We start from the raw sequence: 144,179 nt of genomic DNA on the forward strand, positions 1-144,179 counted from the left end.
AACATCTCTTTTGCTGTCCGCAGCATCTCCTTTCTGCTGTTTGAGTAGCATTTACAAACCAGATGTGCATTTTGGACTTTCTTGATGTTCAAGAGGGTCTGTGTATGTTAAGGCAATATCAGATTATGAGATAGAATAGGTTCAATACTTTGTTTTTCTTTACCTTCATATGGTTCTGTAGTTACCTGGGCTGTTTTTCACAGCTTGAGTTCCCAAATGACATGGACACGAGATAGAAGAGTACGAGAGGGAAAGAGTGATTTTTTTTTTTTAAGTTTATTTTCTTAAACAACATTATTATTATTTGTTCCTCCTACACACAAATTAGATTCAGAGTTCAAATGTTATTAATAGCAGCTTTAAAATGCACCACTTTGCAGTTATTAAATCCATTTCCTCTTCTTTTGTCCCCTTGGCAATAAAAATTAAAAGGCAACCATATAATGAAAAAAAAAAAAAAGAATTGCAGTTCATCTGAGCCTGTCTTTGCATAACACATTTTGAGATTCTGATTGGTTGTAGACTAGGTGTCATCTCAAGCCATTAAACTGGGGAAAGTTTATGACAGCCTTGAGACCTTGTCCTGTGCTCTGCACTCTGTATGAATCCTTAAAAGGTTGAAGAAAACAAAAAAAAGGAGACTTAGCCAATGACAGTGGCAACACCATGTAACTAGAAAATGAACTATTTTCTGCAAACAAAGTCATGAGTACCAATAGACAACCATTTCACTCCTGAAAATGAGGGATTCATCTTACTACAGCCAGGTGTTCTTCCATGGAATATCCATTCTTATTTTTACTTATAATGAAAGTTTCTGACACTTATTGAACAGCTAAGGGCAAATTTGCACATTTCAAATCAGTCTTTAAGACCCTCCTCATGATGAGGAGGAGGTTCCGTCACTACAAAAAGGAACCCTTATCTATAAGAGAAGCAGCTGACCTAAACCAAAGTGGACTTTAACAGAAAAAAGGAATTTACTGATTTAGCTTCCTGCTCTAAGAGAACTTTTTTAATGTTAGTGAGAGTGCAGTTGAAGTAAATTTATATTTGTTTCATTTGCTAAAGTGATTTTCCCTTAGTATCAAATTCCTATGTAAGAGCAAACTAAAATGAAACTTCCATTTGTCAGATACTTGTAAAAATCAGCTTATTCCAGAAACACCAACCTTTTTACATTTTCTGGTTATTTGAAATCTCTTTTCTCTCTGTATTTTTTTCATTTTTTTTCTTAGTACTTTCTGAGTGGTGTGTAGGAATGGTGAACTCTCTTGCAGCAGCTGAGCAGGAATAGAGGAAGGCAAGACCGTCAACGAATCAAAGGAAATTTTAAGCATTTTTACATCAGCAAACTTGCCAAAGACTCTAAAAATTCAGCCAATGTGCTGGTTTAAAAGTTAACCAGCAGGGGAAATGAACTCAACTCAAAAGAGAGATTATAAGTCAGAATAACGATTTAATAAAATAATACAATAAGTACAAATATACAAACAAACAATTGGTCTTAACCCACAAAACCCAAATGTATAACCCAGCACTCTGGGGCATGAACAAAGTGGTGTTCCTTGCCCCCCCCAGTTTTGGGTTACACCCATACCATGATGAACTGGTCTCAGCTGTCCTAACTAGGACAGCCAATTACCGACATGCTCATTCACATCAGGGCCAACAGTCTATAGCACAAAGCATCAGAAGTTTCCTCCTTCCATCCAGCTTGCTGAATAGCATATATTCTTAATAAGGGAAAGGTTCCCCCAGCTTTTCTGGTTTTTACAGGTGCTGATCTTGCTATATAAAATAGCATTAAAGAGGATGACAGGTATAATAGCTAATAAAGCCTTTTTCCTGTGTAGCCTCTTCAAGAGAGCAGAGCTATTTCCTTTGCCAATGTCACCTGCTATCCATAAATGACTGGTCTGATGTGAATGAGCAATATGTAATTTACAAGTTCACAGGCAGAGGGATATATACTTGGCATGTTTGGATTTCGGACTCATACCCTCCATACTGACACCAACATGTTGGTAATTCCTAGTCTGTCATAATCACATTTTCAACTCATCTTTATATTAATAGTATTAATGGCAGTTAATAATAGTAGTAATACTGATAGCTTTAGTCCTAAACCAAAGTTCAGCTACATCATAAATAAGACAGAAGAAGGACATAGATGTACATTTCAGCCTCTTCTCTACATGTAAGTCAAAACTGAGAAAGAACATGCAGAGCCATGTTGAAACAGACCCTTTAGAGAAGCATAGGTGGAAGGTCATGGAGCAGAGCTGCTTGCATAGTCTCTCTGTACATACTGACTTGGCAAAGCCATCTGTAAAACTTCATTGCCTCTCAAACAGACTACAGCTTGAATACTGGTGCATGACTGGGAGAGTGTGGAGGGTTGATACCATTTTTAATGGTCTGATTTGTAGGGAACTATTTATCCAGAGTAGGTGGTATCAAGAGTGTTCCTGGGAATAAAAGGCTCAAGACTGCAAAAATTTTTCCTAAGATTTTAACTCTGAAAACCACTGAAAGTAAAACACCTCTCCAGTTTCACAGTTGGTGTCAGAAACAAAGACTTGAAAATAATGTGCACTCTTAAATGTAATCTGCATCATACACTGGAAATGGGCAAGATGTCAGATACACTGATTACCTAAATAGTGCACAGAGACACAAATACAAGGTATTTGGATAAACTGCAGAGCCATATAAAAAATTTATCTTTACACGTTGCTGTGCTTTACTTCAGTTTCACCAATTCATCTTCAAGAGCTTTTATTCTCTTCTGCCAGAGAATCGTTTCCTTTTTTTTCCAGATAAATTTATATAACTGTTCTGACACCTCAAATATTTTGGAGAGAGGTGATAGCATTTTCAATACTCAAAATTAACATGATCAGCTGTTAGTTAAACTCATGAACTAGTCAGGTCAGTTCCTTCCATTCTGAAGATTTTAGAACTAAAGGAAATGTCATATAGGACCTACCAGTTTTTCTAACACAAAAATTACTAATGAGATATTGCCTTGTGTTTTTAAATACTGGTACAACTGTTACACTTACAAGTACTCTAGATCACATGTTGCTCTGGACTGTGTCCCTTGAGGGACTTCTGAAAAAAGGTTTTTAAATTAGGTTGTCTGAGAGTGGCATCTGTCAAACATGTGGCAGCCTTTGGCAAAATTCAACATTTGAAAAAAAACCCCAAGCCTTAATCTGACAAAACCAGACACTCCTTATAGGTATTATGTGTCTGAAAAATCTACGACAAGGTTAATATACTTTGTCACTTATTTGGCTTCACTTCTATGGAATGGGCAAGGCCTGTGCTTTGAACAATCGTGTTTGTATGTAAATAAATGTCCTTTTAATTTGCCATCATTTAAAGTATTTTGTTTTGTAGTTATAAATAATTAACATACCTTTTATGATTTTTTTTACTGTTTTACCTTACGGGGCATACTTTCTCTTCACACATGTGTAACCTCCAATAGCAATAACAGTTATGAAGTATATCCCCAGGGAAGACTTTCCCTAATAACCTTTAAAGTGTAAATCTATGCACCATTCTTGCCAACATGAATGTTTCAGTAAGTGAAACTAATATTCTGTACTTTTCAGCATAATAGTAAAAAAAAGAATAAATTTCAAATGCAAAAGTTGAGAGACAGTTCCTAATTTTAACTCTGCATAACAACATGAATGGTGTTACCTCCAGTAACAGAAGTGACTGCACAGTTAGGCCATCTGACTTTTCAAGTATAATTTTTATGTTGAGGTGATGGCAGAGAAGTGTGTTATATTTAACTATGCTTCTTCTAGTGTAACTTCTGGAAATGCAGTAAAAAAGCATGCTATTCTAAAGAGTTCCATAGGAAAAGAAGATGATAGTGATCCATCCTTAGTTAGATAAAGACAGAATGCATAACCACATATTTAATATATTTAGATTAGCAGCCACAGCAATTAGGATCATAGTTACCCTTGATCTCAAATTGGTTTTCTACAGTTTAATTCCACTTAAGGCAATGCATTACTCTTGGTTTACACATCAGGAAATAAAATTTGATCTATAATAGTTATTACTATTCTCTAAAAGGGAAGATTGTAATTAGTGGGTTTTTTAAACTTAAAATTTGAGGAAATGCTCTAATGAAAAGTATAATATTGTGTCTATGTATGCAGAAATATACATGAATATACATTCAGAAAATTATGCTGTAATAATGAAAAGTAAGGCTATAAAAGAAGAAATTTATTAAATTTTTAATCAAGTTAGTACTTATGAAAAGGTTTCTTTGTCTCTTTTTATGTTTTATTCTAAGCTGATAGATGGAATTTTTGAAGCATTAATATAAAATATATAAATATTCCTGAGTCCTTCCTCACAGGATTCCTTTAGGTTCCTAAAATACATATTCTACCCAGTCTCCAGTGGGGCATGCAATACCAATTTCCATACTGAAATATAATACCCACAGTAATGAAACTAAACAATTATTGTTATGAATGCATGTTTTTTGGTAGGGATTAAATAGATCTGTGCCATAAACAGTATCCTCACAGTGAAGTCAGTATTTGTGACTCAGATAGAGCAATATCAGACTCTCATTTCATTTGATGGATCCTGTTCCCATTACTATTTTAAAAGACTGCATCCCCAACAGCAGCCTGATGAATGATTTAATGGACACATATACTTGCTTTTTGTGCCCCCGATATTTTTGTAAAGACTTTTTTTCTGAGTTCACTTCTCCTTTATGTTTTCTAATCAATCTAAGCAGTACATCATTAATATTAATATTTTATTTATTTAAGTAAATCAGCAAGGCAGACATCTCATTCAATATTGATACTTTGACCATATTATAAATTGGCCTGAGAAATGAAATATTTCTATATATTAATACTGGAGAACATAAAATGTGGGGTTTTTTAGATCCTCTTCATCTTCTCCTTAAGAGTTTTCAGACAGTTTGTTTTTTTTTACTTATGGATTTTGTGATCATAATGGTCTTTTGAAGAAAATTTATGCTTTAAAAAACTGCTTGCAATTTTTATTTAAAATCATGTAGATAAATGTTTGTAAATTGTTTGTAGTTTGCTAACATATTTAGACTTGAAATACACAACAGATTATCTTTTCTCATATTTTAAAGACAGCATCTCTCAAGATAACATCAGTGGCCACACCACTTACACTAATGAAGCTATCACGTAACTTAAAACATTGTGTGGTCACTGCACACAATGTAATTCACACTAAGGAAATTATTCATTATTATTAATAATTAATACTTTGCTACCCTCTTTTTCTGGGAAGAGGTTGGAGAGGTCACATGATTTCCTCATTGCAGAATCCATGAAATGATTTTCTGTCCTACTTTGTTATAAACAAAAAGAAGAAAAGAGTAAATACTAATTGCTGATGTCTTTCTAATTAGCTTCCTAGACTTACTAGGAGGTATATGCACAAGACCACTAGTGTGGTCCAACTCCTAACAGTTTGCTTCACTATTCACTAGAACTATGCCTGCATGGCTCTTCATCAGAGTCACCAGCTACTGCACACAAGAGCTCATTATGTTCCTGTGATGCAAATTCCCATTACAGATGTGTTGTATGTCAACTGAGAGAGCTAAGTTTGTGCGTATGGCTGTGTTGCCATAAGTATGCCCATGCAAATACAGGCAAGGACTAAGGTAGAATGATGTTCAGTAGCTGTCATTTACTTTCTATATACCCCAAGGACTTGACAAAATCTGAATATAACTGAAAATTTATTTCTACTTGAGAATAGCGGTCTATATGTTAAAAACTATCTGAAAGGTATATCCCACACAAAGACAAATTTTCCTGGGAAGACCTATTAAACAAATGATATTGTTATACATCAGGAGTAAAGTAGCATTGCACCTAAATTGGCCCTTTTTTTGCTCCAAATAAACTTAATAGTGTCACTATATTTTATTTCAGTGGGATGCTATTGTTAAAGCCTGAGCAACAGAAAAATAACAACAGCTGTCTCATTTCGTACTTACCTAATTGACTGTGGTTTATTTATTGAAGAATGATACATGCAAACAAATTGTAACTTCCTTTTAAGATTTCATTCTGGATTGAATAAAGGCTCATGCAACACACAAAGTTGGTGGGACAGTTTAAGGAGCATTCAATGTCCTAGCTATTCTGTGTTTGATTTAAAAAAGCAATATGCTCACCAGCACATGCCAGACCAAACAATGGAACCCATGAATAAAATTTTGAAAATTATTTTTCTTAGTTAAAAAGTGGAAGTATTACTGTTAAAAAGGTGTAATTACATGCATATTTTAGTATTCAGCAGAAAAAAGGTAATAAGCAAGATGAATATTGTTTGGTCGTTCAACCAGAATTTAATCTCAAATAATTTCATGCAATGTGCAAAGACCTGTCTTTCTTAAAGTTTACATTATAAGTGTTCTGCTAATGTAAGTGTTTGTACTGTGGTTGTATTTACTGATCCTCTTGAAAATAGATAGGGCAGTACTCCATTCTATGTTCAAAACATTAAGTTTCTTTAAAATGATTGTGTGACCCAAAAAAAAAAAATCATCCCAAACCACAATCACTTGATATGGTGACAGTTAAGAGTTAAAATCCATTTAGAAAAAGAAACAAACCAGAATAGAAGGCAAGCAGATAAAGAGTACATGGAGCTTCTAAAGAGCCAGGGTCAACATGCCTGGCAGAACAGTGCTGGTCCATCTCTCTCTGAGGGGGGTTACCTTGATGGAGCCGCTGGAGTGCATCTACACCAAAGAATTATCTTCGGTAAAAGAAAAAGGGAGACCATGACTGATAACATTTCCTGGGAGAAGCAAAGTTAACAAACAGCAAAATAATTCCACTTTTAGCTGAACTTACGTTTGTGTGGTCCCTGCAAACACTCCTGCATTATGTGCTTTATTCTTAGAACATATATATGTGAAAGGCACACAGCATCTTTTTTACTTTTAGTTAAGACACTAACCAGCTGCTGGATCGAGGAAAAAATCATCCCTTCAGTAACTCTGTGACCTCATTAATCATTTTGTCTGACTTCATCAACTTCATCATGTGTTGTTTCTTGGTCTTCGCTTCTTTTTTAATTTTTTTTTTTCTATTTAACATTTGCAAATATTTCCCATTTTCTAGCCCCGGTTCATCTTGTTGAAGCAGAAGGGGCACAGCCAGTGGCTGGGCGGACGCCCGGCCGCAGGCGACACGGCCCCAGCGGGGAGAAGCAGCGGCGAGCCCGCCGCCACCTTCATTTCACGGGCGAACCGGCGAGGTAAACCCGGGCAGCCCGGCTCCCCGGTGTCACCCCCGGCACGGCGTACTCTCCTGCAGCCGTGGGGAGGCAAACTTTGCGGGAAGGACCGCGAAGCGACAGGCCGGCAGGGAGCGGGCCAGGCAGCCCTCGAGCGTGCACCGCCATCCCCTGGATGCCCCCGCCCTCCGTCGCGGCGGTGCTGCCGCTGTCCCGCTTGGCGCTGCAGGCGGGCGGCCGGTCCAGCCGTTCCCCGGGGAGACCCGCGGGCGGGGGGGCGGCGGCGCAGGATTAGGTTTCAGGCCGGCGGGGCGTGCCCGAGCGCGCTGCCCCCGCGGCGCGGATCGCTCGGCGCCGCTACTCGGGGGCGGGAAGGGCGGAGACCAGGGCCGGGCGGCGGTGCCGCCGAGCCGCGGGGGTAAGCGGGGCGCCGGGCCGGGTGGCGGGGAGGGTGCTGAGCTCACCCGCGTCGTCCAGAGGGGATGCGGGCCGGGGAGGGCCCCGCCATGTCGCTGGAGTTTGAGCGGCATTTTAAAATGCATTTGTCTCGCGAAGTTTTATTTATTATTGTTCTGTTGGTCCCCTGGGTTTTGCCGGGGAGGGGAATGGCTGGAGGAGGAGAGAGGCCGTGGAGCCGCGGGGGTCGCTGAGCCTGTTGCTGTGTCCCGTCCCTCCCGCCCCGGGCTGTCGGCGGGCAGCGGGAGCGGCGCTGGGGGCCGCGCTGGGCCGGGGCTCCGGCCTGCGGCGGCGGGCGGTCCGCGGACTCCAGCGGCCTGACGGGGATACGTCCTCACATAAACAAAAGCCGAGCCTCCCCCGGCATCTGCAGGGAGCCCTGCTGCCCGCGCCCCCCCTCACCCCACGTTTTCAAGCCCCGCCGGTGTTTCCTGCCTGGGAGGGTCTCCTCATCTGCCGCCGCTGCCACTGACCCGCGAGCGGCCCTCGGCCAGCGCCTGCGGTCGGCGGCGTTCACCCTCGCTCGGAGCCAGAGCCGGAGCGGAGGCCCGGGCGAGACCGGCGGTGTCCTTGGGCTCGGGGCGGGGCGGCGGCCGCGGGTGCTCGGGGTCGGTACCTGTTGCCGTGGTGGTGGCGGCGCTTCCGCAGGTCCGGACCCCGCTGCGGCGCTCCAGCAGCTCCCCGGGTACGCCTTTAAACGTGACGGGTTTGGCAGAGTGGAAGCGGAGCGGCGAAGAGCCGCCCGCAGTCGTGCCCTTTGATACGTCTGGATGCGCAAAGGAAAGGGTCTGCTTTTCGGGGTGGTTCGTTCCTCGTATGGTATTCCCCCTTGCTGCCTGCACCTCCTCCATATGTTACTGGAAATAGTAGTAGGAAGAAAGGGAGCAAAAGAAAAACTCTCACAAAGCCGACCTTTTGAACTCCGTGTACCGCATTTAACAGGCTTGATTTGCCACTTGGCTGAAGAATGCTGTGGTTTTATTTTTGTTTCCTTTTCCCTGTCTTTTGCTTTTATAACACTGCCGCGTCCCGTTATATTTTTACTTCTTAACACGTGCAGAAGGTGGGGTTTTTTATTGTAAACTGTTGAATAGAAAACGTCCTTACCGGCTTTGGTGCCAGAAATGGTATCAGAAGTGTGTCTCTGGAGCAGAGCAGTGATTTACCGTAATCATACGGAAGGGTTTGAATTCTGCAGTTGCGGAAGTTCTATTGTGTGATGCCCTGTGATTCTCATATAACTGCTCCGTTTTCCAAGATAACAGCAACTCGTTGGGAGGGAGGAATCTAAACTGGAAAAGGGGAAAGTGGTAAAGTATTTTTTAGGAATGTTACTTAAGGCTTCCTTGGAAATTGAAAGTAGTTGTAACATTAGAGGAAAAGAATGCAGATTGAAAATATCTAATATCGACCTTAATAAGCAACATTTTTTAAGGCAGAGAACATCAACTTTTTTTTTTTCCAAAATTGTTATGCATTTCTAGTATGCATATTTTTTATCTCTATGTATCTAGTTAACAGTAACATGCATGTAACATTTACTGATTAGCTCTTGTGTTTCTAATTGTTTCCTTAGTGCTTTGAAGAAGCTTTTTCATCAGGAACTGGATACACTCTCTCCTCTTTACACTAGGAAAGTTAGATCAGTATCAGCATCAGGCAAGAGAGAACTGCACTACTTACATACTAATTGATGATCTTTATATTCCTCCTGGCCCTTTGTCTGTGAATTCTTCAGCGAGAAATGCCGTGCCGCTTCTCAGTCACCCAGATCGCTGTAGATGGTTCTGTTTTAATAAGTAGCACTTTGATCACTGTACTGAGAACCATTTTAAAGACCTTTAAAATCATCTTCTCCATGTTTCCTGTAAGAAAGTTTACATTATGTGAAGAGCATCCAATAAATTTTCTAATTGGCTTTGTATTTAAGCATCCTGATGAAGCAATTTAAGCCAATACAGTTCTATGCTGGTACTGTATACTGTATCATCATTGCTAAGGACAGTTTTGTTGGCATTCCCAATAAGTCAGTACAAAAATGTGCTACTTTTGAAGTATTTCTTTCGTAGACTTTTCAAACCTTGTCCTTGCATCTGAGACCTCTTGCACAGTGGTCTTGTTATACAGTGTCGTGATTTTCTGTGTAACTTGCTTGTTATTGTCGCAGTATACAATGAGAAATTTCCCTTTTCAGTTTGTAAGGAAAATAATGACTCTTTGTTGAAGCTCACTGGCAACTGTTCAGTGAAGCTTTGTATTTATTCATTTATGTATGCTGTTGTCACCTCTGTGAAGGATGCAGTATACATTAAGAGGTGCAACTGCTGCAGGAACTATGGTTCATCAGGTTTAACTGAATTTAGTGAATACGGTAATCAATTGCCTATGCTGAAAACATAAAGAGGCAATATTAATCATGCCTATGTTTTGTTAATTCAGTGTCTGTTGTGTCCCATATATTCAACATATACCAAAAACTTTCTTTTTAGTTTCTGAACCTTATTTACTTCAGAAGTCAGAAGAAAGGATTCCAACTGTTCTCAATTTAAATATTTACTGAAAAAATACCTTTTTGTAAACAGATGGTATGTTTGTTTCATTAACCAAAAAAGCCACCAAAACCCCACTAGAAACACTTCACTTACTATGTTGTCATTTTTGCAATACTCTATGCAAATCACTTTTAAATAAGCTATATCAGACAGGTTTGTCAGTAGGTGAAAGCATTATGGATAGTTTAAGCCAATTTTCCAGTTGCAATTATCACTTGCATGTCAGTTAACATGGATATTTTATATTATGCTGATATAGGTCTCCTTCCAGTGTTACAGAACATTATTTATTATACACGGTGAACAGACTGCCAGTTCATCAAAAAGAATTTTAAGTTTCTTTAGTACATTAATGTGTTGTATACAGCAGGTTAAAAATAGTTGAATGTTCAAAATTCTGTTTTCATAGTTGCTTCAAAATACATAAAGCTGTTCAACTCTATAACAGAACTTTTCTCTAACATACAGAGCCATTACATCTCTACATATTTTTGATGCATTCAGCATTTTGCTAAATTCTAGAGGCTACTAACATCTTTTCAGACTTCTTAGAGTCTTAATATAGACTGTGTGAATACTGCCTTTTTATTTCTACTTTGAATGTTTCAGAACAATTTTCATTAGCATAGCTTTTAAATGTAAATGTCAGGCTTCTCTTGCTTACCTGTTACATTCCAGAGAGCCAGTGGAAATCTGCTTTGTTCCTTGTGGAACAGTGCACGTTAATTTTGCTTGTATTAAATCCTTAATTTGAATCAGTTCTCTCTTTTGTCATTCAGAAGCTAGCAGTCTAGGGTCTCTTGGCTGATGAAACTGAGTGGTTGATGTTAATTTGGCCAGCGCATGTCCTGTCAGTAAAATGGTAGGCTAGCCTTTTTTCCCCTTCTTTCTTCCTTTCCACTTATTGTTTTTGTTTATCATGTTTTCCCTGTTGGTCACTGTTCTCTTGCATTTATCTCCATATGCTTTCTCAGTGTACTTAAGAAAGCGCTGTATGCAAGAGTAAAATTGCCTTTGTGACAGTAGAAAAATACATAGAAAAGCATGAGATTTTTCAATTTACCATTAATAGTTTCTACTGCATTTATTTTGACAAGACTACTCCCAGAGAATCTGAGATCCACCTTAGTTTTCTTCCTGGGCTTAGTAGCCAGCGTGCAGAATGTAACTGGGCAAAATGGAAGAGCTCTTGGAATCTGCAGGCAAAGCAGAAGGTTTAGCAGTAATTAACATCTTCCACTTGCTGCATGTTTTGGTTTCCTTTCCTGCACCATGCAGTGCTAACACAATATGCCTGTTTGAGTGATAGCCAGAAAATATGGGAGGGAAATGACATGGGATAAAAATCAAATGTTAAATGATATCTCTAGCACACACAGAACCAGGCCCAAGTGTTGAAATTTAGATTAGAAGTTTCGAAATACTCTTTTTTAACAGCTATTAAATGCCTGTTGTGGTTACCATGCTGCTTAATTGAAACAGATTTAATTTTAATCTCATGCCAAAGTTTGGGCCCAGAGATCACTCTTAAGATAGGCATTTCCTCTGTATGCTCAGAGCACTTCAAGTAATGCAGGAGCTACAGGGCAAAGCCTATTACTGTGTTTTCTATCTTTGGCATTGCATGTTTGGTAATCCACTACTATGAGCATTAGTTTCCAGGTTATTATCTGAAATGACTTTGTGAAATAGTAGATGCAGTATCTATCAATGAAACAGAGTAGGTTTCTTTGTAGAAACTAAATTATCAGGTGTGAAAGAATAATCACTGGAAAAAGGTCTTTCTGTTTTCTCTTGAATCTTTTGTTTGTTTAGCTAAGTGTCTTGTGTGGCTGCAGTGGAAAGGAGGTGATCAAATAAATTTCAGGTTGTTTTTTTTTAAATTCTGCCACCTGTGGATTTTAGCATTACAGAAGTGGACGGAAGGAAACCAGAGCTGCAACATGCCAACTGTTTTCTGGCAACCAACCTTATCAAAGAAGGGTACCATAGAGAGTAGAGAAATGTGTATATAACACATTTTTGTTTCTTAGCATGTGAAGAGTCAAATTCCCAAAGTGCAAGTTTGAAAGGGATCATTTTTAATTTTCATTTATACTTAGAGAGAAGACCATGTTTGTCACCACGTACCTGTCTAAAATTCCTTGTGTTTTCTACTTTAGTGTTATAAAACAGAAGGAAAAATAGAAGGTGGAGAGGGTTTTTGTTTGCTTTTTTTTAAGTCATAGCTTTCAAGTATCTGTGCCTTTAAAACTTGAAAGTATATTTAACTTGCTATTTCCTTAGCAGCATTTCTTTGAGGTGCCAGTTAAAAAAGTCTAACACAGACAGTCTGTGTCCTTATTACTGTGAAGAGATTAATGAACTTTAACACTGAAATACAAAAATAGTTAAATCTACTTTGAGCTAAGCTAGTAAGCTCTTTGAGGCATGAGCAGTATGGTATGATGTATAGAAGGGCTAGTTTTGGCTTCAGGTTCCTGTGATACAAATTGCCAGGAGTTTGCAAAATGAGAAAATCAGAACGAATCTTCCCATTGTACATGTAGAAGTCTGTGATGGCATTATAAAAATATTCACAATAGCAAATGATAGACTTACACCTGTCAGCAAGTCATCGTGCATGCCTCTCTACTTCTCCCTAGCACATTATTTCTAGTATACCTAGAAACCAAAGTTGGTTTAAAGGCCGGGGCAGCCTGCAGTGGGTGGTGTTGCTTACGGATGTGTTTCAGTGGTGCATTTTGGACAGATGTGTGGTTGCTTCTCCTGTACTTTCAGTATGTTAATGTGCCACTAAGCTGGTGCTGACAGATCCCACTTGTTAGCATGGATGTGGCACAACAGGAGCACAGTCATGTGGGGTTTTGCCATTTCAGAGTGCAGGCAGAGAGAACAGGGGTCATCTTGGCCTGCGATGCGTAGAAACGCTGGTGTTCCTCAACACATTGCATCTGCCTCAGAGGTGTCCCGAGGGAAAACATCTTGACAACAGTTTTTGTCTTGCTCATGCTTATTGCTGCAGTCAACAAAAGCATTAAGCTGGCCATCTGGGGAGGGATTTCCTGCTAATGTAAACACAAATAAACTGAGAGTTAAAAATGGATTTGCTGATGCTAGCATAGCACTGGAGCAGTATTAATTTCTCTCTCTAAAGCATGAGGTAAAGAGAAAGTATGTAATGAGTGTATTAGCAGAGCTAAGGACTTCTTTTCATTGCAAATTAGATACCATCATCTCAATTTGTAGAGTATGTTTAGGACTTGAGTCTGCTTTTAGAAATCTTTCACTATAAGTTATCAGAGTTCATACCTTCAGGGTTGCCTGAACACAGTGGTGACCTTTTCTGCTGTCGCTTGTAAAATATGCCTTTCACAGCATGGCAGAATGAGATTTTTGACAAATAGAGTTATGGTATAAAGCAATATCCAGCTATTCCAAAAGACAGGGACATTTTACAGCTGCATCTCTTCTTGAGGTTCTTGTGGAGCTGAAGCAGAACAGTAACCCTTTATTTTTCCTGAGTAGTTTCGTCTGTTGAACATATAATGCTATGTGCTTGTGTGTATAGTGCTGTGATAAACAGGATCATGGCACTAAAATGACTGAAAAATACTCCATATCTATTTTTTTGCACACTTTTCTGGTTGGATCTGCTACAGAGCCCCAAGAATAGCTATAGAGAAAGAACTGGAACAGTGAAACAGGAAAGAACTGCTTTGATTGGTATCATCACTGAGAAAGACACTTATGAATGTGACGTAAATGTAAACTTGTAAATAGGGACTCTGAATAGAAGTGACAGTAGTTTGTTAATCTAAAAACGAGCTTTGGGTGATTAAGATTTGGGGAAGCCAGCTTCCTTCATAATATTTAAATAATCTCATCCAGCCCTTTCCATATAAAATAGACTTAATTTTATCTTGTTTTGTAGAGTGACAGGGTGAAAAAACAAGACACTTTCAGGTTTTGAGATCTGGCAATCATGTGCTGGGATTTCCCTTGCCAAGCGAGAAAACAAATTCATAAAGGCTTATTTTTATTTGTTACTGATATTCTATTGGATTCTATTGGATCATGGAATAAGATTACTTTGACAAAATCAGGTTTAAGGGATTTGAATGTTTGTCGCTAAGTGGTATGTTGTCCTGATTCTATACCAATGTATTGGCAAATTCAAAAGCAACCTTCAGAGAAGTTCTGAATGCTCCCATTGCTGGAAGTATTCAAGACCAGGCTGGATGGAGCTCTGACTAGCCCGGTCTAGTGCAAGGTTCCCTACCCATGGCAGAGGGCTTGGAACAAGATGATCTCTAAGGTTCTTTCCAACCCTAACCAGTCTATGATTCTGTGATTCCATGAATAAAATTGATACAAAGCTTCTGGTATATCAAAACTAGGGAAGTCATGTTGATGGAACTTGAGACCATTTTAAACCCACTTGGTTTGTTTTTTCTGCATAAACTCTAAATAGTATAGGCTTGACAATCAGGTTCCGTAACTAATGGTCCTGGTAGGCTAGCTTACCCAGAGATCTGCCAACATCATTCCCATTTCTCTTTTTCTCCATAGTTTCAAGAAAAAAATCGCTTTTCCTGAGTGCTTAGAGATCGCGGTTCTGCATATTTTTAAGCTCTCCAGATTCAAGTTGGGATGCTATAATGGTTTTCCTATTATAAAGAAAACAAAAGCACGATTTTGAAGGGTAAGATTATGAGTTCATACACCTGCAATGATACTTGACCTCCTCACTTCTCCTCAGCTATCCATCTCATCAAACATGTTCTATTGCTACAAACTTCAGAGCAATTGGAGGTATACTGTGGAAAAAAAAAACCCAAACAACGCCCAAAAGCAACAAAAAGAATCAACAAAGCAATTTCCAAATTTCTTCCTCTCAGCATGGAATTTCCTGCCTGAAAACGCACACTGGTGAAAACTCAGCCATCATCCAGATCAGAGTCTCAGTTCCAAGACATATTAATGGTGGAGGCTATAATGTGAGACTCTTGCAGGTCTTTAGCATGAAGACTTTGTGATTTATGTGACTTTTCTTTAAAAAAGATTGCTTAAAAATGTGCTGTGGCTGGTGCACCTGAAATTGTCAACATAGAGCTTGAAAACTGATCCCGCAGGGAATGTCTTTTGTGAATCACTGAAAAGGAAAGCAATGAAACTGTAAAATATCAGTGACAGCGATGATTAATAGCTTCTGTTTAAAGCATTGCAGGAGATGTTGTGCAGCAGTATGCAGACAGCAGCATTGATATGGAAAGGAAAATATGACAAAGTACATTCCTAAAGCAATTTTCAGGCAGGTTTTAAGCACCAAAGTAACTCAGAATATAGTCACCTTTGAGGTTATTTTAATTATCCATGGAGATGTGTTTTTTGTGGATTGTTATTTTGCTGTTTCTTGTTTTCGGAAGTCAAGCTTTTTTCTTCTCCATCAGAGCTTATCACTTCTATAAATGTGACTTTTTTTCCCTTTCTGTTATTTTTCAGGGATATATTTTCTATCACTTACCAACGTTGAAATAGAAGCTGAGAAGAAAAAAAGATGTTGGAAACAATTGGTAATTTTTTTCATTTGTATCACAGTATTTTTGTGGCCAAATCAAGTGCACATGATAGATTTGGGTCATTGGTATAAACTGCTGAGAGAGATTTTGAGAAAATTATCTCTTCTGATTAAAAATTTGTGTTGTGTTTGGGTTTTTGTATTTGAAAACAGGTGTACCATCATTTGTTTAGTGTATTTAATTTTTAGCCTGTTGTCTTCATTTAGTTGTTTTAATCTTTGCGTGAAAGACATGAAAAAGACAAATGTTTTCTATTATGACTCTTTATGTCACTATTTTTTTGCAATGGTTTGTAGCCAGAGTTCCTGTAACTGAATTTTAATGAAGGCTCTTTCACTTTCGTAAGCCAGTTCTTGGTGGACAAAAATGTGATTTTTATCGGCTTCTGTTTTGTGCTCTGCCTCCGACTTCCTGCTTCATTAGACATGTTTGGACTGGGATTTTTGTTGAGAACTGAGCCATTCAAGTCCTCTGTAGTTTGAACAGTAAAGAGAGTTATATTTAAGCCTGTTACCTGCTTGTATATGGCTGTTTCTAGACTGCTACTGACTAGAAATAATTATCGCTACAGATACCCATCGGGCCCTCCAGGCCATGGATCGCTTACAGGCAAAACTTCGGAATCGAGGTGACATTGCAAACGAGGAGAAACTCAACTTATTAAAATCAGTGCTACAGAGTCCTCTCTTTAATCAAATTCTGAACCTTCAGACTTCTGTTCAACAACTGAGAGATCAGGTAGGAAAAGCAGCCTTGGCAGGTGCAAGGGAAAAATTGCTAAGGTGGTGCAAAAATGTGTCTACTGGTTGAACAGTGAAATAAAATAGCTTAAACTAAAAATCTGATGCAAAGGTTCAGGGAACTGATGGGGACATACCCCATTGACTTTTCTGGGCTTTGTTGAGACCCATAGTTTGTATATGTGATTTTTATGTATATGCTCGTTACTTACAATGTGCAGGGTACGGAAATGGTGATTTTGGGTGCAGGGTTGACACAATGCATTTTGTTTCTGCCATTCAAAAGGAGAATTCTTTCTATGAGGTCTTAGGACTTTTATCCTAGGAGCCTCTTATTGCCCTCTTGTGTCTTACCCTGCTAAAATGAGAGTGTAAAAGGGAGGCTGTGGAATGTTGATTTCAGAAGGACATGGGGATGTTATTTTTTCTTGATATAGGAATAAAAGATCAAAGAGAAGCCTCCTTTTTGCTTGCTCAGGGTACTAAGTAAAAGTGTTACTTTTCTGCATGTTTTCAATGAGAGTAAGAAAAAGGTTGGCTATAATGGCTATATTGACTTATTTATTGTTACTGTAATTTTTTTGTCAGCAGAATAAGAACTTGTAAAATATAAAAATTAGTCCAGTAATTGAATTAGGACTAAACCGTGTATCTGCAAATAGTTGTTCCTCTTGACTCCCACAAGATGGGCAGCTCTGTCTGGTATGCAGAAATGCTGAAGTGGGAGAATACAGACCCTGCAAATGAACCTTATCATCAGTGTGGAAACACGTCTGGTCTCTGACCAGACTGTGGTGGTGAGGATTCCTCACAGTCTTCACACTACTTCAACTGTGTGGCAGAAGAGCACAATATGGCCCTTTATTGTTTCTTGTCGATCATCCTAATGCTGTTTTGCACAGGCAAGAAATAAATTAGAATGGTGTCCACAGTGCTGCATTCATCACCATGTTTTTCAGATTTTACCTATGTCATATTTAGACAATTGATGATATTGGAGTGATTAAAAAAAAATCTAGGAAAAAACCCTGTCCTGAAGGTTTGTTTGCTCTCCTGTTTGAAAATGAGAATTTAACGGTGACATTCAGAAATTGTGTGAATTATGTGGTGCAGACCCTGGGAACACAGAGTGAGAAATGAAAGTGTGCCTGAAACGTTAATGGGAGTTTGGTGAAAAGACAAATTAAATTTTCACTTCTGGACATTCATTGTGAAATTAAAGGATGGTTATCTTTTTAAATACAGTTGCCTAAATTAGAAAACGAAGCAGCTGATACTACGTATGGGTAATTTAAAACATATATTTTGTAAAAAGCAAGTAATAATTTTACCATCTGTCCTGACTCTTCAGGTTTATTTGTGCAGTAACTTTAGTGGCCTGCGCATGTTGCATGGCACATATCCTGCTACAAGGATATGTATCCTGTAACAAGGAAGCTACTTGGGTGTGACTTTTTGATACGTGGTTATATGAACGCTTACACATGTAAATGTATATTTCCAGAATTCTATGATTTGTATCAGCTCTTCATCCTGTATTTTCTCTGTAGAATCATTTCTTCCCTGTAATATAACATGAGATTGTCTGTTTTTTCTTGATGTTATTTAAATATTTACAAAACATACTGAAACAGGACAAAGGATAAAAGCATGAAATAGGCATCAGTGTTAAAAAAAATTGTACTTCTTGGTATTTTTAAAGGCTAATTTTTGAGGACACCCTTTTTGTAACTGACAGGGTACTGTGCTCTTGAAACTCTTAAACTACGAGTTAAAGAAAACTGCAAGGCATGTGAATAGTGACCAGGCTTTTTGACCAAGCCATGCCAGATTGAGGAAGGAGACAAATTGTTTCCCAAGCAGTTGTGGTCAGAGCTGTGTTTGAGACAGGATGACATGGTGCTGAACTGTGCAATGACGCAATGTTGCGGTCTCTACCCAGCTGAGATTAGAATGGCGAATTGTTTTTTGTGTTTAATGATGAGCTGCAATGATAGTTGAATGGGATTTGTTTCCTAAAGTGAAGTGTGACAGTCTATTTAAGCTGCTCCTGTATTTTTAATCAGTTTTTAAAGAGCTATGAGACTATTGCAAATTTATCAGGAGAAGGCCATCTTTTAGGATAGTAGAGATTGAAAGAGGGAGTGGGAGCAGAGAAGCCAGAATAGCAATTTACTTTCTAAGTCATACGAATTCCCTGCAAGTATCCCAGCAGAAGCAGGTCACCCAGTGAGACTTCATTGTGGGCCTGTAGTGGCCTCAATAAATTTGAGGGTAGGATGTATTCCTGGCTTGAAGCACTGTGTCTGGAAGGCATAGGGATGATAGTGAAAGCCCTGCCTTCTGTTTGTGCAGTGTGTGGACTGAGTGTATGTTGCTTTTTCTGAATGTTGGGGAATCATGATGCTAAAGTCAGCAAATCTGATGCTTTGCTGCTTATTGTTAAAGTTGTTTGGTTTTTTTTCCTTTCTTAAACTGACAAGCAGGATTTGTTTGCACTGCAAAACTGTCATTGTGAAGTTAAGAACTGAAGTGGAAAAGTCAAGGCACAGCAAAGGGTTGGTTTTTTTTTTTTGAGAATTACTGTTTTGACTTTACTAGTCACTTGAGCTGGGGAGCACTGAAGGAAATAGTTTTTTTGCTATCTCTTTCTGTCCTTTATTCTTCAGTGAATGCTTGTTTTTTCATGTTAAAGAACCGTCTAGTTGTTTGAAGATAAGGAAGTGACAGAAAAACAAGGCAGAGATTGTGATGTTTTAAACTTTTCAATAATATTTATTTTCTTTATGAAATATTTTAAAGAAAATACTCAGACCATGCTAGCATTCCTCTCCTGCTTCTTTTCCTTTCCTTTTTGTCTTCCCCTCATCCACCTCCTCTTCTTCCCCCGCGTCCGTCCCCCCACCCCCCTTCCATTCCAGTCAGGGCTCTGCCAGAACAAAATAGCCCTCCCTTGGCTGAGCTGCATTCCTCAGATTTTTTGTTTTACTTGAGTTTGACAGTAGTTTTTCCTTCACAGTAGTGGCTGGGATAGCTGGGTGTCAGTGCTAGAGAGGATTTAGGGAAGAAGTGATAAATTTTGTCTTCTCATATTGCCTGTAAACACTTGCTGTGTTTGCACAGCTGGAGATGTTTGGTTCACATTCTTCCCTGTTCACTAACAACCTGTTTGCTCAGTGTTTGGAAATGAAATGCTCATGAGAAATGCTAGTTTAGGATCTGCTTCATGCACCCTGAGGATGGAGTCCTAAAGGTGCGGTCATCAGAGGGGTGCTGGTGCCACTGCCTGTTCTGGGAGCTTGGGGGCTTTCTCTGTAGGGCCAGGGGCACCTGGCAGTGCTGGGCTCAAGCAGCCTTTGCCTTGCGCTTCGCTTCCTGTCTTCCAGTGTGGCTGCTGTTGCAGCTGACCTTTTTGCTGTTCGGGATTCTTGCAGTCAGGTGAAATTCTACCCTGTGCTTCTCGGAGTGTTCAAGGGCCCCGGTGCTCAATGGCTGGAGCACAGAAACACTGAAAATTTGTTCTCGTCCAAGCTGAGACTTAGAAATGTTGAGGACATTGCTTTAAATGTTGATACACTGTTAAAAAAATATTTTGAGCAACTGCATGTAAGCAGTACTTGATTGTATTTAGCATCTATCTGTGCGACTGTAACATAAATTTTATCATACTCGGTGGTATTTATGAATTTTTCTTTTAGTCTTATGCAAATTATGTCCACATTGGAGTTTCTATGTACAGTTCAGAGAAAGCCAATCAAGGAAAATTGGCATAAGCCAGTTTATAAAACATAGCAATATTCTGTCATAGGGTACTTATGCAATCACAGTGCTGTAAAGCTATTTCTTGATGGAATTATGGTGAATTTAGAAGTTACGAAAAATATTTCATGCAACCTCAAGAGCACAATTTTAAGATTTGCTGCCCCTGGAATGACATATACTTCTGTCATTAACGAGAATATACATCAGTTCTTCTGAACTTTTTCATGCTATAAGCCTGGATTTCAGGAGGGTCAGGGAAGAGAGTGGTCCTCACGTTTCTGCTTATGATTTGTCTGGGGATACCTTAAGTACCATTATAACTGTCGTTATAAATGTTTTTTATGGTTTTTAAAGTGTAACCATGTGTGTTTCAGAAGAGGAGGCATTGTGACTTGTGAGTTTTTTGCACATATGCACACACACAACTTCCCTCTGTTAACAGTTTAACATTTTTTCTTGGATTTTCAGAAGTCAGACGCCACTTCACGTGGGATTGGCTTCTTGTGCTAAGCACATCCTTCATTGAACATGTAGCCATGTTTAAAAAAAGGTGTGATGAAAATGAGGTGTTGCTCTCAGTTGCTCCTGATATGGTTGTGTTCAATACTGTGTTGTAACTGTGCTGTTGTACTGAAGTTTTGAGGGGAAGCTTTTAAAGTTCTAGTTAAGCTAGTGTGGATTGGAGGGTTATTTTTTCCTTTTCCTGTTATATATAGTGTGCAACACTTCTTCTCAGTTGATCTTAACCATCAAGAAAATAAAAACCATCCATTGTCTTCAGAATAAGGGAGTTATTACTTAATTATGCACAATGTCTTAGAAAAGCATGAACAACTACCATCTTCTGCTTCGAAAGGTGGAAGGAGTGGGAGAGGTCAGTCGATTCCTGTGTGCTTACAGTGATGTCCCAGCTCATACAAGTATGGAGAAGGGATGAAATTTCAAACTGAGAAGGTGGGCACTATATTGCCAGTTTGAACAGGATTTGTTCAATGAAAATACAATGTAAAACTTAAAAATTAGTTGGCCTGGAGCTGATTCTATTTTAGCATGGGAATGTCCAAGTTCTCTACCAGAGAGAAAACCATAAATCCCTAAGGACATTGTCATATCTTAATTGAAGAACTCCTTCAAACTTAAATAGAGATGAATATGGTGATACTGGGCAGATGTTGAGGTGGAAGTTAAAGTGCTCATCATATCTGCTGTTAGAACATTGCAAACAGTGAAATGAGCTGCCTAAAGCAATCAATCCACTGTTAAGTAGTACTAGGAGAACATATATAGATCATAATACAGGGTGGGCCCAGAGGTCCCTCTGCATACTGAAGGTTGTCCTGTATGGGATATTGAGTCGTACAAGAAGTATCTTAGATTCAGATAAGGCATAAAATACAGTTCATTGTAAGGGCAACGTGTTGTTCTCTATAACCTTTTATTTTTGATGTGTAGTTCCATTTTTTCCCTTGCTGTTTTTACAGGAAGTCTGATTGTATATTAGAAAAAAAACCCTGTATCACGATGTAAACACCCCTTGTGTCATTCATGCTATTCTAAAATTGTCATAGTTTTGAATTACTGCGGCTTGACATATCTTTTCGTGCATTTCATGATTTTTCTAATGCAACTTGCTCCCTGCACATTTTTGTGTGAAGGAGTACTCTAGAGGCAGGAATGATATAGACTTTTTTTCCAGATTTCACAAACTGGTGGTATTGTCTCTATGTTAGCATTCTTCATACCATTTGGTAACATGGAATAAACTTAGAGCAGTGGATCTGCAGCTGCAGTCAGTTTCTGCAGCTTAAAATTCTGTTTCTGTCCTTTTTTGCCTGCATGGCTCTTTCTTTGTAAAGCAGAAGGGGTTCTAGCTTTCTGTACATAGACTTAAATTTTGCTTTTAGCACTATTGTAGGATTGTAGAAATGTAAAAATGTTACACAGAAACACTTAAGACTGGTTAATTGCAGTGGTGTTAGATGTTAAATACTCTTAGGATTGATAATTTCACTCATGACAATTTGTTTGTGGGAAGAAATATAACAGCAGGATCTACAAGAAGATTTGAAGGTGGAGGAGAACAAGAAATAAAGTACATATTTGACCAAGTTCAGGTATATACATTGAAATGGAGGACATTTGGAAGGTGGAATTGAATTAACCTATTATATGGCCTCATGCAGGTGAGAAATGCAGTATGTCATAGGCTTCACTAGTTTCAAATCTGTTCATATAATGTAAGGAGAAATTTTGTATTCACAGAAGGGTAGAATTTGATTATGTCTCTGGATGTTGTGAAACAAGGCTTGTCTACCTGTGCCTTATGTGCTTGTTGACATGAATGTATGTGGTTAAAAAAGTGCATATGTGCACATTTTTTAGGCATTATGATTTATTTGTAACATAACCCAATTGATTCCTCACAAATACTCAGATGACGGAACATAATCAATATGTTATGGAAATATCTGAATTCCAGACATCCAGATTTTCCTCTTAAAAGTTTTTTATAGCAGAGCAGACTAAGAACTGCTTTTTCCCAATGCTGTCTTATGGTATTTTTATTTTAACTTGAAGGTCTTCCCAGGCACATAAGTTGTTCAACTTATGACATTTGTTTTATTGCATTTTCCTAAAGTACCCAGATGAGATGGAATTGTGTGATGGAGAGCAATATTGACCTTTTAATGACTGGACTGTTGGGAGAATGGTATGATAAACCTAATACAAGTAACATGCTTAAACAGTTGAGACTGGTGCAGTAGACATTTTAGAATATATTTACAATTCTGAAATTTTTGTTGATACATGAAGTTTAAAAATATGACTTTAAGGAAGGGGAACCCTAGTCTTCTGTATTGTGGTACAGAATGCTAGCAAATTTGCACTGTAAAACTATGAAAAGTATTTGAAACTGCAGTACTGTGGTTACTGTGCCAGGCAAGTATGTGGCAATTCTATGTGGAGTAAAATGGTTCGCGTTGACAGTCAACAGGCAAGCGGGACAACAGCCAAATGAGGGTTTCTGCTCATCTCTCAGGTGAGCTTTGTATCGCCAGCAGCCATTCATTAGATTTGTTGGCAGAGACCTGCTTGAAAAGAGGTAGTTTACTATGGCTGGGCAAAATGGAGAAATTTCTCATTTTCTTTTCTGTTCTAAGAGAATGGTATTGTCAAGTCTGTCTGTGTAAAGGTACAATTATGATTTTTAGAGCAGCCTGGTGGTTTTATGTAGAGAAGCAAGATTCATGATGGGAACAGTTCCAGGCGTGGAGAAAAGCATACAGCAATTGGCAGGACTTCATATGGACTTTACTGTTATTATGTGGTTTCATTGTATTCAAACACACAGTGCACAACTGTACATGCCCAGGCTTGCCATGAGTTTCCCTGCTGCCTGCTTCCCCCACTCCTCCCCTTTTTGCCCATGTCTGATTCTGGTTTGTCCCCCTGCTTGTCTCCACCCTATGTTCTGGGCCTTTCGGCTCCCGAGCTGACAAAAAGAATGTGTGCACGCCTGAATAAAGAATTCTGCTTGCACCCTTCCTCGTGTCCCGTCCCTTCCTCCCTTCGGACCGCGACAGTTTAGACTTGTTCAGTAATTTTGTATTTAATTCTAGCTCATGTAGATAATCACATTGGTAGTGCATTGTGATGCAGAAACCATGACCAGTGAAATTTGTCTTCTATGTAGCTGGTGAGGTTTCTTTCTTTTTTTCATTGATATACACATACTTTTTTTTTTCTTGTAAAATAAGTGATACATTTGTTTGGGTTTTGTTTTGGTTTTTTTTAATACTGTTACTGTAGAAAAAGTTTGGTAATACTTGTTTACATCTACCACTGTGATGGAATACTTCAAGATGCTAGACTGATAGGAACAAATTAATTTTAGGCAATTTTAAATTGTTCTTGTCAATTTCTGTGTTTTATGCTGGTAGTTCACAACTTTACATTGATTATAAATATCCAAGGTAATAATCAGTTGACTTACTATGATGCTCTTATGTAGGCGGGAGGTTTTTGCTGTGTCTATAAATCTGTGTTGCCATCAATCTTTTACAGGTAAATATTGCACCCTCCATACATTCCACTGATGAATTCCCTCAGCTTCTCCATCATGGTGTGAACATGGGGTCCTTGCCACTTAATGAGTCATATTTGTTGGCTCAGCAGAATGGCAGCCCAGCTAATGTGCTAGAAGCATCAATGAGATCCATTACTCCTCAGATTAATGGAAAGTCCTCTAGTGATGACTTCGAGCAGCTGATCAGAAACATGTCCCAGGTAAACTTGTCTTACAGTAACCACAGAATGTGGATTACTGGTTATCTGATGATTAAAATACATGTATGCTTACTTAAAAGTAATTGTGTTATTACGCAGACCAGAGCTCACTTCCTATATAAAATAAAAGTAACCTTTTAATTTAAGGAACAATTAGTAAATGAGAAAGCAGGTGAAAAAGTGGTCTTGACATTGTCGCTGCTGAGTTACTGTCCTTAGCTGGCCTGTGTGTGTCTCACAGATCAGCATCCCATTATCTTTTTATGCACATTGTAGAACTGCCTCTCTGTGCATGGGGGAGATACTTTGTCAGAGCATCCTCTTGTATGCATAACTAATGACAACTAGACTTTCTTGGAAATTAAATGGAAAATTCCTTTTTGGCCTTGCTGTGTAATCTTACTACTTTCCTGTAGCAGCCAGAAATGATATACAAGTCCCTACAGTGGCTGGAGCTGGGAATGCCCAGGCATATATTCTAGGATTGTTGTAATTAATCTGTAAAAAAGTCTGATAGGAGAAGTCTAATGCTTTTATGGAGAGCCTTTTGCGTAGTCCTACTTTTTTCATCTTTCTGAAATTCTTCCTCTTTTTCTAGTTTTGCTTGAAAGTTGACCTGTACCCTCTAAAATTTTATAGATGCATATCCTACTTTAGTCACTACTAAGCTTAAAGTCTGTATATTTAGCTGTTCTTCCCTGATTTCCTCTTTGGGGCTGTGGTAGTCTTTTATTTCTCAAATCTTTTCTGTATGATAGGAAAAAATCGGAAATGAACAACTATGTTTCAGTTATTAGCTTGTATAGTCTTACCTAACTGTAACTGGGAAATTAGCAACTAATTTCCAAGTTATTTATAACATTCATTATTACTACTTTTCAACATTTTTAACCTTTTAACATTTGTACCCTTTTTTTTAACTTCTGCTGAATAGGGTCGTCTTGTTGAGACAATTGAACTTATTAAACCTCTAAGTGGTGGTCTGGGCTTCAGCGTTGTGGGACTCAAGAGTGAAAACAGGGGAGAACTAGGAATATTTGTGCAAGAAATCCAGGAGGGAAGTGTGGCACATAGGTAAGAAAACTATTGGGATATTTTACTATGCCAAATGTTAATATGACAGTGCAATTTAGTTGTGTTAGTGCTGTTATTTTTGTGATACAAGAGCCATGTTTCTCTTATATCCTAAGCATCATTGCAGATGTAAAATTACTTAACACTGCAGTTTTTGTGATGTTGGAACAGGACAACATATGATGTGTTCTGAATTTATTAAAACTACTTATGTCCTTCTCTGTGGTTTGTTTATAATATCTCCTTTTAAATAGGGAAAAAGGGGAGGCTGCCATTCTTCGTTGTGTCTTTTAACACTGAAATCCATATTTTGCCATCCTTGAATGCACCGAAAAACAATTTTATGCAAAATAGTCAGCTGTAACTAGCAGTGTTATTTGTAAGGTATGGCCCACTGAGCAGGTGAGAAACCAAGCTTTAAAGTCAAGCAAGGCTTGACCTAAACTCAGAGATATTCAAAGAGATATTAAGTTGATGTTACAGAAGCTCAGCAATAATCATAGCTTGCTGAAAATATACTTTAGGCTTAAACTCAAATTTCACAAGGAGTGTTGAGAGAAATGGATTTCTGCTGTAAGAACAGCTCAAGGGAGCAAACAAACCTAGTGGTAAACGGCAGCAGTGCAAGGTTTATTGCAGGCTGGTGAGGTGTATCAGTGATCAAGGAACCTGGCCAGAGCTGCTTTGCAGTGAACTCTGTATGTTGTGTGGGGAGGTGTGAGTCATGTTGATTCTATTTTTTGCTGTACTGTAGGGAGAAGTTTTTGGATTATTTGTGATCTGAACACAGTATTTTTAACAGAGGCCAGAGCATGGTCTGCAGAGTTAATTCAGTTACAGAAAGCATCATGCTCTACTTATTCACAATATTTTCTAATTTGCCTAAATTTCCCCCTTTTTTCTTTCTTCCCATTCAAGTGGTATTTGCTTTTACTTCTTTTATTGCATGGAGATGAGACCTGTCTTTACTGAATCAGGCCCTGCCTGATTCATTGTCCAGAAGAGAAACATTCAACAACTGTTACAGGGGTCATAAATGAGAAAGGCCCTGGCAATAATAAGTCTTCAGGAGCACTCTGGAAAACAGTTCTAATTCACAAGTGAAATTCTTTTTCCTGAATGCTGTAACTGAGCTTCTACAGTGTAGGTACTCACAAAAGCTGGTGTAGTAGGGATCCTTGTTTTCATTGCTGCCCTTTGTTTTCGAAGTGTTGGCACTTTAGGATGCAAAGAATTGGTGAAGGAAGTAGCAGGTAATTCAACTTTGTAGGCTTCATGCACTTCCTTTGGATTAGGTCTGGGGAAGGGCTCAGTGTGTAATTTTACAGTAGTGCTTCCTTTGTCAGAAAGCAAAGAGGTTTTTTTTTAATTTTTTCCCTTTGCATAAAAGGGATCTGTTTTATCATTTTCATTCTCTTTTTTTATTTGCCTAGCCTTCTTTTTTTGATTTTTTCTTTTCCTTTTTTTTCCTTGTTTTTCAGCAAAACAAAATTTGTTTCTATAACATCTTGATGAAAGTGCGTTCCACTCCACAGTTTGATGAATATTCAGGATGGGGGCACTGAACAAAGTGGAGCACTTGATGTGTAAAGCAAGAGGCTCAAAGTCAAGAATAAACACAAGCTCCTAGGCTGTGTTTGGGAGTGACTGAGATTAATATGCTTAGTCTCGCATGGGGGTACAGGGAGAAGAAAGCTGGCTAGGGGGTAGTAGCCAGGGGACAGTGGCAGTGGGATTAGCTTCAAAGGAAGCAATCACCAGGGTGCCGCATCAGATCCTTTCAGCAAAACTGCAGGGAGGGATTAAAAAGTGGGGGGAATAGAGACTGGGTTATTAAAAATACTGGAAAATTGTCAAAATATTGCAATTTCTGTGGCAATGCTTCCTTGGTTTTTCTGATTTGTTTATTTTGTCATCCCCCTTCCCTGTTTACATCTATGTGACAGAGATGGAAAGCTGAAGGAAGCAGATCAAATCCTTGCTATTAATGGACAAGCCCTTGATCAGACAATTACGCATCAACAGGCTATCAGCATCCTGCAGAAAGCAAAAGATAATGTCCAGCTAGTTGTGGCCAGGGGCACTTTTCCTCAGCTCATCAGTCCTGTAGTTTCCCGGTCTCCATCTGCTGCTAGTACAGTTTCAGCCCATTCCAACCCGGTGAGTATACTTCAAACATCTGTGTATTCAGTTCTGGTCATGTATGTACTTACTGCATATAGGATTTTGAGGCATTTTTTGTAACTTGTATATACACGCCTTCAAATTTCTCGAGGCTTTTCTTCTGTTTATCTTTGCTGTACCTTTGCCCATGCAAAGAGTAGAAAATATTCAGGTTTGCTGGGGGAAAATCCTCATCTTGGATGTATTCCTTCCTCTCATCTGCCAAATTATTTGTATCTACCAGTGCAAATATAGCGTATTTACCTTGATGAAGCTTTATTTTGAGATTGCAGTAAATAAGATCTTTTTTTTTTTCTTTGCCTTCTGCTTGGGCAAACAGAATTTTTTGAGGCATTGCAATCTGATCCACACCACCAACTGAATGGGTACTTGTGTGTTTGTTTCTCTGTTCTGTTAGCATGGGGGATCCAAGTAGAGTAACAAGTAACATTAAAATGCATGGATGCATTTTAGTACCCCCCAGAAAACAGCTCTGCTACAATTCCTTTCTTTTGAATGCTGGTATCTTACTGATGTAATGCCTTGTTGTCCTGGGATGAAACAACCTGTCTTTAGTTTCTGTAGGTTTTGCTGTTCAGTCATCTGTGGCCCTTCTTTAAGGGAGTCGATAACCAGCAGTATAGAGAGCAATTGGTTTGGAAAAAGCAGCTGTTTTAGTGGTTTTTTTAATCATTAGCATAAAATTTTTAGTGAAAGAATGTCAGAATTATTCTTTTCATCTGTGTGCAGGAATGCGGCTGACTGACCTAAGCTTTCCTGCCAGCACATAGGAGAGGCCTGCTCTCTTCCAATATTACTGTGACACACTTTTTTCTCTATGTGATTGCCTCTGTATTCTCCAGACAACTTCCCTTGCTTGAAAAAATGTTCCTTTTAAACATGCCACAGCTTTTGGTTTTTTAGCGTTCTTTTCCCAGTGCTTGTTTTCTCTTTGCTTTCAAATGCAGTGTATTGGGAGCTGTCCTTTTTCCTTCAGGCTTTGGGTGATCATCATTGGTTTATGTTAAGACTGTGGATTTCCAAACAGGTACCACAGGGCTTTGAATTTGCAATACCTGGATTATGCCAAAATAAATGCTTCCTTCAAGATCCTACCTAATGTAGGACCAGCTGCAGTTTCAAGTTTCTGATGAGTGTATGGTGTGGCGTATTCTTCAGGAGAAAGCACACCATGAGCTTCCAGTTGTCCCTTCAAGTAGTGCCCCATATGAGCAAACTAGCATTTGTCTGTCTTTCAGAGCAGTTTTGCTCCTGTCAGAACATCAAGTCTGCCATCAGAGCCGCTTCGTTCTGCTGCTGTTGACATCACACAATGCAAAAATCTTTGCTCATTACATGAGCATTCTGTTCATGCCTACTTTGCAATGCTTGGTGCTACTTTCAGCCTTAAAAATCCTTAAATTGGGATTTTGCTTTCACCTGTGCTTTGTTATAGTGGCCAATGTGAACATGCGGTTAGCTGAATATTTCTAGTCCTACGAGATTTTGTAGCAGCAGTATTTACTGACTGCAAAGGGGCGGGAAGGTGGGTGGCCCTAGGTTGCTGCTTAAATTAATTCAACAAGTTCTTGAAAGGTCTGACCCACTACCTAGCTCTCTTTTGTACCAGAGAAGCTTGCCTGTTATGGAACTAGCAATTTATTGCTTAAAAATTATGAAATCTTACACCAAATAGTAATTGTTAGAAAGGTCTCTTATGTCCACCTTCCTCCAACCTTCCATTATCAAAAACATGCTCAAGAAAAAAGAGAAAATAGTTTGCAAATTCTAATACCTATGTTAAGATTTTGACTTGATAATCTTAAGGGTCTTTTCATACCTATAAAAATCATATGTTCTATGAGTCTATGTTTTTAATCATTTGCAAGCTTATATTTGTTTTTTTTAGGTTCACTGGCAGCATGTGGAGACCATAGAGTTGGTGAATGATGGCTCAGGTCTGGGATTTGGGATAGTGGGAGGAAAGTCAACTGGAGTGATTGTTAAAACCATCCTCCCAGGAGGGGTTGCTGATCAGGTACATTCAATCTACCTTTCTGTTACCATTCAGTAAGGTGTGCAGTTACTCTTTACTTTTATGATCATGCTAAATACTGGTAGCTTTTATCTACATAAATGCAAAAAAAAAAGAACAAGTCGTGAAATTTATATAAAAGTTATATAAATTTATATTTATATAAAGGTGTGTTTAGTGCTGGGATTTGCACATTTGTAAAAGCTAGACTAGGCTCTAAATCACATTTTCAAACCTGTTACATAATACGTTTGGTCGATATTCATTTACACTCTTAATTCTTTTATGAGTGCACTGGTTGTAGTCAAGGGTAGGGAGAACTCCAAAGATTGACTTGCTCTGCCCTAACAGCTAAGACAATCTGCTTCTCTCTGCTGGGCTTACTGAGGCTTGGAGCAGAGGTGATTTCATGTGTCTGCTTCAGAATGCAGGCTCTGCTCTTGCCTGAAGGGCTCATGTGAATTGAATTTGGTTATCACAGCTGATTTCAAGCTTGTTCGTTGGACAGGTACCCAGGGCTGCATTAATGATCTTCAAGGATTTAATAGGCATGGAGACTGGTTAGTCTTCCAACAACAGCAGTAGCAGCCTGATAACCTGGAGATTCATGGAGAATATTTACTGCTGCACTCTTTCCCTGAGCAGGTAGATAGGTTCCTTTTACAGATCTGTCTCTTTAATACGCATCATACGGCCTACATTCATGTAAAGCATTTTTGTTAATTAAAGGTAAATCAGTAGGAGAGTAAACCAGTGTAAAGCAATATAAATAACTGAATCACAGTAAGAGAGAAATTAATTTTATTTTGAAGTTATGGTTGATCCTGAGAACTAGTTTTTAAATAGAAGTGCAAAGCAGAATAAATGGTTTTATGCTGTCTTTAAAAGTGTACTTGGAAATGAAACCTGGAGTTCTGAAGTCTACATGTAGTTGTTAAATATCAGAAGGTAGTAATCATAACTAAACACGTTTATTTTTGTGTGCTTGGGTGACTGTTTGAAAAATGATCTCCTGGGTATTTCTTTGGAAATTCCAAATAAAATTAGTGTGCTGTTAGGCAACCTTCTTTTCTTCTCCGTGTTTTCAGGATATTGATTTGACACCCAAAAAAAGTCACCTGGTTCATATGTCCTAAAAGTTACTATAGCTATGTAGTCTTTTTCTAACTATACGGTACGTGGAAGAAGTAGCAGGATGTTAAAAAAGATTTTTTTCATCATTATTTTTCCTCCAGCATGGGAGATTGTGTAGTGGAGATCACATCTTGAAAATTGGAGATACAGACCTAGCTGGAATGAGCAGTGAGCAGGTGGCACAAGTTCTAAGGCAGTGTGGAAATAGAGTGAAACTCGTAATTGCAAGGGGTCCTATTGATGAGCCACCTCTTCCAGCAGTTCCTCCAGGTACACCAGTACCCACCTCCACACCAGATAAACAGGTAAGCAACAGTGAATATACTCAACTCATTGCAAATATCTACTATAGACTTCCTTTCTTTTTACTTGCTATTTGAATGTCTTTTGTCCTTATGTTCTCAAAAGCCAGGATTTTCTTTCCCAATAGTGATGTTCTCATGTGACAGTCTGGGAGAATTTAAATATAATGAATCCACAATTCAAGTATTCTTAAAGACTTTTGGGATTAAGGTTTAGGACTTCCATAAGTATAATTTGAAACAATTTGTTCTGGGTTTTTGCAAGGGTACGTTATTACATTAGAAACAACTGAAGCCATGAAGTCTTTTCTTCAGACAGAGCTAATTGACTGTGTAGCATTTCTCTGTCCACTTGTCTTTTTCCTCTCCAGAAATATTTATTCTTTACATATAATTTCAGCTCTTCATCAGACATTTCCTCCCTGTGCCAACCAGCACACTCCTGCTTCTTTCCTACATCACTTGGCATTGCTCATTTGCTAGATGTTTTCTGAAAAAAGTTGACCACTGCTATCCTTATTCCCCTGCTGATGATTGTACTATGCGCTGCTACTCCTCTACAACTGTCAACCTCTTAAAAAAAGGTGTATATATTATCATGACCTGTCAGCTCAAAACCTCTGCATAATACGTCATTTGCATGTTTGTAGCAAAGTCTGGTTTCAGTAGAGCCAGGAACAGTACTGTTTTGTCACATGTGGTTATGATCAGATACATATAAATGTGAATATGTGGAGTAAATTAATGAGAGAAGAAAAAGTTCATTGTTTTTGAGCCTCCAGGTAGATAGAATTTAGGCCTTGAAAGATTTTTTGGTTTACTTTCTCCCCAGTTACAATTTACGTTTCAAACAGGTCACTTCAGAAGAAAAAAAAGCCATAAAAATTTATGCATGATTACCATCATTTTGCCCCTGTCCATAGTAGTGGTACCTGTGAAAAAGAAACATCCCTTCTTTTGTGGCTATAACGCAAAGAAAGTTAATCTTAACATGGAGGCTTCTGAGCATCTAGCAGGAGAGACAAACTGGTACTTTTGTGTCTTTACAGCACTGAGAGACATAAAACCTCCCTGCATTTTAGATAGAGGATCCATGTTTAGCCCTAGTATTACTTGTCTGAAAAACATCGGTCTCAAAACAAAAGCTGAATTTGACATACACAGTTAATCTGTGTATATTTCTTCAGCGTTTGCCTTTTTGAGGTTATCACAAACTCAACTAGGTTTGAAAAGACCTCTGAGATCGAGTCCAACCTATGACCAAACACAACCCTGGCAACTAGACCATGGCACTAAGTGCCACATCCAGGCTTTCCTTAAACACCTCCAGGGACGGTGCCTCCAGCACCTCCCTGGGCAGCCCATTTGAATGCCCAATGACTCTTTCTGTGAAGAACCTCTTCCTAATGTCCAACCTAAACCTCCCCTGACACAGCTTAAGACCGTGCCCCCTTGTCCTACTGCTGGTTGCCTGGCAGAGAAGACTGTCCTCCACCTGGCTACAACCTCCTTTCAGGCAGTTGTAGAGAGTGATGAGGTCTCCCCTGAGCCTCCTCTTCTCCAGGCTAAACAACTCCAGCTCCCTCAGCCTCTCCTCATAGGACTTGTGCTCCAGTACCTTCACCAGCCTCGTTGCTCTTCTCTGGACCTGCTCCAGCACCTCAATATCTGTCCTGAACTGAGGGGCCCAGAAATGGACTCGAGATTCAAGCGAGGGCCTCACCAGTGCCGCATGCAGGGAAATAATCACTTCCCTGATCCTGCTGACCACACAGTTCCTGATACAGGCCAGAATGCCATTTGCCTTCTTGGCCACCTGGGCTCACTACTGGCTCATGTTCATCTTCCTCTCAATCATTATCCCCAGGTCCCTTTCTGTCTGGCCACTGTCCAGCCACTCTCTCCCCACCTGTAGTGCTGCAGGGAGTTGTTATGGCCAAAAGGCATGTGACCTGGCGCTTGGCCTTGTTAAATCTCGTACCACTGGATTTGACCCATTGATCCAGCCTGTCCAGGTCCCTCTACAGAGCCCTCCTACCCTCCAGCATATTGACACTCCCTCTGAACATGTTACCATCTTCAAATTTGCTAATGGTAGACTCAATCACCTCATCCAGATCATCAGTAAAGATATTAAACAGGACTGGGCCCAACACTGATTCCTGAGGCATGCCGCTAGTGACTGGCCAACAACTGGATACAACACCATTCACCACCAGTATATGATGCAATGTTGAAGGAAGTATCTGCAGCTGCAGGAGGTATAAGATTTCTAGTACTGAGGAAGTAACTCAAAGCAGCCAAGGGGCAAAATTTAAATTTTTTTGAAACCTTCTTCTCCTTTTCCTTACTTTGCAATACCTTCTTCCTGGTACCTCTCTTCTGGCAGAAGGTAGGCTGTTTTTAAACTTCTGCAAGTCTTGTCCTTGGAAGGAGCACCTTGTTAACAGTTGTGCAAGACTTACTGATTTGGGTCTGAAGTGAAGATGATGATGTAAACAGTTTGGTTTGTTAGTTTCTTGTAATCAAATACAGTGTGGGTGAAGACTTCAAGATGAGCTTACAGCTATTACTGAGAGCAGAATGGCTTTTCAAAATGGCCACTTCTTGTCATGTTCGCCTGTAGATGTCTATCCTGTAAAAATTCATGAGGTTATAGAAAGTAGATCAGTTTTTTAGTGGTATTACCTCTGGCCAAAGCAATCCTGTATTATCAAGTAGAGAGATGGTTAATGCAGTAGCAATTTCTTTGTCTTGTGTTTAATTTTGGTTTTGGTTGGAGTTGTTCAGATAAAGAACTGGAATCAGATTCTCTTGGCAAGTAGCGTCATAGCTCTCCTGAAATCTTCTTTCTTTAGGCACATGCATACTTATCTAGTCAAACTAGGTTTGGTTAGTATCTGCCTGGTTGCCATATTTGCACTTTAAAAAATATTAGCTGCTACATGGCATGCAGAAAGCACAGAATAAAAGAAGAGTATAGCAGGATCTTGATGAATTTTTACTTTATGAAATCCTGTTTTAAATGTATGCATAAATATTGATGCCCATATAAATACAATGAAATTAAAGCCTTTTATATGTAATCACATATCAGATATTGAAATGGCTAGAAAGATGAAAAATTTAAATTCAAAACTTTTTTAAAGTTGAAATTAATTTTTATAAGTAGTTTTTTCTTTTACTACAAAACCACTGTTGTAAAAATGGGATTTTAATATTTATTTTACTTCCATTAACAGTAAATAAATTAATTATTTACTCCCAAATTTTTGACAAGTTTAAAAAACATAGCTGTAGTTATTGCAGAGAAATTTAAACAAATAGCATACAAAATAGAATTATGACTTTTTTTCTTCTTTTTAATAACCCAGCCATCTAAAGCTGGTTCAGAGGAGGCACCAGAAGGGCAGCAAGCTACGTATTCATATACATATATGTCTAAACTATTGTACAAGCAATTCATTATTCAATTTGTACAAATCTCACTGATCATTTTAGTCATCAAATAATGATTTTATAGGTTAGAGGTAATATGCTGGAGCAGTGGGGTGGAGAGTACATGACCTGCCCTGTATTGCTTCAGCATGAGGAGTGTTAACCTATTTCTTATTTCTCTGGTGAACAGCAAAGAGTGTAAGGAAAGTTTGCACTTTCTTTTTTATGATTGCATCTAATTTTGCATGTTAATGACGTTAAAGAATGTGAAGGATCTTTAAAGAAAAAAAAATCTAATCACTGTTTTCTTATTAGGCAGATGCTTCTATTGATGGCTGTGAAGATGGGGAGAAATTTAATGTTGAACTTACTAAAAACAACCAAGGTTTAGGAATAACTATTGCTGGTTACATTGGAGACAAAACATCAGGTAATGGTAGATTTCTGCAATTTACTATACAATCTATTGCATACTATGGTATATACGCATCCAAGACTTAATTTTGGTATAGCATCTCTTAAAAGAACCCTTGACAGTATGAAAATCTATTTAAAGTTTGTAAGGGAAAAAGAATTATTTTTCTTTAGTGAGAAGGACATTCAGAATAAAAGCAGTTGGTGTTATTATAGAATCCCACCTCTATTTTTAAATCAATTTTTATCTTCACTTTTGGCTAAAGCTTATGTTTATATGTTTTTGAAAAACAGTTCTAAAATAGGTTGAACCCTCTTTGTTAGAAATAGCCGGGATTTTAAAATTACATTTTCGTTTTTAAAAGGCTCTTACAAGGTAATACATTAGCCATTTGAGTAGTTTGAGAAGGTATTGTTATTAAGTTGTTAACAATGTGAATAGTGCTGGTGGCAGATCAAGAATACAATAGATATAGATACAATAAATGTTTGTTGGCCCGTGGACCGTGGCAGACAATAAATAAGTTTATTTAAATAAACAAATGCAATAATATTCATGTACGGTTCTGTGTATTTTTACTTTGCAGTTTCTACTGCATTCTTCTGAAAAATTATTCTGAGCTCTGTTAGGCCTCCCTGGGGGGGATTTGGCAAATCCAGTATTGCTAGGAAGGGATATTTGTTGAATGTGTTGTAAAACTTCTCGAAGAGCTATTGCTTTGACTTGCACCCACATATATATTGTTAGAAAAATGTATGGATAGGTGCACTGTGCATTATTGGCAGTATATAGCTTAGTTTGTCGACTAGGAAAATCTGGACTAAATTTTAACAGTCTTGTTGATAGGACAGGATGGTCACAGTTTGTGCAAGTCCACTGTTTAGCAGCTTCCAGTTGAATCTTTAAGAGACAAATTAAAATGCAGAACATGTGATAGATCTGAGAGCATATTTTAACTGATTTAGTGTTTGGGTATCACCAGTCTTTGATTTGAAATGACTGTGCTGTGTGTAACTATGTAGAATATTCTTAACCTAGGAACTGATTAGGTAACTCAGTTTTGTGACTTAACACTTAGTTACAGGATAACTTTGCTGTCAGAGAAGTAGCAATAAAACTACTGGGCAAAAAGATCCATGGCTGAATCTTTCATGAATGACAAATAACAACTTTTTGTGTTATCATTCACCTGTTACAGGATATAAGAATGCCTTGAATTCAGTAAGACCAGTTGTTGTGGAAACAACAGCTTAAAAAAAAAAAAGGGGACTTGACAATGATGTGACTTTAATATATTTGTAATCTTATTTTTCCTAAGCTGAATTGGATCATTAGCCCTCCTTCCTGCTAACTTTTGTCATAATAAGGCCAGTAAAAAGTTAACTTCAGGTCTGTAAAGGATCTGACAACTTTTAGAATGCATTTTGTAGTGAATTATCTTCATATCAAACATATTCATTTAACAGTGGGAACATTTGTTGAGAGAAAGTAGATTCTTTTGAGATTTCTGATATCAGTGTTACAGGCCTGATTTCATGCCTGTTTATGCTGTTATTTTTCTCAATTTCATGTATGATGTGCAAAATGTGCATGTAGAAACTCCAGAGATTTTCACTTTATTGAGCTGTTGAAGTTGTTCACAGGCAAGTGTGTTTCTCCTGAAATGAATTTCTTTTAGTAAAACGTTGCTTCTGTAGATGTTCTCTATATATTCCTTTCTCTTCTGATTCAAAATTAATGACTGTCTAAAATAGTTCTGTCTTAGGGTTTTTTTGTTTGTTTGTGGCTTTTTTTTGTTGTTTTTTTTCGTTTGGTTTGGGATTTTTTGGGTTTTTTTTTTAAAAATTTTGTTTTATCTAATATTGGCATCTGTACTTAAAAGCTGGTTCAAATGTAAGTTGTGGTCCTGTTTGCTTATAATTTTCTGGATTTGGTTATTCAAACATGCATTTTCTTAAACAATTATTAAGTACATAGAAAATTCAGAGTTTACCAGATTAGTATACTGAAGCTGAATTTTCTGTCCAAATTTGACAAAAGTCAGAGATACGTTCCTTGTTGATGTTGGTTTCAATATTTAGGTTAAAGTAAGTTGGAATATTTTTTATTTTCCAGCAAGAATTGTGAATTTGGCATTGTAAGATTTTGAATGAAAGCTGGTGCAATGCAAGCCGACATTAATGAAGTTCATCCTTTAGTAATATTTATGTTTCACTTAAATCATTACTTTTCTTCATGATTATTTTCTTATCTTACTTTGAGATTGTGGGTTGTTTTTTTTCTCTCTTTGACTGGTACCATTAGTTAGAGATTGTTGCATTATTTAAATTGTTTCTTAATAAATTAGTTAATTTCATTTTTCCTGTTTCTTCATCCCAGAACCTTCTGGTATCTTTGTGAAAAGCATTACAAAGGGCAGTGCTGTTGAACATGATGGCAGAATCCATGTGGGAGATCAAATTATAGTTGTAAGTAAACACAAAAGGAAGCAAGATCACTTGTCTGCAAAATTCTGCTTCTTTAAATTGTAAAGAAATGCTTAAATAGTACTTGTTTAAAATACTTAAATGCTGTTGAAAGGATGAGGCCTTTTTTGATAGAATATTTGATCACATTCTCTTTCTGATTATGTTATCCACTCCTAACTTGTACTTATTAAAAAAATCTGTATTTCATGTGTGTATCTTATCAGTAGGATCTTAGTAAGTGCAAAGTTTTAAAGTTTGATTAAATTTGTGCAACTTTTCAAAATGATTTTTAAAAGTATGTTATAAAAGTTTTAGATGCTCAGAGAAAAAAGAACATATTTTCATCCATAAAATGTTATTTGTTTAGTGAAAATCAGGTCATGAACAGAGGGAGTGCATTTTTGTGTCTCTCATAGATCTCTCCTTAGGCAGCACTAAGAGCAAGTTAATGTCTCTCTAAATGTGCCTGCATGTTTGTTTGTGGAAGTATATGTTTTTGGTAATGATTTACATGCTGAATACAAATGGCTGAACTTGATTATTGCAGTTTGTTTGCTTCTTCTACTGCAGATGCAGAAGAAGAAAATTATTCGAGTGTTCTCAGACAAAAGAATAATAAACATTTTTTAAATATGGTTTGCTTAAGCATGGAGAAAAAATTGAATAACCCCATGTGATTTTTGGTTACTTTGTACTTAGAAGAGCACCAGGGGTGGAAGAAATTAAGAGAAGAACAACAAAATGACTAAGAGTCCAGAGGGATTCATTCTTCATGGAGGAGCAATTAAAATAATGAAATATATGTGTTGTGTAGATAGACAGAAAAAGCTACAGGAACATAGTATTATTAGAAGTATTTCAGAAATTTAAGGCACAGAAGGGTAAATTGAGAAAGGATATTACAGAGTTTGCAGGGAGAAGAATAAAATTGGGTGTGATAATGGGATAAAATTGAACAATGCCAAAGTTTTGAGTTCCAGAAAAAAACACTGAATTAATGAGATAATGAGATAGTTTCAAACAGAAGAGGCCAAAATCTTATCTTTAAAATATTAAAATGATGAACCAGTGATAACATCTGGTTGGTTGTGACTGTGTTTGATTGGGAAATGGGACTTCATGGTGTTCAGTAGTAGAATTCCCTGTATCTGAGGTTCCTTGGCCTCAGAATGACTGTACTCTCTAGTTCTTTTTACCACCATGGATCAGTGTATCTTTCCTTAACCCTCCTGTCCCCAGCACTCCTAGCCATGGCTGTGTTGGTTAATTCACCCAGTATTTTCTCCTTGGAGGTAGAGATGGCTGAAGTGGTCAAGCAGACAGGCTGTACAATGTGCCCTGGACAGCACGTGCTATGTCTTCTCCCACTTTGCAGAGCAGATCTGCCCGGCTGCACCGTTGTGGGCACCTGGAGCACTTCCCCTCTCTGCGCTGTAGTGCTGGTTGTCGCCTAGCTGTGTGGTACTCCAGTGGAAGTGCTTAGCTCATCCAATTTCATTAAGTCATATAGGTTTTGTTCTTGCCCCTACACTTGCTTTGTGCTCAGGCTAACTGATGCTGAGAGCTCACCGTATTATTTTGCCCTGGACTTTTTTTTTCTGGGTGGACTGAAAAGCTGCTTAATTCTGCAGGTGGATGGAACAAATCTTCAGGGTTTTTCTAACCAGCAAGCAGTTGACGTTTTGCGGCACACGGGACAAACGGTTCGGCTCACTTTGATCAGAAGAGGTCTTAAGCAGGAAAATCATATTCCGCCCCAGGAGGACTTCAGTGCTTCTGTTGAAAAGGACTTACAGTTCCAAACAAAGGATAGTAGCACAGCCAAAGGTAATTAAAACTGACTTTGCTTTGAAGTTGGCTTGAAACATTTTTCTTCTCAATTGCAAACTGGAAATAAAATAGGCCAGATTCATTCTGGGTAGCTGTTACTGTTGGCAGAGCTGCTGGGCAGAGCTGCTGTACGAGGGCAGAATGTGGTCTACTATGGTTTGATTAATCTTGTAGACATGATGGTATTATTTGCTACATTTTCGAATTGAGTGTTGAAATTCCTGCCCTGCATTGCACTTCTGTCTGAATTGCTTCAAGATTTTGATCTTGCAGATCTTCAAATGGCAAGAAGGTAGCAAATCTTTTATTCATGCTCAAGAGTGAAAGCTGCATTCAAAAACAAGCAGAGAGATAGCCTCCTCAATGAGCAAAAGCAAATCTTAGCTCCTTTCACTCTTGCATGTCACAAGCTCCATGTACGAGAGGTGTGGCCTACACCTAGAGGTTATTAATAATCTGATGTGTGTGTACAATATTCATAAGCTAAAGACCCATATTAATTTTGCTGCTGATAACATGAGATTAGTGAAGCTTAATCTTATATACTGTGTACATATTGAAGTATATGTGCCAGATATTGGAAGTCAGTGTGCTTGAACACAGGATACCTGAGCGGAGGCTGGATGCACAAACAGCTACTTGTGTTATAGTTTGGTATCAGTAAAAGTACATCATAATTCATCAGCTGTGGCATAATACCCACCTTGTGCAAGATTTTCAAACACCCAGTAGTATGTTATCTCTATGTCATCCTCTTGCTCCCAGCTTTAGCAAAAAATAAAGACAAAATGCTCAGTGCTGTTTCTCCAGCCAATAGATGTTCAAGACATCTGACAGTCAGCAACAGAGATAACAGAACTTTGTGATAGAGGTTTTCTGCAAATGAAAAGTATGTCAGTTATGCAAGTCTCCAAGTCTCTAGCATTTTTGTTTTCAGTGTCAACTTCCTGAATTGCATGAAAGAAAACAAAAAAAAAAGTTAATACAAGAATGCTAAGGAAGGTATTTAGATATATTTTCAGTGATAGAAATGCAGGTACTGGTAGTTGTGCTTTTCTGTTGTTTATTTGTTTTATTGAAAACTCTTTGGAGAAGGCAAAGTGTTAACAGGAGAGACAACATCTTTGAAATGTGATGTTTCTTCTGGGCCCCCTATGCCAGATTCCATTTGTCAAATGGGGCTACTGTACTCTGAAGTCTAATGGAAGAGAGAATCGATGCCCTGAAGCATACCTGTGAGCTTGATGAATATTACAACATAAAATAGCTGAAAAGATTTCTTCTTTTTTTGCAGATAACAGTGAAACAGAACAGGGATCCCCATCATTGCTATGCAGTGCCAGTGTGGTAAATATTGGAGATGACATGAAACAACAGGAGACAGGTTCTCAAGGTTTAATATTTTATTCTATGAAGATGCACTTGTGTGTGCTTACACTAAGATCAGATGTTTTTTATGTCTTTCCATTTGTATGCTGTTTAGCTGAGGTAGAACTAAAAAGTCAAAGTAGTTATATGTTTAATCATGTACTCTTGATCATGAGTGCTGTAGGATGTTGACTACTATATGTGTCTGAAAATAATTATATGCCAAGATGTCATATGAAGCAGTCTGCTTTTGCCACTTGCTCAGTCCTCTCTTAGTCCAGTTTTGTGTATCTACTCTTTCTAGTCTAGTCTAGAAAAAGCTTTTTTCTTCCTCATTCCCCAATATACTTTATCTTTCAAATTGTCCGCATCTTCTCAGCTACAGTTCCAGGACTTCCACTTCTTTTGATAAACTTCCTTTTCACAAATTTCTGAGCTTGCATTAATTTCAATCTGTGTTCTCTGGTAACGTTTGAAATTCAGTCAGTTCTAGTGCACTGATATTCTCCAACTTCTCCCATACTCTGTCTTATTTTCTAATGAGTATTTTTTTCCCTCTTGAGCTCTTAGAACACTGTTTTGCATTTCAGAAGTCCTATGTGATGATATGTTTTCCAGATTGAGACAGCACATGGCGTGTTTTCTGACATTTTCCTGCTTCCAGAGCGAAAGGGGAACTGAAAAGTTTTGTGATGTTTATCTTTTCATAATTCATGCTTTCTATTATCTTGGATAGATGAAGGAATTTCTTTTTAATGCCTTTCCTTCAGATACTGCTGGGTCTCTGCTTTGGGGAAAGTATTGTCCTATTTGAATGCAACACATCATCTGGCTTTATGTGTAGTAATGTTTCCAAGTAATGACTAGACTTAGAACACTGTTCAAGGCTGTTAGACATTTTGTATTCTTACTAGAATCAGTGGGATTTGGCAACTTTGTGATGAAGATTCTTGTCTTTGCCTGTGATGGACATTCAGATCCGAAGGGTTTATTTGGGTATTTACTACAGGCACAGTCCAGACCATGGCATTTGAATATGTAGGGTTCTGTTAAACCTGCTGTGCTTGCTGGCTGTTATATCTAAATACTGCTTTTTATTTCTTCCTGCCATAGAGCCTAGACAATGTAAATGAGGGCAAAATGAGCAGGAAGAAAGCGTTTCTCAGTTTTTTCAGCGTGCAGATAAACTTTCAATCAAGTTAAGAGTTGCCAGAGTTTGCTGCCTAGCCTGTCACTGTGATTTTCACCACATCATTACTTTGTCCACTTCCTTTCTTTCCAAGTTCACTGCTACTCTTTAGCTATTAGAATCTTATGTCGTTGTGTGTGTGCACATAAGTGAGTCTAACATAATAAAAAAAAAAAAATAGAGGTGGGACTTCCTGCATTCTGTCACTGTCCTCTAGGGCTTACGGTTTCAGAAAAATCTTTTACAGTTGTGCTCATGGTTTTGAAAATACAAAATGTCAAGATTGTGTCTTTGGATGCTCTCTGTAAAATGCAGTGCCTGTCTAAAAGGATTAGTATGCAGTTTACATTTTTCAGTATTTCAACCATCTCCCTGAATCAGTCTAATCAGCCCACATACAGTCTGATTTAACACATGCCCAGGGCATGCATGCAACTTCTAAATATTTTTTGCGCCTATTATCTTGAAAAATTGCAAAAAATTCACCTAACTCTGAGGCTAGTTTAAATATGTGTCCTTTCTTCCCAGCTACATGCACCAAACTGTTGGACTGAACTTCATTTCTTTCAAAATACACAATTAGTTTTGCAGGGTTGGAATCTTAATAGTATTTTGCAGGTTTTTCCTTTGGTAAACCCAAGCTTGATGAGACAAAACATGGCAGATTTTTAGTCATATTTGGGAGAGTTCTGGCATCATGGGAAGGATTGTGTCATTTGTATGTTCCTGATTGTGCCATCTTGTATGTTCTATATACTTTGTCTCTTATAGGAACAGACTAGTTATTTTATTCTTTGTCACAGTAATCTCACATATAATTTTTAGATTTCCAGCTAACTACTGCAGAAGAAGAAGCTACAAAGATAAAGTGGCAGAGGATTATGGGTTCGAATTATGAAATAGTGGTAGGTAAATTCTATTTACTGTTATTAAATGCCCTTTAATCTGCCCATCTATTATGTTAACAACATATGGATGGAAATATGTTTGCATTGTATTTGTTCATTCATGTATAAGAATTATACATATGCCTCTTAGTCTGTTGAGATTATTTTTATATAATTTTTTTTATGAGGATATGCATTCTTCTGTATTTTGCCAAACAATCATAGACTTGTTAGATAGCTGTGCCTATGAGTACTGTTTCACCGATTTCCTAGCTTCAAGAGAACAAATGTGTATTATAGAAAAAAATAATATTTAATATGAAACTCAAAGCTCCCTTCATTAGCTAGAATTTGAAATGTCATACCCGTTCTGCATACTGAATAAATGGTTTGATGTAATGGTGTAAAAAATGTATAGAACATATACTGTAGATACAGTTGAAAAGTGGTATCTGAGTTTAGGAGCTACTGCAAAAACATATGCCATAGGTGATGTGTCTGCAGAAGTGTGTATTATTAGATATATTATTGTCATACAGTTCTTACTTGTGTATTGTGAAGTGGTATGTGATCAAAGTTCCAGTTTTTACCTGACTGCCCCATTACACATGACAATACTTGTGGTTTCTCACTTCTGGAATATCGACCTCATAATTTGTAAATTGAAATGGAAAGTAACAGGTATGGCTGTAAATACGTCAAATGTAACTGTTTCTTAATCTTACTTTAGGTGGCTGTAGTTAACAAATTTAGTGAAAGCAGTGGGTTGGGGATAAGCCTTGAAGCTACAGTGGGACATCATTTCATCAGATCTATCTTACCGGAGGGGCCAGTTGGACGCAGTGGCAAGCTGTTCAGTGGAGATGAACTGCTGGAAGTAAGAAAAAATACTACCTTAGCTTAGTCTGCATTCAGTAAGGTTTTTGAGCAGTAAGTTGCTTCTCATGGGCTATGACCTTGGGAATGTGACATATCTAATTGCATACCAGTTAGTGGTTTAGCAGTCACTTCATGTGCACTTATGTGTATCTTTGTGACTGCATATACCTACATTTATTTCTCAGATGGTAGTGGATTTTTCATATGCAGTCCCAGGTCTGTGTCATGGTTTAAGCTCAGCTAGCAATTAAGTACCATGCAGCCACTTTTTCTTTTTTGTACCTCCTCACTGGCAGAGCACAAGACACTAAAAAGTCCTTTCTGTAGGATAAATACACTTAGCTGCAATCAAAACACCACTGTGTTATCAACATTATTCTCATACTGAATCCAAAGCACAACGCTGCACCAGCTACTGAGAATAAATGAACTCTATCCCCACTGAAACCAGGACAGTCACAAAAAAAGAATATGTAGCAAAAGCATTAGGATTTAATAGGAATATCCCTACACAGTGAAGAGGTACTGAACAACGTATTATTTTTCTAAATTATTTTCTCAGAATTAAAATGTGAATTTTGTTTACATGAATGCAAGAAACATGAAGTTGCAGAGTATGTGGGGTTTGTAGGGTGGTGTCATGCAATTTTATAAGACTGTACATTCAGTTCAGTACTTATCTTGGTGCTCATTCTGAACACTGAACTGAATAGAAATTAAGGGTTGACAGTGTCTATTAGCATGGGAATTTTTTTTTTTTAATGAGGTGATTAGTGAGTTGAGGTTTGTGGGGCTTTTTTTGTTCATTGTTGTTCTAAATACTCTGTAGTTTTAACCAGTATGTATTCTTTATTTATTGAGGTGAATGAGATCTCTTTGATTGGGGAAAACCACAAGGATGTGGTCAGTATCTTGAAAGAGCTGCCTATTAAGGTGACAATGGTGTGCTGTCGTCCAGTAGCTCCCCCCATCACTCAACCAGAAGTGCTAGAGAGTCTAAGTCTATCTGAGGTTCAGCTCACAGAAAAGGTATTGTGTCTTTAAAAGATCACTGAAAATTACTGTTTCCTTGAGGAAGAAACAGATCAAGTTCTTCTGCAAGATTAGAAATGTTTTAATATTGTAGGACAAATAGGAAAAGGCAAATTATGTTTATCAACCATTCTTTAGGCCACCAGAAGATGTCAATCCTGGTTGGTCATGGGCAGAAATATTCCGGGATGCAGGGCTGTCTGTCTGAGTAATGTACTTCTGTTCTGTAGGTGAGATGTAGGGGTATGGCAAATCGAACTGTGTGTTGTTTAGAATCTGAATATATTTATTCTGGTTTTAAACTTTGCTTTCTGGGTTTGTGTTGCACAGAGCTCTGTGTGCATTCAGTGGCTGATGCTTCTGTCACTCATAGTTGTAGAGCTCTGGGCAATCTGATGAATTAAATATGTAGGAATGGCTGGCCTACAGTATAGTATGCAAAGCAATAGCATTTATATGAAAAGAGACACAGTTAATTTTGAGTTCTGGGCAAGGCACCAAATTCAGTTTATAGGATCTAAGCTTTTCTATGAAACCAAGTGAAGAACATAGATGTCTGTGTATGTGTGCGTGTATTTTTTCTTTTATTGAATATTCTGACTACTATCAATATTATTACGTTTAGACATACCATTTAATAACAGATATTTCCTGTATATTTGAATGCATGTACTAATGACGCTTTTTGAAGTTTTTTGTTTGACAGAAATTCCATTTTGTAAAAGTTTTTTCAGGGAGTACTCTCATATACTTACAGCAGGGCTATTTTGTTAAAAGGATATGTGAATTCTGTGCTAGGTTTATCAGACTTGTTTATTAAATCTGCTGGGGGCTTGAACTTCCTTTATATCTAGTTTTGATCTTTTTTTTCATAAACAGAGTTTTGTCTCTGCATATTCACAAGGGTTTACATTTTATTGATAAACATTTACTGTTTTTCTCAGACTCACGTTGAACTTGGATTCATTGGCTCCTCGGACACAGAGGGAACAACTTTGGAAGCAGCTGACGAGGGTCAGAGTATGGAAGAGGTGCAAAGCTCATCTTTGGCAATGTGGGAAACAGAAGTACAGAACATTGAGCTGGAGAAAGGGAGTATGGGGCTTGGATTTAGCATATTGGACTATCAGGTAACTTCTGCACTTCTTTGAATAGAGGGCAAAATACTTCGTATTTTTTGCATCTTGTAGTGTGTTCCAAATATGTATTTTAAGGGTAAATGTTAATGGAAACCAAGCAATAGAGTAAAACTAATCACTAATTAGTTTTAGGCATCTCACTAATTGCATTACATATTCTTCTTTCTGTATTAAGACTACAGGTTCTAATGATGGTGGTAATACTGGTTCCAGAAAAACTGATAATCCGTTATATAATAGGGTCTTCAGAAAGCTGTCTTCTAGTGACCCAGGGACAGTGAATGATGTAGCCAGAATATTCAGGCATTTAGCCATGTATTGTGCACCTGCAATGAGGTGTTTAGGGCAAGATCCAATAAAGGACTTAGGTGCTTAAAGAAGGATTTACTAAAATCCAGAGCTGCAATTCTGAAATCCCTTGCTTAGCTGCAGTTTGTCCAGGACGTGCTTAAACATCTCCATTCATTTTGTATTTGACTTCAGAATTCCTGAATATGTAAGCTATGATTCTTGATGTGTTCCAGTCAGCAGGTCAGTGTCTGTCTCTTGCCTGCACTTGGTCAGGATCTCCAAAACAAATGTTCCTCCTGTTCCGAGTTGTTCAGTGGATAACTTTTAATCTGACTTAAAATATTTTCTGCCTATACTGTGGTCAGCATAGGCTTTTAGTGAGCTGTTTGGTGGTGGTGCAGGACCCAGTCTTTTTCCAGGTTTCTACTGGATCTTGTCCCTAGGAGTATATGGATTTACATCTGGAGATCACTTCCAGATGGAAATTGTGCCCCCAGGGCACTGCTTAGAATTAGCCTATGCCTTAAATTTTGCATTTGCACGCTGATAAAAGTGAAGAGCAGTGTATTGTAATAATCTGAAGGATAAAGGCATAGTCAAGTGTCTGTTTTATGAAACAATGACTACTCTCTCATATGTTACGCATGATGCTGTGCAGTGAGATGTCATAGCTGAGCTGAAGTATTTGAAGTCTGTGTCAGTACACAGTAAAGTATAATTTTGCTTCAGCCTCTTCTGAGCATTAACAAAAATTGTGGGTGCATAAGTCACTGGATTTTGTTTATGGACAATAGTACTAAAGGGCTGTGGAAACTGCCTTAAATTGGTTAATATATTTTTCAAATATGAATATGATTCTGTCTTACAGCTTTAATTGGCTTTCTGAAACTTACCTTTTTTGATGTTATAGTATTGTGTTGTCCTATGTTGTCTTCTTTGACACGCAGTAAAAAAATTTCAGTTTGTCACTGAAGTTTCTGCCTTCACCTAAGATTGCGAACAATAAATACAGGGAGATTTATCTTTGTATTTTACTGTTTTCTTCAAATTTTCAATTAATTTTCAATGAACAGTGACTACAGTTAAGGACAGTTACAGCCATACTAATACATTCCTCGTGTTTTATACAATGGCAGGCCTCTAGAAAAGTCTGCATAATTTCTTACCCTAAAGAAGACTGTCACATTGACTAGAGAGGTATTTATTAAAAAAAAAAAAAAGTGACATGTAGTGTCATCTAAAGTGACAGTGTAATTATCTGTTGTTAAAATAGTGAGAAAGATTTTGGTGTTCAAGCTCAAGCTCTATCTCCAGCAATGCTAGTTATATTTCCACTTGTGAAGTGTTTTATAACTCCATGGCATTCTTCTTACTCCATTAACTGCCATCAGGAACACTTCTTTTCAGTGTCCTTCCCTCCTTTCCTCCTTCCCTCCCTCAACACTTCTCTCTCACACCAACTTTCAGCAGTCTCCCAGTTTCTGCAGTTTTTACATGTTGCCTTGATGGTGTCCATCTTTTCAGATATATGTCTTGGCGTGGAAACTTGTTACAGCTTTGTGCCTGTTTGTGGATGTTTGGTCTTCTCTTACTTCTGCTATCAGTAAAGCTGTTACATGATTATGTTTCTTGGTGTTCTTTTTTGTGTGCGCATTCAAGTGAACTGTGTCTTGGAATTATTAATGTGATGTGCCTTGTAAATGTAGTTCTGTAAGAATCACACAGATGTTTTGCACCTGTAATAATTGTTATGACAGAAACATATGTTCCTATTACTGGTATTTGATGCTAGCTTTTTTATAAAAATCGGTGCACCGGAGGATGGGAACTTCAGAACAGGTTTATTTTTTTTTGAAACAAACACCATTTTGTTTTGTCTTGTTGATTAGAGTGCTGTATCGGTATGTTCCTCTCTCACATAAAGTGTTTAATTGGTCATGCACAAGAACTTGCCTCTTAAGTGCTTTCTTAGTTGAGCAAGATCTGGTGCCATGAAGTATAAGAGAGTTATTGAAAGTAAGTCCTTTGTCCACTAAAATACACGTGTTAACTTTGCCCTAGCCTGCATTGCCCACTTGTATCCTCAGACCACTGAGTGTAAAGGAGGATGGAGTCTGCAACATGTCGTTGCAGTAGGAAGTACTTGAATTTTGATATGTACAGACAACACTCTGCAATTAATAATATTCTTCAGCCTTCAACATCAGTCAGCGATTATGAGATTTGCAAGCTCAAAAGTTGACTTGTACAATTTAGTAATACTTTATACTGGAGATACATGATGGGGCATCACCTAGAAAGGAGTAATAAGTTTCACATTGAAGAATTAAAAATAGGTGAAAGTATATATGTATGGGCAGTACGGACTGGAGGGTTTGCTCCTGCTGAGGGTTCACCTGGAGGAGAGCTCTAGCTTCTTAATAACCCAACTCCCTTGGGTTAGTAAAAGTTCATAAATAAAAATTTGCCTCTCAGGACATAAAAGAGTAAATAAAATTAAATGCTTTTCTTCCTTTTATCTAATTAGGATCCTGTTGATCCAGCAAACACTGTAATTGTGATTCGCTCATTAGTTCCTGGAGGTGTGGCTGAGCAAGATGGCAGACTTCTTCCTGGAGATCGGCTTATGTTTGTCAACGATATCAATTTGGAAAATGGCAGCCTGGAGGAAGCAGTACAAGCACTGAAAGGAGCTCCAACAGGAACAGTTAAAATAGGCGTTGCCAAACCACTGCCTGTAAGGATTTGGGAATTCAATGGGTACTTTTCCTGTCATTTAAGCTGGTACATGCTGATCCTGTCTTCTGCATACACTTTGTGTGTTCTGGAGTGTAACTGAGTGGCCCAGTTATTTCCTTGCATGTAGGAGTGGCCTGGGTAGTGTATGACTGATGTAGTGATTGCAGGACCTAGCACACCTGTCTTGGAGCTGAGAAAACAGCAAAGCGTCTTGCAACCAGCAGAGTCTTTCAGGGCTGAAAGTTGACAGGCACAATTTTGTACACTGTGCACTTTACGTGGTTCTCGATATGTGTTTGATGGGGACATAAAGTTAGGTTTATGTGGTTTGCCTGGAATTTACCTGTTCCTTTGCTTTGCAAGGCATAGTGTATATGCAGTCTTTGTATTTAGACTGCACGCTTTGTTTATGTAATAGTGTGTAGTCTTCAGTTTGTATACATCTAACTGGTTTTTTCAGGCTTGATTTTAGACAGTAACCTGTAACGATTCAGAAAAGGAGGTTGAATGAGACCTAAGGTGACCAAGATAATGTATCAGTAAGGATGCTAGTGAACTAATGTCCCTGGTGTGCTAAATTCAAACCAGTAAAATGGCATTAGTTCATACATACAAGGAAGATACTTTTCTCTATATTTGTAAGCAAGCTCAAGTACAAGCTTAGAGGTTCATTTTTGCTTTTCATGAATTGATAATCTTATAATCCTTGTGGATGCAAATATCAGATTTTCATTCTTAGTAGATCTCTGTGGAGAGAGTGAGAGGGAATGACTTGTTTAGGTCCCTAGAAACTTTGCTTTTCACAGTAAGAGGGCACTTTTTAACTTGCTTTGTTAAATTCTTTTTTTGTAATGGACACTATATTAATGAAGTGTCTTGCAAGTCAAAAATTTTGTACTGAAGATATCATTCTAAAAGAGAAAATGCATGGGAGGTTTTATTTTTGTTGCAAACAGTTGTAAACATTCAGCATTTGTGCTTCAATATTTCATATATTATGCTTGCCAAGTAATTAAACATTGCAAATAATCACTGTTTTTTTGCAGTACTGGACAAATGCAGCTACCATCAAATTATATTAGAAAAAGCTATTTGTTTATAGTCAGAATTATGTTTTGTCCTCTAGAGGCTGTTCCACCTGGCAGATACAATAGTAAAACACAGTGGATGAAGTCTTTCTGCCTGCAAATAAGATTGCTCTGTGGCTAGCAAGAATTTCAAGATCCCTGCTGTTAGGCTCTTTGTCTGGTGGCAGCTGTGGTGGCAGTTTTAGAATGTTTTTATTAAGAACAGAAATTGAAAATGAGTTTAGACTAAGTTGTGGACTCTGTGATATACCTGGATAGGCCTTTTTCATTACTTGGGGTTGTAAAACAAGGTGTGAAGCTGAATCAATTCAGTAAATCTGAAAAAAAAAAAATTGTCTCTTTACCTACCCCGTACTGTGACTGTGATTGAAATGAACTCTGCTGCATTTGGAATCCATTTGCCTTTCTAAACACCCCCTGCCCCCTCCCTCCAGAATGCAGTCTGCACCTCCTGTGTCCAGGCCACTCATCCGACTCAGAGCTTCGTTCTTTCTGCAGCTTTCACCTGAGGAGGGCTATGTCTCTGCTAAGGAAGATTGCTTTTTCTACACTGCCCAGTCACTTGAGGAGGAGGGGCCAGCTGATGCAGCCCTCTTCCATGCTGAGCTGGCTCTGGTTAGTGGCCCAACTTACCAAAGATTTCTTCAGTCTTTGCATTTTATAATGAAAGGAGTTGCTTTTTCACTATTCATGCTTTTTTTTTAGTGTTTACTCTCACCACATTACTCATCTACCATAGGTGGGATGGATCCTGACATGGTAGAAACTGGTATCTAGAGATGTTTGCATGAGCTGTGAATCTGTGATACATTAATTGCTGGGGAAAAAAAGTATTTTGCTGATGTTTTCAAAAGTGCATGGCTATCCACATCTCCTTGCATGCACTGAGTGTCCCTTTGGAAATCTCACCTCGTGTAGAGAAATGTTCATGTGCTTATTTCCCTACGTATCATTTCTCTACCTTGAAAACTTTTTGGTACTCCCTTTTTGCATGTAATCCAGCCTTACAAGGAATGTTGTCTGTCTTCAAAAGCTGCAAACGCTTCCTTCTAATAATATTCTTCAGCCTTCAACATCAATCAGTGATTATGAGATTTGCAAGGTCAAAAGTTGTTCACTTGTATAAACAATGCGGCTTACCTGAGCATTCAGTGCCCTACATAGCCTAGAAGTTACCAATAAGAACTCAGATTAAAAAGACACAGGAAAGAGGACTCTACAAAAAAGCAAAAAAAACCCCTTCCAACTCCTTTTGAAGTCATTATACTCTCTTTTTGAGGACTTTAGCAGAGAAGCAGTTTCTACTAAACACCAGGACTTAGTTCATTAGGAAAAAACCACAAAACCAAAAAAAACCACCTGAAATGGATTCTTCCAGGATGAAAATATCTGCATTGCTGCTTCCAGTAGATTTGTTGTTTTTTCACTCTTGCAGATGTCAAGCTGGTTTAATAACTTGCCTTTAAACAAGACTGCCTGGTTTTAATTCTGCAGTTTTTAATCTTTGTATAGTAGTTAGATAATAGTATTTGTCTTATTCTGTTCATTAAGAAGCATGAAGAAGACACATTGTATATTATAAATAACCCGTAATTAAAGATGTGTTAAAAAGATCAGATTAAAACTAAAGTATTTAAAAAACTCGACTTTCATCTGATTAATATTTAAAAAAATTAAACTTGTGAAAAAAGCAGTGAAAATATATGACATTAATAGAGTTGTCAGCTGTCTAATTAAATATGCAAAATATGAAACTAAATATGCAGTCACCCAGTTGAAGATGTGGTTACAGAGTGCACCTATGAGATCCTGGTTTTCATAGATAGATCTGCACTCAGATTCTACAGATCTGAATTTTCACAATACCTTTTTAGGGCGTAGCTTTGGTAACGTTAGCGTGCATTTTCCTGACAATAAGCTGAGAGTAAGGAGCAATTTGAATTAGCTATTAAGTCTTTAGGCTCGAAATAATAAAAAAATTGATCCTTTTTACCACAAAAAGGAATCAGTGTGTCGGATCTCTGCAGATTGTTGCTATTGCTGTTGTGCATTTACTATAATGAATTCACAATGTGATTAACTAGAGGGGCTGGAAAACAAGTTAGATCCCATCTCTGCAGATGAGTGCTTATATACAAGTTTATGGTATGTCATGGCTCTAAACTCTCTGATCATTTTGTTAACATACGCTACTTTCTGGAGTTCTACCAGGGGAGATGAAATTATAATCAAAGTGTAGTTAAGAAGCGCCATAAATTAGGTCTTTTATGACTTAATTTTATTCTAGTGTTTGAAAGTATGTGAGTCTTGAAAAAAAATCATGTTTCATTTAAAAAAGGGGCAAAAGATACTACCCATGTCCATGTCTGAAACTCTTTTAAAAACTTTATTTCTCATATAAGAGGAATAGAAGAAATGTAGAAATGTCCATAATAATCTTGTTGTCAAATGTAAAAATCATAAAAAATCATGTAATAAATTTTTCTTATAAATGTACTGTAAAGCATTATAATTTCCAAATGATTGTTTTTAAAAGAGTATAAAAAATAACTGAGCCTAAGAAGTTGAGTCGAGAGAACATTCCTGACAGGTGGTATCAAATGAAGCTCATTATTTTTTCCATGTTAATTTTTTTAATAGAAAATTCAAAAGAAAAATAAAAAGAAGCCCTAAAGAAATCCAAATATTCACATCAGGAAATACACCAGAATTCTCCCAACACCTTGTACTTCTATTAACAGGCATGAGCCTGCCTTAGCCCCGCAACTTATTCTGGTTGAGACTCTTGCTTTACTGCAGATATTCTTTGCAACATTTAAAGATGTGATAACAGAAATTGTTACTGAAGCAGAAAATTTTCCTACTGTGCTGTGCAAATATAACCTCAGTGTAAAACATGGAGTGAAAAAAAGAAAAAAAAACAAGAAAAGTGTCAGTCAGTATGGAGTGGCTGATGTGCATGTGTTTGGGGCTTATGTGGTGTGATGGTAACAGCCTGGCTGATTGAATTGCTTTTGTTGTTAGGTGGACTCCGGAGAGGCAGATCTAGCAGATGAGTCCACCTTTGAATCACAGTATTCTCTAGAGAGAGACGTCTTCCAGGATTCAGTGGCAGCTTTGCATCACAGCGCCTGTAGCAGTGAGGTGAACGACAGCTTCTCTCTTACATTATCAACTTCCAAGGTAAAAAGGAGGATGGTTTTATCGAAGACAAACTTTGATTATAAGTGTGAACGGGCTGTATTGTTAGATAGAAATGTTTCATGTCATCTTGGTTCAAAATGCGCTGTTTGTTACCAGGTTAAAGTTTTGTTTGGAGTATTGCTGATGTCTTACAGATCTCTGATGAAGAGAGAGGCAGATAGAAGGCTGAAAGCTTGGATTTTTCTTAGATAAAGCATGATTTAGCCAGATAAAGTGTGGTGAGATGTTTGCAGTATTAAAGCTATGGTGAGCAGTTGGTAGAAAAACTTAATTGTTATTTAAGGCATAGTAAGGAGTGGTAACACAAAATGACTGTGTTGTTCTACGGTATTTTACTATGAAAACAAGTGTAAGTTTTCATCTTAAGTTGTGCTTTTATGCTCCATAGTTAGTATGTTAGTATGTTTTGAATGAAATTAAAAATAAATATGTATATATCAAAACTCTGCTTCTAATCGTATTTAAAGTCAATAAATGAAGATTTAAGAGTATTACAAAAATCAGTAGCTATTTGTTCCTGGTCACATACCCATAATGACTTGATTGTTTGTATCAGAGGTGTGTTTTGTTTCTCTCCATGGTTTTTTGTGTTCTTTTTTCTTGAGAATCTGTACATTTATTTTGCTAACCCAGAGCCTTCCAGTTCCGTTCTCCTAGCAGTCATCTTTGAAAGCCACATTGTAGAAATTTCTTCCTGGGTTTGCAGTCTTTGGACTTGAATAGAGTAGCTGCTGCTTTTTCCTGCACACCTGAGCTTCAGTAACTCCCTTTATGCCTTTTGGAGTATATTCAGCCTTTATCAGGCACTTGTTGGAAAACTAGATTCATCTTCTAATGGTTTCTCCTAATCCACAGAACACATCTCTGCAGTGCCAGTGGGACAGATTGCATTGTTTAACTCTGTAATTGTTACTTAAATGGATTATGCGTTTTGCATGCTTAGGAGCATTTTATGAGATAGAGACTGGATTTGCATTATATATCGCATTGAGAGGCTCTAGAACGTCTTAAGCTATTTTCAGCATTGACTTAAAGATGGCTTTGGTTTATATGTTTTTTTATAAAATACTATGGTCCTGACTTTTTAGTATTCATCTCTGTGCACCAGTATGAAGTGAATATTAAGTTCTCATCAAGTAACATACTCTGTGGTTAAGAGTGACTTCACAAAACAAACACAGGGAGAAAATCTGGTCATAAAAGAAGATTTTTGAATCAAGTGAAATGCAGTAAAAATTGAAACAGTGCTATTTGATGCTGTGAGGAATGCAGACGTATTTCAGCTATTTCTGGCTGCAGGGCACTTGACACGTTCTGAATGTCACTTTGGTGTCATGTTTAAAATAATGATGAAAAGCATACTTAAAGTAATGCAAATGCTCAGGCCACATATTGCTGTAGTTACAAATTCCTGAAATCGTGTTTTTCTTCAAAAATTACAGCATTGGCTTTTCTTTAAGTGAAACAGAAATAAAAATGAGCATATACTGTGACTCTTATATGTATATATGACATGTGAAATAAATGTTGAGTATGATCTGAGGCTTGTTTTCACTGATCTGGAAATGGATAAAAAGCAGACTTAAAAGTATATGTCCCAACTGTATTGGAAACGTTGTGAAATAATTTAAATAGATTATCGTACTGGCGTTCTGTTCTCAAAAAGGTAGGAAATTATGTCATTGATTATATCATGCAGATTAATGGTATTTAGGCTTTGCTCAATTATCTTCTCAGCTGTTACTTAAACCATTTATTTACAGGTAAACCTTTCTTGATTCTTGGCTAGCAACAGAGCATGCATGTATGCACTTAATAAAAGCTGACAAAAACTAATTCTAAGACCCTTGAGACAAAACACTGCAAAATATCCCCAGATTCTGGGAAACATGTTTCCCTACTTTTTGGAAAAGTAATAGAACAATTAATAGGACCAGTGGAAAAACAGATAAAGGCAGTTGGTTTTGACACTTGTATTATCATGGCCAGGCTTCGCGAACGAAGATTTGGGAAGGGCTCTACCCACGTTTGTTGCAAGCGCGTTGGTGGCTGAAAAGGCCAATACGAGACAGGCATGTCCGGTTGCAGAAGGCACAACGGAAGGACTCCTTAGATGGTATATTCTGCAAGACACGATTCTTTCTGTGTTGCCTTTTTCCTCAAGGGTGATCCTGCGTGCTTTCTCAAAAGCATCAGCAGCATTATAGATAGTGTGTCTCCAGGTCTCCCGATTGGAGGCCAGAGTAGACCAGTTATGGTGATCAATATGGCCAAGGCTGAGATGTTGTTTCAGGGAGTCCTTGTATCTTTTCTTTGGGGCTCCTCTCTTGCGGCAGCCAGTGGCAAGTTCACCATAGAGCAGGATCTTAGGGAGGCAGTGGTCCTTCATCCTGGAGACGTGCCCTGCCCATCGCAGCTGTGTTCTCAGCAACATGGCCTCAATACTTGTGACTGCTGCTTGCTCAAGAACAGACATATTAGTCACATCATCTGACCAGTGGATGTTTAGGATTGAGCAGAGACAGCGTTGACGGAAGCGTTGTAGGAGATGCAGGTGGTGGCTGTAGATGACCCATGATTCAGATCCGTATAAGAGAGTAGACAGCACTATGGCTTTGTAAACACTGATCTTGGTACTTTTCTTCGGGTGTTTGTTTTGCCAAACTCTTTTATGAAGCTTTCCGAAAGCACTATATGCCTTTGCTAACCTGTTGTCTATCTCCCCATCAATCTTACCATCCGAGGAGATGAGGCTACCTAGGTAGCACTTGTATTAAATTTCAGAGAAAAATCCCTAGTATTGATACAGAGCTTCTAAGTCCAACTTCCAAGTCCTTGATGCATCTTTGTAATATCTAATGGCCTACATATTTTTAAAATAACTTACTTTGAAAGCTCAGCTAGAGAATATTTGAAGATTTGTTTTCAGAGTGTTGTGATTATTGAAATCCCTTGAAACATTTTAAAGACAGGGCCTTAGAATCTTGGAAGTCTAAACAAATGTGCAGAGAGCTTAATCGTAGTGCTGCAGCCATAAAAGGTAGACTTGTAATAAGTACTAACTGCTAAGATGCTGTAACTTCATCATTCTGTGTAGTTGTTGTCCTACTTCAAATCCTCCATGTTCATTTTTTACTGAGGTTTGACCTAGTTTTGCTTTATGTGAAAGGGATATCTAAATATGTTTCTGCTCAGTTAAATGAATGATTATATTGCATTTTTATGGTCTGAGCTGCTTGAAATTCCTTCTTACTTGCTGAGTGTGTTGAAAGTAAAGACCTTGGTCTTGCAAAGTTTTTTCACCTGAGAAAAACAATTGGATACATTAATTTTAAAAACTTACTGGGCTTATGTCTATTTTAAGAATGTGTGAGTGGATGTTACTTTTCTAAAGTTAGTAGAGAGTTATTGCAGAGTACTAAGTTAGAATTTGGCCTTCAGCAGTAACTTATTTTCACTGATTTCTGATATTTTAAAACAAAAGAAGTCGTCTGAGAAATCAAGTTCACCTTACAGAAGAATGAATGCCTATAGGGAACTAAAGGCGAGGTTGATTGTTACTGATTGTACAACAGAGATGTTTACATTCTGTGAGATTAGTTTTTGTTTGAGGTTTTAGCATGAAATATGTTTTTGAATTATACTACGAATGAATGGTGATTGTTCATTATCTCCTGTGTTAAACAGGCTATTGGAGAGGAATGTGAAAATACTGCAGCTGATTTCCATGTATCTGACAAGAATCTGTACAACATGGATCTGAATCAGAGAATGAGAGAGCAAAAGTGTGTAGTGGGCAGTAACCTGGAAACTGCAACTGGTTTTACTAAAACGGATCTACTGCCTCTGGATGTTTCGAATATCAACCAAAATGAAAGTGAAAACACAGCAACATGGACTGAATCTCAGACAGCATCAGAAGTTGCACTAAATACAAGCATTGCTACTACCATGCAGCTTGATCCCCAAGGAAAAGTAAAGCTATTTATTTTTTTTAAGTAATAATTTAAAAAAACCTACAGAAAGGCTCTATTAGACCGTAACATTTCCTACAGAAATTGTGACTGCCAGCAGCTGTGCATAGTTCTTTGATTATTAATGTTCATCAGATGTGTTATCTCACATCAAAACTGCAGAATTTAGACCTTTCCAAAACAGGACATAATTTATGGCATCAAGATAGTAGTTTCTGAGAGGCTGGCAATACAATGGTGTATAAAAGTCTGCTCAAACCTCATATTGTTAGATACTGCAGGACCACAGTGTACCCACTGGGCAGGACAGGGGGATTTTCTTATCCCCTATTAACTTTCACAGGGACATGAGTGCAAGAAGGAGGTGCCCAGCTGGAAACAGGCCTAGGAAGCCGAGGCGGAGTGGTATGAATGTCTTGCATCATGGTGTTCATGCAGGCCTATGCAGGTCAGCTCACAAACTGACCTGTGATGCTGCATAATCTTTATATGATAGTCACTGTGACGTGTTTCTTATTTATTCCATTCAGTGATTTATTAAGAATGCTTGAAAGAGCTGCAATTTCTTACAATATTCGTTACTTTAGTACTGGCAGATTGTCAGACATCTGTGGTGAACAAGTCTGAAGCCCTTGAATTCATCCTACTAATTTTAAGAGTGTAACTAATGTTTCTAAATTAAAAGTATACTTTGTGACAGATTTGGTATATTACCTGAATGAAAACACAAACCTCGGGTATGTTCGTTTGATCTTTGATGGATTGACTTTTTCAATGTCTGTGTAAGGAATCTGTCTTAATTATGCACATAGCTTTTGTGTAAGGTAAAGTGAGTTGAGATCAGTATGACCAATTATATTTTTATTTTTATGTCAGTATTCTGAACTAATGTTATTTTCCCTTGTGTTAGGATCAATTGCTTTTAATGGAGAAGAGATGCCCAGTATCTTTGGAGGGAAGTTTCACAATCCCAAATTCAGTCAAAAACATGTATGAGAAGACTATCACAATTGCAAAAGGCAATTCGAGTCTAGGTGAGTTAGCTAACATTTTCTGTAACGTTGTAGGGAATATGGCTTTCCATTTTCCTTGTATGTTTTAGTAGTAAAGACTAAATATTTTCCACTTGGTGGGGATAGGATATTCGTTCTTTGCTGCTCTTGCCTTTTTTGACTGTCATGGCACTGAATCCATGTGCTGTCACTGTGGACACAAAAGTGAAGTGTCCAGTCTCACTGAGAATTTGTTTTCCCATAAAGAAGGTTAGTCTTTCAAACTATTAACAGAACAATTTTAATGCACTGTTTTTTTATGTCTGTACTAATATAGTGGAAAAAAAAGATAGTAGCCAAGGAGTGCCATAGAAGAACACTTTGGCCAAAGAACTTCAGACTAGAATTTCAAATGTTTGCAAGCACGAAATGATCTTGCTTCCTGAGGATGGTCAGAAGGGTCTAAACAAGCTGTTCACTTCCTTGCTACAAGTTCATACTTGTATCTGAAGTGCTGCAATATTTCTGAAAAATCATGTAATTGATTAATTTAATAGGTAGTATTTTTGGCTCAATATTATCATTTTGTAATGAAGTTCAGAGTTTTTAAATATCTGCGATCTGCAGCTTCCTGACCATACTGACTAGAGACACGTTTTGGAGCAAACAGGCACGACAGATGGTAATGTTTGTTGTTGTCCTGTCCTAGTCTCTGGTGTGGCCCTTGGCAATGCGAAGGGGAGAACACAAACAGAACCTTCTCAGAGCCAGTGCAGGAAAGGCTTTTTGTTGAGAGGTAGTGGTGCGTCCTTCCCATTTGTGGCTTCGTTTGGTTTGGTTTAGGTTTCTGATGCTGCTTCTTCCAGCCAGCTGCACATCCTTGAAGACTCTGTGGAGTTGGTAGGGCACTACTTTGTGTGGGTGCTGGCTGTTTGCAAAAACTCCACAAATGCTTTAAAATGGGCTGTCCACAGAACCAGATGTTTATAAACAGTTCCCACTTAGGATTCCTCTGCTGTGCAGAGGTGGGTGTTGTTTTTTTTACAGCTGTGGTGCTGTATTTCAGTGGACTCTTTCACCTGGAATAAACTGCCCTCTGATGACTAGATGCTCAGTCTGCCACCTGTCACCTTCATGATACAGCCATCCTTCAAACTGGATTGGGAACTGATTGGGTTTAAAATCAAGGTCTCCAAAATATAAAACTGTGGAAAAAGTCTAAGGTTTACCTTTCATTGGTATGACGTGCTTGGCTAGCTACTGCCTTTTCTGTTGTCACTGCCAGGCTGTATAAAGTGCAGGTCACAGTGCACTTCCAAGCATCTGGATTTTGTAAAAAAGGTTTTCCTTGCAAAAAACTGTTAATTCAATAAAGCAGGTTTTCATTTATTTGTTTGAGTGTTTTAAGTACAGTGAACATACAAAGCAAATTTGATGTCAAGCATGAAAATACAAATTTGGAAGACGGTCCACATTGGCAGACATTATATGCATGAAAATAATACTGATCTCTATTCATATATACAAAATATGAATGTGAATATCGCTTTCTCCTGGCTTTGGACCAGTCTTTTTCTTCCAGGCTAAGTATGCTCTGGCCTGGGAAGCAGCGTGGGCACAGTGACCAATTTATACACATGGCTGCACTGCTCTTAACTTTCATTTTTGCAAAGGAGATAAATCAAGAGCTGAGAATGATGTTGAAAGCTGCAGCTGCATCAGTTACTTCAGTTGAGAACTGGCACTTCTTTTTTCCTTTTCAACGGTGTCACCATTGTTGCTACCTACCCCAGAAAGGGGAGGATAACCCAGGTTCTTTCTAATAAGTCCCTTGGGGTAGACTAGAGTGAAATGACACTGAATAATCGGTGTTTGAATACATATATATGTAGGTTTATTTTGGAACAATTTTGTTTTGAAAGGTTAACAGATATGTTGCTGGTTTGGGTGTTATTCTGTAGCAATATGGCAATATTAAAGCATCTATAGCAATAAAGCAACATTAGAGCATAGCAATATGACTATTAAAGCTTAGCAATATTAAAGCATAGCAATATAACCCTATTATTAAAGCATAGCAGTATCACGGCATCTACAGCAATATCATCTATAGTAATATAGCAATCATTAGAGCATAAAGATAGCACTTAAGGAAATGCATAAGGGAGAGAGAGGGAAAGAAAGGATAAAGGTGGAAAGATCTATATAGTCACCGCCTGTTGGATCCAGCAACGAAACTTGGCAGTTGCAGCGTCCGTGTGTTAGTTGAAGTGGTGATCTTGATCCGTTGGGGCTCAAAACTCAAAGAAGTTATGAGTTATTATACACTTTCTTCTCAGATGAGAACACCTTGTAGCTCCCCAGGGTGGGGAGTTTTACAATGGATAGTGTCATGGGCCATGCCATGAGCCTCCAGCATCTCCAAAGACTGTTGCAGCTGCCTGTTGTACCAGCATCAATCATGGTCCATCAGGGTCTAACATTTGAGATGTATAGCCCAGGCTAGATGTGCAGAGTTCATGTAAAGGCATTACACTGGCATGATAAAAGGGATTTTCCACCTTGCAGGACTTGCCTCTTCTTAGCCTCTTCCCTTCCTCAGGCAGGCATCTGCACTCAGGATAGCTGGACAATGGCAAGCACTTATCTAATCCTTTAGCAGTATTGGGGGGGCTGGGCTTTGGTGGGTGAGCAGCTGCTTCTTTTCAGTTTGCAAAAGTGTTTTAGTGATCTTGGAATGTGTAAATCATTAACTGTTTCAGTCTCTGACACCTACAGTTTGCAACAGCTCTTCAAATCCAGCCACAGCTGGAACGCTAACATTTTGACTGTGATTTTTTAAGAAGACAGCACCCAAATGCAGAAAAAGAGCTGAAATGCCATTGTCCTGTATAAATCATTTGGCAACTTACCAGTGGTATTTGCATTTTTAACCTGAGATAGTAGCTGTCCAAAGTGTGAGATCAGCCTTACAGATTTGTAATGATGATGTCAGCATAGAAACAGGGGAGGGGTTTGTACGGGTCCGTGTCATGGTTTTTTTGAAGTGCTATTACACTACCCTCAGTTATGCATGTTTGTTACTGTCTTAACCAGACAGCTAAGTTAGGTTCAGAATTTCAAACCTCATTTTACCTGTTTCCTTGGCAGTTTTCTGTGCACACTGCTTGTATTCTGGTGGAGATCACTTTATTGCAGTTATGTTTGAATTCAGATCTGACTGAATAAAATCTATATGAGCAGATCTGTCAAGAGATGGTTCTTGGAAGGAACATGTGAATGTAAAAAATGGGGCACTCACCCCGGGATGGCACCTGTGATGTGCTTAGTATTGTAATGTTACTGACCTGAGGAGTAGATGATATACAGTTTGCCTCTGCTTTTTCTAGTAGCAAGGAATAAATCAGTGGCAATTGTGTCTGTATTACAAATCTGATACACTCATCTCTAAATTACACCTGTCCACACCTACATTATTAACTGGCAAATAATACATACAAATCTCCAGTCAGTAGTAACACCATATTCTTTCAGCAGTTTAATATAAAGGGTCATCATGAAGATGGGTTTTACAGTTTTTCCAAAGTTAGACCTTGACTTCCACATACCAAAGTAGCGAAGTACATGTATTCCTATTGTTGCCGCTGTATTTTGGTGCTGAAAAAAATATCTCCAGAGCAGTTAATTAGGGGTGAGATAAGAAAGGGTTTATTTGCCAAGGCAGTAGATGGTATACGACGCACGCGCCGGCCGTACCTGAAAGGTTACATTTTATAACACCATCCATCCAATCCCAGATGTGCCCACCCTGTGGCCTTTACTCTGGTCTGCCCTGGGTCCACCTCCTTGAAATGAGTCTGGGGTGTATTTTGGGACCCCTCATTCACCCCATCTTCACCATCATCAGAGCACAAAGGGTACATAGTTACCTAATTCCTGACCTATTCTGTGGTTTAGGCCTTGATATGCTGTTCTATCAACCATCTAGGCCTTGCCTTGACAAAAGACTAAACATTTCTGCTGTATTCAGAAGTAGGATTGATATGGGGAGCATAGAATGGGGTAAGAAGGTTAAGGAATGTATAAACAAGGGTACTGGAGAAAGGGAAAGGGACAAGGGACAAAGAAGGAAGGGGTTTCTGCTTTTAAAACCTACTTATAAAACTTACAAGTCTTACAAGTATTAGAAAAATAAAAAACCATTAGGGGCTTAAGGCATCACTATGTCTAAGAACATTATTGAGCAGTTTACTAGTCAGGGCTACCTTCTCATACTTTAGACAACTATGTTGATCTCAACTGCAAGGGGATGTGAGGAACTAGCACTATTAAAAGATTCTTATTTTCTGAAAAGAGCCCTAAAACCCTCAAATGAATATCTGAATTATGGTTATTCTTTAAATGTTTACAGGATTTTATTTTTTTTTTTTTCTGAGACAAATATATAGTCAGATGTTTGTATGGTTGGCTGAGCCTGGGTAGCCTGGAATTAACAGCTGCCTTATAAACTCTGTTCAACCAGTCTGTTTCCCAAGTCTGAGTTCACAAAATAAAGAGTTCAGACTGTGTCTTCTGTAGCCATGTTTGTATATAAATTGTTGGACTTTATTTAGCTAGTATTCTTGGAGGTTTTTCTCTGGTAGCTATCATCTTCTGTCCACTCACAGTCTAGACAGTAAGGTAAGCACTTGCAGACATAGAGCTGCACTCCCAGTGCTTGCTGGCCTGATGTTTTACATTGGAAACCAGGAGAACCCAGTGGGGTAGTCACTGCCTTCTTCTCCAATAGATACTCCTCTATAAGATGCTCTTATTTCAGTGGCTTTACCTTGTTAGCAAATGAAAACTTTCGTGTTAGTGCACAAAGAAAAGTACCATGTTTGGCAGTAGTAATATAGTGGAAGTCCTCTGGGTAGACTTAAGGGTCCTGAACCTACAGCTGCCTTTCCACTGCTTTAGTGAAGAACAGTTTTTCCTGAAACTGTTACCAGGGTTTGTTTCATGAGCACCAAGCGCCCTGCAAATAACTGTGACAATTCATGCATGCATGACAATTCATTCACAGACATGTGAAGCCCAGCACAAGTAAGTCCCTGTGGGCTCCCCCTGGGGAAGGAGCGGTGAGAGAATATCTGTCTCATTTCCCATTAGTGAGAAGAAAGTGGCGTTAAAGGGTATTTGTAAATATAGAGAACTGGAGTCCTGCTGTGCCACAGGTGGGACCGTGGTGTAACTCAAATAGTGCTTTGCTTGTATCCACAAGCAAAGCACAGACTCTCACAGAAATGAGGACAGTCTTCTGGGCCTAAGCTGTGGCCCACCTAGGAGAGTGGTAAGGCAGTCGCTATCTCAGTGAGATCTGATTCAGGCTTTCTGTTGAAAATAAGTGTTTGTTTGTATTGGGCCTGTGCTCCTAATTACCTGTTTAATCATTTCACCCTCTTTCCAAAGAGAATCATCATAAACTAAACTGAAACGTATAAACTCGGTGAACCATCACAAGAGGTGAATTTGAAGCAATTACCTTTTTTGTTTATTTTTTGCTTAAATTTTCCACTGTCTTAATTTTTTTATGTAGAGCCTAGTATGTGAAATGATAACAAGGTGAAGTAAAGGTACTGTGATTGCTATTTGTAATTGCTGTCTCCTGTTGGAGAAAGCAAGGGAATGCAAGGGAGAGTAAGAGCAACATTTATAGGCTTGCTGATATTGGCAGGTTGGCTGACTGACTTTTACCTCCCCTGTGGCCCAGGTTTCATTTCCTTGTCTTGGCACCCAGAGCTGAGGCTCAAAGACATTAATGGGTTCATGTGTTTTCACTGTAGGGATGACAGTAAGCTCCAATAAAGATGGCTTGGGAATGATAGTTCGCAGCGTCATCCATGGAGGCTCAATCAGTCGTGATGGGCGGATTGGTGTGGGGGACTGCATCCTGTCCATTAATGAAGAGTCAACCACTAACTTAACCAATGCACAAGCCCGGGCTATGCTGAGACGGCATTCACTCATTGGACCAGATATAAAGTAGGTAAAGACAGATGTTGAATTGTGGTAGGAAAAAGCTAATAATTGAAAATTGGTTATTTATGCAAGTATTTTAAGTGAAAATTTTGTATGTTTTTACACATGAATTTACCTTTAAGTTACAGCTTCAGCTGGATAATTCACCTTCAGGTTACATTTTCATGAATTTCAAAGATAAAATTACTTGTGTGAGACTTTGGATGTTCTTAGGAAAATTACTGTCATGAGTAAGCATCATCATTACTGTTCTGCATGGTTTTACTGAAAGAATGGGGTTACTCAGAATTTTGCATTCATTACTCTTCTAAAGAAAATAATTATTTCCTCAAGATGTTTGTGGTTCTTAAAGGAGGACTATCCTGGCCATTGCACAAGTGATTTCATTTGATCTCTACAATGAGTTTTGGTTTTGACTGCCAGACAGAAAGTATGACATATGATGTTAATGCAGAAAAATAATGATTAAAACATATCAGTACATCTGTGACAAACAGCAGAAACACCCTGTTTTCTGAAGTCAGTTCCAGTTTTTTATCAGTACATAGAAAGAAACTCTTGCTCTTGTGCATAAATATCTGCTCTTGGGAGTACTATTTTAAATGTGTAGTAATTAATAGAAGTTTTGAGATACCCAGTTGATAAGAAAGTTTCTTCTCAAGTTCACACAATGTGCAGAATTTTAACTCTGCCTCAAAGTACACTTCTTTCTTGCTCTCTTAGTTGTGGAGTTAACTTTACCCTCATGCACCATCTAGAAATGAGCTTGTTCCTGAAGCTGTGGATGGTGCTGTAGACATGCCAATGCTGGCTTTGCAACTTCAAAACCTAGTGGCTGGTTTTCTCAGACCTATGGTAACATGGATTGGGTCAGATAAACAAATGGGATTAATGGAGTTGTGGGTAATAGAAAGCCTCTACTTATTTAAGATGGTGGCTTTGAAGGAGATCAGTCCAATCCCAGTGTGGTTCCAGGTAGTTGTGATTTCTATCAGTTCAGATTGGACAGCTGGGCATTCCATATTTCTGCAGGAGTATTCTACTTCAAAGAGACCTGGCGTTTCGGGAACAGGTGGTCAAAGTACCTTCACTGTGGGTTGTAGGTTTAATTGTCTGCCCCATAGTTGTCATGCCTTTAGGATTATGATTTAATGTAATATTGTTGAAAAAAAGGGGTATGCTCATATAATGAATTACATTATTGTCAATGTTGTCATGTATTTATATACTGACATGAATCAGTGTTGATAAAATGTGTCCTTGGTTATTATTGTAGGCTTCCAAACTGTAATTCTTACTGTCGTGACTGATATCAGTTGGTATGTGCATGTGCATGTGTGCGTATATATCTGCTTAGATACACAACTGCTGCAGCACCATTCTTCTATGAGGAGTCCTTTATTAGTGCTGTAGTTACATGATCAAATACAGATGTGTTCATTATTTGTGCTTATTCTTTTATAGCTGCTGCATTTTACACTGTTTGACTTAAGTTTTGTTTTATAGTCTTTTGCAGATACGTTGGAAATACTAAAATCTTGCCTTAGATGTGAATATTCAGATTTTCCAGAGAAAAGTGCATCCTCTTTCTGAAAGATTTTGTAGAAAAGGGGCAGATGCTATTCATATTTTTAATTAAGATTTTTGTGGGGTTTTTTTGTATTTATGTTCTTCATTTTATTACTATAATAAGGTTTTAAAGTGAGTGGATAATGTCCCAAATCAGAAATGGTAGATAAGGAGCATTATGTCCTGATAATTCATGTTTTCTGGGAGGGATACACACACAGACAAACACACACATCTGTATATGTCAATTCAGAGCTAATGTGGTGCATCACCTTGCAGCATTTGTGATACAAGGGCCAGCGTTTCAAATATTTAAATTGGATCTCTTTAGTGTCTTCCTTGGGAAGCAAGGGTACACTAGCACTTGGATGTGACCATCGAGATATCATTCTTCTCTGTTCTTATCGCAATATTGGCACCTTGACTTTTAGACTGAGCTTCTTTTGGCTAGGAGGTTGCCCCAAAAAGTGATTAAGTAGGAATACTTTACTGTCAAAGCTGTATTTCAGCAGCAAACAGTATTTGCAGACAAAATACAAAGCCATTATTACTGACCATTTAATGGCTTTGTTAAATTTTATTAAAGGAAATTTGTTTTGAATAGGTCAAGAACCAGCAATCTGAGCTTCAGATTTGGGTAGTTAATTTTTTTCCCCTTCATGTGTGGTAAACCAGATGTATGGCCTTACCACAATGCATTCTGTTCCATGTCTCACTCTACCTTGCCAGGAGCTTTTATATTTCTGTAATAATAGCCAGCGTTTTGTGCTCAGCAGCAGCTGCTTGTAACATCTGTCAGATAATTACTAGAGGTGTATTAGAATTCACCTGACTGAAGTGTGGGGATGAATTCCTAATCAAGAAGTAAGATAGATTGCAATTCCATTTTCCATGCCTGTTAATAATCACTGCTATAGACAATAATAAAAGGCAGATGCTTTCTGGGATGAAGCAGAGGTGGAATGGGAAAAAAAAGGCCAAAAAAAAAGCAGCTCACACTTTTAACTACATAAATATACCTCTCACATTCAGCATGAGACATTAACATTTGTTAACACCATTGTAAAAAGATGCTGCATCGTATGCTTCACATTCTAGATCTTCTCCAGCACCTGCTGATGATCAGGCCCTCTGTTATGTGTGAGTATTGGCAATTCAGACACTCATTATGGCTCTATGTTGCAACTTGTCTCTAAAATCATTCCATGCTTTTATGACATCAATAGTAATGTCAGGGATATATCCAGATATAGGTACATATTCTCTTTCCTTGCGTATGTTCGTGTGTGCATGCACATGTGGCTGCACATGTGGATGTATATATTTTTTTTTTTTGATTAAAAAAGGATATGAGTGTGTGTGTATACTCGTATTTATATGTATGGTTTTCAACTTGAAGATTGGAGCATACTTTTTAAGTCTGAAATGAAAATACCTGTATTCTAAAAAATTATGGCTAATATTTTTAAATTTTATCTGTGGCAGCCACCCAAGATGTGCTCAGAGCACGTGTGCATGTGTGTGTATGTGTACAAGGTTCACTGCTAGAATTGGCATGAGTACTTTGTACTGATATCTGGATTAATCTCAGTGTCATATTTTCTGTGGCACTTACATTTTACTTCATGTATAAAGAGGTTCAAAGTAAACCTTAAATGTTTGTTAGAGTAATGTGTCCTGAACATTTTCCATACTTCGTTACTTGGTTTGTTGGTGTTTCAAGGTTTCGTGTGGCTGTTAAGTCAAGCATGTGATAAATGTTCCTCTGTACTGCATGCGGTGTCATATTCACAAGATACTTTCATATGTACAACCATTGGTGTTTCCACTGTCACTGCTTTAGTTGCTAGTACATACCTCTGGGGTAGAAGTGGTTATATCTCTCAAGAAAGAAGACCAGAACACTTTCTCTTTCAAGCTATACAACTGTGAAAGAGAGGAGATGGTTAAACCCCATATACTTTCAGTTGAGGTTGTTGAACTTCAACTTTCCTTGCTGCTAGGAAATACAGCTCAGAAGTAAAACAGTAATTTACTTGTTTCCTGTTTTCTGTGTCTTCATCCTTGTTTTCTGGCATTTTTTACTCTTACTGTCTTCCCTGTAACTGTATCAAGGCAATTGCCAGTCTATTTTGCAGACGAACCATTCAGGTGCCAGAGTGAATTTTTATTTCCACTGTACAGCACAAGGTTCAACAGAGTCGGTCAGAGGAGCCCGATGCACTTCTTCTGGGCCCCTCATCATCCCAGTCACAGGCTGACCTGTTCAGGATGATGCTGGATATCATAAGACCTCACTGTGACCTCCAAGTGAGCTACAGTAGCAATCCAGCAAGTGATGGATTTTATAACTGTCTGCTCATGAGTACAGGGAAAAGCACGTCTGCTCATGTTAAACAGGGAAAAAACTCATGTAAATTGAAGGTCTTTAATACAATGTGACCTTGCCAAGTGTTACAGAAGGCAGAATCAGGTTGAATACCTCATAGCAAAGACTACTTTCTGGTATACATATTTCCTAAAATTGTAATTTACAGTAGAGAGAGGTTTTTTAAGTATAACTTTTCATTACAATAACATGCAAAAGGAGAGAGTGAGGAGGACAGTCACATCAATAATACAGCTTAGATAAAAAGAGCAGGTAGGGAAACCTTTGCAATTAACTGAACTTTGGAAATCATGAGCAAGAAACAAAGGTGAACTACGCAGCATATAACGTTTCGCGTATTTGATCCATGTAATTTAGTTTTCTTTTCTATGCTATTTTTTGCAAAATGTAAGTGTTCTGGTTTATATTTGTGAAATAGCTGAAGCATTACTGAAATTTAGTTGTAGATAAGAATGAACAGTTAAAAACACACTGGATGTTCCTTTGAGTGCTTTAAAATATGCTATTCAAACCGTAGTTAAGCGCTAGAATAGAAATAATGTATTTTTCCAAAGAGCTAATATGTAACAACTCCCAATGAGACTATCTAAATTTTACTCCATCTGTGGAAATCAATTAGGTAATTCAATTGCTCAATTTTAGATGCTTTTTTTAAAAATGGTGGAGTGAACTTCTCTCCTTAGCTCCTGTGCTGTACACAGAAAGGGAAGGTAAGGCAGCTTTTGGGAGATGTTACTAAGTAGCGTATGAGGCTCTTTAAGAGCATCCTTTGTGTCATACCTATTAAATGTTCCAGCACAATATCAGTTACTAAATCATATAAAACAATAGGATATCCCAGAACTTGGAGTGCACATGGTTTGCCTCACCCTTAGCTGACCTCTAATGCTGACATACGAGAGGTAAGGACTACTACTACCTTTGAACCTTGGCACCCTGCATAATTGCTTGCCGTGCTTGCCGTGTGCCCCTTGCACAAAAGGACTAGACAAGAGTTGATAGATACTGGTCACTGTACTGTCAGAGATCACATTCTGCTGTATACATCCAGGCTGGATCTGGGCTTATCCCTTTCTTCTGTAGGAGTGTGCCATTCTCCTTTCCATACTTAGAACAGCTGCAGTTTAGCATAAAGGAGATTGTCTGAGCCTTCCAATCAGCAGAAACATTGTTTGCAGTTCTGGGTTATTTTACTGCAGCTGTCTGCCAAGGGAAAATACGTTATTTCCTACTTGTTTTTATAGGGTGAAAATTGATGAACTTGATTGGGGTTAAACTGATGAATGTAACTTAATGAATGTTACATTTTCCTACATTGAAATGCAACTTGCACATGTTGTAGCTTTTGTAGAGGCAAAGTATTCTTATGGGCTTACTGGGTGGAGCTTCTGCATCAGCATTTGACCTGTGAGAGTTTTGTGAGCATACTACTAGCATTTTGCTATATTTCAACACACCTGGAGTTTGAGGTGGCTAAGAAGTAGTAGTGATTATTTTCAAAAGTTCTTTCCTCTCTTGTTTCTTGATGTTTCACTGCTGGGTCTTCACAGAATAACTGCTGCATGTCATTAGTCTTTCCCAGTGCTAGAATGGCCTCAGGAAAGGCAGATAAGAGTCAGTGACCTTCTGCTGAGTGTTTGTTTTCTAGTGTATGCTAATTTCCCGCCACTTCAAAAGGAAAATACTTTGTGTCAAGCACAGTAACACTTCAGTGCTTGAAAAAAAGGGCCAAGTAGAACCTGGAGGAGATTGAAGGAAAAGCTGGTGATAATATGGATGTTTCAGAAATTTCCATTAGAGAGCTGTGGAGTTCCTTCTGTTCAGCACTTTCATAATGACCCTCTTTGCACTTTTCTAGATATCTGTGCTGGTTTAAGAGTTAACCAGCAGGGGAAATGAACTCAACTCAGAGGAGAGTTTATAAGTCAGAATAACAATTTATTAAAATAATACAGTAAGTACAATCATAAAAACAAACAATTGGTCCTAACCCACAAAACCCAAATATATAACCCAGTACCCTGGGGCATGAACAAAGTGGTGTTCCTTGGGCCCCGCTTGAGTCCAAAGTAAAGGGAGAGGGGAAAAACCTGCTGGTGGGAGAACTGTTGCAGTCTGGTCAAAAGTGGTGATTGCAGTCCAGTTGAGGGTGGTGGTCTAAGTCTGGTTGAGAGCGATGAGCTGCAGTCTTCCTCTGGATCCCACCAGTGGTTCAAAATGTTCCAAGACTCCAAGATTATATATCCTCCAGTTCAGGCAGGAATGCTCAATCCTTCCCTCAGGGCAGGGAGTTCCACAAAGGGTATGAGGACAAGAGCATCCTCCTATCTCACAGGCCTCTTAACACCTAGTTTATAGCCTGAGGAGTCAGGCTCTATGGGCAGATGGTGTAAATGGTCTATTGACAACAGTTTCTGGGAAATGGCATGGAAGGCTATAGAATACACAGTTTTGGGTTACACCCATACCATGATGAACTGGTCTCAGTTGTCCTAACTAGGACAATATGGTAAATGTGAGAGGAGGTAGGGAACGTGCTGGGACACAGACAAAGATGACAACTAAATGTGGTCATTAGGATAATTTTGGTAGAGTGCTTTGAACTGACAGCATTAGTCATACAAAAGTTCATTTGAGCTGCTGTTTGATGCTTGCTGTATCCAGCAGAGAACCAGTGAGAGGGAGAATCAGTGGCAGTCAGGGTCTGACAGTGTGGTGGTTTGAAACTCTCAAGAATCTAATTTCTAAGTTCAAGCCCCCCTCCAACAGTTTGTCCCTGTGAGAGGGTTTATCGATGGTATGGACTTGATATCTTCTTCACTTCATGTGGAGAGTTTTCAGACAAAACACAGCCATTCGTTATTGGGGGAAGGGGAAAATATTTATGAAGGTTTATTTATACACGCATATATATATTTACATTGAATTGAATTCCTCTTTTCCTTCAATAAAAGTCTAAGAAGAAAAGAGAAGAGTCTTTCTGTCACTCCTCAGGCCACAGTTCCTTCATTTCAGTTTTTTGTGGCACTGGTTAGTGTCCTTCATTTTTCTGAGGCAGCAGACTAAGTATGGCAGTCAGGATTTTTGTTTTTATTTTGTGGAAATTCCAATCCCGAGTCCAAGGTTTTGGGGGATTTTTCTTGGAGACCTTCACTTCTCTTGGGTTAGAGCATTTAAGGCAGCTTTCAGTTCAGTCTTACCAGAGCTCTTTCTGAGCTTGCTAGCGTGGTAGCAGCAGCAGAGGGCACGGTCACCTCCTCTGCATTCCGTCCTGGTTCATCTCTCAGGACGATTCAGAGTTTTTCAGCTCCTTTCTTTCTCTCTCTAGCTGCTCTTGCATTTCGGGACTCCCTAATGGTTTAGAAGTTCACTTTTCCTCTTCAGGAGGTCTCTGGGTTTTGGGGAAGTGATACAGTCAGACAGAGAATTTCAGTCAGGGAATGACAGACAGGAGACAGCTCCAGGTTCGAGCCTCAGAGCTGAAAGAGTCTCTCCTCAGCAGCTTACACATCTTTGTGAAGTGGTCCAGATTTTTTTTTTCCTGTCTCTTCTATGGGGAAATATGTTAATTTTTCTTTTAACAATGTGATGTATGAGTAGACAGACTTTTTTTCCCCTTGTCTTTTTTCCATTAACCTTACTTCTTGGCAGACTTGGATCTGATAATAAGCTGCTTTTTGTACAACTAGATGCTTTTAAGAAGACAAAGCATCATTAAAGGAGGGCCATCTCCTCCATCATAAACAGGAGGCCCTGTTTATATCATGGTATCCTTTTGCCTATAGAGTGGAGGTTTTTCAGAAATATTCTTCATGTCTTAAATCTTTTTTTCCTTTCTTTTGTTTCCCCCTCCCCAGTCTGTTGGACTATTTCTGTTTCTGGCATTCAAACATCGAGTAGAGTCTGCATGTCATTTGGTTGGTGAAACATGACTATCTGTCCCAAACTGCCTAGAAGTGCATGAAGGGGTGGAGGAAGGAGTTGAGCAGGGGATTGCTCCCTGGAGCATAGGTGGTATGCTGTAACACATTTATATGTCCAAATCTGTGGACAAAATAAATACAAAACCACATAGGAAAGCACAAAACCTCCTACAAGCCAACTTTCAGAAACATTTTCAGCAGTCATTTAGTATGGTAATGGTGCCTCAAACTTCACAGATCCTTCAGTGTTTGTCTTTCCTTGAGGACTCTCTATTTAACTGAAGCTGGATGTCTCTGTTAACACTCTTGTCACTGTTCAAGCACCATTTATTTTACAGAAATATATATGCTGTGCAGCTACTTAATTTGCCTATAAATACATATTTGTTGCAAAGTCACAAGGTATTCATATAATAGCTTACTCCCAATGTACTTGCATTGTGCCTTTGAAGACAATGAAGTAGTCTTGAGTGGCTTCCTCATATCCATACCTCACACCCACCAAAGGGAGGACCGGCAGTCCTCATGCTACTTTAATCATGTCCCATTTTATTACAGTATTACATATGTGCCAGCAGAAAATTTAGATGAGTACAGGGCCAGTTTGGGACAAGAGACAGAGGGAGCTGTGCTACCTGAACTTTTTCCATCACATATTGTCAGGTGAGTCAAAAGACTTATGGTTTTCTCCCACAGAGCTCTCAGTTGCAGCTCTTCCCATACACTTTACTTTTATTGGGAAGATAAGTTTTGGTTTGGAAGAGATGAAAAATGGGTGATTTTCTTCAGACCAGCAGCCATTACAATAAAAAGCTGTTCAGAATACAATTTTTGCTTTGACTAGAAAATTTTTTGAACATTTTTTCAAGGTTTGGTCTGTTTCATACTGTTTGATTTGCCCAAAAAGGAGATTGAATTCTGTTTCATCCTAAATTTCTCTTAAATACCATGCAGTTTGATTTACATGTTGCCACAAATACTCAGTATTTTCAACATAAGAATTTAGTATTGATGGTCTTCCCAGAATATAAGTGGAAAGAACTAATTCTGCCATCCTTTCCTTGAGTTTCAAAAATTCATTGCAGTTACAGTCCAAAATTTCAAAGTGACTAATAATATTTGGGTTTTTTTAAAATTCATCTCCAAAAGCAGTAACATTTTTTAAGTGCTGTTGTTGTTATTTATTCCATTTTGAAAACAGTCAATAATTACCTTTAGCTCTGATTTGGTTCTTGTTCCAAATTGCATAGTCTTTTATTCTGTGGTTGTGGATTGTGACTTCATTGCAGAAAAAAATGAATGGGGAATCCCCAAACACCAAATGTATTCTAACAGACATCTGAAGAAGAAATTCCTTATGTGAATCCTGTGTACAAATTGTAGTGCTGGCAGGGTGATTCAATGCATGAAATTTTTCAGAAAAATCTAATCATTATATGAGTTCTTTAAAAATGAATTGCATGTTCCTGTTCATCATTAGGGAACTCTCAGAGCTTCCAGAACGTGAAGAGGGGGAGGGAGAAGAAAGTGAATTTCAAAATGCAGCTTTCAGTAACTGGAACCAGCCCAGAAAGTAAGTGCAGATCTAGTTGCACAGAATAAAATGTCATATGAAATATAAAAGTTTTGAAACACATAGTATATTTTAAGAGGAGTAAGAAAACAGCAGAATTGCTGCAATTATGTATGTTGTGCATTGCAGGAGTTGATTTTTACTGCCATTGGGCTAAATCTAACAGTGTCTTGATTGTTTTAGTAATTTATCTTTACTTATCCCAGGCTGATTCTTTGGGATCCAGAAAGAAGAGAGGAATAGAAGGATTCAAAGTTTTTATCAGAATCCAAAATAAAGTGACCAACACTAGACTCAATTACAGAGCTGCTGAGCAATTCAGACGATAACTCCCACTGAAAAACAAAACTTTGCAAGGAGGGTTATTTTAGAATAAAATAATTGTGCAAATCCAGGTGTCTTCAGTGTGCAGCGTTGTCATAATCACAACAGATTTTTATTTATTTTGGCCCTTGTTTTTTCCCAACAGGGTTGAACTCTGGAGAGAGCCTAGCAAGTCATTGGGGATCAGCATTGTTGGAGGACGAGGGATGGGGAGCCGCCTGAGTAACGGAGAAGTGATGAGAGGGATCTTTATCAAGCACATCCTGGAAGACAGCCCAGCTGGCAAAAATGGAACTCTGAAAACTGGAGATCGAATTGTAGAGGTACCAGCTGAATGCCTTTTGCTGCAATTCCCCCAGCATCTCAGGAGCCGCTGAGATGGATTTGTAGTTCTGGGCTGACAGCTGTGTAATTGCTCCAGCTGACACCACTTGAGCCATGCAGACTGTGCTACCATCTGCTGATGTTTATGTGCAGTCAGCTGTCTGTTAAGTTGAATATCTAACCTGAAGCATAGATGACTGACTATGTGAGCAGGGTACTACAAAGCCAGCAGTTCAACCTGCCTGTTTTAAAGCCAGCATGTGTAGGAAAAAGCTTAAGTTTGGTGAAGCTAAAAGATTTCACTATTGCTTATTGGGTAGCAACAGAAATGGCCAGTGCAGATCATGCAAATAAATACCAAGCTTATTTCCCTCTTAAATCTTAATCATATCATATCATTCTTATGCATCTTGTGCAGTAATTAAGGGAGACACATTTTTTTTTAATTCCTGACATGAAGAAATCTGGCTTTGATGTTTGGGAAAATAAGTACACTTGTGTCCATACCTGAGGGTGAGGTAGCCATTGGTGTTGCATGAAGGGATTTATCTAGATTTCTCTTCTACTTAGCCAGTCCTGTGTTCATACAGCCACTTTTGCTTTCTTGCTTAAAGATACTGAAGAATGAACATGCTGAAAGAATAGGTCTTCCCTGTGATGATTATCAGTGTCAGGCATTACCCTGTCTCCAGCATCAGGCTCTTAGGAACTGCCCCCCATCCTGCTAGATGTCCTTAGCTGACTGTCCATCAGTAAGAATGTAACAAGAGGGGTGACGGAGATGGTGATTGTGGATCAAACTGGGCTTGCTTTACACAGTGGCACTGAGCTGCAGTTTGCTGTTTGCTACAAGGTCCCTATCAAGGATCTTGAAATAATACCTTAGTATAAGTAGCACTTTCTTCAATATGATGGAACAGTTTTTTATATAACAAGATGTTTGTTATAACAAGACGGGAGTTGGAATTTTGCTTGATGGTCACAAAATAAAAATAGTCATTTTATTTGAATAACTGGATTTTTATGAGTGCAGTTGGCTCTGACAGTGATAATTGCAGAAGTTGGAATGGGTGAGTGAAATTAAAATGTTATGTTAATGTGACTGCTTCTGAATGGATTATTTCAGTTTCTCAGGTTGTGACATATCTGAGCTTTATCTCCACTATTGCATACAGTATTTCAGACACGGGGAGTTGGAGAGCCTTTGTTCAGTTACTCATAGATTTAGAATTTCTCTCAGGTTCTTTTTGTGCTCTCTTATTTACACTGAATGGTTAAGTTTAAGGTAGAGTTAGACAATTAAAAAGTTGTCATGTAAAGTCATATAACTTTGTGTGCAAAAATTACCACTAACAAATAACCTTTCTGTGTTAGCTTCTAGCTTTTGTTGTGGTCCTTGTGAGAATACTTTACTGATGCTAACCTCACCTTAACATTGTTCTTACCTGGCAATTTTTTTTCACTCACCAATATACATGAAGACATGAAGAAAAAACAACCAGGCAGAAATTTATCCTTAGCCATCCTTTGTAAGTGCCTTCTTCTAGAAGAGAGAAAGCTTTTCAGCTCTGACCTAAAAATTTGACTTCTGGAGAAAGTGCCTAGTAGCTAAAATTGGTCTTATCTTGCTTTTCAAAAGCAAACAAACAAACAAACAACTCCCCCAAAAAAACGTTGTGAAAGACTCTACAGCACCTAACAAGTTTCTGTTTGTAAATCTCATAAAGTCCTGGGAGACAGATTTCTCTGAGATAGAATTTACAGGAAGCAGTATTTGGCAAAAACTACCACTGTCTTCAGATTATCATATCTGCTATGTTATATTGCCTATGGAAAAAATGAATGGAGCCTGAACCAAGAATGTTGAAAAACCTGTTTTTAAAACAGAAGAATAAGAGAATATTTATTTAATGTCCTTTCAGTGCTCTTGGAAATCTCAAACTTGTGTGTGAGGGACTTTAGGCCAAGTTACTAGAAAGCTTTCCACTAGAAACAGAGGTTTGGGCTCAGGTTTTAGTCAAAGTTTCCTAACCAAAACTCAAAACTGACTCATGATTCTTGTAGCTTCTTGCAATGTTAAGATGAGGCCTTCCAATTACAGGTGGATGGAATTGACCTCAGAGATGCCAGCCATGAACAAGCTGTGGAAGCCATACGGAAGGCAGGCAATCCTGTAGTCTTTATGGTACAGAGCATTATAAGCAGACCAAGGGTAAGCATTAAGAATATTGAAAGAGATGTAATACATAGTAATAAATGAAACAAATGTTCAAGATGGTGGTGTTTGGGGATGGGATATTTAATCCTGAAAGTGCCATCTCAGATACTTTAGGAACAAAGATTTGATTTAAGTATTATTTCCATTTAGAATGAAATCGATTTGGATTTGGAATTACCCTCCAGCACACCGTCCACAAACTATTTTGAAAAGCCTCAAGAAAGATAATTTGCTGGGGGGCAGAGTAGGAGTCTAACTAAAACCAACTCTTAGAGATTGACAGCGTGTCTGAGGAGCGCATGCAGAAATACAGCACCTGTTATAAAATTCTTTGGACATTAATGAAAGGACCTAGAAGTACACGGAAGTTTTGTGTCACTAAGCTGCATGGACATTGCAGACAAAAGCTACTGAGCTTTAATATAAGTTGCTTGCATCACTAGAAACTAAACTTCCTCTTTGTAGAATCTGTGTAAGCTGCGTGTTTATTTACTAGTTGTCTCATAACTCTTGTTCCCCAGCCAGAGTCTCTTTATAGCCCTTCTGCAGCTTCTGCTCCCTGTGAGCAGAAAACTACTAACCCATTTTATCGTCAGTCATCTAAGGTAAAGTTGCATGAAAAAGCTCTGTTGAATGTTGTTTTTTGATACTCAAACTACTAAACTAAGGCTTTTGTGTTTGCTGTGATATGAACAGAATTGCCACTGCTGAATGCTTAGGCCAGGTTGGGATGGGAGTGATGCCACTACTTTATCACAACTTACTTTTGTTTAGAGAATGTTCCTTTCCTATTTCTAATTGTAGTTCTTTGTTCTATTTTCAAATTATTAAGCTTGTTTGGTTTTTTTAACTGTACTAACAAACCCTTGTTTCTCTGTAAGAAGAAACATTGCAATTGCTCTTGCTGTACACATACATTACATTGTGATCTTCGTAAATGGCATTATATTTATTATCTTCATCTTTTGAAATTTGCATCTGTACTTTATAATGAGATCTTATAAGGAAATTTCCTGGTTTCATTCATGTACAGTCACCCAAATAGCTAGCTGCCTGCACAGAGTAGCTATATTTAATATGATACAGGTTGTATTTAGCCAGGAAGTCAGTTTCAAGTGATATGTAGCTAAGGAGTCCAGTTCTGCTTTGTTTTTTTCATTCAGGCTTATCTAGCAGATAAAAGAGATACTGAGTACTCCAGAGTAGTCCAAGTAATGCAAATGGGCTGTGAAAAGCTATTTTACTAATAGCTAATTAAGCAAAGGATAATTTTGCTAATAAGGAGTTACCCACTGAGTCTGTGTTTCATACCAATACTGCTCTGGTTATTTCTGAGTAAGAAATAAAATGTCACCGTGATTATGATGCCATAGTATTATGCCTACAGCATTGTGCTATAGGAAATGCTAGCTAGGGTCTGATACCTTAGCATCTTGGACACATTAATAAAATTATGAACAAAAGTTAGTTGAAAAAAGAAAAAAAAAGATAAAAAAAATATTGTTAATTTAGGTTTTGATTTGAATAAAAAACAGCAAAAGGGAAAATGCCCTTTATTTTAACCTTTGCTTTTCTTATTCTGTGCAAGAAGGTATGCTAAACTGAACTGTTCAGGCAAACTCAAATGCTCCATATTTTATTATAGTAGTCAGTCCGTATTCACACAATACTGTTGCATGATTAGAATTTGGACTAGTATTTTAGGAACCATGCCATCATGAAAAATATAAAAGGCAAGCTTTTGAATTACTGTAGCTGACATTTGTTTCCTCTTTTACTAGGATGTCACTGTTGATATATGTAAGGTTTGTGATGCTTTTCTTAGTTTCCTAAAATTCCATCAAGATACATTTTAAAATTTTACGCAGATGACAAATGCAGGTGTTAAAGTGTAATAGGATCATTACAGTAACAAATTACTTGTTGCAAACTTCTCTAAAAGAGGTGTGTAAACAAAAAATCTTACTGTACCTTAAGGGTACAGCCTGTTGACTTTGAGTGACTTGACAGTGAGAAACCTTGTTCATGCATGGCATTGCTTTCTCACTGCTGAAGACACAGTAAAGTCAAGACCTATATTGTCTTATCAAATTACATTACTTTTTTGCAATACAGTATTTGAAAATAAATGTTTAGGGATGCGTTTACTATTTTCAGAAGCATTTAGAAAAAAGCAAAATGCTTTAAGAAAATTTTTAAACAGCAGTGTACGTTTGGATTAAATTACTCTCAATATAAACGATCCTGCAAGCTTTTCACATTCCTCTCCATTTACCATACTTCTTGTTTTCCACAGTGTTTAACTTACAGACCTAAGACTTGTAGGCTATTGTCAGATGGATACATCTGTATCATGTATACATGGTATATTTCCAACAAACTGTGCGATCAGAGCTGGTCCTTCTTAATTAAGTTTGTTTTGATCTCAAAATAGAGTACAGTACAAAAACTGAGTAAGGAATATAAATGATCGAATTACATCCTTTAATTTCGTCTAAATGTGTAAACTGTTTTCATGTTAAATAATAATGAGGAAATACCTTCCATCGCTAAAACAGAAGACCAGAGAATTTAGTTTCAATAAACTATAAATTCAGGCAATTATAGGTGCATGCACTCATATACAAAGTGTTCAGTAAAAGTCATTATTAGATATGAAAGCTGCTTAGAGATGCCTAATATTACTAAACCTTCTCTTTTGCGAAGTTAAAAATGCTTGTACAAAATTGTACAAATAGCACATAAATTTACTCATCTTTGTGCTGCTCAATTCTGTACTTGATTCTCTACTCTTTGTGAAGTAGAGAATACTCTTTGCTATGCTAAACAAAGCTGATAGAAACACAGAGCAAATACAGTTTTGCCCACTTTCACCTATCTGTAGCAAAGTGCAGGAAGTGGACCTTGTTTAGTTAGCCCAAACAACTACATAAATATGTTTTGCTTCATGAGTAAAAAGGGTTCATTTAAAATTGGTTTTGCTTAGTTTCTATTATGCTTTCCTTTTAGAACTCTTCTCCATCTTTCCCGCAGAACAGTGTTTTTTGTAGGCCAGGTGTCTTCAGCAGCACTAACCCATTTGCTGATTCTTCTCAGTTCAACACCAGCAAGGTGGGAGGATGACACACTGTCTGCTTTTGACTCACCAAACACAATATGTGTGCTTCTTTGACATTTGTGTCTCTCTGCATTCAAATTCTTTTATACAAGTTTGGGTAAAATACTATGCTGATGAGAGTGGGAATTAAAATTACACAGACAAATATACATAAAGGAAGTTATAGAGAAGTAGAAAACACCAGCTCTAGTAGTCATAACTACTAAATCTGAGCTATTCAGAGCTACCAAAGGAGTAGGTTCTCAAATACAAGATCAGTCCCTGTGGTATATGTTAAAGTATCCCCATGAGTGTAACTCTCTCATCAGTGTGTGAAGTGTTTTGCTGCTATGTACTTCTTTTACGTGGTTAAAACTTTGCAGCTTTAATATCTTACTTTTATTTTTGCATGAAAAAATCCAAACATTAGCAGCTTTCAGTTTATGATGCTGAAAATATTTTCCTTCTACTTCTTGAAAAATCTTTTAATGCACCATGAACAAGATGCTGACATCTTTGGAAATATTAAAAAAGTTAGATTTTTTTTTTTCTTTTGGTGATTAGTGCTTACTGCATGTTGTTCACAATGGGAACAGAGTTACCCTCTAACACAGTAATAAATAAAAGCTTAATTCTTCTTTGCATGCATTTCTGATTTAATAAAATAATTTCTAACTGGTTTTACATCTTGGAAGTGATTGTGCCCTTCTGTTTTCCCATGTTGTCAAATACATCATATGTGCAATGAACATCTGTGATAATACATGTAGTATATAATTGCATGTGTGTTCTTAAAACTGTTTTTCCTGTTCGTTACAGTTTTGTATCTGAGGAAAGGGAACAGATATGTAATATAAATGATGGCTTGTATTTTCTATATTTTCAAAAGTATTTCTGAAAAATATTGCACACATTTTAAAAGAATACATAATGGTCTTGCAGTTTCTGCATAATTTCTTTTTTAGCATTAATATAAGAATGGCTTTTTGTCATCTCTGTTCTCTTGCTGAACTAAGGTTCGGGTACAGTAAGTTACTTTGCTGAATCAGGGTCCTTAATAACCATTAAATACTTTTGTCTGTTTATAAGTAGAACTAATAAAGTTGCTGCAATAGTAAAATGAATCCATAATTGAAAATGAGTTATTCATTAACAGTACTGTGTATTGCCAAAGGTGCTGTAACATGTGGATTGCTGTTTTCTGTTACTGTAGGAGGTATCGAATCCAGTTAGGGTTACCTTCCGTTGTTCCCCAACTAACCCCTTTGCTCCCACACCATTCAAGGTTTGTCTTGATTCCCATCAGTGGGTCCTACTGTATGTGTGCTCTACATTTGTACATGGCCTGCGATACCTTCCAGAGTACTGCTTCTTCCTCTGCCTGTGCCTTCATTTTTTCAAGCTCCAGACTTGCTGCCATTTTCAATATTTGCTTGGCTGTGATCAGAGTGACCCTGGTAGCCGAACTGGTTCATGCGCTCTCTGATGCTTTGCATTTTAAATGAAATACTGTGCTGTGGCACACTGAAAGTATTTCATGAGTTAAAGTATTTTAGGTTTTCTGTGTGTTGCCCGATTCAGGGAGCAAAAGTCTTATGTGTGTGTAAACTGTGGAGGCCAGCTTCTGCTTTTGGCTGTGCACGTGTGTCAGGTTGAGTTCTGGAGGCAGGATGTTTTCCCCTCCACACAAATGGCATTGTGGCATGCTTTTCACCCTTCCCACAAAGGAGCCTTGCTTTTACTTTCATTTCAGCATTTCCTTCAGAAATATTCAGATTTAGGTACATTTGTACAAAGGTACAGAAAGAAGCATTTTTTGTCAATCAGATTATGGTGACTGCAGTTAATAAATGTTAATCTGTCAGGATGTAGCCATACGTCCATACCTTACAGATCTTCCAGAGGTCCTTGACCAATATTTTGTTTGTTTTTTCAGTCATGTTTTCATTAAATTTGCTGTTCTTGGACACTGTCATTTGCAAAGAGTACCCCTAAATTAATGTTAATTCTAGTTTTAAAACAGAGAGACTACTGTAAGGTTTGCTGATCTGGTTTGCTCTCACACTTGCTATTGGTTTGCGTGGCAAGGTGGTGGTAGCTGTGGGGACTATGGGGTGACTTTTATCTTGTTTTTTTCTCCCATGTCCAGCTGAAGAGGGGAGTGATAGAGCAGCTTTGATGGGCAGCTGACCACTGGCCAAGGTCTACCCACCACAACACTGTATTTCCTCATTTTTTCAGTATATTATGTAGCTTTCTAGTTAAATTCTAGGAAGCACTCTGAAAAAATAGTGTTTCTAGATTTACTCTCCCTTTCACTCCTCCTTGATATGTGGAGGTATGTTACAACTTTTCTTTATGGTGGACACGCGAATTTTGATTGTGAAAAATCACTTTGAATGTTACTAGATAGGGTTTCCACCCTACTCTCATTCTGATGGGTGACAATGTCTTTGGTAGAATTTTGCTGCTTCAGTTTTGAGATGCTAGGTATCATCTCAGCAGGATGACATTGTCTTAGATTGGAAGCATGAGACAAGGTTACTAAAGATATGAAGTCATATAGCATTTCTTTGCATTTTTTATAAAAATTATTAATTTGGCTGTTATATGAAAACTTCCCACACTTTTAACATTTAATGACTTCTTAGTTAAGTTCCTAGAACAAGTTCCTAAATGAAAGGAAAATGTTTTTCGAGCAGAAGCAGAATGAGAGAACTGAAACAGGGCATTTGCAATTTCTTTAAATCTTTGGAGTTACAGAATTCAGATAAGTCATCTTCACTGGGAGATGGGACTTTTCTTAAATCTCAATATGACTAAATTGGTAACTTCCTAAGTTTTTCAACACCTTCAATTTGGAAGATGTACATTGTTATTCATTTCAGTCGGTTGCCTTTGATGAAGAAATTATCTGAGTGGTTTTGGCACCTAGAGACACAATCTGAAATACTGTATTCAGACTTTTGCTAATGGAAGTAGTGAAAGCTGAAATGATGAGAACAGGGCTATCAAGCTAGGGCAACACACCTGAAAATTCTACTATTGGAAAAATAGTTGGTTTTCTTTTAAAGTTTTTGTTGCTTATATCAATAGCTGATCTTCCAGTATCAAAGTCTCTTAGGCATGCATAAGCTTCAGAATTATGATATTCAGACACAAGTTTCTTGCTTAGATGTTTACTCTAAGCAAGACAAAGTCATACAAATTAAAAACACTTAGTGAAATCCCTGATCAGAGTCCATATTCCTCAGGGGAAATTACTTGAACGGAGGCTTGCCATATTGCAGATTTGGGCATTTAACCATTGCATTGCAGTAGTCGCGTGTTTGTACTTCTTACTTTTTTATGAATATGAATAGACCACATCAAGACTAAAAGTATCTGTCTCTTGTGGTTTAATATGTATCTTTCTTTGTTTGATCTCCTCTGTGCACTTTATTGGAAACTAGTAAATAAGACTGAAAAAGTCCAGTCACTGTAGATTTCGTCAATTATCATCTGTTTCATTTCAGTTTTTAATTTTCCTTTCAGTTAATATGCCAGTTATTCTTTTTTTCCTGGAGGCATTTTTGAAAGCATCTAGTTTTTTGTTTCCTTTCCCTTTCCTCGTATTTGGCTTCCAAAGCATATGATAGGAAGAAATTATATGCAGTGGCTTTTAAAAATAAAATGAGGTATAAGTCTTTTGCAATTAGAGCATTAAAAAAAAAATCACTTGAGACTTTGTAAGAGACTTTTTCAGAAATATTAAGTGGCACATAAAACTTTACTGAATTGGGCTTTTATTGTGAGTTTTGTTTGTTTCCAAATACATTTTGGAGTGATGTTATCTCTTACCTTGCCTGGTGTTTGTTTCTGTCTATGATCTCTTTCAGCCTTTCTGTGTTGTGTTAATAATTTAGAGTTTCAGTTGCTTGATATTTAAACTTCAAAGCCATAGTCATTACCATTTTGACGTTTTTGTATACTAGTTTGCCCTACACAGAGTCTACATTTTCTTAGCCACTGCATTTTTTTTATTCTCCACAGGCATTCGGTCAGTCCAATGTAGAACCAGAAAAGACTTCACTTTGTAATTTGCCTCTGCCCCCTCCTTCAGCATTTTCAGGAATGAGCTGTGATGTTGCACAGTCATGTTCCTCCAGAGTGCCAGAAGATGTGGAGGAGGATGAGTTTGGTTACAGCTGGAGTAAGTTTATCCTTTGTGATAATGTTTGCAATACTCGATGTTAAAATAGCACTGCATAAGATATGGGAGTGGGGTCATCCTGTTTGAACTGCTTCTTTATCATGTGCTTCGTGGTTTGGATGTTAAGTGTTGCTCTTTTAGTTGTGCTTGGTCAAGTGCTCATGGTAAGATATGAAACGCATTTTTTCTTGATCATTGTACTACAATCTCTGTTTTCCTCCATGGTCTAAATTCGTTGTTTCACATGTAGTACTACTCAGAGAATTTCATTGTACTCCTATTAACTGATGACAATGATTGATGTGATAGTTTCTGTTACCTGAAGGCGTTACTGGAGAGAATATTATTGCTTTTATGTGTGAAAAATCTTTTTTTAAGAAAAGTTTTAATGTTTTCTGAAATTATAAGGAAAACAGGAAACTAGAAATAATATTGTAAATCACCTAAGGCTTAGCTTAAAAGAAGGTGTGGTTTACACTGAAAATTTTCTCATCCAGTTTGTGATTTTTCTGTCAGATACTGCCCACTGGACACTGATCTTGACTCTAGGTGACTTGTGAAACTTTCTAATATAAATCCAACCTCTGCTGCCCACACTTTTACATTTAGAAAAGATCGTGCAGCGCTATGGAAATCTACCAGGGGAGTTACACATGATTGAACTGGAAAAAGGAAGGACAGGTCTGGGACTTAGTCTTGCTGGTAACAAAGACCGATCCAGGATGAGTGTCTTTATAGTGGGAATTGATCCTAATGGAGCAGCTGGAAAAGATGGCAGGTTACAGATTGCAGATGAGTTGCTAGAGGTGAGTTTTTTCAATTTATACTGAAACCCAAACATACTGATTTAAAATGCAGTAAGATAGTGGATTCTTTCTGCAATATGGATGTTCTTCAGTGAACTTTGAAATCCCCAGTTTATCCAATGTATCACTATGCTATGAGATTTTCCTTCTGATATAAGCGAATTAGTTGCAGCTTTTCTGGCTATAGTAGTGCTAAGTAAAGGTGTGTTTGTGTATTTAAAATGGAAAAAATGGGGGATAACAGCAGTTTTGGGGTTGTGGAGACATATAGAAGGGCAATGAGTTGCAGACTATGAAAAATACTGAAATCCTTTAGTCCATCTGTTTTTGGAGTGCTCCAGACCTCTCTGATTACTTCCCTAGCTATAGAAGTGTGATAATAGCAGAATATTTTTATGTTGTGTAACACGGAATATGGAAATTAAATTGGGGAACCAGGAACAGATCCATTTTTATTATATACTTCTAATCATTACATATTCGGGTGCTGTTTTCTAATGGAGTGAAATGACCAAACCACTAAATATGCAGCTAACATTTCCAATAGGTATATGAGCATAAAGGATATTTCTGTATTACCACAGCTCAGTTGATGATACCTGGAGATGTCTTCTCTGCTACAGCATTTCTCATTTTCTGATAGCCATAGGTAACATTACCATCACAGAAATGCTTTGTGTAACTTCAGAGCTGTATGTGGAGGAATTTGCAGATGTATTGGGGAGATGGTACGGGGGAGGGAATGGTGAGTCTGAACAAAGCTTGACATTAAGAGGGTAAATATATAGCCTCGTAGCTGCAGATTAAAAAAGAAACTAAAAGATTTGTGGTGCCGTGGACCAAGTCTCATGGAGGGAACTTAGTTGAAAAGCCCAGTGTTACCTGCTTGACAGTTCTCTTGAAACATCTGTTTTTAAAATCTTCATGTTGCAGTTATGGAGTATTCTGAGGACATACTGATACACAGCTGTCTGAGTCTGCTGTCATGTGATTTCATGCTTACTGTCCACACTGCAGACCTACAGACTAATGCTAAGAAATTATCTCAACCCCTTCTGAGAGGAGACATCTGAGCTTGCTTCCTGTATTCCCAAGTAGCTGTCCATCAGCTGTTGTGGGTCATGTTCCATCCCCCACCTGGCAGCCTAACCAGGGTTTTCCACAAGCCTATGGCAAACACTGCGGGAAGTGCTGCATTTGGATTGTCAACTCCACTGTAAATGACAGGGCTCAGTATCCCTGTGACCATATCTGGTGGACACAGCCTGCTTAGAAGCTGAGCAATTGTTATGCTCAGCCCTCAATTCAGTGATTTGCATCTGTTGCTCACTGTTCACTGTGTCTCTGCTTCTATTAATACTACCTTTGTGTATTGTGTTACTTTCCCTTTGTCTGGGTCCCAGCTGTCCTTTTCCAGTCATTTCTCTTTTCTTAAAATGGACTTCTCCACTGTGGTTTTCCATTTCCAAAAAAAGGCAACTAATAAAATGTGAGCAAGTAATGGCCTTAGTCTGCAAATTCATACTGATATGTCCAGTTGTATCTGAATCATAGGTGCTTCAAGGTGTTATAGTGAGCCTGCTCATGCCAAATGAAGACAATGATTGTCAGGTCAAAACTTCAGATAGTAAATGTAGAATCATAGAATGGCTTGAGTCGGAAGGGACCTTAAGTATCATCTAGTTCCAAGTCTCCTGCAGTGGGACGGATAGCCAACCACTAACTAGATCAAATAGCTCAAGGCCCCATTCAGCTTGGCTTTTAACACTTCCGGGGATGGAGCGTCCACAGCTTTTCTGGGCAACTTGTTCCAGTGCCTCACTATCCTCTGGATTAAGAATTTTTTCCTGACATCTAACCTAAAACTTTCCTTTCAGTTTCAGTCTTGCCCCTTGTCATACTCCTACCACCCCATGTAAAAAGTCACTCTCCCTCTTTTTTATAAGCCCCCTCTAAGTACTGGATGGCTGCAATGAGGTCTCCCCGGAGCTTTCTCCAGGTTGAATAACCACAACTCTCAGCCTGTCTTTACAGGAGGGGTGCTTTAGCCCTCTGGTCATCTTGGTGGCCGTCTTCTGGACCTGTTCTGACAGATCCACATCTTGCGCTGAGAACTCTAGACCCTGCTTTTTGGTTACAGTAGGAGAGACTTCACTTCCCCAACCTCCAACTATAGGTTCAGGAACATGAGAGATGTGGGAAGCCAGACTGCCAGCGAAGGCTGAGGTGAAGAACTTGTGAGTTCCTCAGCCTTCTCCATATCCATTGTCACCAACATTCCCTTCTCATTTGTCTGGAGGGTACACTCTCCTTGGCCTTTCTTTTCTGACCTATAATATCCATTCTGATAACTCTTTGCTTCCCTCGCCAAGTCCCATTCCAAGCCTTAGCTTTCCTGATCCCATCCCTACGCAGCTGCACCATATCCTTGTACTCTTCCCTGATCATCTATGCCTGGTTCAGGCTGTGCATTTCCTTCTGACTCTTTGTGCTGGTTTAAAGGTAAACCAGCAGAGGAAATGAACTCAACTCAAAAGAGAGATTATAAATCAGAATAACAATTTAATAAAATAATACAATAAGTACGATTATACAGACAAACAATTGGTTTTAACCCACAAAACCCAAATATATAACCCAGCACCCTGGGGCATGAACAGAGTGGTGTTCTTCGGGCCCTCTGAGTCCAAAGGAAAAGGAGAGGGGAAAACCTGTTGGTGAGAGTGCTGTTGCAGCCTGGTCAAGAGTGGTGGTTGCAGTCTGGTTGAAAAGTGGTGGTTGCAGTCCAGTCGAGAGTGGTGGTCTGCAGTCTGGTTGAGAGTGGTGATCTGCAGTCTTCCTCTGGATCCCACCAGTGGTTAAAAAGGTCCCAAGACTCCAAGATTATATATTCTCCAGTTCAATCAGGAATGCTCAGTACCTCCCTCAGGGTGGGGAGTTCCTTAATGGGTGTGAGGACAAAAGCAACTCCTATCTTGCAGGCCTCTTAGCACCTGGTTTATAGCCTGAGGAGTCAGGCTCTATGTGCAGATAGTGTAAATGGTTAATTGATAACAGTTTCTGGAAACGGCATATGGAAGGCTATAGAATACACAGTTTTGGGTTACACCCATCCAGTGATGAACTGGGCCCAGCTGTCCTAACTAGAACACTCTTGTATTAGTCCATTGGGATACATGCCTGGAATAAAGACAAGTACAACAGACATTCAAACACTACAAAAAATCTTTTATTGCAGTGAGAATAAAAGAACTAGCAAAGAGAAGCAAAAGCTAAAAAAGAATATAAAATAACTACTTTACTGGTTGGCATTCATACAATACTATGAACAGCTTTCATTACAGTATTAACTAGTAAAAAGGGAATTAAAGGGACACTAAAAAAGGATATTAAAACAATACTACGGACAACTTTTAAAACAGTATTAACTAGTAAAAAGGGAATTAAAGGGATACCAAAAAGAATATAAAAACATTTGTTTTCTCTGTTGTTTCCTATCAAGAAACTGTGTTTACCTACACAGACAGGCCAGGGCTACCAGGATCTGCAGCAGCTGGTTGGTACCCGTGCTTAGCGGGCGTCCCCACGGAGCAACACAGTCTCAGTGGAAGGATGAGTGTCGCTCAGCTCAGCAGTCCTGACACCCCATTTTTATCAGGACTTTGTCCTGGAGGGGTATACCACACACTGTGTCTTATACACCCGACTACTACAGGGGGTGTTAGAGGTATAGATGCAATGTATACTAAAGAACAGAGTGGGCCAGGGTGTAAAATAACAGTATGGTCAGCAGTGTTTTTGATACCCAGCAACACAGGTTTAGTACCATCTTGTACTGGATTTAACAAGGTTAAGCCTTTGGTTACTGCTCGTGGAGTTAAAGCAAGTAATTTCACAAGGGGCACCGATGGAGCTTTTAGGTCGCTCCCATTTGACTTCTTGTGGCCCATAACTGTGTGTAAGCTCTAAAACTGTGGCTTCACCCTACTATACCATACTGGCGACCTGCTTGGTAAGATACTTTTGTATTAATATTTACTTTATATACTGTGGGAGGTTCTCTTTTCATTAGAAGCAGAGGAGTTGTGGTGGGGGTTAGTGCTTAGTTATTCAAAACTCATACCGCCTCTGTTATATGGTCCACCCACTGCGTGAACTTTCCTTCTCCTAACCATTTCAGTTGTTATTTGAATAACCCATTCAGACGCTCAATCAGCCCAGCCCCCTGAGGGTGATAAAGCAGGTACCACACCCAGTGCACTTGCTGCTCATCTGCCCATTTTTGTACCATGTGGTTTTTAAAGTGTGACACATTATCTGTATTTCTACTGGAGTCCCATAATAGGTTTCAATGGTGTCTAACATTCTAACAGTGGTAAACACATTTGCATACCAGCTGGGAACAGCTACAAAAACTCCAGAGTATGTATCTACTGCAGTACACACATATTGCTGCCTTTGGTGCTCAGGTAATGGCCCAATAAAGTCAAACTGCTGTCTCTCTGCACTACTCGACCCTTTCTTCAGGGACCCTAGGGGAACTACTTTTTGTGCTTGCTGTTTGATTATCTGACAAACTGAGCATTTCTGTATCACGCCAGACACAATGGTAGTAGACAAATGTACTCCTCTCTGTTTTCCCCACTAAATGGTGGCATCTCATCCTCCATGCCCTGGCTTTTCATGAGCCCACATTGCTAATGCTGTTTCTTCACTACTGTTTATGGGCCCTTACTTGTGTAGTAAGTTTGTCTGCTAATTGATTACCAGTATGTGTGGGAGTGGTGTTAGTGATATGAGCATCCATATGATATACCCACACATCCTGGCCTTGCAATAAGGTATATATTTTTTCCCACCATTGTTGTCCTCAAATTGTTTTGCTTCCAATTTTCCACTGGGCTTTTTCCCAAATGGATAACCAATGAACTAGCCCCTGAGCTACTGCCCATGAATCAGTGTACAAGTAACATATAGTATTTGGAGATGATGCCTCCAGGGCTTGCCATACTGCAACTAACTCAGCCAGCTGGCTACTACCCATCTCTCCTTTAGTGACCAGGCGTGTACGTGTCATGGGATTGATAGCAACTGCAGTCCATTTCCCCTGATGGGCACTACCACCATCTGTAAACCAGGCATTGTGTTTCTGTTCATCTGGCAAGCTTTCATATGGCACTCCCCACCTCCCTAGCTGTATGTTTTGCATAAGCTGGTTTTCTTTCTCTTGAAGACTGGCATCCTTGACACTACTGCTTACTTGCTCATGTAGTGTGTGTAAGTTTCGAGCTGTTGCCTAAAGAGACTGCTGAAAAAGAGACTCCAGGCCAAATTAGAGTATAAGATAAGAAAGCAGAAAGCTTTAATGAGCCACCAGGCTCCAGGAATACATCCGTTGCGCGCACCGTGTTCAGGGGGTTCTACAATTTAAGGTGTTAACCCATCCAATCCCAGGTCTGTGCGCCCCCTGGTTCTGCCCCCTTCTGCCCCCTGGCACACCCCTCCAGGAATTGAGGCAGGGGCTCTGGGACCCCCTCTTCCTCATCCTCCTCCTCGTCACAGCATGTCCAGTCCTTGGAGCTCCTCCAAAGTTCTGGGTTTGAAGGTCGCTGTGCCTGTGTGGTATCTTGTTGTCCAGGCCAGGGTGCAGATGGTCTTAAACAGCATGAAGGCCTAAGGGAAGTCTTGAGGGAAGTCTAAACAAGCTAACGGAATTAACGGAATTGATGTGGGAAGGGGAGCAGTGTTGGGAACATGTATAAACTACTGTGCTAAAGGGTGAATGATAATACAGCTACTTTAAAATCTACATTCACTACATAACTACTTCTAAAGCCTATAAAAATTAAAAAATCAAAAACTCCACGGCAACAGGCCCCAGCTTTTGCATGCTCCTGAATGTACCACCTCATTTTTACTATTGTCTGTCCTTGTGCACTACCGATTTTATTGGTTGCTGTAGGTCCTAGAGCTCAGGATACTACTGGAGATAGAGTCCTATTACCTCGTGTCCTGCTGTCCGATCCTCTGTGTCTAGCAGTCCCCAATACCCAGCTGCTAACTGTTTTTCAAAGGGAGTGTACTTTTCCTCTGCTCCCCGAAATCATTGGGACAAAAATGCAAGTGGCCTGTGTCGCCCATCTTGTAGTTGCCATAAACTCCGTAGAGCAACATCTTGTTCTACTGACACCTGTAATTCAACGGGTCCTGCCTAAATGGGGTGTAATTCCATGTGCTCTTGTATCAGGTTTTTGGCTCCCTCAAATGCTACCTGTTGCTCACTGCCTCATTCAAACACAGCTTTTTTCCTTGTCACTTTGTGCAATGGTTTTAATAAAATGACTAACCCTGGCAGGTACGACAGTCAAAACCCAACAGCTCCTAGAAATTGCTACATTTCTCATTTAGTTGTGGGTGTTGGCCATTCCTTTATGGCCTGCCTTGTCTGCTCTGGTACTTCTTGTTTCCCAGCATGCCAGTTATCCCTAGATATTTTACACTCATAGCTGGCCCCTGTATCTTTTTAGGGTTGACAGCCCACCCATCTTTTTTCAGTATGTCTACTACTTTCTTGAGAGCATCACCTGGCTCTTGCTCTGTATTGCCATGGATTAGTATGTCATCTACATACTGTACTGTCTGGACTGAGGGGTTCAGATTTGGAAGCTGCTTCAGGGTTCGATGTATAGCCTGGTGACAATAGGTTGGACTGTGTTTATACCCTTGCGGGAGCCTTGTGAATGTATATTGAATACCCTTCCAGGTAAAGGCAAACTGATCCTGTGCTGCCTGTGGTATGGGAATGGTAAAAAAGGCTTTAGCTACATCTGTTACTGCATACCAATCACCTGGGTGGTTTTGGATTTCATGAGCTAAATCTGTAACAGTAGGTACAACAGCTGTAATTGGTGGAGTAGCTTTATTAACACCCCTATAATCTATGGTCATTCGCCATGACCCATCTGATTTTTTCGCGGGCCATATGTGGGAGATAAATGGGGAATGAGTGTACCTCACTACTTGTGCCTCAAGTAGTTCTTGGATTGTTGTTTGAATTTCCTCATCTCCACCTGGAATCTTATACTGTTTAAGGTTGGCAATTTGCGTACAAATAGGAATGTTTGCCTCTTCCTGTATCTTCCCTACTTGCATGGCTTGTATGCGCCACTGTGTGGACCCAAATGACCACAGGGTGTTGTCAGTCCATAAGTCCATTCCTCTAATAAGATCAATCCCTATTATATTTTCAAATATTTTTGCTACCATGACTCTGTAAGGTTTTGGTGGATTGTCTGCTATTTGTAGTGTTATTTCAAGCATACACCCCTGAACTACCTGTTCTCCAAGGCCCCATACAGGTGCTGGGTCCCCCTTATGTTTGTCAGGATTGCCATGAACAATACTGATCTCCGCCCTAATATTAACTAATGCTAGCACAGTTTACTTGTTCTTAGTGGACCAATGTATTGTACAAGTGGTAAAAGATCGTTGATCCTTACGAACACAGCAAGCATTGGGGGACTGCACTGGGGGTTGGCCACATCCCTATTCAAGTTTATGGTTCCCCTCGTCCGGAGGAGCATTAGCCTTTGCTGCCTCAAACCCTGAAAGTACTGGATCTGTGTTAAGGAACCAATCGACTGTCTTCTGCATCTCAACCCGGAGATATATCCGTTCTTGTTTTGTTGCTCTTCTAATTTGGTGCTGTCGGGCTAACCTCCGTAAGGCTTCTGTTGGTTGCCCAACAATATCTTTTTTTGGAACTCCTTTTTTAAGTAAATCTTAAAATAACTTAGTTCGTTCCCCTTTTTCTCTTTTCCCTCCTCTCCGGTTTTCATTATTGTCTCGTTTATTCCCATGGTTGGCTGCTTTATCTGTGTGTGAGAGACCTGGAAGGTCACCGAGTTGCTGCAACCTCTCTACAATCTTTTCTGTGGGCACCCCTGGGTTAGACACCAACAGCGGAATAATATATGGTTTCCAGGGTAAAGGACAGTCTTCTAATAATTTGTTTCTCATTACTGAGGTTAAAGGCTGTTGCATGTAAAGTTTGGGGCTCTGCAATTCAATAGCAAATTTCATCGCTTCCCCTTTCAATATCCTGATTGCTTGATGAAGAGTTACCCAGGATGAATTTCCATCCTGCCATGATCCATCATTAGTAAAACGGTCACTAAGACCTTCAGCAATGACTGAAACTAAAGTTTTACTAACTCCTGGTGTTTGTTTTGAACGCCGAAGACCATTTTGTACATATGCATCATTAGTTAACCCTAAAAACTTCATGTCATCAACATTGTCTACTATCACAGAGTCAGCCCCATGCTCCATTAATCGAACCATCCACATTTGTACTAGTTCCCCAGGTTGCTGAGAATATTTAGATAAAAGATTGTTAATGTCTTCTGGGGAGAAGTCAACAATCTCATCCTGTCTCACTTGTTTACCCTGACTATCCAGCACTGCCTTCTGCCATACAACAGGGGCTGCCCTTGCTTCCTGTGTCAACTCATCTGTTCTTGATGGCTTCCCTGAATTTTCTATAGAATCATCCTCATCAGAATCATCACTACTACTCCATATATTACCATCCCACTTCTCTGGGTTCCAATCAGGGGAAGTGACTACATCACGCACCTGTGGACTCCAATCACTTCGTTCTATTTTCCTTTGCCTGCACCGAATAGTTCTTCCAACATATTTTTCAGCTAAAGTAACACATTTATCTTCTACCCTGTTCTTTTCAGTTTGAAGGTCAAGTAAAACCTGGCGTTGTACCAATTGAGTGGCTCTTACAGCATTCAGCTGCTCCTGCAGTTTGTTGTTCTTTTCTAATTCCTTTTGCAAGTTTTCTACAGTTAACTTATATGCAACAAGCAGCGCACCCCCCATACGTCCAGCATGTTCCAAACAAATGCTTGATTTAGTAGTAGGGATTTGTGTAAGCTGCTCCCAATATTGCAGTACCGCCATAGGGGTCTGCTGTCCCCAATATTCAGAGTAAATCTTTGTACATGTTTCCCATTTATTCCATAAGGTATTCCATGACTCCTGCCCCCATTCTACTAATTCACAGGGAGGAGCAGTGGTTTTCTTGGGTTTATTGCCACCTGCGGCCAACCCTCCTAACCACTTCTTCATTTTAATCTACTGAATGTTCTCACTAACAAATACAGTTTCAGACTGAACACAACAATACACACCAGTCCTCAAAATGTGGCCCTTACACCACAAATGAATCTAACCACACATACACATCAAATCTAAAGTCTGTGTATATACCAACCACAGAATACACTCTACAATAGCTCTAAATGGATCCTCAAAAAGACATAAAACAACAATAATTGCTCAGAAGTACTTCCCATATAGTAACTTAATCAACAAAAACTGGTTCAAAACAGGCAAAAAACCAAACAAAACATATAAAACACAGACATCGGCACCCTCGGCACCCCCCCCACACACACAGGGTTAATTGAACTCTATGTTTCACACCCCATATAGGGACATGGCTTCACAGGCTGTGCTCTCCACCTGAGAATCTCCCTTCTCACACAACTCATTCGAGGACGCAGCTCTACAGGCTATGCACTCCGCCTGAAAATCTCCCCAGCACTCACGCAGGGACACAGCTTCATTGGCTAAGCATTCGACCAACGAATTTCCCTATACAGTACTGCTTTATTCCACCATGTATCCTGCCGACTACGCCAATTTATGTATTGGTCTGTTAGGATACATGCCTGGAATAAAGGTAAGTACAACAGACATTCAAACACTACAAAAAATCTTTTATTGCAGTGAGAATAAAAGAACTAGCAAAGAGAAGCAAAAGCTAAAAAAGAATATAAAATAACTACTTTATTCATACAATACTATGAACAGCTTTCATTACAGTATTAACTAGTAAAAAGGGAATTAAAGGGACACTAAAAAAGGATATTAAAACAATACTACGGGCAACTTTTAAAACAGTATTAACTAGTAAAAAGGGAATTAAAGGGATACCAAAAAGAATATAAAAACATTTGTTTTCTCTGTTGTTTCCTATCAAGAAACTGTGTTTACCTACACAGACAGGCCAGGGCTACCAGGATCTGCAGCAGCTGGTTGGTACCCGTGCTTAGCGGGCGTCCCCACGGAGCAACACAGTCTCGGTGGAAGGATGAGTATCGCTCAGCTCAGCAGTCCTGACACCCCATTTTTATCAGCTCTACATTACACCACGTAGGGCCAGTACATAGTATAAGGGGATGCTTGAGTGGCAGCCAAACACCGCCTGTTCATTCCCTAATAGCAGCAGTCTGTGCATGCCCTGCTGTAGGGCAAGGGGCAAACGACCCCTGCCCACGTAATCTTCGTCTCACCGTCATCTTTCTCGCCCCTACGTACGACCTCTAGCATTGTGTTTCAAGGATATTTGTATCCATCTTGCAGTAGGGAGCTAAGCCAAGGAGGAACTCAGCTCTGATAATAGGGGACATCTAGTTGACTTGCTAAAAGAATGCAATGGACCTTACAGTTAACTTGTGCCATAAAGTTACATTGTACAATACTCTGGTTGGTTTCACATCCTAATATAATTACTTTCTCACGCCTCTGTGCTCCATTGATCATCTAATTCTAAAGTACCCCCCTTACACTCTTCAGTCTGAAGAGCAGATCCTTGCTCAGCCGTGCTGGTTTCTGACCTGCCTTGCTTGTTTTCTTACACATGGGGATGGACACCTGGGCTCTAAGTGTCCTCAAAGAGCTGCCACCTCTGGTCAGTTCCTCTGTCCTTAAGAACAGTTTCCCAGGGAATCTCATCCCCTAATTCCTTAAACAGCTGGTATTTCATTATTCTAAGTTTCAGGGTCGATCCTAACTCTGCTCTTTTTCTGGCCTTTTTTCATTGAGATCAGTAACTCAACCAGGGCATGGTTGCTACAGCCCACACTGCCTCCAATCTTAATCTCTCTGATGAGCTCATCCACACTGGTGAGCGTGGGGTCCAGTAAAGCTTCTCCTCTGGTTGGTGTGTCCAATGCCTGAACCAGGAAGTTGTCCTCAATGCACTCCAGGTGTCTCCTGTATTGCTTGCAGTCGGCTGCTTTCCCAGCAGACATGGGTGGTTGAAATCCCTATCAGGATGAGAGCTTGTGAGCACAGTTCTCCTTGTATCTGAAGCAAGAAGTCTTGTCAACAGGCTCCCCTGACCAAGGTAGCCTGTGGTGGACACCAATCACATGATGTCCCTTGTTGGTCCTGTCTTTGGTTTTTACCCACAGGCTCTCGACCTGTTTGTGACTGTTCCTCAGAGGCAGCTCTTCACAATCTATCCATTCCTTAACACAGAGCACAACACACCCACCCTTCCTTCCCAGCCTCTCTCTTCTCTGGAGCTTTTAGCCCTCAATTGCAGTTTTCCATTTTTCCAGATGAAACTCATCCCACCTGTTTCTCTGAGAGCAATTAGGTCATAGTTTTCTAATTGCACCATGGTTTCCAGCACCCATGCTGCCCACATTGGTGTAAAAGCACTTGAGCTGGGCTATTGACCTCTTCACCTTTTGAGAGGAACCCTTCTTAATTCCTTTGAGATGACTTACAAGTATTTCCCTGCTGCTTCTTAAAGTGTTGGTGTTTCCTCATTCCTCTCTGACACACAAAAGTACATTCCCTTCCCCCACCAAATCTAGTTTAAAACTCTGCTAAACGTTCCAGTGTTCAGACCTCTATGTGTAAAGTGCCTTGCTCAGTGATTCAAAGTGGCTGAGATTCAATAAATAATAGCAATCTCATTCCTGGATATAAGCAATTCAATATTTGTTATGGTTAGAATTTCCCATAGCCCTGCTTTATCACCACATCAGTCATGAAGTGATCAATGGCAAGTGAAAATAGATGATGTGCCACGTCAACCCAGTATAATTCAGAGAATGGCATTTTTAGCACTGTGACAATGTTAGTTTGAAATCAAACTGTAGTGAATATTTTTACTGTAAGAAGGGAGGGAAAGCAGGACACAACATGCTCTCTTATTTTAATACAGTTGCTGCTTTAGCAAGCGACGTGGAATGAATGATTTTTTTTTAAGGTTTAAAAATTAGTTTAAATATAAGTAGTTAAAATATTTTGATAAATAATTGCTACTTTTCTTTAGATAAATGGGCAAATACTTTATGGAAGGACTCATCAGAATGCTTCCTCAATAATCAAGTGCACACCATCTAAAGTAAAAGTGATCTTTATCAGGTAAGTTCTGGTAAAAGTTTGGCTAAAAAGGTTTATTTTTTAATGTGCTCAAGTTTTGCAGAGAGTTTTTTTGTTTGTTTGTTTGTTTAATTTTGGTAAGGTATATGTGCTTTTGATCACAATCTTAGTAGTTGTTAAATATGCCTTGGAGTTTTTTGTTTTGATACTTCTATTGCTAGAACCAGAAATAAGGTAAAATAAAGCACTAGACCTAAACTTGTCCTTAGAAATATTGTGGTATATTACTGCCTTCTTACTGCATTCTTTAACTGAATTTGTTACAGAAATAAAGATGCAGTAAATCAGATGGCTGTTTGCCCTGCAAAGTCAGTAGAGGGTTCACAAAGTACTTCACAAAGTACTTCAGCACTTCAACATCAAGAGGTAAATATTTGTTTTTCTTATTTGACCAAGATACTAACATTGTTCTGGATAGAGGAGTGCTCTGTCTGCTTATAATGTACCATAAAAGAGAAAGAAACCAAATAGAAGAACAAAGTTCTTCTTCTGTTCTGGGCTACTAAGTTTATTACATCTGTGCTCAATTTTGTTTCGTTTTATATTCTTCTATACCATGAAGTAAGTCTGACTTCCCATTGATAGGGTAATAGCAGTTTAAATGAATCTAGAAAATTATCATACTCACTTTAAGCGGTTATGAGCTACTTTATTTTGATGCAAAATGTTGGAAATAGTTGCTTACAGTTACATTTTCATTTTCTTTTAGACTGATGCAAGTGTTGCAAACTCTAGTGCTTTTTCTGACTTGAGTTCATGTAAAAACATTCAGTATGTGGAACTTCCTAAGGTATGTGATGAAAATTAAATTTATATCAGTCATGCTTGTATTCACTAGCCTCCATTTTTGTAATGGAGTCCCTGTTATGGGAAACAAAATGTGTCTCTTAGTTACTAGAAGTTAGAAAAGTGATTTCTAGAGGTCTTCTCTTCCTATTTGTGAATGGACCCCAAAGTTTTCCTCACATGATGACTGTCTTTGAGTCATGAGTTGCTTTAACTTCACATAAATTTGCCAATTGTTCTGTGTCTCTGGAAGAAGTCGTCTTTTGTTCTGTTTGAAAAACTTTTGGTGGTCCCTCAGGTAAAATCATTGCCTAAGTTATTCAAAATAACAACTGAATCACAATTGACCTTGTAAGTTTCGAAGGAGTGGGTTTGAATTTAGAAGTGGTTCAGATTTATCTTGGTAGCCAGTATACTGTTTGTAGGCTGGTGGAACCTATTTCAGACATAGATTAGTTTAAAACAACAGTACTGATGCATTGTGAAAAACCTAACTTTTGTTATGTCAGCAGGCTTCACTAGTCTTCAGTGAATGTATTTTGACATTTTGATATACACAGTACTTAACCATTTGCATTTTTCTGTTTGCCTTAGGATCAAGGAGGCTTTGGAATTGCCATTAGTGAAGAAGACACGATTAATGGAGTAGTTATTAAGAGCTTAACAGATAATGGTGCAGCAGCAAAGGTGTGAGAATATTTAAATTTCAATTAGGCAATGAAAAATAGTTTTTTGAAGTAGCATCCAGAGCTCATATTTTTTATTCTATGTTTTTTTCAGGATGGACGAATCAAAGTTGGTGATCAGATTCTGGCAGTGGATGATGAGATTGTTGTGGGATATCCTGTAGAAAAGGTGCCTCTGAAGTGTCAGGAATGTTGCAGAAATCTCACTGCTTAATGTGGGAGTGATTGTATCTTAAACCAGCAAGGTTTTCATGACTGTACTCTGACTTAATTTTCAAAGCTGGCTAAAAAAGCAAAGATCTGCAGGCACTGTCTGGATAAGGAAACTATTGCAGAATAAGCTAAAGTCTAAATTTAAAGCTCAGCTGTTATTTTACATTCATTCACTACATGAATCATCTATCTCTGTGCTACAAATCTGATATTATTTTCTCTGTGGTTTAGACCTGATGCCTGAGAGGCACTTAGTAGTGCAATAAAAGCCGTGAACTATTGCTCAGTAATGACTCTGCATAGCTACTCCACTTTAAAAGTATTAGAACTAGTAAATTTAATATGTGTAAATTTACATGGGCAAGTTGTGTCAGTGGTAAATCAGGTCATGAACTGTGCTTATCCAATGGGACTGTTTGCAGTAACAGCCTCATTATATTCCAAGCCTGGTATTTCAACCCTTTGGAGAAACATATCTCTGTCCTAAATAACAAGATTTATTTCTAACTTTTAGCTCTGCACACTTAATTTGAATTCTGTAATGAATCAAGGAGGGTTTTTTCTAGCACTTGCCTTGCTACCAAGAAAAGTGATTCTTTAGGCATGAGTAGATTACTTTCTGTTTGTTAAAGGGCAATTAGGAAAGCATCAGTCTTACTCTTTGATGCACTGCTATCTCTGAAGCAATAAATAAGTAAGAGATAGTGAAGTTGTCTGTAGACAAATAGGTAGGCTTTGGAAGAAAAGAGAGATTGAGTAAGTAATTTCTGAAAATAGTTCTACTGAAATGTAAAGTCTCAGAAGGATTTGGTGTCTTTTCTGTGAGATGGCAATTGATTTTGAAGGTTTTTCAGTATCTCTTTAAACTAGATTTTGTGTTACACCCTAGTTTCCTTCTCTCCCTCCCATAGTTCAGATAATACTTTCGGATATTCCTTCTAGAATGGCAGTAGCACATTTCTTTAAGATGTTTTGATATTGACTTCTGTGAGATCAGAATTGACCTCCATCCAGCATTAAAAGTTTTCTGTTTTTCTAATAATTGCTATAAATAGAGTCTTTTGTTTAGAAAGGACATTTAGAGAGGACATTGAAAGTCTGCCTCATTCTCGTCTGATATAGTTTGGCAAATTTTCATGGAGAAAAGTTTCTCAGAAAAACCATCAATATTTGTCTTTGTTCCTTGCCAAGTAAACCTGCGGCGTTGTAACTGGTAGCTCCAGTTTACAGAACAGTTATTTGCTTTATTTTTGATTTGCAACTGAACAATCCAGTTACACTCTTCATCAGCTTTTCTTTTTTCAGTTTATAAGTCTTCTGAAGACATCCAAAACTACAGTGAGGCTTACAATCAACTCAGCGGAGTTGGATAACCTGACTGCAGCACCAGTCCCTTCCAGCACTGCCCCAGCAGACAAGAGGAATATGCAGCCTCCAGCAACTATTCCTGCTTCCAGCTCACCAGAACCAGAAGCAGTCAAAAGTAATGTTTTTCTTGTGTGCTTATCTTCACTGAGGTTGTAGCCTTAAAATGAAGACCTGTCTTGTAAATTGCCTCCTTTTGTATGCACTCAGCTGTCTTGTGAGTTGCATTTTTTAATACTTTTGGATTACATGTTCCTCTAAGAGAAACATTGTGCCACCATCCTGAAGACCTACCTTATACTTTCCCACTAGCCTGTTGCAGAGGCAGGAGAATGGAGGGATGGATCTTCTCCTCCCTCTTAAATACTGGACAGCAGGTGCCTCATGGCTATCTGGAACTAAGTGAGAGGCATTCCTTAAAATGACAGAGAAAAGTCATGTCATTTTTCCTAGGAAAAGGGGATGGTTGAGACTGTCTTGCCATTTATAAGTAGCCGCATTTGATTCTTCTCCTTTAGAGTGGAGAGTCAAGATGTTACTGATGGATGAAGGTTATTGGTTAAGCAACGCAATTCTAAGAAGTTAATAACTTGAGTAATGCACACATCATATAGATACTTAAATTGTATCCTAAATAGAATATGTTTGTACAATATCTTCTTCGTCTGTCCGGACTATGACCCAGGTACTTGATGGCATGAAAACAGGACACTTGTAAATAAAACTACAGGACAGTACTTGTCTGAGGGGAAGGGCAAATTGGCAGCATCATTCTCTGTGGGTCAGCTCTTGATGTGCAGCTGTCAATGAGCTCTGAAAAATACTGTTTTAAAGTCACTTTTCTAATACCAAGCCCTCTTACTATAACCAGGATGTTTAATTGTTTTTTAGACACAAGCAGATCTTCAACTCCAGCCATGTTAGCCTCCGACCCAGCTACTTGTCCCATCATTCCTGGATGTGAAACAACCATTGACATCTCCAAAGGGCGGACTGGTCTTGGTCTGAGCATTGTTGGAGGAGCAGACACTTTGCTGGTTGGTTGGAAAAATATATGTGTCACTCAAGTGAAATAACAGTAATGAAATTAAAGTCTCTGATAGAAGAGATTTTTTTTGTCATTTTTTTCTGTAGCATTTATAGAAAGACACAAAGAAACCAGTTTAGGGGGAAAAAAAAGAAAAAAGCACTTCTAAAACTGAAAGTATAAATGAACTTCCTAAATATTTTGATTCATAAATAAACTTCGTAAACTTCTTAAATATTTGTTCATCATACATCTGACTTGTGCTTATCATTGATAAATTATAGTAGGAATTTTCAGTTGCTCTTGTTTCAAAATGGGGTATTTTCTTGCAACATGCGATTTTTAATTTTTTTTTTTTGTCCACAGGGAGCAATCATTATCCATGAAGTATATGAAGAAGGAGCAGCATCTAAAGATGGGAGACTGTGGGCTGGGGATCAGATATTAGAGGTATGGCGATTTCTTTGGTTGCTGTAGTGGATTGACCCTGGCTGGATGCCAAAGCTGCTCTCTCACTCCCCTCTGCAACTGGACAGGGGAGAGAAAATATAACAAAGGATTCGTGAGTTAAGGACTGGGAGAGATCACTTACTGATCACCATCATGGGCAAAACAGACTCGAAGTGGGGATATTAATTAAATTTTTTACAAGTAGAGTCAGAGCAGGAGAATGAGAAGTAAAACAAACCTAAAAAACACCTTCCTCTCACCCCTCCTTCCAATTTCTACCTCCTCCCCCACAGTGGCACAGGGAAACGGGAATGGGGGTTACAGTCAGTTGTTGTTTCTGCCATTGCATAAGGAGAGGAGTCCTTCCTCTGCTCCCTGTGAGGCATCTCCTACTGGGGACAGTTCTTCATGAACTTCTCCAGCATAAGTCCCTCCCATGAACTGCTGCCGTGTAGATCATTTTTCCTTGGGGTGAGTGCAATGTTCTTCAGGCACAGGCTGCTCCAGTGTGGGTCCCCCACAAGTCCCACCGGGAGAACCTCTAGCATGGGCCCCTCTCTCCATGGGTCCCTGCCAGGACCCTGCTCCAGCAGGCCTCCCACGGGGTCAGAGCCTCCTTCAGGCATCCACCTACTCTGGTGTGGGTCTCTTCCACTGGCTGCAGGTGGATCTCTACACTCCAATGGTCTTACATGGGCTGCAGGGGCACAGCTGTTCCACCATGGTCTGCACCACGGGCTGCAGGGGAACCTCAGCCTGGAGCACCTCCCCCCCCTCCCCTCTCCACTGACCTTGGTGTGTGCAGAGTTGTTCACATGTTCTCACTCTGCTCTTCTCTGGCTGCAATTTTCATCTGCACAAAACTTTTTTTCCTTCTTAAATATGTAATCACAGAGGTGTTACTGTCATTCATGATGGCTCGGCTTTGGCCAGTGGTGGGTCCATCCTGAAGACAACTGTTATTGGCTCTACAAGACATGGGGAAATCTTCTGGCAGCTTCTCACAGAAGCCACCTCTGCAGCCCCAGCTCTGCTACCAAAACCTGGCCATGCAAACCCAGTACAGTCACTTTTGTTTTCATTGAACAGAAGGTCTGTTCTGTTTGTCTGCTGGAAGGTGCTACACAATTTACCATTGTATGCTTTCATTGCAGGTGAACGGAATTGACCTCAGGAATGCCACACACGACGAAGCCATAAATGTCCTCCGACAGACTCCCCAAAAGGTTCGTCTGACTGTGTACAGAGATGAGGCCCAGTACAAGGAGGAAGACATGTATGATGTGCTCAATATAGAGCTTCAGAAGAAGCCTGGCAAAGGCCTTGGGCTGAGTATTGTTGGGAAAAGGTAAGTAATGTAACTGGAGAGTCAATATCTGGAACTTGCTGGGCATGCTCATGTTTCTGTTATGATCTGGTGCTCAGATCCCACAGACTTGAAGGCCAAACACACAATTTTTGTACCTAAGCTGATTGGTCTTCCCTAAAGGAACTAGCCCATCGTTACTCAGAAAAATGAGACAGTGTTTATTGTCTTCCCAATAGCAAGCCATAAAAATGACCCTCAAACAATGCTGTAATGCAAAATCCGTGTATGTATTTGCAGAAATGATACAGGCGTGTTTGTGTCAGACATTGTCAAAGGAGGAATAGCAGATACAGATGGGAGATTGATGCAAGGAGACCAGATATTGACAGTGAATGGAGAAGATGTCCGAAATGCTAACCAGGAAGCTGTTGCAGCCTTGCTAAAGGTATTGCCAAAAGAGAAGGTGGATAAGAGTGAAAAATTGAAGTCCAGATTTTATGAAAGCTTTAATTTTATTCAGACTGAGTTCAGACTGTTACTGGAATGACAGTGAGGTGAGCTATGGATTCAGATTTAAGCTTCATGAAGTCTAGAACATTCAGATTTTGATACTTTGCCTGATGAAAATAGGAGTGGTGGTGGTACAGAATGCCATATGTTTATAGGGCAGTAGATAACCATTACCTAGAAGAACCTAAAATTAACACTGTATTTTCTCTAGAAAACTTAGAATTAGTTAACTATCTCACGTTTTTGGAAGGATACTCAGAACTGACTTTAAGTGACTGAGAATTCATCGGAGTAGTTGTGCCAAAAGTGATTACTTTCATAGTTCATTTACAAGGGCCTGTAGGGATAAGACAAGGGGGAATGGTTTTAAACTGAGAGTAAATTTAGATTAGATATTAGAAAGAAATTTTTAGATTAGATATTAGGAAGAAATTCTTTGCTGTGAGGGTGGTCAGGCACTTGAATAGGTTGCCCAGAGAAGCTGTGAATGCCCCATCCCTGGAAGTGTTCAAGGCCAGGTTGAATGGGGCTCTGAGCAACCTGGTGTAGTGGAAAATGTTCCTGCCCAAGGCAGGATGGGTAGGAACTGGATAGTCTATGGTTCATTCCCAGCCAAACAATTCTGGGATTCTACAGTTCTATGATTCTGTGATATCTGATAATGTTAATCTTTTTTTAACTCTGTTTGTCTAGTGCCTCCTTACATCCATTAAATACTACAATGTATTTCTCAGTGACCAAGGCATTTAGTATAAGAAATTGTTTTCTCAGAGTTTACTAAGTAAACTCATATCTGCAGCTGTTGGAATCAGAATTTCTATTCTTGATAGATTATGGGTTTCTGATATCCTTCCCCTATTTCCAAATCAGAATGAAGTCAGACATACAGCATTTCCTGTAATCTGGCAGGAAGTCCAGCTGGTCAGCCAGCTCATCTGTTTTTCAGTCCAGAGTTTTGAGATGTATGCTGCATGGTAAGGATTCCATTGAGTCAACATTTTCCAATGGAAAACTGTTCCACTGGATAAAATTTAACAGACACTAATTGTAGCTGTCTCTTGGATACATAGGCACACAGTCATGGTTCTTAACACTCTCATTCAAAGGTATATTTTTCGAGATCTTGAACAGTTCCTTGAGCTTTTGTTTTTATTGGGGTAGAGAGGTCCTGAGGGTGAGCAGTGTATAGAAAGGGGGATGTAGGAGCACTTCTGTATTTTCAGCATGTACCCAATAGTGAGAATGCCAGAACTAAGTCTGTGTTGCGACAGTGAAGTTGTTAGTGTATTATTCTCTGGTATACTTTTTTTATTTTATTTAAGAACACAGTGTTTCTTCTTCATACACTGTACTTTTACCTCTCCTCTAAATAAAAATGGCATTTCTTGTGGAAAGTTTCTTTCATTTTGGCAGGCATTTGGAGTATCTAATTGAAGATGCTTAGTTCCCACTTACCATTCATATATTCATGTTTTAAATACTTCATCGTGCTCAGTAGTACTTGTAATTAATTGTCTTAGCCCTGAGAAATGAAGCTTTTAAAAATACCTTAGACAGATTATTGTTAACAATGGCTTTGTTCACACAGTATAAATGAAATGAAACGCAGTCACCATTTCCAGTTCAGGTATCCATTATCTTTTCATTTATGCGAATGAGACCTAGGAGTGAATTCTCTTGAACTGCCTAAAATGTATTTTGCTAGAAAATTATTTATAATCTTTGGGAAATTCCAGTGTATTTTTAGTAGCATGGGACCAATAGAATGTGTCTTAAGTCTGAGAATTTTGCCAGGTCTTGAAGTGTTTATTTGAAGTATCCCTACAACATGTGAAAAGACTATCAGTTTTTCCACTTACTTGACTTATGGATTTATCGAATGGGAGATTTCAGGAAGACAGTAATAAGGGAAGATGTAATAAAACTAAATGAAAATTGATTTATTCACAGTTCAGTTGGAAAGTATGACTTCCAACTTTCACACATTGTAATTTTAAAATCTGATTTGTGGGTTTGCATTTTATGTGAGGATGTGGTAATTTTAGGTGCACAGATTACTTCGCTATTTTTCCATTTTGAATAAGAGTTGTCCGTATGGTTTAATAGGAGCAGGAAAGAATGGTTTTCCCCAAGCTTTGATCAAGTCTTTTCCAGGACATAGAGAAGTCAACATTAAAAAGGAATAACTTAAAATAAAAAGCAATTTAGTAATAAATCTTTTTTAGTGTCAACTCTAAGAGTATAACAACAGCAAATGAGGGATGAAAACCATGTTTGAATGGATATGTCCAGTTGCTTTTGACATATTGGTGTATTACTGTGAATTTTTCTGACAATTACATGGTCCTCTCTTAAGGTAATAAAGATAAAACATGATAAATAAAGGCAAACTTATGTTAGGTTCTTGGTATACAGAAGTTCACACTAACAACTTCATGGTGAAAGAAAAAAGCAGAATAGCAAAAAAACTTTGAAATTTCTGTATTTGAATACATTGCAGATAGATGTCTTCTTTTGACACTACTTATATTATTTTGGAGATTCAATTTTCTAAATCTTGTTTGTGATAATAACTTATCTGTCTCTTCAAAATAATGTCTTGGTTTCTAACTATTTGATAGAATTTTCTTCTAAGAAATGCTTTTTATATAGATATGTGGATACTTGACAGTATAATTAAAAGCTTAAAGAGTAGTGAAAGGACTTTACCATGTGCAATCAGTCCATATCACCCAGCTTCTTGCTGGGAGTCAGATGCAGAAAGTTCACTTAAACTACAGATAGATGTTTAGAAAATTTCCTGCCCAAAATTTCTTTAGTTGTGTTGGTGTCTATCCAAAGTAACAGATAATTTCAAAACTGTGAGAGAGACGAGTAACTTCCAGTTTAAATACCATGTTCTCAGTCATATAAAGAGAAATAATGATTAAGACTTTGAGGTATTACGCTGGTTTTAGTGTTTATAGTGAAAATGGTCAGTTTCATTATTCCTTTAAAAGTGCCAACTTGAAAATAGATGTTGACATTGCAAGAAGACAGAACTACTCCTTATTAAGGGACTCTGTGAAGTAGCAGAGTTAGTCTTCTTGTGTGATTTTCATGTCTGCATTGTAATACAGGTTAATCAAAAAAAATACCCTGCTCAGTATTGAATATCATGCTGTACTTAGTCTGTGTGTCTCTGGTCCTGCCATGAACTCTCCGAAGGACTCATTTCAGGTTGCTAGTCGATCACTCTCCCCTCTGTCTGTATTTTTTTCTTATTCCAGTGGCAGATAAGTGACTTAAATATTGTCGTAGGCTTTGATTTTGTAGACAGAAGAGGTGTGTTATAAGTGACTGGTTCTTTAGTGTTCCTTAGGTACAGTAAGACTAGAGGTCGGAAGAATAAAAGCTGGACCCTTCCACTCTGAGAGGAGAACATCCCAGAGCAGCCAGGTATATAACTGTAAAACTGTTTAGTTTGGAAGAAATAATGGTTAAATAATGAAAGCAAATAAAAAGAAGTGGGTTTATGATGACAATGGTTTTCCACGTACCTGATCCAAGATGAGCCCTTCCCAAATCTTTGTTCGCGAAGCCTAGCTGTGTGATCCAAGATGGAAAAATTCTGCAGCTTTTCGGAACATATTTTTATACATTCACTTTAACATATTGTATCTGATATAGACAGGATCCAGCTAAAAATGTAGCCCAGAAATGGCTTTGCTCCAGGCTTCAGCCTGAACAGCATACAGAACTCCAATTCTTACCAATACCAGAAGAAGTTAGTCAACCTCTTTGTTACTTTCAGAGTGCTTGGCATGCAATGGAATACTGTTCCAGTAAACTTAGTGAATTTCTCCATTCTTTGCATGTTTTTACTATTATCTTGGTCACCAGAAGCAAGAAACCTGCACCCTTTCCATCAGGCTTCTCTTTTTTATTTGATTGTTGGCTAATGTTATAGTGTTACAAACTCATATCAATTTCTGTATTTCAAAGCATTTTTCATGTGGTAGCAGCTCATACTGTCGTTCTCTTCAGTAGGAGCTACATTTCTGAGAGCTCACAAGTTACCTTAGAACTTTTTCTGGTTGTAAACTGAGTATGCAGATCTCAAGTACTGAAGATAAATAGTTTTAAAACAAATCATAATTAAACAGTTTCAAGTGAGCAGGGTTAGACAGGATAAGACTGAAATGTTAGGCTCTCTTCAAAATGGGCATTGTCAACCAAGATGAAAACATGCAGACTCTGTCTGGTCTTATTCTAAGATGAAGCTCACAATGTTGAATGTTTTGAAGAGTGTGTAACAATCAGTGAACTAACTAGTCTGGTCAGGAACCATGTTGTTCCTTTACTTACCCTGCTGGTATAGTGAATATCTTTCTGAAGATTGTACGGGTGAAGCTGAGTGGAGAGCGTAGTCTTAATTTTAACTGATGCAGTAGGTGAATATTCACAAGTACATATGAGAATGTATAAAGATCTGTCTTTTGTGTTCTGTCCCTACTGTGATAATTATGGCTAACTTGCATTAGAAGATCTCTGCGAGATGATAGAAGGTGCAAATATAATGGCCTAGTCATGCCCTTGGAAGCAGCAGTTCAAAGCTTTGCATGGGGTTATAAACATGAAATCTCTAAATTGGTCTAAGGATGTTTCAAAGAGCCCTCTAGAGTGACCAAGAAATATGTGGATTTTCTCTGTATCAGCTTTAACTGGGCACAGAAAAAATAAAATACAGCAGAAAATACACTGAATACAGCTAGTTACAGTTTTACATTTATTAATTGTATGACTGAAGCGGCTCTCTAATCCCAGTCTTACACTGTGTTTAGGTCAGTGAAGGAAGTGGCAGTCTCTCATCATTCAGTTTCCCCATTTCTGGGTCCAGTGCACCTGAGGTCTTTGAAGGTGGTCTAAAGAAGAATACCAGTAAGTTTGGGGGGGGTTGGTGCTTTCAGTATTTTATACATGTGAACTGGTAGCTGAGATCTTTTGCTGTCTCTAGAATATTGTAAATTATGTGATGTAGGCCTTAAAGTGATTCCTTAGTAATTGAAATGGCAGGGGCAGTTACTGCTCAGTACATCACACATACATATTGTAATACCTTTTTATAAAAGAAACTAGCAAATTCTTGCATCAGCTGAGAATCTAAGTTGAGCCATAATTTTCTATTTAATCTAAATACGTCTTCAGTCAAGCTGTCTCATTCATAAAAATCCAGATACTGTATAGTTATATGAAAATACATGCGGAATAGCTGTCTTATGCTTAAATGTGGAACAAACTTACTTCTGACCAAAGTATTGCTAGCAAATATTAGTTTTTCCTATTCTATTTGAGCATACTGAGCAGTTTTATTCCAAACGTTATTTAAATGGAGAAAATGATTGATTCTCTCACCTACTCTAGGAGTATTTCAATCCAATTAATGTAATGACAGCCACTTTCAAATTGGCTTAAAATATATATAACAAATCAGCAGAAAGTTAGAATCATCATAATGGTTTGGATAACTTTATTAGGAAAGTTTTCTAGGAATGCTAGTTTTAACTTTTTTTAAAATTTATTTTAATTCATTTGACAGCAGCTTCTGAAATACAGGGACTAAGAACAGTTGAAATAAAAAAGGTAAGTTATAGCATGAAGTGGTATATATCAGGAACAGATGTTGTAAATGTTGTCAGTAGGTTTCTTTACAGAAAAAAAGTCTAGACCTATTCATTGTTTTGAGAGAGGAATTGATATGGCAATAGAAATTAATTTGTCTATCTTTTCAGGTCAGGACTGTATGATCTCCACTGCCTATATTTTTATGTAAAATCAGTGTGACTTACTCTGTCACGTTTTGTCAGCTGTGTTGAAAGCAAAAGAAGGAAGATTTACTAAGAGATAATGGGACCTAATTTTGTTACCAGACTGAGTTAAATCCAAACTCTGTTTTGGTGAAGTCAGAGAAAGTTGGAAGGCTGCTTTTTTGTGTTTAATATTTTTCTGCACACATATTTTTAATGAAACATACAGCTGTGAGGTTTTCAACTGTGAAATTCAGTCACCTTCATTATGCATGTGAACTTAGTCACAGGCGGCTTCTTATGGTCCAAAATATTTATATTTATTTGACTTTGCCTGGCGTCTGGTTTACTTGATTACATGGATTGTTTTTAGCCATTTTCTTTTACAGTAGAATCTGCAAATACCAGTTTTACAATATCAGTTTTTGCAGTGAGGTATTCAGGTGTGGTGCAGTAGTAAACAGCTGGTTTTGCTCTTCAACACTGGGGCACTAGGGGGAGCATAAAGCTTAATTCTAGTGTTTGGGAGGTTCATGATAGGAAGTTGATATAGACAATACTAAAGACAGCAATCCCGTCTCTTCGGTTTTCCTTGCTCAGACTTCCTATGCTGAATTAAGGGACTGATGCTGAATTCTGTGCTTAGTTAATAAAATATACAACTAAATTGGCAAATTTTCACCTACCACTGAGAAATAGAAACATCTCTTGTGGACTCCGTGCTTTCTTGAAGTGATGCAAAGTGTATTATCTTAAAAAACGGCTTGAGACACAGGAATTCTGATTTTCATGAGACAAGGTGCTTAGTGATTTTTTGAGGCAAGCGTGAAGTTCTCTGTATGTGTTTTTCTTTCCAGAAAAATCTTATTTTTTTTTCATTACTGTAACAGAGCCCTGCAGATTCACTAGGAGTGAGCATTGCTGGAGGTGTAGGAAGTCCTCTTGGAGATGTTCCTATATTTATTGCCATGATGCACCCAAACGGAGTTGCAGCTCAGACTCAGAAACTAAGAGTAAGTTAATTTTTAAGAAGGCTGTAAAGATTGCATGGGTAATGCACAGTAATTACTCTAGACAGGCAGTAAATTAGCAGTTGGGTGATACAGTCATAAGTGCTTCTGGCTGCATCAAGAGTTCTTGCTGTTTGAATTGATGAAACAGCAACTCAGATTGGTAGCATGGGAAAATGTAATTGCTGAAATGTACTAACTTAAGAAAGGAAGTCCTAAAGCAATTTTGGATCTTAGAATTAGTCAGCTTCTGAAAATTAAAAGCATAGAAAGTGGTTCAGAAGGATACATTCTGTAAGCGAGTGCCATTGGTGTGTGGTGGTTGTTCCTGCAACTGTGGGTATGCAGTATGTTTTATCTCTTATGTTACAGAGATAGTGCTTTTTGGGTTCTGAGTTGAAGTGGGAGGTCCTTTCTGATAGTGTATTTGAATGTGTACTGTATCCAAGCTGTATCAGACATAGTTGAATTTGACTCAGGTCTCCTGGAAAGTGGACAGTGTTATTTCAAGCTGAATTCAAACACAGAATCTCTGATGATAATTTGCTACTTGAGTCTATCTTCAGGTGACGTGCAAAATGCATCTCTGTTTTTTACATGCTGTGCATTTCTAGAATGTTAGGATCAATTCTGTAAACCATCATTACTTTTTTACACTGAATACGCTAAACTGTTGAAATTTGCTCATTCTGATGTTGACTTTCCCACTTTTATAGTGGATTATTATGCAGTTAAAAGGGTTTTTTTGCCTACAAGAGGACTGTGAATGTACAGTTGCTAATTTCTTTCTTCCTGCCATATATTACTGATAAAATCTGGCTAAATGGAAATAGACAGATCTGCTGTTGTTGAAAGAAGTGACAAATAAATCTGTTTGTCTAACTAAGTTAGATTTTCTACCTTTTCTTCTGTAGGTTGGGGACAGGATTGTTAGCATCTGTGGAACATCTACTGAGGGCATGACTCATTCCCAAGCTGTTAATATCTTAAAAAATGCTTCAGGCATTATTGAGTTGCAGGTAAAAAATCTTCAGTGACATTTTGAATACTTTCTGAATACTGTTTTGCCAGCTCCTACAATGAATTATTTTAGTGTCAGCATTCTTATTTTATTGGTTTATGAACTCTGTTCCTAGGTTGTAGCTGGAGGAGAAGTGAGTGTCATAACTGGTCAGCAGCAGGATCTGCCTACATCCAGTCTTTCATTTGCGGGACTAACTTCAACTGGTATTTTTCAGGATGATTTAGGGTCAGTAACTATAGAATATACAACTTCTGTAGCCAGTTGTTTTAGATGGAACTCAATCTAAAAATCATACAAATTCTAGCAAATAATAGATGAATTGTTTGGCACAATCATGATTAACACACTGGTGTTATGTGGCACCTGTAGGCCAGTGGTTCTCTTCTGTATTTTTCATTATATGATTTGCTATGCTGCAATTTGTTTTTGAACTTCTGTAGTTATGGTGCGATTTGATTTCCTCTACATTCTCCATTGTTTCACTGAGATTTGGTAGCTGGGATTAATTGATACACCAAAAAAAGTACTTGTGTTTCCGTAATGTGCTTTCTAGCGCTTGGATATCATGAGTATCGGATGTATTTGATATACCTTGCTTCTAATACACTTGCAAGGTACATTACGTAAACAGTTTTGTCTTAATCTCTGTCATAGATCTGAGGCACTTTTCTTTTAGGAACGGGCAAAGAGAGAACAGGGTTCTGTAGCCACACGTATCTACTTTGAAAGGTAGAATTTCAAAATTTCATACAATCGAAGTATATGTGGGGGAATATACCTACAGATGATGTGTGTAAACATGTACATGCAAATACACGTTTATCTATTAGAGGAAGAGAGAAGCAATCAAATGTTATAGCATAAATTGATGGCGCTAATTTTAGGCATTACAGGATTTTTGAAGTAGATGTTATGGAAACTTGAGGTACTGGCATTGCATCTGTACTTCACTGGTAAGCACATAGCAGCCATAACTATGTCTTGAGCTGTGTGTTTGAAGTAGCTACTTTTACGTAACAATATAGGCATTAGACATTTACAGTGTTTAACACAAACTTAAATAACCAGTTCATTACAATAAAAGTATTTATAGTTAGAGTAGAAAGGGAAATGTATTGATTAGCATAAAAGAAATATTATACATGTTAAATCCAAAGTTCAGACAACATTACAATACTCTTTTCCCTTTTCTTAGACCTCCTCAGTACAAGACTATTACTCTGGACAGAGGACCGGACGGCCTTGGCTTTAGTATTGTGGGTGGCTACGGCAGTCCCCATGGAGACTTACCCATTTATGTGAAGACGGTGTTTGCAAAGGTAGGTGTAGGTTTGTTCAGTCAGTCCATTTATTAGTTCACTCAGACCAAATCATGGCCTTAGTTGGCAGCAAAAAGATTGTTACAGGTTTTCCTTTTTAGTGTAAGTGCTGGTCAAAATGTGCCTCCAGTAATTGAAAGCTGTAGTCTTCAAAAGATTCAGAATTTCTAAATACATGTGATCCAGCATATGGCATTCTTTTCCACATCTCAAAACGGGAATTGTGCACATACTTAGAAAAACATTTCCCTTGCCTTATATTTAGAGTACGTTTTCTTCAGGTAGTAGCGGAAACTATATTATTGAACTTAGATTGGACCTTTGGAGTAGTTCAAATACTAACCTGAGTTTAATAGTTTGGACTGCTGTAGGAAACAGCCCTGAGTCAGAGAAAACTGGAATGAAGAATCCTAAATTTTTATGGTAAATCAGAGTGTAGAGCTGGGTGTTAGTGACTGAATTTCTTAAACAAGTTGCTGAAAACTTCCTGGAGTCTTGAAAATTCTAATTCTATGATAGCAGGGTTTAAATGTTTTACTAGCTGGACAAACAGAGTTAAGGAAACAAAAAAAATCCTGTAGGTCTGATTTGTAGATGTTGTGAAACTTAGGGCAGGGCAGACAACTGCACTGTAGTACAGTTGTACTACAATTGACTGTATTGGAATCATTGAAAATCAAAAATGTTTCAAGGGGTTTGTACACTGTACCAATCTTAAACCATAAGGACTGTGTCCTTATGGAAGAAAAAGAAATGCATGAGTCTGCAGTTATGTGTTGTATCGTTTCAGGGTGCAGCCTCAGAAGATGGACGCCTGAAGAGGGGCGATCAGATCATTGCTGTGAATGGGCAGAGCTTAGAAGGGGTGACTCATGAGGAAGCAGTTGCTATTCTGAAAAGGACGAAAGGATCGGTCACTTTGACTGTATTGTCATGAACTGGCTGCTTGAAGGGTTAGGGTCAATAAGACTGTATTATTTACTTTCCACATAGTAAAGAGAATGGAAATGTTTGTACAGTCTTCTTGCTCTTCCAGATTCACAGGACTGGGTTACAGCAGTGAAGAAAAGTAACATTTAACCATATTTCTGTATCCAATAGAAGTACTTCTCTTACTGTCAAGCCACTGGGATGAAGTTATGTCAGCTATGGAAAGAGGTGGATATTTTTCCTATTAGTAAGTCAGCAGGGAAAAAAAAGAAAAAAGAATGTTTGCATTAATAACCACACAACAAAACTGAAATGTTTTGCTAACAGACTTCGGATATTTGAATAATGTTGGAAAAATTACAAATTCACGAAGTCAACAAGGGGGTTGCATGGGTAGCAGTAATCAGAAAACAGGAATAAGGTTACTGAAGAAAAAAAGTACTAATAAAATAGAGACTTGGGGGATAGAGGGAAGAGTATGTAATCTGGAGGCTGATTATTAATGGACTTAGATGGTTATTTGTAACTAGATGATCTTTAAGGTCCCTTCCAACCCAAACCATTCTATGATCAAGTAGAAGGGGATGGGTGGGTACTTGGCTGGGTTAGTTTGCTTGTCTGTTTATATGTTTAAATTTCCTAAGTCATGGTGTATCCCCAAAAAAGAGAAAACTGTGTTTCATTTTGTCTTAGATTTGAGGGTTTTTTTTGTTTTGTTTTGATGTTTGTATGTTTGTTTGTTTTATTGCTTTGTTTGTTTCTCATTTGTTGGTTTGGGTTTGGGGGTTTTGTTTATGTGGGTTTTTGGCAGGGAGTTGAGGCTTGTGTGTTTGTTTCAAAAGGAGAGGACTTGTGCTCAGGGCCAAAAAATTCAGTGCTAGTGGAAACTGTTCCTGGTGAATGAGAATGCCCAGCAACTGCAGTATTAGAAGAGCTAGACTTTTATAATAGTAGTATTTTCTAGTGTATATGGATGTGAAAACTACCTTGCCAGTATGAAATGTCTGTAAGCAAAGGTTGTTCTCTTCCAATGTGCAAGACTAACTACAGGCTCAATGCAGACATTTCTTCAAGCTACATGAATCAGAGCTATGAACAAACTGCTCAGAGCAGGTTTACTTGGCTGCTGACAGATGTCTGGATATCTTTTAGGCCAGTGTGGAAGAAGTTGATGTTACGGTGTTGCTGCTGTTACCAACAGCAGCAAAGGTAGAGTCCTTCTTGAACTGAGGAGATACAAAACCAGGACTAATGTGTTGAGGATGGGTAAAGGCCTGAAAATTCCTCCCAGTGGAGGTGAAGAGTAAGACAGCAGTGAACATTTGCATCAGTAATAAGCAGAAGAGATTTGAGAGCCAGAACTATTTTTTTGGGGATATTGATTTTAGAGGCACAAATACAAGATGTGTCTAGTAAGTACAATGCAACCATGGAGCTGTTCTTTGTTCAGCAGTGTGGTCAGTAAATGTATCACTTTTTCCTCACTAAAACTTTATGTAAAAGTAGCACTCAATGAAGCTCTTAGCTGATTGTAGCCTGCCTGCCTTTGCCTGCCTTGCTTCTAGGAATCTGGCAGATAAAGCACGCTTTCCCCGTGATTTATTTTCCTGCAGAAAAATTTCACTAAGTCTTTTGAGGGAGAAAGATACCCAGCTAACTAGCACGCTAATTAGCAGAAAGATCCCTTGTGTTGATTCGCCAAAAAAATGTAGCAAGAAGGCCACCATGTCAGTTGTCATTTAAGAGAAATCCAAACTGAAATGCAGGCAATGCTCAGGCCATCATTATGGGAGAACACAAAAGACTAGCATTTGTTTTACTGGGGTCACAAAAGCAGTATTAGAAGTGTCTGTCAAATAGTATTAACAAATTGATAGCTAAGTGTAAGCGAATTAACAAAAAATCCACCCCTTTGTCTTTTTAACTGCTCTAGAAGTTACACTGTGGTAGGCTAAGATGGAAGAAATCACATGGTACCATTACTGGATGCTGCTGTTATTGAATTGCTCTTTTATACTTATTTCTTGCATAGTGTGAGAATTGCCTACATTAGAATATGTAAAGTCACTTTACATAGTATCTATATTTGTAACAGAAGTAGTTTACAGCTATTTTGTTACTGCTTTTGTGTCACAATGTGGGATTTAAATAAATAAATTCCAAACTGTCATGATAAAGAAGTAAAGTTGCAGGTGTGTTCCTGATTGCTTTACAATGGCATGCTTGCATTGTTCATTCTGTTGCGAAAGATGAATTCAAAATAATTTCATAGTTATAAAAAGGCATTACTCTTATGTGAACCTTAATTTATTTTTTTTTTAAGATTTTATCTTCACTTGCAAACTCGTTGCAAATCCATGAAACTATGAAGCTGTCTTGCTTTTTTGTGCCAGAGATCATTATTCATTTTTCAGTCTGTTTAAAAAGCATTTCTTCAGGCATGGGACTTGCCATGAGGGATCAACAGTGAGCCATGGAGCCTGTGACTCAGAGAACAGGGTCTCCCAAAAGCCTTATACCCATTTTCTGGTCAGATATCCATCCCTTTCTTTTAACTTTGCTTACCTCTCAGCTATTCAATGTGGAAGAGTAGAGTGGTGTTAATGAAAAGGGTAGACAAAAGCTCACTTGCAGTTCCTGAAGACTTGCTCCCTGACAGGTGTGGTGGTTAGGAACCCACCGCTGGGTGTAGCAGAGTCACTCCTTGGTGGGATTGATGCATACTCAGCAGTTTTAAGTCCTGCATATGGGTGTGTCCCACAAATCTGACAATCTTCACTTGCAGTCCTGGAAATCAAGGTGGTTGGTTGACTGGGGGATTTTTTAAAAAATCTAGCCTTGAACATCTTGGCTTTAATTTAAAGATTATGCAGAGGAGCTACTTTAGTTCTACCTTTTTCTCCAGTTCTATCAGATACTTCTGTTTTTAAGCATCTACAGAAGGAGAAGTAATCCACTCAAATTTGTTGTTAGTGTAGGCTCAGAGTTTGTTCTAACCAAATATGTATGTTGATTACTTCACAAAAATGTTTGTGGACACGGTCTCTTGGCAAAGCTTTTACAGCCCCTTTCACAACAGTGAATGACAGCAGTGATTGCCTTCATGTTAAATTGTGTGTCTAAAAACACCTTTGCAATAAGGATAAATCTGGGCAAGAGAGTGAATTGCTGGAGACAAGGTGGAAATCTCCTGGTCTGAGCTGATTTTCCTATTATGACTAAGTATGCTCTCTTTTCAGTCTAAGCCTTATCTCCCTAGGAATAAATTGGCTTTTGTTTGTTTCGAATGGCAGCTCACCATCAGGATTCTGTGTATATAGTCTCCCTCTGGAAAAAAAAGCCTTTCTATTGTGGTTACTAGAGCTGGAAGAAAAAAGTATAACTGGACCTTTGTTTTAAGTGCAGATTTATGGAATATTAACATTTAATAGAAATAAGTCATTAACAGTTTACCGTTTGCTGTCATATATTGTTTTCTTCTTTCCACTTTAGAAGTCACAGTCTCTTCAAAGCTCTTTAATTTGCCAGCAGCCAAACCATTCTGGTCAGCACTTCTCCCATTTCTTTTAATTGGTATGTATGTCTTGGGCTGGTGGGGGGGAGTTATTATGTGTGAGGGGAGTGTGTCAAAGTCTGTGTGTGTCTGTGCTCATGTGTGGATTTGGGAATAGTACTGTGTAAGTGCTAACCCTTGGACTGCTGATATTTCCTTCCAGGAAAATTGTGATTCCCAATGCACCTTCTTCTATTGGGAGTATACATCTTTTCTATTAGCCTGGTATGTTTAAGTTTGGAGCACATTTCCGTTTGTGCTTCCAGGACAATCAAATCCTATTTGAAGTTAAAAAATGTTTGAGTCTGGGATACTGATGCCGTGTTTGTGGGGCTAGGATCGCCTCATGAAGTATGAATACATACATTCCGGACTTCCTCACTGCTAGAAGCTCTTTGTTTAGGCCCATGTGAAAGAACATTTATAGGATTGTTTCTTCTATATATAGGAACCATACTCAGTTTTACTTAGTTGATAGTTTGAACTCATATACATGTGTTATTGACCCTCACACTTGAGCTTAAACCTTGGATCTGTTGGCCAAGCTAGCGGATCTCTGATGAAGCCCAAAAGTGGCAACCCTTAACTGGGTTGTTTTCCTTCTCAATGTCAAGGAGAAGATGAACCAAGCAAAAATCTTGGGCAGCCAACAGCAAAGAGGCAGATATGTATACTGACACCTGGAAGCCTATATGCTTTTCTCTCTATTGAAAGGTGGCTGGAGCTGCCCTAGTGTGAACTTTCAATTCAAAAGTGCATTGCAATAACAGGAGAAGGATAAGTTAAATTGATAGGTAACAGAAGAGGGGAAGTGCTCGCCTATTTAGGCACAAATAGGTCTGGAGGTGGCTGCATGAGTGGTTTTTTGTTTGGTTGGTTTGGTTTTTTTCAATACAAAAGTGCTTACGCAGACAGCTGCTGATTTCAGCTTGGGCATTTAGCCTGGAAGTTTTGGGTGCTGAACCTTTGTGGGAGAGGCTATTTGTCTTTACTACCCAACCCCACTTAGACACCTTGAAGTCAGACTAGCCATGGAAGAAGTACCTAGATTGGTCCATAGAAGCTGACTTTAGTGTAGCTGCATTTCTACACATTAATAATTTTCAGTAGTAGCCACTAGATAGCACTAGAGAATCAAGGTAAATCTTAAACAGCATGAGTTGCAGAGCTTTAAAGGAACTCAAGCACTCCAAAACTAACAACCACTGGAGCCTGTCACTGGTTTTCAGCTCAGATCAGTAGCCTAATAGAAATTATTCAATCAGAAGAATGTTATTTTAACTTCTGGTATATTTAAAATGTCTGCAATGATGTATTCCCAAGCAAAAAAACCACATAGCAGTAGCTTGAACAGTTACCCTATTCTGACCCTCTTTTTAGTGCTTTTGAACATTATCGAAAGCCACAAGATTCAACAAAACATGCATTAAATCCAAAATGTTTAATACTGGCCATGACAAAATGAATGCTTTAAAATAAAAATATGACTCTGAAAATATCCATAGGGATATAAGCTTTCCAAAAACATGCCTCCAAAAAAAAAAAAGTATCCTCAACAGAACTCTTTTGCAGAGAGAGTAAAAAGTCATCTGTGCCTGTCACTGTCTGTAAGTTTATCCCTTGCAAAATTGTAATTTTAGTAAGATTATGAAGAAATCTTTACTGATCACCTCTATGAGAAGTCAAGATCTGATCTTTTAATCTCTGCTATGAAAAGCAGTAAGGGTGCAGCTTCTGCATGCTTACTGATAGGCTTTTAAGAAGCCGCATATGAAGCTTTTTCTGAAGGGTTAGGAAAAGCATAAAGGTTTGGGAAGAAAGACATGAGTAGAAACTGCAAATGTGTCTTTTCACAGGTTTTGCAGTCCTTTTGCAAACCATATATGTAATGCATGTAACTGCTTTATTGCACATCCATAAACAGTTTTTTGTTGCAGTCCTGAGAAATATACACAGGTATACATGGTGGTGTGCAGTGTAAGAAACTTGGTTTCTCCTCTGAAAACTGTGTTCCTTACTCTGATTTCAAATTAGTTTGTAGCTGATCACAAATTCTTCTGTTACTCATTAACAGGATCTTTATAGCCAAGTGTCACATCTTACTTTGATAACATCTTAAGAGTTTTTGGCAAGGATCTTAAATTTGAAGTTTGATAGTCTTGAACTCCTAGAGTAATGTCTCCTAAATGCTTGTCTTGAAGGACAGACTCCTAATCAGCTCAGGGCATCTGGCTCTTGTAGTTTGCTTTTAAAGTACGTGAAAAAGACTGATATCAAAATATGCAACTGTACTGCAGCTTATTTGCTATATGCATGCTTCATCTTAGGTACAGGGACTTCAAAGGCCTCAGTCTTGGCTGTTGTTGATAGAAGCTCACAGGAATTCCCAGTGGACTGGGCTGATGCATGTGTGAACTCTTACAGCCAGTGAGCTGTTTCTTGCAGAAATGACAACCTGTTATCAGGAGATGTCTGGGTTGTCTTTGAGGCTTGCTTACACTTACAGTACAGTCCAAATATCATTACCTACCAGGTTTCTATAAATTCACCTTTTTTTGTCAGTATGTGAGAGGCACATGCTTAAACAAGAGATTTAACGGAACTGAAGGTTGATCCTCTGTTTCTCCACAATTTAAATGGGGATTTTGCAGCTCTCCTGTTGCCTCTCATGCCAACTGCAGTTTGGAACGGTGGACTTTCTGGTGATAAGAGTCCATTATGCGAACATAGAGCCGAGTAAGGTTTGTCAATCACACTTCCAGGTTGCTTCAGGTATCCTTTAGTAGCTGACAGCTATTTGCAGTTGTCAGGCCACTGAAGTGGTAACCTACAGGACTATGAGTTGAGCTAGTGTTATAATGCAGCTAAAGCAAGATTAGCAACTGACACAGTGCCACAAATCCTTCCAGCATCTTTTTCCCTTATTTATTTATTGCATGTATAAAAGCATGCTAAGCATATTGCCTTCATTTTCAAATGCAGCAGATTTTGCAGCTTCTTTTGCTCCAAGTGCCAGTAGCAGGGAGGCTGCTTTTGTAAGTGCTATGAAAACAAGTTCCAGCAAAACTGATCTTTATCAGATCCAGTTGAAAAGGCTGCACACACTGAATAGTGAAACAGCCCTGTTAAATTTTAATCTGAGTTACATAAAACATTGTTCTTAAACTGGCACATATTGACATTGTTCTCACAACCCATTAACTTACAGCCGGAAAGTGAAAAGGCCAAGAGACACGTAAAACCTCTGTGTGAGTCCGTCTGTGCATGTATGTAAGCAACTTCTAGGTAGGTTATGGTACAAATCACAGTAACCTTTCTGCAGCATCCTGCCTATTGCAGTGTTTTGTTTCTTCCTTGTGGGATGGGGGGACAGGCACTTGCAGACTAAGAATTATATAATTCAATAACTCTTTTGGGGGGAGAGTTCTTGTTTTGGGCACCTGCTGTCAATGCACTGAGAATCTTTTTCATGTAAATTTTAGAGTAGTAGTGAGGCTGTGCCCAGAAGCCAGTGTGTGGCCTGAGCTGGGAAGATCCCTAAGTAAAAGCAAAGGATGCAACACATATACTTGGGCAAAAGACAACCTGCATTTAGCTTATTGCAGGTGGTAAAATTTAGTTGAATTGCCAAGATACAATTCTAGCCAGTTGTTTTTGAAAGTATGGGCTGTTGGGTGCTACTCTTTGTGAAGGAACTGGAGTTACCACAACAGGAGTAGCAAGTACAGACACACGTGCCTAGGTAAATCAAACTGCCATTCCTGAGAGCTGCAGGATTACAGCAATGCAGAGTAGGAAAAATGGGAAGACAAAACTGATACTTTAGTTCTTTTTTTTTTTCTGATAATATTTCTCATCTATACTGAAACCTGAAGCAAGATTTTTTTCCAAGTAACCTCTGATCTTTAATATACAGTTTAAAGTATTTACAAAGTTTTCTAATTAAATTTCTTTTAAAATTACATGGTGTTTTTGTAGGGAATTAAGAACAGTTTTTCTAGTGTTAGAAAGTCAAACTTCAGGGTACTTTAAGATCTAAGAGCAAGTAAGTTACAGAGTGCCAAATTAAGAGATCATTTACATACCTGTGATGCCTATTAATCTGCATCAGGCCTTTCATATTTACTCGTGTACCTCAGATGATAAAATGGCCTGAGGTATTTGGTTACCCCTTTGGTTTCTAAAGCTGTTTCATTAGCATTGGGTATGACTTAATTTGGATGCAGGACTGCTTCTCAAATTACCATGGGGAAATTTTTCCTTGTTTAACTTTTTGCATGAGAATTAACTCTTAATCAAAATCTCAGGAACACTGCTGTAGCTAGAAGTTTAGTCAAGCAGATTGCACTGGCCAGCTGCTGGGTGAAGTAGTAAGGCCATGTGAGAATGATACACATGGAAGCACCTGAAACAACAGAATACAAAACAAGCTTTAAGGGTTGGAGGGCCAAAATTAATTTTCTTAACCTATTTGCTGCTGGATCTTTGGGAAGATAACAACCTCCTTGTTAATTGTATTTGATCCTCAACACAGCATTAGCTATGTCTTCAATGCAGTAAAGTCTCAAAATGATGGGTAATTCAGCCCTCGTGTGTGAGAAAGGGTCAGAACAGGAGAGAAGGGTCAGAAATAGGGACATGGTTCTCCATTTTTTACAAAAGCTGTGCCTTTTATTAAATCTTGAATTAGGCTGAAGCCTTGGCCCAGGAAAGGTAACCACACAATAAAATCGTATGGTTTATTGAACAAAAACAATTGTCGAACCAACACTTTACACATTTAATGATTAAACCCGACTTCCTCTCCACTGTTGATGTGGTCTTACACTTGCTTGCACCAAATTTGTGTGGGTAATTGTTTGCTTGTGTACACTGCCAAGCATTATTTGATTAAGAAAATGTGCTTGGCAGAGGGAGATGGAAGCTGGAAAAGACAGAATCCATGTCAACAACCCATGTGGTTCCCAAAAAAGCAGAAAGTGTGTGCAAGACAGATGGTAAAACACTGCATAAGCAGTGCTATGTGTGGTTGCTGACAACCCAGAAAGTGAGCATGAGCAAAGGTATCTGACTGGAAACTTTAGTGACTACACATCACTATGCTATCCTGTCTCACGAAGCAGGAAGGCTTGGCATTGCCTTTCTGATGCTCTGGAGTCACTCTTCTAGTACTTACAGTGCATGAGAGGTCAAGAAAACTTCAGCTCAAGAGAGATCAAGAAAATTTCTGCCTAGGTGTTTCTGCGGATAACAAGGAGCTTGGGGAAATTGTGCTCTATCACTTACAAATCAGCGAGGACATCTGCTAGGCAATCTTCTTTCTATTTTCATTAAACAGCAGACTGTCTTCCACATATTTTACAAACACACCAGGGATTTAAACTGGTCCCTTTTAATCCCTAAAACTCAGCTAAGATTAAGCAGACACACCACAAAAATAAAACAAAAGGAGTTGTCTTCTGCGAAGCTGAGTTACCCCAAAAAACCACCTTCAGGTTATGCTGTGGCATTAGGCAAGCAGCTTTCAGATTCTGAAAGACAGGTAATAGTTAAAGCTAAGCATGATTCTAGAGAGACATAGTATCTGTATTATATGCTTTTTTGATAGTCTCCTAAGGTAGGCAATGTGGGAAAATAAATCTGATTTGCAGCTGGAATATCTTCCCTCTCTATCTGTATAATTATTGTTTCCTTCCTTGCTTTTCCCTAAGACCTGTAATTACTACTTTAGCAGGCAAAATATGTAACTGAAGTTAAGACAACTATAGTAAGCAGCTGCCTTTGCTTTAGTGATCAAGTCAAGTAGGGCAGATCTGAATCAGATTTGTAAAGCATAAATTTTCCTTGTAGCCAAACCAACTAAAAGTAACACACCCCTTATCATCTGCTCAATGAAAATGTCCAGCAGCTGTGCTGTAAACATACCCTGAAACTACTGTTACGGAAAAATAATTGATGAGTTGTTCAAATGCTTTAAGGGGTGATCAGTCCAGTGGTGCCATCAGGGCTCCCTGGCCTTCAAGGGACCAGAGTAAATGCCTACTTTTCATCCAAACGTATATTTTTCAGCCAAAGTGTAGTTGTGATGTGAATCCAGCTACACAGTTTGAGCCATTAAAGGGATAAACTCCTTTACATTGCCATGGGTATGTTTGCACATTATTAAAGCTATTCTCTATCTTTTCTTATTACATAATTATTGCTTACTGCGTACAAATGTTGCATTTTAACGCACTCTGATAAGTCAATTATAATGATACTTGAAACCCTAGAATCAATATTATATATACTTTTTGCTTTAGGGAATGAAATGAACCAGATAATACCCTCTACTTGCCTGGCAATATGTGAGAGCCACTTGTTTCTGTTCAAAAGGAATTACAGCTCAGATTGGAGAAACAGGACTGGTCTAGCCCATGAAGCTGCTGCCCGATTGTCATCAGCAGGGATCCCATCCCATAGTGCTCCACATCACATGGTGCAGCAGAGCAAAGGCAGGTTAAATGCCAGTGTGCTGCTGGACTGTGTGGGGCTGGGTCAGGCACACCTCGAGAGATGAGAAGCATGAACTGCATCATGGGGTTGTCACGTTGCAGGATGGCTCATTGAGAGAGGAGCTGAGAGTAGAGGCTTTGAACTTCAAAGAGCTCCAAAAATGACTGCTGGTATTCTGGAAGTGGCCAGTGACCTGTAAGTAGAGTTAAAAAGAAAGCTGAGCTTAGTTGCAGATGATCTTAGTCCTCAGGCCCTACCCCCTCAAACACTGGAGGGACAACAAGATGCTTATCATGGACAAGGGATAACCTGCCATATGTTGTGACTGATGTGCAGGAAGATGTTAGTAGAAGTGCATCCTTTCCACATGGTAGCAACCACTAGAGAATTCATATGATAAAATTAGTTCAGTCAAAGGAACAAAGAAACACCAAAACTGTTTTAGTCATAGAAACAATCACACTGTAGTGTTCCCCTGAGAGATTTCTTAGAGATATATATGTGTGTGTATATATATATGTATATGTGTGCGCATATATATATTTAAAAATTTTTTTGTGTCAGAATTTTATTCAAAGTAGTGGTTTCTTAACTTAGAAGAGCTCTGGCTCATAGGACTTTAAATATTTTGTTGTCTGAACATCCACTGAGATTAACAAATGTCTCTGTACAAAATAAGGAAAAAAAATACGAGCAGACTGCTTACAAACAGTTCTCAGACAAATTGGCCATGTACACTAGTTAACTGAACTTTCTTAGGTCTTACATGTCACCTCAATTAAGACTATGAAATTTAGTCCTTCCAGGCTCAAAATCTTGAACGTTTTCTTCAGGGTAGGCATGTAGTACTTGTTATCCAGTAAGGTGCTACTTCCCAGCACAATGAGGAAAAGGACTGACCCCCAGCTGTTTACCAACGGCACCACTGGAGCACTGCCAGCTCACAATTGCCTTAATGACCAAGCATATGATGTCCTCCTCTATGCAAAGCATAGAGGTTTCAACCTTCTCTGGCTGGCACCTTGTCGAGTGTGTGACTGCTTATGTTGCTCACTAATTGCATCACTTCATTTAAAAGAGAGAATTATGAGGCTGTATAAATTGTTCAGTGGATTTAAAGTATATAAGCTATTGTAAGATACTCAGTGGAAGAAAGGGATGCAGTTTTCCCTCCTTAATAGTAAATTAATAGTAAGTAGGACTGGAAAGGCTCTAATTCCAGAGCGAATGTAATTCAATAAAAATGTTCAAGTGGGTCAATGTAGAATTTTGTAACAACATACTGGATCTGATAGAGAGTTGACCAGGAGAGTTGTATTTGGTCTTGAAAATATCACAAGAGTAATGTTAAAATATTTAAGGAAAACTGAAGCATGTTTTAAAAATTTATAGTCATGTCTGGGTTTATCAAAGACTTTGGGTCAGCTGATGAAAAACTGAGATGGGATTTGGTTTTGATGTAGCTAGTGTAGAAAATGGATCATAGTTATCAGGTGAAAATTCCATTGTAGCTGTTCTTGAGCCATATGTTTCAGGCACAAATATGAGTGATGTGAAGAACTCCAATCTTTCTATTTATCTGGAAATTTATCATATGTTACTCTTTGCTAATGTGGTCTAACTGTCCGCCCAAGGCCGAGCTCCAGTTTGTCAGGACCAGATGGTTGGGAGGGAGGTGGTAGGAAATGACTGCCAGGACATCATCCAAATATGTCACCCAGAATTTCTTTCTGTTGGCTCACAGCCCTAGGCTTAAACTGGGAATATCTATGCAGAGATGCCCCAAACCTATCAAGGGCCTTCAGAAAGACTGAAAAATACCTCTTTTTCTAGATCTTTCAGCTCTGGTATTTGCCACAGCACCTTTTACTCTACACACTCTTGAATGGGAAGTCCCAGGCTCAGCAGCATAAACACTGACCGTGCTGAGCCCAATTGTAACACTTCAGCTGGTTTAAAGGAAGGCAATATTTCGCCTGGGAAGTCTATGCTTAGTGTCAAAAATGGTAGAACCTAAGCAAGAGGAAAATAAAACTTCTCTGACGGAGACATCCCAAAGAGAGAAAGTTGTGTCAGGATTGTTTCCATACCAACCCTGAAGATGTAATATGTAGAGCCAGGTAAGCAGCAGTCCTAAGATAAGGTGCATTTAAAATTGCATGTGGTGGTGACTTGATTATGGTTGCTGAGAACTTTAACGATCTATTTAATGCAGTATCTGTGATAGGTTAATAATTGAAACTCATAGGTACTACTGCAAGGACATGGTGTTCAGCCCTTTATTCATATCTGGATTTTGGCTGCTAGCAGGATCCTAATCAGTGAGTTTGATTAACTGTGTCCTGGTATCTCTTCTGTTACAAGGGTGATAATTAAACGTTCCAGGAAGCAGGGAAAAGATAAGTCAGTGAACTGACTGGGATAGCCCCATGAAATTTTGTTTCAAGTAAAGAACAAAAAGTAACTCTTTTAAATTGGCTCTTGAAATAAAGATACAGTTTGGTTGGTCGGGATGGATTCATGGATATGCTTTTTGCAGAGTAGAATAACCAATGGTAGTGTTTAATGAATTTCCCTATTAGGTTCCACATGGAGGAAAATTAATGGGTGCTAAAATAATAGGTCATTTATGTCCAGCCCTTTAAAGATGATGAGTTTTTTTCTATTCAAGAAGTTATTTCATGCAGGAGGGAATCTTACAGACCACGTGTAAAAATATCTCAATCTTTGACCTTGTTGGAGGTTATATAACTTTTCCCAAGTAATTATTTTTCTGCATTGATGAAAACCTATTGAGCTGTTATTTAATGCTTAACTACTGCATTGTGCCTATGAAAAGGAGGTCACAAAAAGATTTTCTTTGCCCCTCACTCTCATAAAACAGAGTACAACTTTTTGTCCTGAGTCTGTTCTCCTTTTCTCAACTGAAGGTTTTAGTGCTTTGGAAGTTTCTAGCTTCAGCCCAGATTAAAGAAGTTGCCTTCCTCTGAATCATGGAAAAATACACTTTCTGCAGCAAAACAGTGATAAAAAGGTACAAGTGGAACTGAGCTAATTAAACACAACTGTTCAATCTCATCTAAGGTGCTTTATCTGAGACATCTCCACTGGGGTGGAAGAGTGAATTCAGCCCAATAAAATTACTTTTCTGGATTTGCTTTGTCCAATAATGTGTTGCTGTGCCCTCCACTGAAGAATCGGGAAGTCTTATGAAAAGGAAACTATTGATGCTTCCTACTCTTTTTCTAAAGACAGGAATCATCCTGAATATTAATTTGTGAATGCATTTAACTGTTTCTAACTACATTTCAGAGCAGCAGTCCTGGCAGAGAAAGGAATCATGCCTCTGATTTCACAGGCAGTCTGCATATGCACTCCATCTGATGGTTTTAGTCCATATGATTTGAGCCTCTGTTTATGCAAGTCTTCCAGTTAATACTAAAACAGCATAGTCATCACTAACCAAAAAATAGCAGCTTGCATCTAGAGTAAGTAATAAGTAATGGCCAGTCTTCGCGAGCGAAGATTTGGGAAAGGTCATTAACCCTTCGAGCCTGCGCAGTGGATTTTTTAGGTGAGACACAGCGTGCGCTGAACTGAGCCCACCCTTTAATCCTGAGGTTCATCTGCCGGGGTCGAGTGAAACTCGGATAGTGGCAGTGAGGGTCTCAGAACGTAGGTTTGTTTAGAGTGACCTTCTCTTAGATGGATTGCCTTACAGGGCTGACGAGCTCCATCTGCCTGGGGGGCCGGGAATCGAACCCGGGTCGCAGTGGTGAGAGTCCTGCACCCTAACCACTAGACCACGCATCTGGGCTCATGTTGAATGCTGGGAACATTTTCTACATGATACTGGGTTTAGGTTGTTGTTTATGCCCAAGCTGCTTTCCTGGTATAGATTTATTTAAGAAGAGAACAGATTTTTACAGTCTGATTTCCCAGTAATTTCAAGAGTAATAAGATGCCTAAATAAAATCCTGAGATTCTGGAAATTTGTCTCCAGCTTCACTGAATTCTACATGTTTAGGTTTACACTGATATGCCTTGTTGCATTCATTGCTCTTAAATCTAAACTGTAGCAGGTGATGAATTTTCTTCTCTCCTCTTGGCTTACATAAGTTTCTTGTGAGTCTTAATATGGAAAAAAACACAAAATGCATGAAAAAGCATAATGGAGGCCTAAAAAAAAATAATCAGGAATCAGGAAGTTGAGAGGGTCAAATGAATCAGTAGGAAAAAACTAGAGCCACTCCTACCTCTCATTATTTCAACTATGTATTATTCTTACAGATTTAAACTCTCTGAAACAACTAATTTGAATTTTTAATATAGTCTTCATTGTCAAGTAAGGTAAATAATAACATTTTGTTATGCAAAAAATTTTGCCATTTTACTGTTCCTAAAACTTGAATTCAAGCATTGGGATCATCCTCCTGTCTCTGTAAGAATATTTTACAGGCCAGCCTGTAAAGTTGACAGTTTCTGTCAACTCATATTCTCTTTTTTCTTTTGCTCCCAAGACTTTGATGTTCCCCTAAGCTAGTGGAAGAAGATTGTGACACTCATAAGAAAAGTGATCTTTGTTCCAGGGAGAGGTGCCTGCTCCAAACGAGAAGACCTGGGTCACAGCAGTAACCCTTGCTGTTGAGATGGGATCCTTAGCAGATAAGGATCCAGCTTGGATCACACCCAGCTGCACAGCCCTGTCTCAGAGAAGTGTGAGCACTAAGAGGGTGCGAAGGTGAGCAGAAAGAAAATCTGCAGATAAAAATGATAAGATTACAATCCGAGGGAGCATGGTTGTAACAAAACCATCAGGTGTGAAAGGATCCAAGAGGAAAAACACCTACATGAGAATTTCAAAGTTTAAAGAAAGAAAGCAGAGACCTTAATCTAAGGACTGGCTGATGTCACTAAGTCACCAGTAAGAGCTGTGAATGGAGCTGGTGGCAGAGGGCAGATCAGCAGCAGAGGAGCTGACCTGGTGACCTCCAGCCAGTGGCTCTTCTTAGCCAGTTCACTGATGCTTTCATCAACAGCAAAGACTATTTAAGTGTATTATCATGGTGGCAAGAAGACCTGAATCTTTTTGTGTGATTGTAGAGACGTCTGGTTCATATTTTTTATTTGTGCTTGTCTTGCCTGAAGTCTTTTCATATGGATAAGGGGTCCAACTGGATTCCCCCAGAAGGTTATTTAGAAAGTAATTAAAAGATTATGTAAAATGGAAGGTTGAGTTTGTTTTATTAAGTAATAATTACTTATTTGCAAAATTTTACTGAATGTGAACGCACCGAATGCCTGAACTAAAAACTGAGTGACTGCTGAAAACACATTGCTTGAAGCAAGATGGTAATACATGCTTCCAGGATGGAAATAACAGCAGACAAAGTGGGTCAGCAAAAATATGCTAGGAGTTGTTATCTCAGACTGCCTTAATAGGCATATTTCTGTAATCAAATGGCAAACACTGCCCTTTTTACATGAAAATTGCTCTGTAGAAATAGACGCCGCCTCCTTTTTTTTTTCTGTTTTCTACAATTTTTTTTACTTTGGTTATTTAGTTCTTCAGATTTGTCTCCTTCTCTCCTTCTTGTTAGTACTTCATCAATTATTAACTAAGCCTTCCCCAGCTTCATGTATTTAAAACAGCTGGTGTGACTTCATTATGTTTTCGAAACCTGGTGATTTACCGCTATAAATGATAACTTTTAGTTTCTTTCCATGCTGCTTGATTTTTTCCATCACTTAATTTGTAACAGTTGTCTAATGGTGCATTTATGGTATCTGTGACAAAAAAATTACATTTACAAACTCAGGAGTTCAAAATGTTGCACTAAAGGGGGTTTCATGCTTGGATTTAATGGGTAGGAAGTCATAGATGAATTCTGGTATGGTGCTTCTCAGAATTCAGCGTGACCTATTCATAATGCTGTGTGTCTAACCTTTTTTCCTTCATTTCTACAGGCTGAGGAAGAAGAAAACAGGAGCTACTGGTCTTGGGTTTAGATTCTAAAAGTTAAAGAGCAACTCAGTGAGGTAGCTTTTAATTTGGACCCACAGTCTGTTCATTTAAATGTGCAGCTCCAGCACTTTCAGTCGTACCTGGAGCGGCCTGGCCATTCGGAGAAGCTGTACCCCACCAGTTTGGGCAAACACAGTGTTGATTGATATGGTGTGTCACTAAACACAGTTCCAGTGATGGCTGTGACTCAGATGTATTGCCTTCAGTTGCACACTTACACTCTCAAGGCATGACTTCTGTAACTAAAATGTGACCGATGGGAGTACTTCTCAGAAAGTGTGCCCCTGGGCCCTCGCACAGACATGGCAGGGAGCAGGGAGCAGGGAGGTATTTAGTGCTAAAGCCCTGCTAAAATTCTCAGAAGTGACTTTCCACTGGGTGATCATTTCAGTGGCAATGCTTTTCTTCAGGACCTGTGGCATTGTCCTACATCCTGCATTATGCAATGATTGTTGTAGGTAATTACTTGTGGTAGTTATTCTTTTTAGTGTAAGTTGTGCACACTTTCTCAAGCAAGCAACATGGTTTGCCTTTTATATTTGTATTATTGGGCTCTCTACATAATCTGTTTCAAAATTCTATTACATGAACTTGCTTTTTCCTTTCCTGTCACCAGTGAGAGTCATTTGTAGAATCAATAGTAAATGCTCCCCAACCTTCATTTCAATATCAGACTGCAGCTCAGCTCCAGCAGACATTTTTGGGTAATGAAAAGCAGACAAATATTTATTTGTGTCTGTTTCATAACATTTCTATGTATGTCCATATACACCTATGCATTTGCCTCGATCTGAACTAATTATTTTTGTTGTGTTTGATTCTTAAAGAAACAAATTACATTTAAGAAAAATGACATGGATGTTTTCTTTAGGGATGTTGTGTTTTTGTTGTTTTGGTTTTGTCTTTTTTGTCTTTGTTTTGGTTTTTGTTTGTTTGTTGGTTTGGGGTTTTGTTTTGGGGGGGTTTTTTGTTTGTTTTGTTTTCAGGAGTAAAAGATTCTCATTTGCCTTTAAATTTTCTGGTAACTTGTTTCCATTAAGAAATTGTCTTCCTTCTTTGACTCAGTCACATATCACAGGTCAGAGCAAGAAAAGGCTTTTCTCTTCTTCTAGTAGGGCCAACAAAGCTAATGCTGGGATATGCCAGTTCATAGGTATTCAGAACTTGATGGAAGTAGTTTTTCCATGTTTTACTCCCAGATGGTCTGATTATCTGTGTAACATGGTTGTATCTGCATGTGACTATGCACATGTAATACACATGTAAGACAGCACTGTTCTAGGAATGGAATTTATTTCCTGCCGGTACTGCACTTGATGGATTTTGATAGTAACTAAGTGCCAGAGTCAACAGAGAAGTCATTTTTCACACAAAACAAGCATTTTTTAAAGAATCAAGCATACTAGCGGTGACTGTTGTACTTCAGCTTAAGGCCACCACATAAATTATATGTGAAAATTACTTACGGAAGGTTATGGATGCCTGTTTGTATCAGTACTATGAAATATTAATTTCAATTTAGCTTCTTCTAACTGCATATGTTATTCTCTTCTCAAAGTTATTTTAGGATATTCCTTGAGTCTAAGCATACTAATAATGCTCCACTCTTGTTTTGCAACTGATTGAAGCAAAGATCTTGTTATCCTTCCCATTGAAACCATGCCAATGATCCCACTTGAGAGCATCAGTTAAACTTTCAGAAAGTTCATGGGACATTGATTTGTTATTCTATATCAATTTCCTTTCATGCTGAGGTTACAGACAGAACACCATCGATTTGTTTATTTAAAATGAAGTTGTAATGCATAATGCATTCCTGTTCACTTGTTTTTTTCATTTGAGTGGAATATTTTCAACTGAATCCTGTGCATCAAATTGCCCATTTTTTAAAAATTTGCTCAAATATAAAAATGGCAGTGACCAAATGAATTGAAATACAAACTTATGATAAAAATGCTGGTAGAGTATAATTACAGCATAGGCATAAACAAATAGATCTTCCTAAATATAAATTATTGTACCTGTATTGACTAGACCATCTGCTCCAGCATACCCCAGCAACATTATTATTTTTTTAAATATACCTGTGCTCTTAGAAGAAATGTTAAAAATCTGAAGTTCAAAATACACTAGTAAATTAGAAACAACAAAGATGTGTTGTAAATCCATAGTAGAAAGCTGTCAGTGCACATTACAGACATTATGTATTTGAGCTGTGGCATTCTTACTCTTTCTATTTGCTGGGAATTTCTTACAGCACCTCTTAATCAGTAGGATGTATAAGATGTCTGCACGCTGACGTAAGTATTCCCCCCACCCTACAGCCCTCCCCTTCCCTCCCATCCATCCCACCCCACAAAACGAAAAGGTATTGCAATGAAAATATTTGGGTGGACAAAGTCTGTGATTCAACATATTATCCTAATCTGTGTTCTGGGTTGTTCTGTTGAGAAGATGATACTCAAGACTCTGGATTCAGGGTGATGTTTTTCCTTATTAGGTCAAATACAGCAGTGACTCATTCCAGAATATGCAGTATTTCTGTGAGGCTTTGAACTGTGGAAGAAATATATGCCACAGGTACTTTGAACATCTCATAACTCACTGTGTTTTGCAGCAGTTTTGGGTTTCCACATGTTGCCCATAGCATTTGGGAGCCAGATTCAAAACTGAAGGCAGAAAAGAAATTAATTTCAAACTACTTTCTCTTCTGGCCTTCGCTGCATCTGGTTGATGTATGTTATTAGTTCATGGCCATGGAGTGATCTGATACCCAGCTGATGAGAGCTTATTTGTTGTTCTTCTTCTAATTTCACACAGATGATTTGAACAAATGTGGTACCAGAATTCAGGACTCAGATGAAAATCTATCTTCTCATGAAAGAGAGTTCTTTTTTTAACCAATGCTGATATGGAGCATACTGCTTCTTTGCCCTGCCATTTGGCTTGCTAATCTTATGCTTGAAGGATGTATTCATATTCTCCTTGCTAGTGAATTATAGTGATATGAATCAGGTGATGCTAATTCTGGCAAGCTATAAAGGCTTGGCTTTCCAACTGTGAGAATCCTTCCTTATGGAAACTGGGAAAAACTTGAACCTTCTTGCCTTGAACTGGAATCGTATTTCACCGAAAGTATTTTAAGCTATTTTTCTCCTCAATTTCTAAGTCATTAGAACTCATCATTTGTCATTCATCATCTCATGATTAATTAATAAAATTGCATAAGAATTACCAGACTGCACCATGATACAGATCATGGCATGGCTGATCATTTTACATGGTATTCCAAACAAATACTCTTCTCTAACATTAGATGTAGTGGTGATGTTGTTGTCAGTAATGATGCTCTGTGATTTATCACTACCCACTGGTGACAGTGAATGGATGCTTTCTCAAGAATTCCTGCAAACGACTTTAGGAGTTGTTGACAGATGCTGCTTTTGATGAGAAACAGAAGGAATAGGTAAGAAATAACAAGTACCTTGTGTTTGTCCTACATCTGATGATGATACCCTCCAAAAATTTGAAGATTCCTGACAGAATGCTACATAACTGTGTTCATATTATATATTCATGCTTAATAATTTAGGTACCATAAAATATATTTAAAACTAAAAAGAAAGAAATTGCATGGGAAAAAAGTCCTGGGTTCTCACTGTTCCCACAAATGGAGTACAAAATGAGGCTTTCTTCAGTGTGAGGAAAGAGACAAGCTGTTGCATAAATTCCACCAGGGGTGACCATGGTGCACATTTTTTATTGGAACTTGTAAAAATGGAACTTGTAAAAACTGTGCCATAGGGGCATTTGGTCTGTGATGACTGGCTTTTGTGCCTTAACTGTTCAGCATTAATTGTTTGTCTTTGGTTTGGGAAGGGTGCTGAATATTTGCAGGATTGTGAAAGTGGGTTATGAAATAGCTGGTATGGAACATCCTACCAGCACTACTTAATATGGAGTGATATTTTTGGGTTTTTTTCTATTTCATTTCTTTTCTTTGTGCCAGCTGTCTAGCTTTTGTTTCCTTAGTGTGTTTATCTGGGCAAATCCAGACTGGAGTTTCCATGGTTATGTCGTTAAGAATCTAATCCAGCACACCTTGTATGTGTGAGTAATGCTTATATGTATTAATGGGCTTGCTGGAAACACTGTTACTTGTGTTACTCATGTGAACAAATCTTGAAAGAGCAGATATAGACTTACTGTGGTGAAACTCCAGATGTAGGTATAAACTCACCAGGAGACCAGATTTGCCACTTATTGTAAACTATGAGGTGGTGGGAGGAGGGAGAAGTGCTGTGGATGCCCTGTCACTATCCATCAGTTCTTAAAACTGATTGTGACCATCTTCCTCTACCATCCTCAAGATAAATTTTTATTTGTCTTGCACAATTTTACTGGAAGGGGCTCCATAAATGTCATTAATTGGGAGTGACAATTCCATGGTAAGAGCAGTAACATGATCCTGAATCATTTCCAGAGAAACTCTCCATTTTGGCTGTACCAAAAGACTTTCTAGTCCATGGCCTGGCAGTATTTGACTCTTTTTTGCTCTGTCCAGCCAGCATTCATCTACTCGGTATAGATGTGATGTGTTTATCTGAAACAGATGAATAGTTTCTCCCTTGTTAGATTGAAGAGAATTGGATACCTAGGTTGTTCAGGTTGCTACTAATTTGGAAGATTTGCTCTATTTGCTAGTATGTGGGATTGCTGGCTAGGAAAGGGCATGCATGAAAGCATCCTTTGACGAGGAACCTGCCTGACTTGTTCTTGGCAGTGGAGACAGCCTGTGTGAAAACTTACTACCCAGCCAGTAGCTCCTGGGAAGACACTCCCCACAGTCTCCCAGAAGAGTGGGGGCACAGCCTCCATACTTAGCACCAGGAGCTCAGTCTCTCTGTGGGATTCTGTCTTTCTCTAGCCCAGAATCCAGAGACAATGACACAGTCCCTTAGGCTTCTGTTTTAAAGCACAAAAACCTTTGTGTAGGAGGTTATGGAAGAATGAAGAAATCTTTGAGCCAAGTGCTGAGATCACAATGTGTATTCAAAATAACAACAGAAAATGGCTGTCTCTAGGGGCAATGGTGCCTTAAATATACTCTTGAGCAGTGTAATGTGGGAATCTGTTGGAATCATCTTTTGGCTACAAATGTGGAGAAACTTCTAAATGTCTTAATAGTTGGACATTTTTCTATTAATGTTGGTTTTAGGCAGCTACTAATTAGTAACAAACACACAGAGGAATGAAGTAGACATGTTGTGAAAGCCCACACTACTTTGAGAGAGTATTTACCAGAACTTCTGCTGTGCTCTAGACTTAATTGTCAGTAAAAACAGAATTTGTAAACCCCTTCTATTATTGTAGTTTTATGCAATGACCTGTTTCATTTAGTTAGTCCCTGCTGGATCTGCACTTGTGTCACCTGTCAGGTGTCACAAGCCAAGGCAGTGCTACAGGCCTGGGGCGGAATGACTTGAGAGATGCTCAGCAGAAAGGGATTTGTGGGTGCTGTTTGACAGCTGACTGGCTATGTGCCCAGGTGGGCAAGAAGGCCAAAGCATCCTGTCCACTGTAAAAAACAGGGTGGCCAACAGGACCAGGGAAGTGATTGTCTTCCTGTACTCGTCACTGGGGAGGCTGAACCTCAAATCCTGTGTCCAGTTCTGGGCCCCTCACTACAAGAAAGACATTGAGCTGCTGGAGCAAGTCCAGAGAAGTGCAACAAAGGGTCTGGAGCACATGTCCTGTGATGAGTGTCTGAGGCAACTGGGGTTCTGTAGTCTGGAGAAGATGACCTTATTGATCCCTACAACTACATGAAAGAAGGTTGTAGCCAGAAAGGGGGTGGTCTCTTTTGCCGTGTTTCAAGTGAAAGGGTGAAAGGAAATGGCTTAAAGTTGTACCAGGGAAGGTTCAGGTTAGATATTAGAATTTATTTTTTTTACTGAAAGAGTTGTTAGGCATTGGAATAAGTTGCCTAGGGAGGTGATAGATTCACCATCTCTTGAAGTGTTCAGGAGGCATCTGGATGTGGCACTTAGGAATATGGTTTCAGGGTGATTATGGTGGTGCTGGGTTGATGGTTGGACTCAATGACCTTGAAGGTCTTCCAACCTTGATGATTCTGGTTCTCACTTCTCTCACCTCCTGTGTTCCTCTGCTCCTGAGTTCTGCTTTCTGTGACATGACAGCCTTGTTCCTGCAAACAAATTTACGGTAAGGGGATATCAAATCACAGAGAAGGTTGAGAACAACATCACAAAAAATCCTTCATGGATCATATATTGTGATCTCAGAGATTCTCTGAAATCATCCTGTAAGGGGCTTGTCATTGTGGAAGTGGACATAGTCAAAGCTCTGTCTTAGTGTCCTTCCAAAATGGGTTGTTATGCTATGCTTTCCTAAATCAGAACATCTCCCAAGACCTTCACTTGTTAAGGTGCAACTCTCTGTGTGCTCTGTTTGAGTAGTTTTATGTAGTATTAGTAGTTTTATCTCTTTATGATTCATGTATACACCTTTCAAAAATTCATTGAATGTATTGTATGAAGGAGAAATCTGTCATTTTCATTCTTGGTTTCAAGAGTACAGGATGTCATTAATGGGAAACTCAGTAGAGGGGAGTTAATATCCGTGTGGAGTGAGGCAGTACAGACTCTCCCACTCCCAGTGCTCTGCACAGAATACAGGAAAGGAGCACCTGCTGGCTTTTGGTGTTTCCCAGGAGACGCTGGTGGCAGCAACTGACTTCTATGGAAAAATGAACTGGAAGATGTACACAATATATCAGTCGCATAACTTGCCAGACCCTTTGGATTCAATATGTACTAGCATAAGCATGAGTCATTCAAAGTTCTTAATGTAAGTAAATGAAAGGGCAAAATAAGCTGGCAGATTTTTATACAAAATAAAAATATATAAAAGCAGACATTAAGAAGACTTTCAAATCAAAGGGGAAAAATTATGTCAAGCAGAAAATAATTCATTGGAAGGCAGGATTGTCTGTGTGAGTTCACAGCCTATTTAATTTAGTTAGTCCCTGCTTATACATACTAATCTTATTAATTAATTAAATTTATTAATTCCTTTAGACAATACAGACCAAGTAAGGATTATGAAAGACTGTCAGAGTTTGTGTTGTTTTCTTAAATTAGAGTGTGTGATGAAGGGAAATGAGTGAAATATACACGTGGGACCATCAAGGCTGCCTGAATGTTAGGGCAGATGCAAGTTTTGAGTAGAAAGCTCAATAACTTTTTTGCAATACAACTATGTCTGAAAATGGTCACAACAGCTTAACAATGCTTAAAATTTTGCCTGGATGGACCTTTGACTGGTGGACCTATTTTGCTCCACTGTATCTCTTACTCTGCTGTATCTTTCCCTCCTGCCCTTCTTATTTCCATGGCATATAAATTTATGAAAGTACTTGGATCTGAGGGATCCAGATCTAGTTAAGCATCATTACATTAAAAGAAACTTTTGGATAATCATCTGAAAATATTTTTAAGTTGATATATATATGTATATATGTACACACATACCTATCTATGTATATATATCTGTAGATAGATAGACATATCACCTGCAACAGACAATGCAGTCTGGTGTGTCATTTAAATACAACATAAAATGTTTGTGAGACAGGAGCAGATCCAAAAGTAATTCCATGGAAATTAATGCAGGAAATATAGATTTCTGCTTTCCTGTGTATTGTATTGCAATAGCAGTTGCTTATAAATTTATTTGATAGCTATAAAACTTGTGACTAATTCTGACTTGATAATTTTATAAAAAAGTTTAAATAAAACTGAAGGTTGGTGAGAGGTACTGCAGAAAAATTTAGCAGCTCTTTTTAGCACAAGTATGGCTTGGTGAAAACAGGAAGCATTTTCAGAATAGGTTGTGCACAGGAAAATAGAATGTTGAGAGATGACAAAGAGGACATATATTGGACTGAAAAATAACAGTAGCGTAAGAACAGTGGTACATGGCCTTGGTGAAAAAATGGGGTAAAGATAAATGTTTGGTTTGAATATCTCACATGAGTTTGTTTGGTTTATTTTTGGTTTTATTTTTTTCATTCTCTTTGGAGTCCACTTTAACTTTTGCAGATTTACTATAGAAAGCTGACAAGTATTCAAAAAAATGATCTGTTGTTACCCAAATGGGAAACTTCACTTGTAAACATTGACAAAGAATACTTCCAAGGAAAGTATAGTTATACTTTCCTTATACTGTGCTCTTATGACAGGCTTTATGAATTGTACATTGTGTGAATTGTCACTGGAACCCATGTTTTGAGGAACAGAACCAAAATGAAAAATCAGGAGCAAAGCACAGGAGGGATGTTTAAGTAATATGAATGAAAGACAAACCAGATAATTTTTTAAAATTATTTGTGAGGTCCTGACCAGTTTGCTGATAGAATCCATTTAATCGGTGACAATGTCTATGAAATAAACACAACACAGTTTTGTAGGTAGGGACTGTGAGCAATTTAATCAACTCTAACTATTTCCTTTTCTCTCATGCCAGGAAAAATTATGGCATACTTGACATATAAAAGAAAGGTGTATTTTCATCTGGGGTATTTATATCCTCTTTCTTAGATCTTAGAATAGATGGTTTTCTTAGTAGCAAAAACTATTTAGAGTCCCATCTCTGACTTTCGTATTATGAGCACTGGAACAAATACTTTAAAACAATGGTGGTCTCTTGAATCTATAGGACTTTAGGACAGCTACTTTTAAGTCTTTTCGTTAGATCAGTGTTGGGGATAGTTTACATAGTTTGTCTCCGTGCAAATACAATGAGCACACTCGGGGCTTCAAGAGACAAAATTCTTTACTGTATTTTGGTCATGGAGTGATGATCTGGAGAAGAAGACATATGTGTAGGTCAAGTAAGGATCCAAATGGATGAAGTGGTTGAAACGCACTGCATCTGCCCACAGGTGAAAGAATGGGGGGCAAGATCCCCATAAAATGGCAAACAGAAAACGTGCTGGCTGTTGAGATGCATTCTGCTAGGTCCTGACCAGCTGCACTTACTGAGAGTCCATGCTGCCTGTTCTGCCACCAGATCAATGGTATGCCCCTCTCTCTTCTTTTGTTTCGTTTGAGGTTTTTTTTAGTGGACCTGGTACTAGTACTCCATCCCACTCATTTTGTTAGGTCTATCTGGCACCATAATCTGCTCTGAGTTGAGAGATCAGAACTCTTGAATTTTTTCCTATTAGTTTTTATAGCTCACTTCTATCTTTCCATAATTTTTTTGAGATGTCTGCTAGATGAAGTATGCTTTTAAAGTTGCCTGGCCTGAATTCTAGAAATATTTGGAAAGGATTACAAGATACTAAAATGTGTCTATAACTTAGAACATGCTAAAGATTGTATTTAAATTTATGAGGTTTTAAATTTTTAAAGTGCTGTTTTTTGGTAGCGCTTTTTGTGTTACTGCTTAGAAACAGGTAATTCAGTGAATGTAATAGTAGGAAGATCTGTTGCCTCACATTTTTTAAATAGCAATTGACCATGAAACTTTAGAACAGCAATATTACAGAGATGAGAGAAAAGAAGAATGACCAACTTTCAGGTTTTTTATGATGTAATTTCAGGAAAGTTCACATATACACCTACTTCCTGAATAGCCTCACATTTTATGTGCATTTTCTTCACATTAATTGTGCAATATATAACTTATTGTGCATTTTTCTTCTTAAACTCTGATAATAGAAGGAGCTTATTTTAGTTTTGAAAAATTAAATAGCATATGGAGGAATATGAAGACCTGTGAAAGCCTGAAATGTCTTAATTAGAGCCTTTTTTGCTGAATGGAAGAACCTTGTTAGCATGAATCCTAAACTTTCTATGTTCATTAAGCTAGAGATAAAGGTTTAGCAAAAAATGTTACTTGTTAGTCATATTCTCTCTATTGTAAGTTGTCTAGTTTGTTCAAGTTTTATTTTTTGAGCCAGGATGATTTACATATTTTTTCTGTTTAAATCAAGCTTTCTTTAAGTTAGTGTTAAGTGTAAGTGAAGCCTAGTTATTCTCAACATAATGTCTGTAACGACATCTGTGCCAGAGTAAGGCAAGCATGCCATGATAAATCTTCTGAAAGTGCAGAAAAAAATATAAATTAATAAAAATAAAGTCAAATTGAAATAGTTTGCATGCAGTAAAATGACAAGATTTAATTTTAGTATGACTTAATTGGGCTAAATGATAACAGATCATGTGACTAGTATTTAAAAAAAAACCCATCAGGTACTCACTGCAAATTCTCTGCCAGTCAGTCAGGTAGTAAGGCATACAATGAAAATTTGACTTAAATGCTGCCTTTGTCATAAGGTGGATTTATTTCAAACTAGGACAAAATGACGTCACTGGTATTAAAATTGTTAAAAAAGATTTAAAAAAAAAAATTAATCAAATAAATAGAGAAGAGAGGGGAAACTGATTTCCCAGAGATATTTACACTAGGTGAACCATTTTGACTGCAAGGCAAAGTGCTTCAGGACTCCACCTTAGCTTCCTTTTCCTTATTACATGCCAAAATCCAAACTAATTCTCAGTTGTGCACAGATTTCAATCCCTAGCTACCTGCAGCTGTTGACTGTGACTGTAAGACACTGAGGCTGCTGACTGCAGTAATTTGTTGTGTGACCACAGTGAGCAGTGGCTGCTCAGGCTCCCATCTCACTCAGAACACCCCAGCTGATAAGACAGCTGACAAATAACCTCCTGTGTACTTTGGACAGAAAGAAATCTCAGTCTGAAAGTGTTTCTTAGTGCCTCGTTTTTGTTTGTCTTGTCACTACAGCAACAGCAAGTTGTATTTTTATGGTTCTGTTATATATATATATCTATATCCTTTTTCTGCTGATGACCTCGATGTTGTAAAGTTTTGGTTGCAGACTGGTATAATGAAACACAATGCCCTACTTCATTGAAAATTAAGTATTTTCTTGACATTAAAATGCAATAACTTTATGTGGGTTAAGATAAAAAAAGCTCTCTATGGGAGAGAAAAGGAGAATGGAGAAATGTGTTTGGATTTGCATCTCAGGTCTGCTGACTTTATCTCAGACACAACATTCTTAAAGATATCTCTTGTCAGGAATTAAAAAATAATCAGGTTTTTTAAATATTTTAAGCAGAGCGAATAGCTAGTCTTCAACTTATTTCTTTTCTGAAATATCAGATTGTGTTTGCAGAAATGATACTTTACTGCTAAGAAGTTTAGAAGTTCCTCACTAGCCAGTTTACCAGTTTACTTTGTCAGGTGGAGAGTTGTGGTAGTATATCCCTCACTGATTGATAAAAACTCTATTACTGCAGATCTATGGAAATGAGAACCCTGTTTAGCTAGAGCTCTGTTCTGTATGAAAACCTGGATGATAAAAAGGCTTCCTTTTCAGCTACTGTAATGAGCATCTTTATTTTCACATAAAACACAAACATGAAACTGAAATAAACTGACAGAAGAATGAGCATTTAAGTGCCATACTACAGACTGTAGAATCAAAGCAAAAAGGAAATTGGGTAGATGAACTAAACTAAATTAATAATGTCAAGGATTTCTGCAGGATGCAGTCAAAAGCTTTGTATGTGAAATAAACACTTAAAATCAATACAAAGGACACCATCCTGGATACCATGGGGGCATCTCATTTCTTCTGGCCTTCCGTGACAATAATCTGTTGTGTGGGTGAAGAGTTATGAGGGAAAATCGCTCCAGCTGGAAGTGAGGGGGCTGCACAAAGGGCAAGGCTGTTTTAATACTGGTGTTTCAGTTGCACTATTGTATGAAGTACAATACTGCTTTACACGGGGAAATATGGTGAAAATCTCAAAAATTAGTACCACATTAGTCTGAATCAGATTCTCTCTCCTAATATGTGCACATTGATTTCTGTGACTGACAACAGCAACCCCTTATTTTCTTCCTTTGCACAGGCATGCAAACTGTATGGTGATGGGCAGGATGTAGTCAGGGTATTTAGCATCAGTTTTTAGTGTATCAGCACAGCAGCCCTGAAACATATCTGCAGCTTCATGTGAAAACCATACAAATAAATAAGACACAGTCAGTAGCCCCTGCTGTGGAAGGTTTGGCCTGTATATTACAAGCAATTTCACTCCTCTTAAACAGAGAGTGCATGTCACACATTAGCTGATTTAGTCTATAATTTAATTCCTGTAACAGAGCCAAGTCAATAAAAATACACTGCTGGTGCTGGAAATTAAGAAGAAGCTATTCAAGCGCCCAGTGTCTAATGCCGATGCAGTGCTGCTGCGCGAAGGCCTGGTCTTGGTGGTTTAAGTTAATACATCTGTAATTGTGGATTTGTTAACAGGCTAACTACAGTGCTACTGTCAATGTGTAATGGCTAAACATGGAGCTATTGTTAGCTCTGTTATTTCACACTTTGTTGTAGCAGCTGTTTCCAAATAGACAAATAGACTAAGACTAAATGTTGTGCTCAGTCTTGTGACTTATGGCCATTTTTTACATGTTTTTGTGGAACTTAGACAAAATTATTTTCAGGTCATCATGGCTTCATGAACTACTTTAAAAAAAACCAAACAGCTGGGGTTTTGAGGTGGATAACGAGGTCTACAGAGTGGGCTGTAAAGTACTGTTGCCCTTTTCCAGAAAACCTCTTGACACAAAAAGAGCAGAACAACTTCTGCTGAGCTTACCTTTTTGTTCAGAGCATTGACACACTGTAAGCACTGCACCATAACAATCCTACGGGAATATCTTCCCTTTCTGCAGAAGAATAGAGTACAAAAAGCAGCTCCACAGTTTGGAGTGGTTTAATGCCACAGATGCTAGACAGTTGGGTGTTGTGCAAGAGAACAATGTAGGAATGCTGTGGTGAAACAGATTGAACACCCAGTGGCTTCTGCCCTTCAGGTTAAAGACATTTCTCCAGGGAAAGTTCACCAGGGTTTAATTCCCACTTGTGAACATGGGCAATCTGAATGAAAATCTTCCTATGAATGGGACTAATTTCCATTCCAAATGAAGGCAGAATTATTAGCATGTGGTTAATAGTTTTTCTCCTTTTATAAATGCCAATGTTGATTTATTGGGAGAAGAAGAATGGCAGAAGAGCATCTTTTACCTTGTTTTTCCAATAGATTTCCCCTGACTAAATCCTGATATTTAATAAGAATACAATGTATTTTCCAGACTGTTTCAGTTGTGTGGTGAAGTTAAAAGCTTTTCAATTTTTTCGAATGTTTCTTCTTTACAACCATTGTCTCCCTTTTTGAGGGCATCAGGGATTGCTTTTAAAATATAATAGAAATGAAGTTTGAAAATATTGATCCTTCACAGCCCTGCCACCATAACTTTGGAATGAAGAAGCATTTGAGAAGAAGTGTAACTGGTATTCAGCACAGACTGCAGGATTAGGAAATTTCAACAGGCCTAAAGACATGGTTTAAATTCTCCCCGAATAGTAAAAACATAATGTAATATAAAAGTCTATCTATTTTCTGCCACTGTCAGACAGATTCAGGAGCTACACTCAAGATGAATTGATGGATTATCCTGTTACAATTGTGAGCAGACTCTCTGTGTCCTATTTTCTGTATGACGAACTACAGAATGGGTGTTTCTGAAGCACCTTTAGCTTTTCGACATAATGAAATAGGAACTTTAGGACTTTGATCTTAGTTTTTCAAATTTCCGTCTTATTGCTTTGGGCTGACAGCCAGTGTAGTGACAGCATTTCTATTTTGTGTATGTACATTGTGAAGTACTAAATATACCCTCTCACTTTCTTTAACATCTCACAATCTCTAAACAAGGCACAAACTGTTCCATAACAACTCTTAAACATTGGTCTTTGGCACAGAAGAGAAATACACAATACCTCTCTTCAATGACTGAAAAAACATTGAGTCAAAGTGAATCATTCATTCCCCACTGAGTATAAGGTAACATAAACACATGTACACTGTACATACTCAAACCAGCTTGATAGAAACCTCCCTTCTTCTGTGACTAGAGCAGGACTCTTAACAGCAGTACAGCAGCAACAGACTGTGGTGAAATATGCTTCAACAATCTCTTTTCTTCCCAGCCTTCCTTTTCCATTTAAGTTATGACAAAAGACTGCAAACAGGGATCTTCTCTGCTTCAGTTGCTATAAGAGGAATAATGTTATTCTCCTGATAGTGGCAAGACCACGTGTTTAATCTTATATTAAAGATGGTATAGATATTTCTAAAGGTATCTGTCTCCCTGCTGATGGTGTGGGAACCTATCAGATGAAGAAGGTTTTCAATATAGATGGAAAATTTATTTTAGCCTTTTGGCTATGCTGTGCTATTACTGAACATCTGTGTGACCAGTGGGCATGCAGGTGACAGCACTCATTACTGGCAGCAGCAGTAGGAGTTTAAGAAGGGTCCTGAATTTGGTGCAGGGTCTAAAATGGGAGTTCTCATCTCAGATGCTTTTGCCAACAGCGCACGTGCAAGGATTTTTAATTTTCCATTCCTCCAGACATATTCCTCCATATGCTATTTAATTTTTCAAAACTAAAAGCATGACTGACCTGAGTAAAGAAGATGTTTTGTTAGCAATAGGGATATTTCTTTGCTATAATCAGCGCTGTGTCACTGTACTGTTTCTTTGGAGGAATATTT

The 144,179-nt window shown here is 38.5% G+C and overlaps 1 protein-coding gene and 3 long non-coding RNA genes across 24 annotated transcripts; 2 read left to right on the top strand and 2 right to left on the bottom strand.

Annotated features, from left to right (window-relative positions):
- Positions 1-7,666: 7,666 nt before the first annotated feature.
- MPDZ (multiple PDZ domain crumbs cell polarity complex component) lies at positions 7,667-115,593 on the top strand. Of its 21 annotated transcripts, none has more exons than XM_017830901.1 (51): positions 7,667-7,714; positions 15,810-15,880; positions 16,458-16,624; positions 24,454-24,675; positions 25,610-25,749; positions 27,696-27,909; positions 29,822-29,950; positions 31,183-31,386; positions 35,137-35,251; positions 37,616-37,704; positions 39,336-39,531; positions 40,829-40,927; positions 42,917-42,996; positions 43,709-43,855; positions 44,719-44,886; positions 45,834-46,019; positions 48,847-49,056; positions 50,645-50,761; positions 53,171-53,329; positions 57,038-57,325; positions 58,235-58,358; positions 64,142-64,340; positions 67,005-67,046; positions 72,777-72,881; positions 73,699-73,791; positions 74,261-74,438; positions 76,541-76,651; positions 77,179-77,262; positions 78,439-78,462; positions 79,667-79,768; positions 80,968-81,039; positions 83,787-83,946; positions 84,556-84,752; positions 96,901-96,992; positions 97,277-97,376; positions 97,720-97,800; positions 98,391-98,483; positions 98,577-98,651; positions 100,001-100,178; positions 100,952-101,097; positions 101,454-101,537; positions 102,692-102,885; positions 103,144-103,291; positions 106,708-106,794; positions 108,180-108,276; positions 108,935-108,978; positions 110,033-110,155; positions 111,067-111,171; positions 111,289-111,401; positions 112,372-112,495; positions 113,286-115,593. In XM_017830901.1, the coding sequence occupies exons 2-51, from the start codon at positions 15,865-15,867 to the stop codon at positions 113,430-113,432; spliced, it is 6,468 nt and encodes a 2,155-aa protein (XP_017686390.1). In that variant the 5' UTR covers positions 7,667-7,714; positions 15,810-15,864; the 3' UTR covers positions 113,433-115,593. The 21 variants fall into 21 exon arrangements, with proteins under 21 accessions (XP_017686390.1, XP_017686392.1, XP_017686393.1 ...); XM_017830903.1 differs by having other exon boundaries at positions 108,938-108,978; XM_017830904.1 differs by having other exon boundaries at positions 40,829-40,918.
- Positions 8,375-9,865, bottom strand: LOC108505182. The gene is made up of 3 exons (XR_001877414.1): positions 9,436-9,865; positions 8,860-9,044; positions 8,375-8,609 (listed from the first exon to the last, which is right to left on the bottom strand). It is a non-coding gene; the product is annotated as an uncharacterized LOC108505182 (long non-coding RNA).
- Positions 87,833-94,010, bottom strand: LOC108505183. Its single transcript, XR_001877415.1, has 3 exons — positions 93,998-94,010; positions 88,434-88,439; positions 87,833-87,905 (listed from the first exon to the last, which is right to left on the bottom strand). It is a non-coding gene; the product is annotated as an uncharacterized LOC108505183 (long non-coding RNA).
- Positions 115,594-120,161: 4,568 nt separating the features above from the next.
- On the top strand, positions 120,162-129,712 carry LOC108505170. Its single transcript, XR_001877408.1, has 3 exons — positions 120,162-120,263; positions 128,063-128,214; positions 129,441-129,712. It is a non-coding gene; the product is annotated as an uncharacterized LOC108505170 (long non-coding RNA).
- The last annotated feature ends 14,467 nt before the right edge of the window (positions 129,713-144,179 follow it).

This window comes from Lepidothrix coronata, unplaced genomic scaffold, assembly GCF_001604755.1.
Source record: "Lepidothrix coronata isolate B3197 unplaced genomic scaffold, Lepidothrix_coronata-1.0 Scaffold185, whole genome shotgun sequence".
Taxonomy (NCBI): Eukaryota; Metazoa; Chordata; class Aves; order Passeriformes; family Pipridae; genus Lepidothrix; species Lepidothrix coronata.

Bases quoted from the DNA above. Each gene is read 5' to 3' on its own strand.
- MPDZ (XM_017830901.1), top strand. The intron at 81,040-83,786 runs GTTTGTCTTGAT...TATTCTCCACAG, and splicing joins TTGCTCCCACACCATTCAAG to GCATTCGGTCAGTCCAATGT. The intron at 108,979-110,032 runs GTAAGTTATAGC...TTACTGTAACAG, and splicing joins GAACAGTTGAAATAAAAAAG to AGCCCTGCAGATTCACTAGG.